Genomic DNA, 121,538 nt, shown 5'->3' with positions numbered 1-121,538 from the left:
AATGAATTCAGCTGATATCATGAATATAATGATCAGCTAATATCGAGATAAAATTCATAGTAACTATTTTCTCAGATTTCATCGTTAATACCACTGGATAGGTATATCCAAAATCAGTACACTGATGATTAACCTATTAGGTCGCAGAATACACAACTTTGGGACCTGACTGATATCAGTGGCGGATCCAGGATAGAGACAAGGGGCTAAGTGGGGGTTAAAATTCTAGGAGTAGTGGGGGTTTGGAAAATATAATATTACCATTCTATCTAGCGTAAAATGGATACCCAACGGGGGGGGTATAGCCTCCTTGCCCCCCCCCCCAATAGATCCGCAACTGACTGCTATGGCATTTGGGTAATCACTACAAAAATTTCAAATACCATGTAATTTCCGAAATATGAAATAGCCATTTCAGTTTGCATAATCCATTCCGTTGCAAGTACGCTCAGGCGACATATTTCAGTTAATATATGGTATATGCCAGGGTGGTGTATTTGGATTTGGCCAGGTTGGCAAGAGAAACAGTTAAGATACTTCATATAAACCTTCCTAAAGTTGTAAAAAAAACTTTCATAACATACGCACCTGCTTCTAAGTGAGGCCTTGCGTAACCATTTAAACAGTCAGGTTTCATACGGAAAAATATAAGCATATGTTTCATTAAATAAATTCTTATGTTTAAGAATATATTTAATTTAAATAAATTGTTATGCACTTATTCTTTATTTTATTCTTATCTTATGTACTTATTTATTCTTACGCATAGAATAATTTTCTAATAATATATTTAAATGAACATAGTTATTAGAGTGCTAGAGTTATCATTTGAGTATCCAATTAATGATTCAAGTACTTAAGTAGCTATGAAGGATGAAGTTACTTGTACTTACTAAGTACGAGTCTGTAACTTTGTAATCGTCTGAGTTCCTAGAATTTATTCAAGTAATAATGTAGTCACTTTAGTCCTCAAGTAATCATTTGAGTATCCAAATGTAGTATATAAGTGATGAATTCGGTTTTCCTTACGGAAGTTCATGCTTCCGTGTGAATAGGTACTTACTTAATCACTTGAGTTCCCTAATCAAGCATTCAAGTTACAGTGAGTAATTACTTCGGGTTTACCCCTACTACCGATTCCTAAGGGGCAAATACCTTACGAGGGGGTATAAAAAGGGACACTCTTTCTTTCCATGGACATCACAATGAACGCTGAGCCTTTGAATTGTTGAAGCGATACGGAAACAAAACTTGGGCGAAATGGCTTGAATGCCCTGAGGACTCGAGAATCGCGGGGAAACCAGAATTGCCATTTTGAATCCAAAAGGGAGGAGCTTTTGTATTAAAGTCGAAAGAAAGAAGCACGAATATTACAAAAGAGGATCCTCAAAGCGGCCTCTAAATGTGTTGTCAACCACCCCGCATTTAAATTACTTTACAAAAGTCGCCACTCGCGTCGCTGACGGACAAAATGATCCGAGTTAGACCGAGGAAAAAGGTATAATTATGGGGTGTAAACCAAAATATATACGATGATGTGATACATCAATTTCACAACTTTTCAATGCTACTCCTTGCAATTACAAACATTATAATGCAAAATATTGGGTAAAAAAGCGGATTGCATAACGCGTTCATCACCGCGGGGCGGACATTTTTGAAAACCGATTAAATTGCGACCGAAGAGGCAACATATATAAGCTCTTTGTGGGATGTAATTGGGTCTCCTCTATGTGGCCCCCTTGGATAATATACTTTACGATCAGCCTTTTGACTTGTTGAAGGGATACAGAAACAGAACTTTCGCGAAATGACTTAAACGCCCAAGGGACAGAAGAATCGCGGAGGAAACCAGGGTTGCCATTTTGAATCTGAAGTGAGGAGCTTTTGTATTGAAGTCGAAAGGAAGAGGAAACCAACTTCGAGTCGGTCCTTTTGTTTTTCAGTCGGGCTCGCACAAACACTCGGTATTTTCCCCCCTTTTCCTCCAACATCGGTCGACTTTTGTATTTTTCACTTTCCCGTTCCAGCTGCGCTCCTCTTTGATTGGAAGCGAAAATTTCCGCCGGTGCAGGCAGCCAGGAAATCAACTCAACGAGGTGACGGCAAATTGTATCCTCTGTCGTTCCAATGCCCCACTTGCCCACCGGAGCGTGCGGCGAAAGGAGAGTTTTTGAGAGTTTACAGGCGGGCGAGTCGAAGCTCCCGAGACAGATTGATAGCACCGTGGCCAGTGTTATGACCGAGGAAGCTGCATAGAGGAGGCCCAATTCCATCCCAGAGGAGGCTGATTTCCGTTGCCACTTCGGTCGCATTTTAATCGGTTTTCAAAAATGTCCGCAGCGCGGTGATGAGGGCAATGCGATCTACTTCTTTCCAAAATTTTGCAGTATAATTTCGTAATTTTGAGAAATAGCATTGAACTTTTATGCATTTAATAAATCGTATGATTAAATATACAAATTTTGGTCAATACCCATAATTATACCTTTATTTTCCCGCAAAACGCAACTGCAAAATCCCAAAAAACGAAAAGCCGTAGAAAGAAAATACTTGCAAAATTTCCTCGCAAAGTCCGGCAACGACACGAGTGGCGACTTTTGGAAACCCATTTAAATGCATGTAGAATGGCAACATTTGTAGAGGTCAACTTGAGGATCCTCTTCTGTAATATTCGCGGTTATGCATTTCCTGCTCTTTTCAGCCATTTTGTTGCACTGGATTTTCATCATAATCGCTTCTACTACTAAGCGTATGACCTCAAAAAATTCTCCCTTTTGTGCTTTTCATCTGTATATTATTAATATTAAATTAAAATAACTATACCATCTTATCAGTTCTTTAATCACTATGAAATTAGTCCAGTTATATTTATAGCTGGTCTTAAAACTATTTACATAAAACTTCACATTTTACTCAGGCTATATATGGAATGTAATTCCTGTCCTTAACATTCGATCACGTTTGACCAATGAGTAGGAGAGAGAAAAAACTTATTCAAATCTTAAATTTAAGGCGGAATTTCTAAATAGGCTATACCTTGAGACACGATAACCTAATTAAGACAATTGTAGAGAGCTAAGTAGATGGCAAGAACGGAAAAGGAAGACCTTGAAACAATATTCGGAGCTGGTGAATAAGGGTTACAAAAAATACGAAATATTTTGTTTTCAGAAGATAAAATGATAGGAAAATTGAGTGAAGAGCTGCGTCAAACAAATCTTTCTATTTTAGTTTAACAAAAAATTAGAATGTATCCACTGAATATTTACTTCCACGTCCCATTTAACTAATGTTAATAACTTCCACCGCATAATATAAGAGTGCCAAATATCATACCAGTATCTTTGGATTGTTGACCTATGATGCATATTTGTGCGAATATAATATGCAGTACATCGTCTCCATGATGTTACGCACTTACGCAATACAAACAACTGTCTCGGATCATACATTTTGGAGTTATTTTATTATATTGATATAAATAAAACACTTCTTGAGTATTTAACAACATGTAAATGAAACAGGCACCGATCGAGGTTTCAACAAGTAACCTTGAAAATTAATGTTTCCCTTCAAAACTTGGGTCAGTGCATGTTTCATCAAAGTGCTGTTAATTACTATGGAATTCTTTTTCCTCCTACTTCACGTTAAGCACTTTCGTTCTTTGACATATATTACTCGTTTATTCCTTTGGTACTATGATCCTTTATACACAGTAGGTGGCCAAAAAGTTGGCCTACCTACCCGTAGATCTGGGCTCAAATTCCTGCAGTGGTAGAGATTTTTCAGTGAATGCCTGTTTGGAGTGATTCGGGGAGGGCACTTCAAGCACAAATCCCTTTTCCGCTAGATGGTAAGTTAAGTTTTGGTTCCTTTCGTTTAGAGAAGGCTAGTGCTGACGCCGGGTTTCCACTCCAGCCTTTATTCCTTCTTATTTGTTGTAAAAGTTCTTCATCATCATCATCACTGGTCAACAATCCTAGGATTGGTTTGAAGCAGCTCTCCACTCAGTTCTCCTATCAGCTAATCTTTTCACACCTACGTATTTCTTCTCTTTCACATCTCTCTTTACTTGTTCCATATATTTTGTTCGGGGTCTTCCTTTTCCATTCTTGCCTTCCACTTGTCCTTCGACGATTGTCTTCATCAGGCCATCATGTCTCAAGATGTGGCCTATAAGGTTGTTCCGTCTTCTTATTACGGTTTTCATGAGGCTTCTCTTCTCTCCTACTCTTCTTAGGACTTCCTCGTTACTAACTCGGTCGATCCATTTGATTTTCATCATTCTTCTGTAGCACCACATTTCAAAGGCCTCTTATCTTGCTTTCTCCGCTGCGGTCATTGTCCATGCCTCACTTCCGTATAGGAGCATACTCCAGATGTAGGTTCTTATAAATTGTTTCTTTACTTCCATATTTAAGTTTCCCGCTGTAAGCAGGTCTCTCTTTTCGTGGAATACTCTCTTCGCCTGGGCTATTCTGCTGATAATTTCTTTCTTGCTTCTCCCGTCACTAGTTATCTTGCTTCCCATAAATAACAGAATTCATCCACCTCTATCAGTTTTTGCCTCCCTATTTTAATGTTGGTCTTGACTTCTTCTCTTCTGCTGCATACTAAGATCTTGGTTTTCTTCGTTCTTACGGGCAAAATACCTAAAAATACCTATAAATACAATAGGACTATATTCATAGCGATAACGGAGCTCATAATAATTTATCGCTTTTTATTTAAATCCTATATTACCATTTAATTGAAGAATCGCAGCAAAAAGGAGAGTGTTGGAGAGCTTCTTTATTAGGTAGTTGATGATAGTATGATACATTAACTATGCATATAAAAAATTAGCAGAAAATTGGGTCTTTTAGAGTAACTTATTTTCTCATCAAAATAAGAGAAATTTGGTCTTTCCAGGATATTATTCTGGAATTTCATTTCACAAACTAAACATTTCAATTAGGTGCGCAGTTTTACTTTTAGTCGCCATACGTACATTATACGTAAGTCTTTCATAAAACGCGTTTTGATGGCATTAAAGAATTATTTATATGTAAATGCCAGAAAATTCCGTCTGATGTTGTCTTACCTGTGATGTGACTTTCTATCGGCATGTATAGAAACTATAATAAAAAAGGGAAAATCCAATAAAAGTAAAAACATGATAGTCAATCAACAATTGCTTCGGTCAGTAGAAAAAAAAATCTTGAGCGGAAAATCTTGAATCTGCGAATCGTGTGCCTACAATACATGGCTTTACGACTATATGAATTAAAATTAAGATGGCAATAAAGCTATTTAGCGGTACTTATAGGTACCAATTTCGATATTGTGACGTATAAACTTACAAGAAAGAAATGCCTAGCTGAATTTAACGCTAAAACATGTATCCAGAATGTAAAGGGCTCTTCTTTGCATCGAGAAAATAAATCTAAATCATAGAATCCTTGGCCCTAATTATATTAAGCCCTCTCAAGCGTAAAGTGTAAAAACTCCTCCTCATGATGCACAACATAATTATAAATTTATTGAGAAAAAACACATTAAGACTGCATATAGTGGTGCCAATGCTTATTCTCTCAATTATGATAAACTTGACATACGCATTCACCTATTTTTACATTTCCCGGAATAGCCCATACTTTACTCTGGTTTCACAGTCTTCTTTTCTTGGGCATTCGTGTGAGAAAGGATTGTTATACACACACAGGATTAAACACTCAGGATATTTTCCTTTGCAGGAATAATAAATACCTTTGTGTTATTCAATACTCAAAGTTAGTCAGGGTAGTCGTAAAAAAAGGAATTAGGGTTAAAAACTCAGGATGTATACTTGTTCAGGAGTAATAATTACCTTTGTGTTTTTCATCACCCGAAGTTGGTCAGGAAATCCAGTTTTTGAACCTTGTTATTCGGTTTATAGGTATCCGCATTTATCCCTGTCGATGCAACTTAACACCTCTGGGCATTAATTGCGGCTCCGTCGCTTCAGCCACTCGCTAGCAATCATTTGTATCGGCATCGGTGAATCAGCAGCGCCGAATGGCTTCAACGTGAGCTCCTCTTCCGCTTCTGTGACTCTTCTTTTTTTATTTAGCGTTCGACGCCGAAAAATTTGGAACCGGCATCCGCTCCGATAAAATCGATGACGGGCTTCATTCGGGAGATGAGAAAAAACTCCTTTCTCTTCCAACAACTAATACTCCTCTCCTCGCGATAAACACGCCGAATTGAAATGCAACCGTGAGACTGATCTAGTACTTACAATCAAGGCTGTAGAGTATTTCAAATAAGAATATTGCAAAGATGTGTTTTTTTTAATCTACACCTTTGAAATACAATTTTAATTTGTATTTGGTATTTCAAAAACACGACCTTTATTTACCATGTATTTTGTGTTTCAAATACAGATTTTTGGTAAATTGCCATTCTAAAATAAAAAATATATTTTAAAAATACTTTTGAAGTAGCTCTGATAACTAATCTTTAACATTATGCTTCAGTTACTACAATCGTTTTCTTCATGTTTGCAACTATCCATAACGTGCCAAGGCAGGTTATATTTTTTTTAATATCGTAGTTTGTCCGTAAAAAAATGTATTTTTTATTTGAAAAGGGATTAAAAATACTAATATGTAGTTTTTTTTCAAATATCTAAGTCAAAGGTATGTTTTATTTTTCATTTCAAATATATTTCGATCGATATTTTGTATTTAAAACACATTTGGATCTGAATTTCGTATTTTAAATACTCCTTGGTCTGTGTTTTGCCCAGCTGTGGGAGTGAAGTAGTTTTTTTCATTTTAACCGTGAAGCATAAATTTTATGTATGGTGACGAGGGATATTTGACATGTTGTTGCACTACTACCACTAAAATGAAGGTTATGTTATCTGCGACCAGAGCAAATGTAGGTTCTTAGAATCAATTTATGCCATAGTAGGGACATTTATAAAAACGTTCCAAAATTAGAAGGTTTCTGAGTCTATAATTTACAATTTTTATAAGAATTTTTTAGGGATGTGCGAGTAGTACTTTTTGGTCTCGAGTCGAGTAGAGTATGGCAATTCCTGAACAACGCAATACATCAATGCATACTCCAAAATATTTTCATTTCTCCAATCCCCTTGTAAATTTTATATTCTGAATGCTCAGCTTGATCTAAAACGGAGAAGATAATGAGGAAATTTGGTGGTAATTGTGATACAATTAGGAGACGAATGAAAATTAATGTATCTTAAATAGTGCCACAAGCTCAATTGAAATGAATTTACCTTCAGTAATATGTCGTCAATTTAATTAATGAATGTATCCAAACTACTCAGAAGAGCCGTCAGTGTAGGAACTTGTATGAATTGAACTAACTCTAGCTTAGTAATAGCTTTGTAGACCAAAGAATGTTTTTCTTCCTTACTTACCGTTTAATAAACCATTGTGACTCTTTTTTTGTAAGTGTAAGAAAGAAACCAAACGCAATAAAAAATAAACGGAAAATTACGTAGTACTCGAATAGTCAAAAAGATGACACCACTTGCGAATTCAAACACCGGGAAAACCCAGCATTGTCCGTAAAATCCTAAAAATTTTAACGTATTCTCTCGGCGATTGAATAAGGTAGTATGGTAAGGTATAAATATATCGCATAAGAAAGTGATGCAGCGGTCCACTACAATAACACCACCAGGTCGTAAGACGGTTGGCCGCAGCGGATAACGAAAAGGTGTTCGGCGCCCTCGTGGACTACTATGTATAGTGGATGACTGCTACATGTACTTCGGCTGAAGCTCTTAGGCTACGGCGTTATAACGACTCATCGACTTTAAAAACGGTATTATTGCATGAGTTTCATGATAGCTTCCAGACAGCAGATTTCTGATCCTAATGGCCTCGACAGCAATGTAACCGAAACTACTTGACTCGACTCGAAATTCGTATTACTACTCGAAGCATACGAGTCGAGTACCAACTACTCGACTCGACTGGAAATTTCAAATACTCGCACATCACTAGAATTTTCATTTAAACTCGAAATGGTTGTTTTGACCTCTTTATCACGGTAATATTGCATTGATAAAATATCCTTGAGGACAGGTTCGCGCCAGGATATAGTGATTTTATATTTATCTGAAGGTATCCGAATAATTTCTTTACCATGATTGATAAATATATATATATCAATTAAAATGCTGCATATAAACTAATTATTTGTGCAGTAACTCCATGTTTTATTAAAATCTGGTTTTAATATCCCGCTTTCAGGACTGGTTATGGGCATAAAATATATATTGAAAGAAAATCAGTCGTAATCAATGTTCTAAATACGTTTATATAAAAGTACTTCCTACATATCGGCGTCTGACGTCACTAAGTTACTTATATGGGTAGAGACCACAAAGATTCCATTGCGTGGATCTCACCAGAATTCCAGCTAGCGTTCGCCGAATCTCGCTTCATTTTTTTCGATTGCGCGGTCGAGTCTGACTATATTCGGCTCAGCTTAGCGAAAAAAAGAGGATTGTTTAGTGTATTGGAGGAAAAGAATCAGCTTCCCCGAATTATTCCAACGACTCGCGGCCGAGAAGAGGAAAATCCAGCGATGACACAAATTCGGTGTCCTACTCACCGAAATGGAATCGACTTCCTCTCAGAAATCGTATCACCGTGTGATTAACAGCATAAATATTCTAGTGGAGTTTAGCGCGCTGTGTAACACATTGTATAAATAAAATAGAACCATGTGGTTTCAGTTATTTTTGCAAATTCAAGAAAAATCCGTCTGTAAATTTAGGCTGGATTTTTGTTCAAAATATATGTTTTATTAAATCGGGCTCCTTTTTTGGTTTCAAGAAAGACGATATAACCCTTCTGAACAATCAACTTGCCACGAGAGGAGTTTTTAAAGTAATGGCACACATTTTTTCTTGAGCATGGGGTTTTTTATTCATTATTCAAATATATCATGTTATTCCCCAACCTTATAGCTACACAGCAATCTTCTTCAACGTAATATCAATTCAATGTTATCGCTTGACGCCACCTTGAAGAGCGGGCCTGCATGTCTGCAAGGTACCTACCATCCTACTGGTCAATGCCGGAGCCAATGTCGCACAGCATCAATAACTTCTTCATCATCCCCGTAGAGGTGATGATGAAACACGTGTTGCCCCAACGACTAACAGTGCTTTCTTTGACTGCAAGATCACTATAGACATACTGCAAGCGCCTATGAAAATGCGAACTATTCTGGTTTTCCACCAAAAGAAACTCTATCACTACCATTGTTTGGAACGCACCTCTGTTATAGACGCCATTTTAACAGCTCTGTATTGCGCGGTCACAAATCGGACGTCAATGCAACTATAGTAGACGAAGCGGGAACATTTAAAAATGTTTTACAAGAAATTCCAAGTTTTTCTAATCAAAATTGGCCGTGAAAAAAATGTTTTGTATTGCTCATTGAACTCACCGCGTACATGATTCGAGTAGAATGTGGAGCGTTTCAAATTTATCGTTGTCACTAGGTAATCGATCATTCACATTGTTGTTAAGGATTCATGCACTTGGTACAATTTTTTTTCAAATTTATTTGTCATGGGTAATTAGTTTAGCTATAGTTGGAAATACAGTTCCTTTTTTTGGTCAACCTAATAGCAATTCAATTATCCGTTATGATAATTTTTCCACCGCTACAAACGGATACTATATTTAAAATATTAGAATATTTTAAAGATTTACTAACACGTTTCAAGATTGTAATGGCATGCTTTTTACTGAATATTTCACAAAGTTAAGGTCATTCATTCATTTACATTCAGACTAAGCCAAATCCTATATGTCTGCTGCATAACAGGAAGTATGGACTTCTTATTTTACAAGGACCTATTTGAAATAAAATTGAGTCTTAATTCTCTTTCATTCTATGTAGGACTTTCATCAAGTTGTGTAGAATACTTCGGCTAGTAACGACTAATGTGTAAGCAAACATTTTTGATCATCAATCTTTGTTTTGGCTGGATATTGACTCTCTCATCTTTTTTCAAAGAGCACTCTCTTCAATTACACTGATCAATAACTGTGTTCTATTAGACCTTACTTACTATTCCGTCATCCCTCGGTGTTTTCTTCACCAGATCAATCAGTCTTCTTCAAACAAAGGCCCCCGTCAAAGTGCACTTTACGCAGCGATAGGATTCGGGAAAATATCCAGAGAGTGGGGTGTTTATAAATGGTTTTATCTCAGGATTTTATCAATGGCCTCAGAGTAAATACCCAAAATAGACATATTTATGACTTACAAAACCTATTTTGCACATTCATTTCTTTTATGCATAATATACACCATGTAATTTCGTCAAATATAGTTGCACTGCTTCAATGAAGGAAAGAAAGTCGTTATTGAAGGACGCGCAAACTCAGCTCATTTTGCATATTCATTTCTTTAATACATAACATGCATAAGTTCAACAGATTCAGGCTTCAATTGGTGGAAGTTAGACATATTTAAGTAAATGAAAGGTCGTAGCACTTTTCCACAAGAATTTTTAATTCGTACAACGCGTTTCGGCTCACTGAGCCATCATCTGGTACAAGACGCTTGAACACATGTGAAGATCCCTTTTATACCCTTGAGAGAGGAGAGTATTGGAGAAGGAGAGGATTTGACATCTTTGAGGATGGGGGGGGGGGGTGGGAACGGGTGTACAGAGTATAGACAATGGGGAAAGATACAACTACGGGATGTGGAGAACCCACGTTGGAGGGAGGGTTCTGGTCATAACTGTAAAATGACGACACGTGCGGAAGACCATAGCAAAACAGGAGGAGGGGGTGTTGAGAATTTATTTACTTCTGTACCTGTACAGAAAACCTTGTTACTTACGAGAGACTTGCTGAAAGACTGCAACATCGACAACAGTGTGTCTAGTGAACTTCACCGTCTCATGGAACTATGTGCGAACCAAAATTATTTTCTGTATAATAAGAATTTTTATCAACAAACAGACGGCCTTGCCATGGGTTCTCCTCTTTCACCTGTGTTAGCTGAAATATTTATGGACAATTTAGAATGCCAGTTATTTGATTCCAGACATCCACTTTTATCCAACATCTTCTACTGGTACCGTTATGTTGATGACATCATCTGCTGCTGGACCGGAAGTGCTAGACAATTAGATACATTTCTGAATCTTTTAAATACCCAACATCCCAACATTACGTTCACAGTGGAAATAGAATCCGATAAACAAATAAACTTTCTTGATCTCTCCATATCCATAGTTGGTGACAAACATGAATTTGGTGTGTATAGAAAACCCTGCTATAGTGATACAATCATTCCAAGTGACTCATTCCACCCAACCTCCCAGAAATTATCCTCATTTCATTCCATGTTGCATAGATTGGTGAATTTACCGTTAAGTGCTGTGAATTTCAATAGTGAACTTTCTAATATCAAGTCAATTGCAGTTTCAAACGGCTATAGTGTAAACATCATTACCAAAATGCTTCAAAGAAAATTAAAAACGCGAGCTATTTCACAGCTTTGCTCCCTTCCCCTCATCACTGAGAAATCCAAAAAATGGTGCCGGCTATTGTTTGTAGGGGATCTTTCAAATAGGCTTGCTCGCAAATTCCCCAAAAATAAATTCAATGTCTCTTTTTATAACCCCCACACTATTGGTAAAGTTTTGTGCCGCAACAAAGACAAAATAGATTCAATCAATCAATCTGGCATTTACAAGGTTAATTGTGAGTCATGCAACATGTGTTACATCGGCCAAACAGGCAGAAGTTTCATTACCAGAATGAAAGAACATAGACGGTGCTGGAAAAATGGAGATGAAACGTCACTTCTCGCTAAACACCTTCTTCAGACCTTACATTATTGTAATTTTAAACCTGAAATTCTACATTTAGAAAGTAAGGGTACAAGACTGGATGTTTTTGAGCAATTTGAAATTGTACAAAGTGATTTGAATACGCTTATGAATGAGCAAGTGTTTTTCACCCACTCCCCTCTCCTAAAGATACCCTTCACCAAAACAAATGGTGAAATTCTTTCCTCACCCACGCCTTAAGTGCCCCAACATCCACGGGGTGTTTCCCGTCCGCCCATCCTCTCTACGCATTTGACCATTTTCTATTGCTGGCAATTTCCTCCCTTGAACCCCCGCTAACTTTCACTCCTTCTCAGCTAACCCAAAGGGACTCCTCACCCCGCCTTTTTTTCCTGCGTCGCTACTTACTCCTCTCACTTTCAAAAGACACGCGGCCTCTTTTTACCCTAAGCCCCCCTTTTTTCACTCTTCTCAACACCCCCTCCTCCTGTTTTGCTATGGTCTTCCGCACGTGTCGTCATTTTACAGTTATGACCAGAACCCTCCCTCCAACGTGGGTTCTCCACATCCCGTAGTTGTATCTTTCCCCATTGTCTATACTCTGTACACCCGTTCCCACCCCCCCCCCCCCATCCTCAAAGATGTCAAATCCTCTCCTTCTCCAATACTCTCCTCTCTCAAGGGTATAAAAGGGATCTTCACATGTGTTCAAGCGTCTTGTACCAGATGATGGCTCAGTGAGCCGAAACGCGTTGTACGAATTAAAAATTCTTGTGGAAAAGTGCTACGACCTTTCATTTACTTACATAACATGCACATTTGTATTCGTCAAATATAGTTTTACTGCTTCAAATGAGGAAAAAAGGCACTATTGAAGTACGTGCAAATTCAGCTTACTTTGCACATTCGTTTCTTGAATATATTATATACACCAAGAAGTTCAGCATGCGTAGTTTTGCTGCTTCAATGGAGAAAATAAAAGCCATTGATGAAAGACACGAATTTAAAATTCTCACATATGCTATCCACATTGAATTTCAACTCCTTGCGACATTAATTGGTTATATCCATAGCTGATCATACACAAACGAGTGAACTACGAGTATAAAGGGCCTGGTGTCAGTCAGAGAAAACCCAGTATATTTACCATAAGTGACCCATACCCAATTAATTCATTACAAGGAATTTGTATTTTCACTGTTATTTATTCCTTGGTACTATTAGTTTCGCTGATCTCCAGCATAATCAGAAAAAGTAGGTAACAGAAAAGCTAAGGAATAAATTGTCGTCGAAATTAAAATTCACTACCGTATTTATATTATCATTCCACGATGTAAAGCCTTAACTAATACAGTGAGTGAATACCCAGGTATATTACACTATTAAATTAATAATCTTGGGTTTTTCTATTCCTGATTAATCAATCTTATTCAATCAAGAATTTCCTTCCCTCAATAGTAGTTTTATCCACTCTTGAAATTAATTAATCTTCGTTATTATATAGTAGCTTTTTTATTACAAGGGGAAAAAAAAACAAACTGGTTAGAGCGTAAGCTCTTACTTTGATGATCTATCATCAATCTTATGGTTTCAAGAATTTAGTCCTATTGCCATATATAACAATTGTATTATATGTTTCATGATAGATAATAACTGAAAAGCAATTAGGTATACGATGCGTTTAATTTGGTAAATTTTTTGATCGTTTAACCCACCACACAATCCTACTCCAAAATCCGATAAAAATTGTTAATGATATGAATGATTCTTCAAGTGCCGCTATCCTCAAAATGACCTTAATCTAAAGTGGAGTGGCCATCTTTAAGCTGATTCGGCGTTACTTGAACCACTTCGTAAAATTCGAGTTGAGCCTTTTTTAATGGAGTCATGAGGTGAAGATTGCCTCATCAAACCCCATGGTAATTCTAAGCTTTCGAGCACTTCTGAAAACTTCGAAATTATGATCTATGGAAGCCATTTTAAAAATTACAACTTTATTCATTTAAAGCGATGGATATCGAGGCCGGGATAAAATGGTATTTTTTTTACTAGTTTCCGTAAATTGGTGCAAAACCGTAGCGGTACTCGGTACAGCCTAAATTTGACCCCCATCAATCCATTGTAACACTCAACTTTTACCAGGAATCTCTCGTTTCTGCCCCTCGCACTCAATTATTTTCGCCACTTTTCCAAGACACTGTGGAAAACATCGAAGAGCTCTTATGGTAGCGTAAAATCCGGCCATTACCTTAGTATTTTACGATTCTTTCCTGTTCCCGGGCTTCTTTGCTGCTGATGTATCGTAAAGCCCTCATTTGCATATCATGGCTACGGCATATTATGTCTACCGTCGATATTATGAGAAGAGGGAGGTATATTCCGATAGCCAAACCCATTGTTTGAGGTAAAGTGTTCTTGGGATGTACCTCATTCGTAACTTTTTATGATTAAAAGCTCAAGTACCTGCTTTAATCTTCGTTGTTAGATAGTAGTCTTGTATTACATAGCTTAAAAAAACAAACTGCTTACAGAGCATACCTTATGGTCGTAATTTGATGAACTGTCGTCAATTTAATGGTTTCATGTTTTTTAATACCATCTGGGTCATGTATTCCTATTCCATGCTTGTGAATTTGTACTTCTGAAAGGTCAGTATTTCCTTACGATGAATGCATTGATTTTCCTTTTAGGAAAAGCAAATCGAAAAGATAACTATTTTTTGGCAAAATATTTCTAATTTTAATTTGCCTAGACGAGCTATTTTTTCGTTTACTTTCCACATATTTTACTTAAGAGTGAATATGCCAATTCACCCATTGATCATTGTGGTCATATGATTAAAAACTACTAATTTTGCACCTTTTTCCATTGACTAAAATTGAGAAATGTTACCTACAATCATTTAATTATGCAAATTCAGTGCATTCATAGAATTGCGTATTTGAGTGGAGCAGAAATTCTATAAATAATATTTAGCTGAGCATGTTCTAAGACTTGGTTTTTAATCTCATTCCCCATAAACTATAATTTATGTTTCCCTCATGTAACCATTCGATTAACAAGAATGATTGGAAGATAAACCTTGGCATGAGTCTTTCAGTAAATTAGTAATTAATGATTATTCCTTTTGCATGCCAATGCCATTTAAGTCGGAATTCATCGATTTTTGAGCCCACGAAATCCTATTAATTCCATTAATGCCTTTGAGATATTCCGTTCCTGCTATGCCCTCCTCACCGAAAGATAATATAGCATTCATGTTTTATTTCCATTACCCCGAGTCATCGCTTGATCTTCTGGAATAAATTCTTCTGAGAACGAGATAAAAAAATGAAAGAAAGCTATATTGCGGGGAAGGATAGGTAACGATAATAACCTCGAAAAATGAGTCGAATTAGCTGTTTTAATTCGAAAAAATTCCCATCCGAGTTTATTTTTTTTTTTTTAATATTCATCCCTCGCGCAGGTCCGGATCCATTCCTTAATGGTTTAATTTCCATATCTCCTGTTTAACATTTCCCCTCCCTAACGCTGGTGGCGCCCCATCCCGCGAAGCATTAATCCCGAAAGAGATGCCTCGCTTCCCTCGCCAGATGGAGCCGCGGTCGCCGAGAGCGTTTCCCAAGAAATGACCGTGAGTGGAACGGGGTGAAATTTTGAAATGGAGGGGAGAAGCGAGTTACTGAGTTCAGGTAGATTTTCCCGGCTGTGGATATTTTAAAAAAGGGATACTGCCGGCCACAAATCCATTCTAAAGCTCACTAGCAGCCCTATTTCTCGAAAATAATAATAATGGACTCGTTTATCAATTTCATTTTATCCTCGACCAGCAGACCACCCGGCGTTACTCGGGAAGGATGGTGGGAGATTTACAATTCATGGTCACATGGCAGGATTTTTAGGTAAAGGTACATAGTAGGTATGGTGATGGTGTGGATATAATGTAACAGCAAATATTGAAAGAGCAATTTCATTTTACCGTGCACAGGAACAGCTTATATCCCGCTTCACAACATTGATCATTATGTCTACGTAAGTGCGTAGACCAGAAACGTGATGTTAATGAATACTCCAGCATAAAGGTTTGCAGTAAGAGGTTAAATAGTTAAGTGTAGACTCCTTTGAGTTATGTTTTCCCTTTGAGCATGCCAAGAGGTGTGCCTAACCGGCAGGATTTCCAGCCTCAGAAGTTGAATGATGTAACAAACGGTGATGAAAAAACGACGTCAAGTACGCTTTGGACACAACCAAAAGCAGTACTATGGACTTTGGGATCATGATATCCACGAACTTACCCACTCTAGTTGCAATAGGACGAATGCATAGCTGACAGACAAACAGACATCCTCTTTTATGTGTATAGAGGATTATGAGAGAATGAAATCAACTGATTTTGGCCAGGATCGGCAATAAAAACTAAACGAAAGTCAAAACCAGTAAAATTTCATTCCCAGGACCGGAATATAGAAACAAAACGAAATGGATTTAAACCCAGGAAGCTAAACTCAGGGTCAAAACGAAATCGGGGTCAAAACTACTTCGGGTCGAAACTAAACTAAAACCCTGGGACAAAACGAAATGCAGATAATGTTTGGTAAGGAAGAGACCACGTGCTTAACCTTAAAACAGTTTAGTTTTGACCCACAAACTGAGTACGAAGTATGGTTGAATGAAGTAGAGTTTCGGCCTACCGCCATCAGATGCATGGGACACTCATATTTTTACCACTAGCAGGAGAACGGTGAACACAAGCTGGCCATTAGATATTTTATCTCGATGTTTTAACCAATTTACACGTATATCAAACGCAATAATGGGTCGAAACTATTCTCCCTTATCCCCCTCCACTCAACTTCTGGGATCGAAACATAACTATGAGCAGCGGAGTTTCGATTAATTTAGTTTCGTTCCTGGGAGTAAAGATTCGTCCCGGGTCTAAATTAAACTCCTTGGTGATTTTAATTTCGTGCGGGAACAAAACTAAACCTAGGCCTTGTATTTTCCTTCCCCTTTGGGACGAAACGAACATTTTCGTTTCGTTTCACTTGCCATCCCTGATTTTGGCGTGATTCTTTGGAATGATGTGATATTTATGGTGAAGCTAAAACCCAGTACTGTTCCACAAACTTTTATTTGCTGTCGACTAGGCTATAGCTTCATTATCAAGAGAAATTTTTTGTTTATGAGAGAGTTTGAAAAATGAAGAGATCCCTACTTATCCGTTTATTTTAGCCACCGCCATTCGATATTTTACGCTCACGTCCGTCGAAGTCAGCTGTGTCAGTTTACCTTATCCCGAAGATTTGTCTCTTACTTTGCAAAGGAAATTCATTTTCAATCACTATTTTAATTTCAGGTTTTTTCTCAGACAGTTATTCTAATCAATGCATTCACTGTGACGGTATACTAACCTATCGGGGGAAAACATCTTCAAAATTAGCCGGTTAGATTCAATTCAAGGAATAAATAACTTAAATGGCAAAAAAAAAACTTGAAATCCTTAAGAATGACGATGAAAATCGTGCATAATTCGCCGTGTATAGAAATTCTTCTGCACCAGAAATAATAATGATAGTAACGTTTATTATCTCGGTCTACTCGTAGCCCCTGAGATGATCAAGTACAGTTCTTCAAATTAATACAATTTTTAAATTTAAAAAATATGTTAGTAATACAGTGATAATATGAATATACAAAATCGAATTAGTTATACAATGATAACAGGAAAAGCAAAAAAAAATAAAAAAATCGAATTAATAATACAGCCGTACATATTATTGCAGAAAGCACTACTAGGATGACACTTAAATGTATGATTAAGCATGTAAACCGTGAGGAGAAAGGTAGTTAATGAAAACAAAATAACTACAAGTATATAGTTGAAAACATTCGTGTACAATAGATTAATTCTTCAACAATATGTATAAGGCATTGAATTTAAAATCTGTTTAGTTTTACTTCGTTTCAATTTAAAGCAGACAGCATTTTAGGATTATTTATAAGGATATCATACACCTTGGTATTGAAAGAATGGATAGATTTAATATTTCTAACTTTTTATGGTAGAGAGTTCCATACTCTAGAAGCGATTACGGTGGAGGATTTAGTGACGTGAAGTGTCCTATGTCGAGGGATGTGAATGGAACCGTGGACCTTTGGCATTCTGAAAAAAATGCTATGGGAATTAAGGTTACTAGGTAGCTTAAGCTACAGTTTTCACCATGGCTAATCCAGGTATACTTAAATAAAAATCTGTCTCTTTCAGCTGTCGTGTGAGTGTGTATGTTTCCTTCGATTCTTGTGTCCTAGTCCATTTCTTCTGTTGGTGAGTTGTGTGAGTTGTGAGCTACCCCAGTGCCATCTATTGGTTACTCTTGTGCGCCAAAGCAAAGGGAGTTTTCTGTGTATGAATCCCCGCCGAAATCGTGATAAATTTAAGCGCCCTGATAGACAGTTGGTAGAGCACCCGGGCGGCAACCTGGAGGCTCTGTGTTCGAGTCCCAGGCCGCATTTCTAGGTAGCCAAGGATACCTAGCTCAGTTCCCGATTTCACATGGAAATTAGTGTGAATTATGTTGACCTATTCTTGACTATTGCGATGACACATTCCGCATCCCTCAGTTGTTAAAGTGAATGCCAAATTCTGGAACTGAAATCCTGAATATGCTGTAATAAAACAGCGTAATGTTGGCTGAATGTTAATAAGTAAAATTTCTATCGTGCGAAAATTCCAGTTTGAAAAATCATTCCCCTTGACCGGGATTCAACCCCTGAAAGACGCCATGGTAGCATAACAAGCTAAAACACTAGACCGGAAACTGGGAGATCCGGGTTCGAATCCAGGTCAAAGTGAATAATTTTTTTTCTCTGTGGAGTTTATTGCACAGTTTGTGAATTTCGGGTTTTTCACCATGGCTTGTCCAGGTATACCTAAATAAAAATCTGTCTCTTTCAGCTGTCGTGTAAGTGTGTATCTTTCCTTTGATTCTTTTGGCCTTGTCCATTTCTTCTGTCGGTGAGTGGTGAGTTGCCCCAGTGCCATCTATTGGTAACTCTTGTGCGCCAATGCAAAGGAAGTTTTCTGTGTATAAATCCCCGCCGAAATCGTGGTAAATTTGAGCGTCCTGATAGATAAAATTGGTAGAGCACCCGGGATGCTCTGGGTTCCAGTCCCAGTCAGGCCGCATTTTTACCCTCTGATTTCTGCCTTTTTCCATAGCATCTACCATAGCACCGTTGTCCTTGTCTATTTTCTATTATATGTTCCTATCCCTTTCTTTCCTTACCTCTGAATTTATTTGTATGTTTGCATTTAAGGAGTCGTGTGAATGAAATAAGTAGTAAATAAAGGTTTATATTTTAATAATTTCTCCATAGCATCAAATATTCTACTAATGAATGCAAAAAATTACAATTAAGATGCTAATCGTGACGTATAAGCATCTCAAATTGTAATATCAATCACCTTATCGCAATTATTACCTCAGGTGAAACTATTTTTGCAAAATCTGAAATATTCTGCATAAACATCGTGCATATGATTCAGGGCTCTCTTCACATGGCTCCAATCGCATTCAGACGAGAATTTAAACAAGTTAGATGTTGAGTGGGTATTGGTTGCTTCGTCTGACCTTTAACAAATTGACGCTGACATTTTTGTATATCAGCTAGAAGAAAATGGTGACATTTAACCGTTCAATATTTTTAATTCCCACTGAAGGGCAATAAAATAGTGCAGTGAACGTGGGTGTAGGGAAAATTTTGAGTGGCGAACTTTTGATGGAAGATTCGCGGAACAGTTCTCTTACGCTAATACAAAAACTGTCTCCCTCAATCTTTTTGCTCCTAGAGTTTCCATGGAGCACCTTTTAAGGTGAATTGCTTCGCAGAAACTTTAATGTTCACCGAATAATTATGTAAAGAAAATAAATCCGAGAGGACAGGATTACTATGGAAGCTGAACTTCTAAGATCCTTTTTTTATTCCTCGATTTCTTAGAAATTCCTAAGAAAAGCATCTCCGACGTACTTAACCAAAAACGTTCACTTACGCAATTAATGACAGTCCATTATCACTTATCGAACTCGATAGCACTGATGATTGAAAGGCATAATGCACTTAGGAAAGATACATCTACGTTATTACTGCGGGAAATCGACAGAAATAATTCTAAATAAAATTTTGATATCATTATCGATAATTTGGTAATTAAACGTCTTTAAAAATTCTTTTTTAATGATCAAAAGTTCCTGGAGTATGGATCAAATACCTATGCTTCAAGAACTTTGGTAATTAATTAAGAGGTCAAGACAAGAGAAAAAATAAAATCTAAATTCTTCTTCATAACTATTGTTCCGCAAAGTGACAGCAATTTTCAGGGCATCAAATGTACGTATGTCCCTTGCACAACAAACGTATCAAATCATATAGTCTCCAATTTTACATCATTACCACCAGAATTTGTTATCACATTGGCGAGTTTGATCGGACAAAAAAGCAGTAGCTAATTAGTCCTGGAAATCCATTTCTTTTTTGACCAGCTTTTTATAATAATACTATTTTCACATTTAAATTTCTTTCTCCTGTCTATCATAAATTAATACCAATGCTTGCTCAGGATGTGGTGTCTAAGATTTCCTAGACTACAAATTACATAATCGAATTCATGAGAAAGAAGCATTTGCGTCACTTAAAAATCAAAGGTCTACTGATATAGAGCTATGGTGACCTCTAGCATTCGAGAGTGCCTACATGAGAACTTTGACCTTTCCCGTTGGCTAAGCTTAATCGGTCATTTTCAATTTACCTTCGTCTAGAACATAACTGTGGCAGTTTCCTCCATGTAATCACTAGCATCAAATTCCATCTTCGATAGTTCGTCGCAAACTTTTATCTGTTTGAATACATTAACATATGCGTTTTCTAACGAACTTTATATGGAGAGGTAAAGGTTTTATAGTAGGTACAACTGTTATTAAGCTACTTTACTATGAGCTAGAACACACAAATTGGTGTTACGACTGCGAAGTAAGGTTTTCATCCTTGTCTTAAATAGATACCACAGTGACTACAATGGGCATAATAGATACTTAAAATGATTGTTGCTGAAAAAGGTTTATCTGCTTTAAACCGAAGTGATAACTACGATTAAAGGTTTTCATCCTTGACTTAAATTTATACCACAGTGATTCCACTAGTCAAAACCAATTCTTAAAACGACTTTTGATGAGAAAAGTTTATCTCCTCTTCATGGCGCTCTATGATGGTAAACAAAACAAGCTTTCACAAAGTATGGAGAATCCGTTGAATAAAATTATAAGCTAGCTCAATTGCCAGCATTAATATGGACAGTGGCGTCAATGAGATTCATCATTTTTTAATTTAAATGGAGAATTAATTGAATAATATAATTCAGATATTTGTCTGACGTGTTTATGTGATTTTTCTCTCTTGTTTTTTATCCGTAGTTTCTAATTTAACCCCAATTATTAGTTTGATTTCTCGTCAAAATATCATTTATAATTGATTAATATTTTTTTGATGCGTAAATCACCATTAGATGAAACTAAACTAAACTAAAAGAAACTTTTATTTCGTATGTATTGTTGAAATGAAAATTACTGTATGCAATATTGCTTTTTGCTCTTTTCTGAGCGCAATTTCAACATCACAAGGTGATTTTGGTCCTGAGAAGGATAGTAAAGTTAATTTTACAATGCAAAGATCTCATTGCGAAACGTCTTATCGGTGCCTTATCGGATGCACTATCTCTTCCGACCCTTTGGCCACACGTCAAAGGAAATTCTGCATCTATTAATAACTGCCAAGTGCTTACGGATTTTCAACTTGGTGCGTGCAGTCTGGACTCCATTTACGCGGGGTTTTTATGGACCGCAGTATATTGGTTCTCAATAAGAAAATAATAACAAAATGAGTATCTAACAAAAAATACCAAAAGAAAACTTTTCATGAAAAGAGGATAATACATAATGAACGAAAATCATATCATCGTCTCGAAATCTCTGAAGTTTAAATTTTTAGGTCAATAATCCTAGCAAAAATAACGGTGAAGTTGAACTATTATTTGGTATCATTTAAATTCTTCATAGTACTGCACACATGAAATTATTGTGGCAGCCCTGAAGAGGCTAGAATTCGTTAAGTGTGTTGTAGGACGGTTGTGAGATAAAATATGAAAGAGGTGTTTCACAATCATTAGGAGACACCTTGAATATACAGCGAGAATATTGACTCCAGAGCAGAAAGACTTAGCCCGTGAACTTAATTACAAAGGAAAGCTGCGTGATTCGTCAAAAACTGCCCCGATTGAACAGGAGTCGTTACAGAACTTTGGTAATAAATAGGCTGCTAGATGCTCTGAGGCTACGTGATAGGCTTATCTTTCTTGAGCTATTTGGAGTAGATATATTTCAGAGCGAAAAGTAGAACAGCATGTCAGAATCTCACAATATTTCCAAGTTCGGTAGAAACGATAAATGAAGATAAGTATTTTTCCGGATGTATAGGTATATTTTTTCTTTTTTCTCCGAGAAACACAAGGCTCCAATGCATGCTTAATTTAACTCAGAAAGCGTATTTCCTTGTCTTTTTTTGTGCGCGACTGGTATCCTATTAGCCCTCGCCACAAACATGTTGAGGCGGCTAGCAGGTTGTATATAGATGTGTTGAAACATTCTTCTGAGTTTTTTTGTTGTCGTATTAGTACTGAATCATTGATAATTTTATGGATTATTTCGGGATAGATCGGGGTAAAACATATTAAATTTTGTTTGTTGGCAAACTATATGGTGTTCCATGAATATTATTCTACTCACTTCATTGCTGTCTCATTTTTTGCTACGATAAACCACAATAACGCAATCAAGCGACCAATGACGGCATGAGTTGCCATGACTTTTATTTGATATTATCAATAACAGACACTTTGTTACTTCCACAAAATATTTATAAAATTTCTATGACCGGTTTCGGCTGTTCCACCATTATCAAAGACGGAAAATATTAGATCAGCGTTTGCACAACACTAATTATCACTAACTAGCATGCATCTGCATTCTCTTAACATTACAAACAGTTTTGGACATATGAACTTTGTCTTAAGCAGAAAATGTAACTCATAAAAAATAATACAAATCCTTAGCTTTACCAAAAGTACTTTTGCTTTGCTTTTTTTATGCATTCCTGAAACACCCGTAAATCTGTATCACCTTCCCTCAACTCACTGCAATCCCTTCTGTTCTATATTTATCTATCTACTTCAAAACCCACGGTCACGATCGTGGATATACCTCGCCCAATATTGCTATCGCTATTCATAGCGCAAACTTCCCGTGCAGTGCAACTTTAAGCATCACATTTTCCGCGACTCAATCTCCCATAAGTGAACCAAGAAGAGCCTGAAGCACCACAAGGAATTTTAAGGATTCTGATCGCCTTTACCGACACCAAGGCGACCAGGATACCACTCGATATAACTTGATTAATGTTTTCTCGAATGCCTCATTGCTCCTTTGTAGTTTTTCAGGGTTTTGAGTCAACCATCGCATGCAATGTCACTCACGTTTTATGTAATGGGCTCTGGGCGTAACGGAAACGAACAGAGCCCATTAATAATATCTCTTAATATGTCTCTTTAAACCATTTGTGAGCTGAAAGCGGGGACAAATATGACTGGGGGTCTAGTAAGTAAGAAATCTCCCAACCCGAAATGAAGGAAAATGTTACCTTTCAGATACCTATCTCCCGCCGTTTACAATTAATGTGGCACTTCCCATGTATCTGGTTGTACTATCATACTGCTTATATAGCTGTTAATTTTACAGCCCTTTCAAAATAATATGAAGTGCCCTATTTTTACATCAGGTTTATTTTCCCTTCCATGTGCTGCCCTTTTGATGTTTTTTTTTTCTATTTTTCATCTCCTGTTTTTTTCACTGGCCAACAGAGATATGGAGGAATAAGTTCGGTTAAAAATTTTTGGAAGGCGGTGAGTTAAGAAATTTAAAGACGAAAATCACGCGTAATTTAATCATCTGATTCATTCTTTAAAGACTTTTATTTTGAATAGGAATGGAAACAAAGAAAATCTGCTGGGCACATCTTAAAGATCACATTCCTAACCTCCAAGCATTCAGGGTGCGCTCCGACACACAGTCAGGTGAGGAAAATATTGTTCCCGTAACTTTTTTAATAATAATAATTTTTATTTCAGAATTAATAAACACAATTATCATATACACAATCATTTTTATGGAATATAGATGCCCCTGTGGACAGAATCTCTGTTAATGGGGTCGCTGACTAGACCATCACAGATGAAATGCATAAATAAAAATATATAATAAGTGTTTGCAACGACGATCACATTGATGCTATCAATGGTTCTGAATAAATTAGTTATTAACCGATTGGTTGAAATAAGTCATAAATCGAATCTGTAATATACGTTAGTTTAAGGACTTTTGCTTGAGCTAACAGAGAATTTGAAGCATTTTGTAACATAAACACATTTGTCTGTAATCTGCAGCGGCTATTTTTTTTACACAAGCTATATTTAAACTACAGGCAAGAAAATTATACAATCGTTTTATAAAAGCATCTTGAAACGTATTGTGCACCAGTTTCATTTTTATGTTTATTGACTACTTCTCAAAATAGAATAAATTTTAACAGGCAAAAAAATAGACTTTTTATAGGAACTCCTTATATTTGCTGCTTGTATGAGAGCTATGGCGAGGGGCACGTGGTTCCAAGTTGAGGCAGGCAGACCGCGCAGCTTAGAGGGGGACTCTGTCGGGACAGGGCCGAGTTGAAACCGACATCCGACTAACACCCCGGCAACAAAAAATAAGTAAATAGACGGGGAAGAATTAATGTCTCCGGTGGCAACCCGTTAACCACGCTGTGGAATAGAGCGGGGTTGAAGAAGGCAATGAGGGTTACTCCGCGTTACTAACAAATTGTATACTATTGCTGTAACTGAAGTCGATTTCTTTAAATTGACTTCAGTTACTGCAGTAATATTTCCCCAAGCCCACTTTCTCTCACTACTATCAAGGTGCCTCAAGTTGTAACAAGAAATAATATCGTCGATGATTGGCTGCTTTCAGGTTCTCTCTCGCGTCTGTTCATCTCAGGCGATGACATGCTTCGCAAGCGTCGCAGTTTGCTTCTTCAGGTCCGAATTGTAGGATGCAGTTGGTGATTTCCTTATATACCTTTCCTTCAGCCAAGGGCCGGTTCGTTTTGGCGCGCTTTCTTGTTTTCGCTGAAACCTCGTTTCCAGCAGTTGGGCAGTGTACATTCTCTTCTTCTTCTTCCTTCCAGGATTAGGCTACTAAGCCTGTTCCGGCTCCACATTATCATCTTTTCCTTGGTCTTCCTATACCCCTCTTGCCAAATGGTGTATTCTCTATTGAAATTATTTGGGTTTCTCTGTATTTCGATGGCTTCTCTGATGAGTCTCGGATAATAGCGTCTTTCTTTTGTGATCATTCTTGCTTCTTCCACATTTACATTGTGTTTCGGTCCGCTCCATGTGTGTTCGGCGATGGCTAGGTACGAAACTGCCTGTTTATACTTAGACTAGGCACAACTTAGAACTAATATGAGAATGGGGAATTTTCACATTTTTTAAAAACACTGTCAAAATGTAGTATACCTCTAGGAAATAATATCTACCGGGCGAAATTTCAATACAAGCGGTAGTTTTCGAGATATTAAAGGTCAAAAAGTAGGAGGTGCGAGCGAAAGTAGTGTCCAAGAGGAGTGACGTCATTTCTCCCCAAACAGAGTTGCTAGCGTCCGAGGCGTGGAGTTAGGAGATTGTTGCGGTATGCCTACGCCAGCAAGACTTTGTGTTTAACTACGTGAAGTGCTTTTATGTCGAATTATAAATATTGCGTGGTGCCTATTTGTTCAAATACATCACGAAATTCTAACAAAATATTGGTCGTTATGTCGAATAATGAAGCGAGAAGAATGTAGAGGATTAAGGCGATGAACGATCTGTCGACGAAAACGACGGGATTTTTTCGTGAAGATCACTTTAAGTAAATACAACAGCTTTATGCTGAGAAATGACTTGAGCGTGTGGTGCGGAGGACGTGCAGTTTCCCTGTTCGCGCAGTGCCCGCCTGTCACTTGCATGGTGTTTTTGCTGAGCTACCATAGGTTGAAAAAAACGGCCGCCGTAGTATCCGATGTCTTATAATTATTGTATTTTTTGAATTTATCAATGATTAATCATAATAAGAATACTTTAAGGGTACATACAGTAGGCCAAGGGCACAGCTAGGAATTGAGGCTAGGGGGGGTTTCAGGCGCAACTAATACTGGGAAGCCTGGGGGTATGGCTTACCCGCCAGGGTGGGAGCGGGAGGTGCGGGGGCCCTCCGCCAGAAAATATTTCAGATGAATGGTTTAAAATGGTGAGTTTTACGGCCTACGGTGAGGGATATTTGCTCCTTTGGCGGCAGCAGCAGCAGCTCTGACATGGAATCAGACAGGGAGATATGTAGCCAAAGGGCTAAGTATACTTCGTTTTTGATGGAAAAAAGCCAGCGTTGTATTCAAGGATAGCCAGTGAAAATTATTTTATTGTCAATTTGCTATCAGGAAAGACTGGGCTACTTGTCATGGTTATTTAAGGAAAATTAGACTCAACGAATCCTTCAATATTTTAGCCTAGAAGATCTCAATGTCTCACCCTCGACAGCGGCACGATATTTCTCTGCTTCCATTTTTCCGGTGGTTAGTTTTTTGAAAAATCTAGTTTTTTGGGTTGTCAAAAATAAGATGTTGCTAAATATATCAATTCCCTTTCATGCTCGTTATTCGCATGTAGTATCAATTATTGATTGTTTAGAAATAGAATTGAAAAGCAAAGTTTAACCTGAATAGGAGTATAAAAAAATAGATCAGTCCTCACTGCAGTGAGTGACATACAAGGGATTTTCTCTTGTAAAGATCAGTTTTTACTGCGATAAGTATATCAAACTACGCTTATTTTATTACGCTGCGAAAGGTACAATGCTAAAGTTAACCGAAAAAAGTGAATTGCGAAGGAAAATCTAATTCGGTTTTTTTAGAGCAATCAGTGCATTATACTGCTGATAGTAAAGAAAAATAGAAAGTATGTTTTTTAAAGGCAATTATTTCAAAGGAATCAGCTTTTAACACTGCTGTAAAATTAATGGAATGTTTACAGCTCAAATATTTCTATCTAAACTCAATCAAAAAAATAACATAAATCATATGATTCTTCTTTAGGAAATTTCATTTCGAGAGGTTATGCTGGCCGGGCAATAGACAGTTTCATTCTCATACACTGAATTTCTTGAGCAAATTCCAAAAGGCTGTGGGGTAATGGCAGATCGCGGCTTCAAACAAACTGTTCACTCATTCAGTGGTAAAATTTGAGAGTTAATCTAGAGTTAAAAGAAAAAGATCTCTAAAAATGAAGTTAAGCCAACTAAGCAAATAGAAACCTTTAGGATACATGTTGAGAGAGTAAAAAGAAAGGTCAGGGAATATTGTGAGAATAGCTTGTCCTTCATTCCTGCATTGATAACCATTTGGTGCAAAAAAACAGGCTTAGAGGATAGCTTTAAAAGACAAAAACTTCTACAGTAACGATATTCGGGTTCTGCCACAATGATGGGGAAAATTTATATTTAGCGTCGATACATACTTTGAACGATTCATTTAAAACAATTTTTTCAAAATAAATTTGTATTTTTCAAAACAAAAACAGGGAGAACTTAGTTGCGCACCTAATACTATTTAACATAAATGATTGAATTTTGTGACAAGTTTGCCAAATAACTTCATTATTTTATAAGCATCTTATAGAAGTTTCATTGCTAACATTAAAAGCTGCATTACCTCATGTTTGTCGATAACCAGCCATTATAAAAGCGCATAACCTGTCAAAACCTGCACGCACTTCAGACAGTATGCACACAGAACACACCTTAAAACTATACAAAATATGATGTGCATAATGTGCTCAGAAAAATTACCTTAAATTTGTGCACAGAAAGCATTTCACAACATACCTAATCAAAAAGCTGATATCATATCGAAAGCAGAAAATCATAACTCATATCATATGAACTGTATTTGCACTAACTAGATGCATCAATATTTCATGCAGAAATTTTCAACGGAGGCCGAGTTGCTACTTCTGTATTCGTAAAAGCTGGTCCCGTAATGGCATAATAAACTAGAAAAACTCACCGCGAAGCCTTCACTTCTTTAAATTCTGCAGCCAAAAAGCCCGGGTTACTTTTAAAATATAATGCCATCATTAAGGAATCCACCTTTGGGAGATTATCGCAACAGCCTTACAAGAAACCGTCTTCCATTTCGCAAATATTCGATATATTCTTTTTCTACGAATATAGAAAATGGATGAAAAATATTTTACGTGACTAAATAACGTCATAAAATGCCTCAGAGAAAACACGGATTGAAAAAATACCGAGATATTCACTTAATCAACGACTGCTTCATTGTAGCTTCTGCGGCCGTGCATGCAAAACGAAAACGCCGTAGGGAGAAATGACGTCACCAACAATGAGAGCTAACTTCGCGTTTGCAGACGGATTTCACTGTTTTAAATGCATGTTAATGATATAATCAATAGTTTAAGAGAAGTTTGATAGGTGAAAATGGATTCCTGGTGAAAATTGCTATAAGAATCAGGTATTATTTCGATGAAAAAAATTTCATGCAACTTCCCCAGTTTGACATTTCAATCGCGCCCGGATGTATATTACATTTTCAGCTCTCGACAATAATATCGTCGTCCGTGTCCCATTTCAAATCATCAAATTACATGAGCACCCTATTCATGGAGTACAATGAGTATTCAATTACTCTAAAGCCTTCTGTAACTACTTTTAAGAGGATTTTAGTAAATGCGTAACCATACATCAGCACATCTCTATTTTATGGCTTGATATCGCTTGTACTAATAAAGGCGTAAAGATGGTAAATGAATATTATGTTCCTAATTTCTTTTTAATATAGGACATAGGGCTAAAAAATAAAGTTATTATATTCTTATTATATATCACCGTTAGTTAACAAAAGATGGCACAACATTCGGCTCAAAATACAGGGACGTTTGTCAACAGGATGTTATTTACTGACCACTTTTCATCATTTTATGTTGAAGTGATGCTAACTCTTCAGCTTTGCAGGAATCTGCAACTTAACAACCTAATTGCACACAAAAATTTAGTTGAGAGATAATAAGAGTGGTGTCCCGGAGTACTTATTTTTTCTTAAAATTTGTTTTTATATTGTTTTGGCGTATGTTCGCCGATACTAGTAGTTAACAAAGACTTTTTGGGACATAATGATGGAATTGTGTTATTTCAGCAGAAAAGTTTCGGTCCTTTATAAGTTGCAATATTTGTGTAAAGTTTTTTTACAACGTTTTTGAACAGTAGCTATTTGCTAGAATAGGATACTACATCACATCAATTTTTGTTGACATTCAAGCTATTAAGCAACCCTCCATTTAAAATAAGCTAGGATAGTTGCTCTGAAACAGCTTTATGAAGAGATATAAAGAATAATATGAATCAAGGTACGTGCTTGTTTGTTGAAAATTTCAAATTGCGAATAATTTGCATTCAATTGCATTTTTTCTCACTAAGGTCATTAGTAGGGATGGACGGATCCAGGATTTTTTTCGGATCCGGATTCGGATCGGATCCTTGATTTTTGGAGCCGGATCTTTCGGATCGGATATTTTCGGATCCAAATGCATTTTCAAATTCCTGACGCTGAGATTTCCCCGATGATTGTTCAATCTCTTGGGAAGAGTCACACTATGTGCCAGTCGTATTTTGCCTTTTTTATTTTTCACGGCTGAAATTCTCCTCTCCGACGAGAGTTTTTAAACAAAACGGTTCATGAGTAGGACAAGAATCGCATGCAACGGCGCATTCGAAGATAGAATCGGAACTATTTCCACCCTTATTTGTAGTTGCATTCACTGAAGCTATTATTTAAAATTTCGGATCCAGATCCGATGTCTTCCGCGACTTTGGATCCGATGTATCCGATGAAGGGCAATATCCGCGGATATTTGGATCCGATGTATCCGATCCGACCATCCCTAGTCATTAGGTATTTAGTTTGAGTAGGATCTTATTCTATACAGAATTATTTATCAGTATATTAAACCCAGAGCAATAATATTTTGCTAAATTGAAGTGAAATTACACTTGAAAAGAAATCATAAATGCTGAACAACCTTGCAGGGTTGAAATGCTCATGTTTTTCATAGCTCCAGTTCGTGGAGTTGGTTTAGCACGGACATGTTTAGCAGGGCAACCGCGTCAAATGATCGCCAAAAAGTAATATTTCCAACCCCAACCTCTTCGACTATTTTCAAATTCGGCATATTTAGTGACCCTTTTAGGAAATGAAAACGTACCAATTTTAGACTTTAAAATAATTTAATGATAAAGTTACGAAGTACCAAAGTTGGTAAAAATTAGTGAAATTTGATCGTGTCTGTCCACCTATCTCTAAATATACAAAATGTCCCATTCATCAAGTGTAATTCGTTATCTCCCATTTTAAGCTCTTAAACATGTGCAATTCTGATTAAATTTTATATCAATTACAGAAAGAGTTGGTTTTTTTTAGGTGAACCAGGTTTTAAAAAAATCAAGATATAGATTAGTCTGAATTTCTTGGAGAAAATGACATTTTCTAGGTTTTTAAGCATAGAAAAACGATGGAGCTACTTTTTAACGTTGACCCTTGTAAGGTCAAAAGATTGATAACGAACTGGGTCGACAGTCTATGCTCGTAATATATATGAAGCATTCAAAGGTGCACCGTGGAAAGTAAATAAAAAAGCTATAAAATAACGGAATTATGGTCCTTTTGAATTAAATTTCACGCACGACCATAGAATTATTTCACCTAAAGGCACTGCACTGCCGGCAAGCCACGATTGAAATCAATTTATATTTCTCTTCTCCCTGTCCGTGACAAGGACATGTTAATCAGTATGATGACCTTGGAGCGGAAGGTGGTATATCATTATGGTCGTAAGCCAAAGAAGCCTTTTCGAGCTGAAAGCCTCATTTAGAATAACTTAACGCAGTATAACTTTGCTCAAGCTCACCCAAGTGCAAGACAGAGTGTGAAATTTCTAACCAATTACGTCCCACCACTTCCAAAGTTGATCTTGCAATCGAGTGAAGTTGACATAAAGAGCTTAGGGAGGCTGTTTATAGTGAAGGTACGTCACTAAAAGTCATTGGAAAGTTGTAGAACTTATTTAGCTCTTAACTTCCAGGTCACGACAAGTTGAAACAGTATACCGGTGGATGCGCGAGTCAGCTCAATTAACAAACTCTTTTATTTAGAATCTGTCTTTTATGTGATATTCTCGTATCATTTCATAAACCCACGCAATAGGGTGGTTTCCTATTTTTTATTGCCAAAATCGAAAGATTATTACTCCTGGAGTAAGTATTTCACACTTTTAGATTATTAAATGACGATATCTATTTTTCGCGATTAAATGAAAAGTGAAAATTTTTAAGCGCGCGAAAAAGCGACGGCTAAGTATGAATGCTGGGAAAAGCCCGTGTGGAGCCTGGCTGCTGCTGTGTGAGGCCACCTGGGTGCGAGGCTATGAACGCCGCTACGATGCAGGTTGCTTGCTGCCGAACATGGCGGTAGCGTAGAGTACCCTGATGGCAGGTAGCGCTTGGCTTAAATAAGGATTATTAATACCCTATGAAACGAAGGAAACTTTCCGACCATAGGTAGTTTTAATAGGTAATTATAAAGATATGTTTCCCTGAGCCCTGTGCCTCATGCATGCATTGGTAATCTCAGACGATGTAAAAGCCCTGACTACTCGTATAGCAACTAGGTCCCTGTGACGTCACGTGGAGTGGTGTCGTATGGGCGCCAATCTGGCCTTTTTCAAATGAGGTCAAAATTGACCATTGACATTCGTCTAAACTGGGATTTCTAAAACCTAAACTTTTTATATTATGAATACAGTAATGGTGGGTAACGAATCCCAATCAATACCTTTCGTTTTCTTTGATGAAGGAAGCTATTCTATTGAACAAGAGCCTAGAGCGAGTATCAACAATACGATTGCACAAACTCACCCATTTTGAGACGACTCATTTCAGACGATTACAAACGCACATTTTCCTTTTAACTTAACTATTTAATGTCCTTAAAAATCCAAAGTGTTAAATAAAATTCCGGATAGGCTCAATACTCTAGAAAAATGGTACCTAGCTGCATATTGTATCCAAAAATATTTGAGTTTCCATAGCTAAGTAAGTAAGAAGTTGCGACCACATGTTTATGGACAAAAAATGCATAATATTGTCTCCCCTTCCACCTCCTGAAGTATTGCAGATTCCACCAGAAACTCCCTGTATAATTGACAACTTAGAATTTCATAGCATTATTTTCTCATAAGCATTTTATAACCGTGCTTCGATCACTGCTTGGGATTGAGAAATTAAAAAACGCTACCTTTATTATTACCATTCCATGTGTTTTTTTTTTCAATTATTATTTCAAATATATGCATTTTTGTACTAAGGGAGCTAGAAAAAATATTTTTAGGGCTTTTGGAAGAGCTAGTGATTGGATTTATTCCTTTCTATCTTCTTTTCTTTACAAGCAATTAGCATATTTAATTTGTAGAGAGCACTAAAAATGAAAGAAACTTCAGTGTATATTATGATAATACACATCAAACACCTACAGGCTTTTTTCGTATCAATAAATCACATTTATTTTACGTATAGCTTTTTGTATTCTACAACCCCAACTCAATAATGAGGTAGGCTTTGATAATATCACAATTATAGAGTTTTTGAAGCATTTAAATCGAACTTTTTTTAAAAAAAGATAATTTGTACTATGTCGCTTTGAAATTTTGTACTTTTGCAGCAATAAAAGTCGTAGAAGACCGCAAGGTTCATAAAAAAGTGAGGTTATAAGAATATTTTACTATGAAACTTTTCAGTTAAAAATCAGCTCCGGCTCCTGGGAGGGAAAGACTCCGGAAATCTCACGCTTCTCCACTCCGTAGATGTACTACCTGTACTCTAGCTAACCCCCGACCCCGGAAAGAGCCCGGGGAATGCCATAAGGTCAAAGGGAAAGTGATAAGGCGAGTTAAAAAAAAGAAAATGGGGAAGAGGACACTTCTGGGCCAAGCGTATGAGAAACTGGAGGGGCAGAGTGAGAAGGTAAGGATGAGAAAAAAATTATAAGACGGGGAGAGGTGGAGGCGAAGGGAGAGAAAATAATAATAATGATGAAGAAAAAATATGGCAAGCACCTACCTACCCTTCTCTCGTGTGGTAGAGGGGTAGGTTTTGAGTTGGAGTGGATCGTGTAGCGAGCGAGGTTGGATGAAGATGTAGTGAAAGGAAGGAGTGAATATATGTAAGAAAAATATTTATATACATATTATATATGTATATATATGAACATACATATGCATATATATGCTTTTTCTTGAACGTAGTGAGTGAAACTGCTGCTTTTAAAGCTCCAAATTATATTTTTTCCGTGTGAGTTTTTCTTTTTGTGTATTTGTATCTGTTTTAGTGATAGTGACTCGCTTTCGAACCATTTATATATAAAATATTTGTATTATATATATAATATATTTGTGTCTATATACAACCTTGTAAAAACTCATGCTTGAGTAAGCTGTTCCAATAATTCCATGTACCATATTGTGGAATAATTATATATATTATTATTATATATATACACACACACACAACGTTTTGGAAAAATGAGGAAAAACCACTGACTTTTCCCGTTTTAGCGATAACGACTCGCTAATATATGTATATATAAAATATATATGTATATAAAAAAGAGGGTTTGAGGGTAAAAAAAATTTCCGAGCGGTAAAAAAGGGGTGGTGAACGTAGGGGCATTTGTGTTTTGTCGACGAGGAGTTTGGCGTGGAAAGCGGCGCCGCGGAGAAAGGCATGGAAGGGGTGGAGGGAAAAAAATTGGGGGGCGGAGGGGAAGGTGAGAATGGTGGGGGGATGGAGAGGGGTGATGGAGGGGAGGGCAGTGCGATCTGCGCGCCTCCCTGAATCGATTTGGCGAGAAACGGAGTTGATCCGGTCAGACGGGGTAAGTCATACTCCCTTTCTCGCTCTTCCATCTAACCTCCTCGCATGCTTTTTTTCCTTTCTATATTCTCACCACAAAAACGCGCATGAAAAAGTAAAACCGTGTTTCTAGGTCTACTAGATACCCCGGAACTTAAGACGCACTGTGATAATTCTGGTTAGATTTTATGTAAAATACTTGGATACGGAGTTTCGCGAAGTGCCGTGCTGAGCGGCATAGATTTATCGCGTAAACCAGCCTTTATACAATAAATTTGTAATATTTTGTTAGAATTACACTCACACAGAGAGTAGAATACTTTTCCTGGACTAAGGCAAAAGAGATTTATTATCAAAAATTGTTCAAAAGGAAACCATTTACTTGGTGAAGCAGCTTGCGTTGGTTAATGTTGGAGTTTACTCCTCTGCCCATTAGAGGCTGGCTGATTCTTGAGCAAATTTTGAGCAAAACAAAGTGCGTCCTAAAGGTAGGGAAATACGGTATATATTTTCCAAAACCAGAGTGTTACGACCTCTTTTTAATTTTTTTCAATTGATGTTTCGTTCATTTTTTCGTCGACCTTCTCTCCTCCCCAAGTTATCGGGTTGTTCTCAAGCTAATCTCCTTCCCCTCCTCCAAATTAGCCTATATCCCCCCAACCCAAAACACAAGCGACCTTCCGTACCGGTGCGTAGTGTGTTAGAGGTTATTTTCGCTTGTTTTTAAAGGAAACGCCCGTGGAGTAGACGGCTGTGTATGCAAACGAGTCGCTCCCAAGGCCACCAGAGTGAGGAATGCTTCGCGGGGGAGACATCACGCGTCTCGCCCGGGAATCGAACCGGGATTTCATGCCGTGTACTTTAGGCGATTGTTAGGGCTCCTTAATATTCACCGAGTTTTTATAGCTTCATTTCTTTTGCATTTTTCACGCTATTTTAAGTATTTATGACGTTTCTTGTTATTTTTTCCATTATGACACCTCTATCACATTAAATAACAGTAACCAATAATGAGATCGAATTTGCATTTACGAAAGTCTAGGAGCACTACTGAATAAACTTAGCTCATTGTTTAGCCTATGCTTCCATTTGGAGATCGTAAATATTTAGAGGATTGCATTATTGCGAATGATATTATTTATTCTCGTGAGCTCGCAGTGTTAATTTTGCTTGAAGAAACCAAAATTACATATATGCATACATAGCTACTGGTGCTTAGAGGAATAACGCGTGAATTAGAGAGCAGTGTATGTAGCCAAGTCTCTCCCAGTGGTGAAAAGATGAGGAATTTCGATTTGAGGAGAATTCTTAGGTCTCGATCGGAATTCTTATCAGTATTTCTGGCCTGGTTCTTGAACATGCTAAGTTATGTACCGAATTATCTTCCTTGTATGATAAGGCTTTGATTCTTGTATGTACAAGAGATAATGTGGCTGATGTTATGTTCCCTTGTCAACACGCAGTATTTTTTTTTTAAGTAACGAAAACCCACCTGATGGGTGGTATCATAGGTAGCCCTTGATGGTTTTAGAAATTACAATTGGATTACAAATCTGTGTATGTAGTTAAATCCCTTCCATTGGCAGGATAGCGAGTAATTTTGTGCTGATATATCAAATGCCTTGACCGGGATGCGAACTACGATTTTGCTCGAAGAACCTCAACTAGTTAAGCTATGAGTTGAGATGCCTCCTTTCTGTATGCATGATTAGATTGTCTAGAGGAATAGGTTATTGTGAATAGGGTGGTATCCTATTATTTTTTATTGCCTACATCGAAAGATTATTACTCCTGGAGAACGCATTTCACAATTGTAGATTTTTAAATGATGATATCTATTTTTCGCGATTAAATAAAAAGTGAAAATTTTCAAGCGCGCGAAAACGCGACGGCTAAGTATGAATGCCGGGAAAAAGCCCGTGTGACGTCATTCTGGTTCCCGCTGCCGCAAAGTGAGGTGACCTTGGGGCGAGGACATGTGCGCCGCTAGGCGCAGGCTGCTGATGCAGGCTGCTAGCAGGTATCAGAGTACCCTGCTAGTGGGTAGCGCTTGGCTTAATTTTGGATTATTAATACCTTATCAAACGAGGGAAACTTTCCGACCATAGCCAGTTTTAATAGGTGATAATTAAGACATGTTTCCCCGAGCTCTGTGCCTCATGCATGCATTGGTAATCTCAGACGATGTAAAACTCCTATCTACTCGTATAGAAACTAGGTCCCTGTGACGTCACGTGAAGTGGCATCGCATGGGTGCCAATCTGGCCTTTTTCAAATGCAGTTAAAATTGAACATTGCCATTCGTCTGAACTGTGATTTCTAAAACCAATTAATTTGTACATATTATGAATACACTAACGGTGGGTAACGAATCGCAATCAATGCCTTTCGTTTTCTTTGATGAAGGAAACTACCCTATTACATCATGGATGTTGGATATTTTTCTTTTCCATAAAGTAATTATAATTCACTAGGGAGAAAAAAATATTGTTTGCTCCACTCAGGGTGGTAGTTGGCATCTCTGTTGTCAGCCTTATCACTGCAGGAAGTCCTCGTTCATTAGACAGCCTTATATGTATATGCGTTTTGAGTGCAAGAGGCAAAACATTGAAAAACATTTTAAAGAAGAGATGCCATGCATCAGTACCGGGGTTCGAAACAATTTTTCTTGAACTAAACACGATTTTTAGCGTTTTAAATTCTGCCCTCCCATGTGGAACCCTTTTTTGTTAATAGTAATATTGCGTATGGCTTGCAGCCCGATGTAATACTACCCTTTCAATTAATAAAAATGCTAATTAGCTCAATAAAGTACTAGAAGGCTGCCTATCCTTCCTAGTCGCCCGCAAATGCACTAGAGGAAGAAATTTTGCATTAGGAGATTTCCATCCATCTTGACCGGGATTCGAACTAAGATATCGCGCCTAGTGCTTGAAATTATTGGCTTGCTAGGACATTTAATCTCCATTCAGTAGAACTTTACTCGACTTAACTTGGAGATGAAAATCTGAAATGAGCGTATGGTGGTACTAAATAATCAAAAGCAATGAATTTCTCCTTAAGAAAGTCATTCGCTTAGTAAAGCTTAAATTTATTTAAAGCAATGGCATTTTCTAGGCTAATATAATCTTTTATCAACGCTCATATAATCTACTGAAAGAATTTTTTTATGGATTTCATAAATAATGCATGTTCTCAGTTATGATTGATGGATTTTTTCACCAATTGCTATGCGTCATAACAAGCCAAGTGAGGCTACGCAAAGTTGTTGAAAACCGGGTCTAGGCTTGGTCTTTACATTGGGAGCTTTTAGAAGCCTCTGATTGCTCGGATTAATGGAATATTGTCGGTGACATTTAAAAAGTTTCGCAGCACGAAGTATTTATATCCCCTCTGGCAATAAGTAAATCTTTTAGGAGATGGAATCAATGTTAGTTTTACACAATTAGAAGAAACGCCCAGACACCCGTGGACTAAACAACCGAACATTATTCAAACTTCCAGCGGCACAGAAAAGCAAATTTTTATTCGGAAGAGATATCGTGCTTAAGGACTAAGCTTAAGACCAGTGTTATCACCTGGTTAGAAACTCTTTGAAGGGACTACGTAGAGTATTGTGCGCGATGCTTTCATTCATTACACTCAGGACTGTTTCAAATTTTTCATGCATGTATGGGCTGCTTTGAATTTTTCGAGGATCTTCTCGGTACATTAGGGCTTATTTTCATTCGTATTTTAGGGAAACCCATGGAACTGTGCTCATTAAAGAGTTCTTTAAAATAAATATTATTGTTTTTCATAATGTGAATATTACTTGATAAAACAATAAAAATGACTTATGCATGTCTTTATCATAATTCATGTGTGTGTAATTCAAAATATCCTGAAAATACCTATTTTCTTTAATTTACGGCTTAGGATCGAAAAAGACCCCGGGTGGATTTCACGTAAGTATTGAGTAGGTGTAGGCCAAGGGTTAACTAATCCGCAACGTGAATTTAGGATATACTTCGAGATGACATCTAATATCAGGTCTGTGCATAAAATGATTGAAATTCATTCCATTTCAAATGAGTTGCTTTCGTAGCTAAGAAGGTCTTATTCGCATAGTAGGGGTTATTTTCATATTTTTTAAGAAAAAAAGCGTTCGTCCATGCATAGTTTTGTATTTAACAAAGGCCTCCTCAAAGATAAATAAATGCAAGCGATTTTATGCATCTCTACCGGGACTCTAACCAATTCGTATCAAGTACTAATTATGAAATCCACAGAAATATCTCTGCTTCTTAAATAGAGTATTTGACATTTTGAGCACCCAGATTCCAATTCATATGGATCCATCAGGGTTTAATGATGACTATGGTAGCTAAACTGGTGTAATCTTTAAACCCAAAATTCTGAGACTGCTTCAAAGAGAGGTCAACTTGAATGATTTTTATGCAATTTTTTTTAATTCATATTGCTATTTCTTTAATCAAAATGTATATATATTCTCGGGTATAGAAAATTCTTGTAGCTGGTAAAAGTTATATCCCTTTCAAAATAGTAATTGACCTCCATCCGGAATTCGTTTTTCGTGACATTTATAATTAAAATTACCGCTCGTGTTGGTATGAAATATTCATTAGAATAGCAGTGTGCAAATGGCAGTCATCGTGTCTGCATCTATGTACTTCCCAGCGCATCTACCACCTAAATTGTGTTTGGTAGAAATATTCATAAACTAACATGAGATTTAGTAAATATGGCATTGTTTCGCTATGTCCGTTGCAAACAATTGTCCGTTACTGCGAATAGCTTGGGCTCCCGCCATTCCAGAATCCCTCTAGTAATAACAAAGATTCAAGGAACTGTGAAAACTTATGGATATGGTATTTACAACATAAAGAAGTTCTATGTCTCCCTTCGTTTACATCTTTCTCATCACGGTATATTACGTCTGTGTGTTTTGGCCCAGTTCTGACTTAGAAACTGACATAAGATTCACAAAAGTTGGCACTTCTTACAAAGCCTTTCGCATTCATTTTTTCATTGTTGTTGTTAGTTTAGGGTGATGTCATTCTTGCGTCACTCTCTACATAACAAAGAGTCAGGGAAAAGTGATAGGTGAGGCATGAGTCAAATAACTACACATTCTGAGACCATGCGTCCATCAGAATATACTGGTGTAGAAACTAGAAAATCTCCCTTTTTGAAATATACTACTCCCACTAGTCTCCCTGTGTATACGTCTTCCGTATTATGGTGAATTAAGTATTTGTGTTTTGGCCCAGCTCCGACTTCGAAACTGACGTGAAGCTGGCACTTTTTGCAATGCCTTTCGCAAACATGTTTTCATTGTTGTGGTTATTTTAGGTTACTGCCATTCTTGCGTCACTCTCTTCATAACAAAGACTCAAGGAATACTGACAGGTGTGGCATAACATAAATAATTACACCTTCAGAGACCGCAAGTCCATGAGAACATACAGGTGTAAAACGTCTCCATCTTTGAAATATTACACAAGTCTCCCTGTGTTTACGTCTTCCGCATTATGGTGAATTACGTTTGTGTGCTTTGGCCCGGCTATAACTTCCCAGCATCCTTCTTTCGTTTCCTGGTGCGCATAACTCTATTTTCACAGCATCACTGGAGAAGATCTAAATCTGGCCTTAACACAGTGTCGATGATGGCGGGAAAAACGAGCGAACGGCGTTTATTTTGGTCTGCGGTTGGCGCCTTCTTTTTTTCCTCAGTCTCACACGTTCTCCCTTACGCTCTCCGGGATGGTGCGCTTCATTTGAAAAAAAAGAGAAAGTAGCCTTCCGTAGTAGGGATTCTCCCAAATTTCTCATCGCTTCTACAATTTAATTAGCGCATGCGTTGTTCTACTTTCCTCCCGCCAGGGTGTCTGTTTTTTTCTCAAATTGTTCTCTAATTTTTCTAATTTACCATGAATTTATATTATGAAAAATTACTTTAAAGTTCAATTATCCTGTCGGGTGACAATATCAATTGGTTGTACCCTTTTCAACGCATGAAATACAAGTAGAAAAACACTCTTGCATAGAAATTAAAAGAAACCTCACCCAAAACAGATTAAACAGAGAATCTCACAATCCAATTATATTTAACCTTTTCAATAATACCTTCTAGTGTTGCAGTAAAAAAAAAGGCTTCTAAAATTATTTCTGGTAGACCGTTCCTATCCCCAACCCACCGATTCAGAAAAAAATACTTAACACCTGCTTCGGAGTGTTTAATTTCTGATCAAAATTGCACCCCTTCTTTGATGTTATTGCTCACGTTAAATTTTATTAAACCCTACAGTCTTCGGCCATATTTAATAATATGTGCGATCTGTAATTTCTACTCAAAAATCAGTCACAATCCAATTCCTTCGTGTTACTCTTTCTCCATGTTTTTCTTCCATCTTTCGAACTATAATTTAACTTATTTTTGCTACTTTGTAGCATATGTACAACAAATTTAGTCATCTTTGGTCTATATTTTCAAATGAGCAATAAGATGCCATGTCAAAAAAGTATCATTTACAAGATTCCTGTTTTTATTCCTTTCATTTAATATTTTTTCTATACTTGTGAGTTTATTTTGGGTTTCTAAGTTGGCCAAAAACTATTCCTACTGTTTTGAAATTGAAAGTTTTAATTTTCTTATTTCACCTTCTATGGTCAACTCTTGAACTAATACTGTATTTACTTCTCTTCAGTATCAAAGAAGCTCATTGGTTCCAAGATATATTTTCCCCAGTAAATTATAAGTATATGATAGTTTCTATTGTAATTTTTTTACGGTTCTGATAGCATAAGTTCTATTCTAATATGTAATAATCACTAGAAAAAATTCGATATCGTTGGATTTATTTTTTTATGTCATTTTCTCTTCCAATCCGATAATATATAATTGTATTTTTTCCGTTTTCATCATTTCAAATATCATTTATAAACGTCTGCTTAATTCGTATTTTTCAATGAACTTATCTAACGAGAAATCCCTAATATCTGAACAACCAGAAACTTTTTTCCTATCTTAAGGTGAGAAAAAAATGCCTTTTATATCCAACGGCTTCAACGATCATTCTTTCATTGACAATATACTTTTTCGGGGAATTTTCCAGCTATCAAAATAAAAAAGACTATAATTTTTCTTACCACTGTGAATGTGAGTCATTGTTCATCATTTTATTCGGCCATCAAATCGTTCCGGCTCTTTCATATGTCATGGTAGCTTTATTGAAAAAAATGATGCGTTTGTATGAAGCGAAGCGATTCATCCATTTAGCTCGAGACTTACAGGGGAGAGTGTCCAATCTGAAAAAGGGTTCTCTTCACGATGTGATATTGGGCCGGGTTGAAGTAGTGAAATGGCCCCACTACACAACTGGAGGGTCGGGTATTTATAAATCGGAATTTAAAAATTACTATATTTATGTCTATTATCGAAGTATTCCAACGGTTGAGGTAGGTTTTCTTGGAATTTTTTTCAAATTACTACGGCACTTCTCCCCTCCCATATTAGACTTCCTCCTTTCATTAACAACTAAGCCTAATCCCTTTCGTCATATATCTACACTTAAATAAATATGTATAAAGTAGCAGACCACACGGCGTTGGTCGGAAAGTACTGAGAGACTTGGGAAACTTGGGGCTTGGAATTCATGGTCATAAAAAATTTCTATGTCATCTCATTGAGCTGGTCAATAAGTGTGCCTGTCCGGCAGGATGCCCAATCGCAGAAGTTGTATGACGTGACGTAACAAACGGTAAAGGGAAAAAGACTCGACGCGTCGAATGCAACCGAAAGTAACACTATAGGGTTAGGGGGCATGAGATGAGCCTATGCACTAACTTTGGTTGCAATCTGCATATGAAAACGCATAATGGACAAACAAACAGACAACCTCTTTTATGTAAATAAGTACTACAATCTTCTCTCCATCCCTTCAACCCTACGTGCTTCCACCTAAAATATTTTTAACACCCCTTCCTAATCCTTTATCTATCCAAACCCTCTGTTTCGACCTTACCTCAGCCAGATTCTTTCTCTCCTCGCCCACCATGCCCACCACTTCGTCAAATCCTCTTCCTCCCAGTCCACTTGACCTTCTCCACTCTCCATCACGACCACATTTCTAACTCTTAGTGTTTGCTCTCGTCGTACTTCTTTACATTACACGTTTCCGTGCCGTAAATCGCAGTACTCCAAATCGGACTCTTTAGCTTTAAACTAGCTAACTAGCCATTTTTTTGAATTCTTGCAAAACTACCCTCTCATCAAATTCTTTCCTATTCATAAGCATCTCTTTGTTCCAACGAAATTTCGCTTCTGCTATCATTACCGCCGTGTCCGTTTTCCTCTAATTTGGCGCCAAAATAGTTTAACTGATCCAATTCTTCTATATTGTGACCGCCTACTTTGATCTTGAGTCTCACAGACTTCCTTCGCGATCCTTTGTAAAGCCTTTGCAAACCAAACTTTGGTCTTTCTGTAATTAATCGTTCTAGTAATTGATTTGATTATTCAAGTATCCAACCGATTGACGTAGGTTTCCATGGAGTACTTATGACGCATTGTGGCATCCTCCTTTTCCTAGTATTTTCCTCTTCAAATAATTGATTATCATTTGAAAAAGGAAAATTTTAAAATGTATTCAAATAACATATTAAGGATGAAAACAAATAGGGAAAGAATAAATATAAAAGGTACAGTGTCCGGCGTGATACGGTGGAAATCTTTGATATTTAGCTTATTAAAACGACTTGTCTGTTTCCACACTTTTATTTTCACCGACCATGGTTTCGGCAACTTATGCCAATATCATTATGTGCCTTGATAATGGCACAAGTTGCCGAAACCATGGTTGGTGAATATAAAAGAGTGTGGAAACAGACAAGTTGTTTTAATAAGCTGAACGAACAAATACCCGGAAGATAATGAATAATATATTTATATTCGCCTAAGTAACCACTATGTATCAGTGAAATCCCGCGTGTTTCACAGATTCGGGGAAGAAGGACGACGACCCTCTTCTAAGGGCATAAAGTGGTCGCATCGGATTTTCAAAGCTAAGGCATTTACGAGGGGGGAAATTCGATACTAGTGGGGAGGAACAAGGGGAGTTGGAGAAGTATATATTTCTCTCTCACACACACATTCCCTCTCTCTCTCTCGAGTTCAATTCTGCGAAATGCCATTTTCATACCCTGAACCCTGTCGAATCATTCCCATCACCCACTCGCGGACCCTCATCCCACCTCAAAATCCTTTCGTCTCACTCAGGGTCATCCCTGGCTCGAGGGTGGCGGGGATACCCTTTTTTCCCAACCCCACAATCCCGAAAGGGACAGCCAGAGACTACCAGTCAGGATCCCAGGAAACACCTCCCTCTTGTTGGAAGTGGTTGAAAAAATAAAAATGTACCCTCTTCACTTCATCGCGCTTGAAAAAAGGTGTTTCTTAGGAATGCCGTTTGCCATAAAGTATTTATTTAATATTACGATTATATTTATTTTTAGGATTATATTAGGAAGTGGCTGAAAATAAAAATGAACCGTCTTCACATCATCGCGCTTGAAGAAATGGTGTTTTTAAGGAAAGACGTTTTCGTTAAAGTATTTTCTTTAATATTAGGATTATTTTTATTTATTTTTATTGGCAGACACAAGAGTAAATATTCATTTTACGATTTTTTCTTCGTTTTTCTTCAACGTAAATTAGTAAGCTACACAACAAATAAAATGCTTCAAAGCGAATAAAAGACAATTCTCTAATGCATCACGAAATTGAGCCTAAAGAAAGTTACAGCACACAAGAAGTTGCTATTGATAAACAAAAATGTTAAAATGTGATTCTGGCGCAATAGAAATTTATATGTAACAGATCGTTGTGTGTTTGCATGGAATAAAATCATTCGTATGTAACAGCTAAAATATTGTTAAATCGATTTCTTTTTCTATATATAATACCTATCAGACCTATACTCCAAGACGCTATTCATCGTTAAATATTTTTAACATTCATCGTTACGCAATTCCGCATTCCTCCATAGGTTTCTTCGGTTCACCAGTTTGTAAAACAAGGCGTGGTGCGTAATGAATTATGGGCGTTTTCTGCTAATATACTGTTCCTGAGTGGAAATTAAGAAGATAGCTTTAGCGTTGTCAAAGTGGTAGATCAGAATAAAAATGTAATCGCAAACGAAAACGATTGAATGAAATTTCAACCAGATATGTGGGGTTGATAAGCTTAAGAGTACAAGTGATTTTTTTAAACAGAACTAGGCACAAAAATTGATGGCATAAATATACCAAAACTTAGTGGAAAAAGTATTCAAGTGAGTCTTTGTCCTGTGCTGAAATCGAGTGGAAATTCAAATGCACTGCTATTTATCTAATTTATTTCGCTTATTTTCGTTACCTAATTACTGTACCTAACTCTTGTTTGGAAAAAAAATCATTTGTACCGATTGGCTTCTCACCCCCTCTTATTCTTTGAATTTGAGAGCATATAAGCTGTTACTAGCGTCTATCTGCCCCTTAGTGACTCTCATCCCAGTCCTTACATTTCTAATACTACCGCGTGTTTATTCGTGGTAAGGTTTGTATCAAGTAAGCAGAAGGGCCTCCCTTGGTATTTCTCCGGGAGTTCGTGGACTTTGAAGTGGTTTCCTGGGTATTGCATGGATATGGATGAGCCTCCCACTCACTACCGACCGGCCTTATTCCCATCATCAAGCGTCCCTTTAGCGGAGACCCATCCCAGTCCAATTCTACCTCCGGCATAAACCTTCGTCCTTCCACCCACCAGTGGGGCACAATCCGTCCCTAATTTCCGACTACCAAACGAGAATGTCGATTATGTCCGGGCAAAAATGAGAATATCGAGTACCATCCGGGTTTTTTATTTTTAAACTTCACCCTCTCAGCTTTGAATCACATTTTTTTGGGGGATCGGGTTGTTGTGATGGCTAGCGTTGGCTTCCCACGCCGTGAGTCCAGGTTCAAATCCTGACGGTGACATAGTTTTTTTTTTAAAGAATGCCCGATCCCTGCTTGAGAGCTGTGCACTGTTTTATGTAATATGTATGTATTGTATGTAATGTGTATGTAATATTTCTAATCCTGCCGCGTGAATGGCGGTGAAATATACTAGAATTTCCATGAGAAAAATTCCCTGGACCGGGAATTTTTTCTCACGGCGATTCTTGTATGTTTCACAGCTGTATGTACTTCATGTACATTGATACATTTTAAAAGTGTCAACACTTCGTTAAACGTCTTGTTTGTCATCATTAAAACGTGTTATTCCTGCTTTTACAGGATTCACTTCGATTTCTCATAATGCCGAGTACCATCCGCGTTTTTTTTTGTTTCATCTTTTTTAGCCTTTTATTAATTTTTTTTAGCCTATTAAATTTTTTGGGGGAATCGGGTAGTGGCTGGTGTTGGCTTCTCACGCCGTGAGTCTGGGTTCGAATCCCGGCTGTTGCATAGATGTTTTTAGAGACTGCCCAATCTCTGCTTTAATGCATTGTGAAGGGTACTTAAAGTACAGCACTGCTTCTGTTGATACATTTTATAAGCGTAAACGTTTCGTAAAACGGCATTTTTGTCATCATTAGGACGTTTTATCCCTGCTCCATCAGGATTCACACCGATTTCTCCGAAAATCGAGTATTATCCGGGTTTTTATTTTAAAATTTCACCTTTTTAGCCCTAAATCAAAATGTTTTGGGGGATTGGTTTTTTGTGATTGCTAGTGTTGGCTTCCCACGCCGTGGATCCAGGTTCAAATTCCGGCGAGGGCGTAGATTATTTAGAGGCTTGCTTGAGTGTAATGATACAAACAGCTGGATTAATTTTCCGCACTTTTTAATTTACTCAACCGGTTTTAATGTGTACACGTCATTATCAAGAGACAGATCTGGATAATGATGTGTAATCATTGACTATTTTGCAAAAACTTTTCTCGGGTTTTCCACCGGTTGATGTCGTCCATGTCTCCCGACGTTTCGATCCGCGACTTGCTGATCATCCTCAGGGGATCTTCCGAAGATCCGGTGGAAAACCCGAGAAACTTTCCTGCAACTGATACGCGGGAAAACCTAAGATCATACTTTGACTATTTTTTTAGCAAATTACAAAGTGTGGAAAATTACTACAGCTGTTGATATCAATACTGTGGATGAATTTCCATAAAGTGAACTCGTCAGCAATCAGCCTTCTTGAGTGCATTGTGGAGAGCACTTCAAGTACAGCACTGCGCCCAATGACATTTCGCAAAAGCGTCAACGTTTCGAAAAACGACCTCTTTGTCATCATTAGGAGGTTTTATCCCTCCTCTCTTTCAGGATTCATACCGATGTTGAGAAGTGATTTTTTTTATTTCAGGGACCATCCGATAAGGTAGCTTGTCCCCCTGGCCATTTGAATACATTTTGGCCTCATTAAGCCTTCATAACGCATTTTATTACCTATCTCCAAGTGTTTCTTAGTGGAAATCCCCTGCACATGTTGAAATTATTGAAATGCAAGTGAATCCCGGTAACCTCTTTGACAGTGAGGTCCCAATAGCCTCCTAAGCGGCAGAAACTATTACATTAGCCCATTCAAGGATATTTTCTTCATTGATACTGAGTTCTGCCAAAGCTAACTTTTGTGGATGCTCCTATACAAAGTGCCCTCAGTTTACCATAAGCCTGGCTTCAATGGTTCGGCTGGTCTCCCCCACATATACTCCAACGCATTCACTCGGAATCTGATACACCCCTGGGGTCTTCAGACCGGTGCGATATTTTTTCTTAACCAAGTGATAGGCAATTAAGATGGGTTTATATGGATCTTTCTAATGCAATAATTCTTTTTGGCACTGTACTTCACACCACGTGCTTTGCAAAAGCATTACATGGGGAAAAATATTTTTAACCAAATCATGTTTTATTTTACCAATGGAATATGACTTCCAATAAAGCATTTATTAATTGAGAACTTAAAAATTAGCCCTATGACGAATCTAAATTTTATATTTTTATTTTTTTGCGGTTATTAAAATAAAACGAGCATTACATAAGTTTTTATCAAAAATGCACGTATATTACGGTATGAATCAACATTTTTTTGTATGCATTGAGATAAAATCGCCATGTAAGCAAGCACAAAAATTCGAAATTTGAAATGCAATTTTTAAAAAGCCTAATATTTGTGTTCACTATCTGTTGAATTACAGTTTGAAGAACCTATTTTGAAATTTTCATAAACAAATTATGCATTTAATTTCTTTGACCAACCTCCTAGTTTTATAAACTCTAACATTACGCACACCTTTATTTCTACAATTTATCCTCTCTTTCCTTATTAGGATTACCTAAATTACTAAAATTTTATGGTGAAGAAATTATTACCATAATTTTTTATTTTCGAATGCGATAATGTATGAAAAATGAAGAGATCTTTATTTTATAGCTTTTCGATCCATCGTTTACTTCTCGATCTATAAGCGGTAAAAGGTCTTAATCCTTTTGCAGGTAAGGTGATGACGTCACCGACTCTCTCCGAGTGGCTCACCACCACTCTGAGGTCTCGCTCATCCAGCTCATGAGGATCGTAGTTGTAGACACTCTAGTGAGCCACTCTTGCCGTAAAGTTTCGTATCCCCCAGAACGAGTTAACAAACCAAAACTCCAATGACGTCACCCACTCCTGAAAAGTGGGTGGTAACTTTCGCATCTTATCAATTTGCAGTTATGAGAAGATGGCTTATTTTGTTTTTTTTTTCAGGATACTTTTTTTCCGCCAACACGTATCTTTTCCCATTAATCAACGAGACCTTTTAATAAATTACTATTTCAAGTGGGAGTGAAGGGTTCCATTTTTCGATTCATTTTTATTCTTTGCACACTTTGAGAATGCTACACCCGTGATCGTAGTTTGTTATAAGTGACATACCACTGCCCAAAATAATTGGGTTATTTTGTAAAACATGTAGTATGTTCTTTCTAACATAACCTCGGTTCATCGGTGATAGTAAATAAATTATCGTTTGACTAATTACATGTCAGAGAGTGTTGTGCAGTACATGCTACAGAGTGGGATCCAAACATTTTTATTATCCTTTGGGACATGTTTCACTTAAAGTAAATGTGATGTGAAAGCTTGCCTATTTTAAGAGCTATACGGACGTCTGCTCGGTTTATGTAGTAAATATAACTCAGTTAATTTGACCATAATTCTTGCATTAAGCAGAGAAAAAATGAATAAAAACTTGAGATAACTGAACATAATGGTGAGCAACCTTGCAATAGCCTCGTAATAGCGCAAAATAATAAAATCCTAACGTTGTCGCAAATATAATGCCCTCTTTTTCCCTGAACGTTTACTTTCAATTACAGATAGTGGTCTCGTTATTTCTATTTCACGGAAACGTATCCTTTATTAAAAGGGTGCATTAGTTACGAGCGAATTAGTGAGCATAATTCCATGTAAAATGTAATACCAAATGAGTATAGAAATGTGGACAGTGAAGGGGGCTTTTTCCTTTCTTTTAGTTGGCTTGATAATAGGGTTATAATTTTAAGCTAAATATCAGAGTAAGAACGATGAGGGTATTGTATGGTGGCAATATATTTAAAGCGTTTTCTCTTAGAAAATATTGGTTTAGGTGTAGAAAATATGGTTTCGGTACGTAGTCTTGGTTTAGAATATTGCATGCACTTAGGATGATTACGAAAACTCAGCGAAAAGAAATTGATTCTACTTTATTGTGTTTTTTGTATTCTTTACATGATTTCAAGTTTATGTTGGTCCAGGGTACTTGTTTGGGCACTGTGCAGAGGAGATAAAAGTTCAACAGCAGTGATAAATCATCGCTACTTGCTATGGTATTTTTACTGAATATTGAAGCACCTAATTACGATAATTTCCTTTTTTCGCATCACGGCGATCCAAATTGTTTTTTGATGCTAAATTAAATTACCACGGTACTATTTGTTAGCATGAGATTACTCGTAATATCGAGTGTACATCTATTGTGCGAATTTATATTTACGTAACGGTTAATCAAGGAAATATTATGGATTTTCATAACGATTTAAGCTTATTTGATGTGAAAGTTAAACGTTTACAGATGCAAACCTTGAGTGTCTCATTGATAGAAGTGGTTTATGTGCGTAATATTGAGGATTTTTTGGGGTTTTGTCCAATTATGGGTATTGTTGTAATAAATATTGAATCACTAAATTATTGGAAATATTTCACAGAATTTTGACAAAAACATGTATTTTTATTTTCTCCTTGATCCAAAATTTGTTTCAACACTAAACAAAACTATTTCGCCAGTCAGCAACGTCAATCGCCGAGGGGTTTTTTTCACACTGGCGTAAGCGTTTGTGGTTTTTGTAAGAATAATGCTTATAAACAGTAAATCATAAAATTTATGTTGCATATTGATGATGATTTTGAGTTCATATTTAGTCGATCCAAGTGTTTTCTGACGGAAAACTCTAAGTGCCTCACCGAAGAACGTGATTTATGTGCGTCATCTTGAGAATTTTATGGGTTATACCCAATTAGTATAGTAGTAATTAGTAGGTACGGGTATTATAGCAGCTAATATTAAAATACTACATTACTGGAAATATTACGTAGGATTTTGTCAACAACATGGTTGTTTTATTTTCTCGTTGATCGAACATCTGTCTCAACGCTAAACGGAGCTATCTCGCCAGTCAGTGAGGGTTTTTATACGATATCGTAAAATTTTGTGGTTTTGTGAGAAAAATACGTACAAATAGTCGAATTTATGTTACATATTGATGATGATTTTGCGTTAATTTTTCGTCGATCCAAGCGTTTTCAGATGCAAAACTGCGAGTGTCTCACCGGTGAACGTGGTTTTATGTGCGTAATCTCGAGTACTTGCACGGGTTTTGTCCGGACGCACGAGGAGAAAAAAAATAACAAATGAAAGGCTCCTTCCGTTCCCCTCCATCGCGACCCTTAACACACCCACTCCTCCACATCACTCTTTCGTTCCTTTTCTTCTCCCTCCCCTCCCTCCCCCTTCCACTACCTCCCTCGCCTTCCCCTCATCCCCCTCCCAAACCCGCCCCTACCTCCCCTAACCTGCTCGCGCTCAAGTTTAGTCTGTAGGCCACCAGTAGCGGCGCCAGGGTCGGCAGGCTACCCCGTTATGATCATCGATGTACGCTGGCGAGAGAAGTCGGCACCTCAAGCTCTGTCAACCGGGAAACGACTCCAAAGGGAACTGAAAACCAGTCTCATCTTCTCTCTCTCCTCTCGTACGTAAAAACAAATCAAAATTTATCCCGTGCACGTTTCCCGCCAATGTTTCAATGTGTTTGTGTGTATGTATATTTTTTATTATTTAACCCGGAATATATATGTATGCGAAGCATGTAGTATTCTGTATAGTAAAGGGATAGAAGCCTTCGCGGTTTTTCTGCCGAGTGTCGTATGATACCAAACAACCAGAACGACCTTAACCGGTTGATAGTAGCGTGAGCTTGGCCTTCATTCCTATACAGCTCCTTCCTCTTGGTCCAGGCAATTTAGTTCGCTTCGTCTCCAGGGAAGCTGTAATGAATGGATTGGTCTATGTGTTCCAAATCTGGCTTCGAATGTGTGTCCTTCGTTTTGTGTGTGACTCCATCGTTTATTTTTTGTAAACTCGTGTGTTCAACTGAATTAGTGAATGGACGATGTGGGAAAAATTTTGCGTGTGTGTATTTTTTTCATTATTTTTTTCATGCAGAGCTTTGTGACTTTATTTTCGATAGAATTTTTTCACGTTGGTGGGTTTAAGTTACGAACCTGTGAATTCTTTTGGTGGCTACAGATGCAAGCGAAGTAGCAACTCTGCTTTGTGTTACAGTGATCCCACCTCAGCGTTTTCCCATAGGAACCCTCCCTGACTATTCCTCGGTCTTCTCATTTTTGGTACGGTCCAATACGTGACGGATTGGAGTCCTTATTCTCTTAGTTATGTCTAACGTTAATGAGGGGTTACTTCTGTGCATCCTGGGAGGCGTTGTTCCCAATCGTTTGATCAAATCGTAGGCACCGGGGATTGATCAAATTAACGTGCAAAGCGATTAGTTTCCGTTTTAATCTCCGACGCCTAGTTCATCTCCCGCCCAAACACATGTATAACCCACATTCTTACACTCCGAAACCACCCACACTGTGTCAAATCTTCATTCCTTTTTTATTCGCCATCCAGGCGCTGCATTTTATATACTAATGCCCTGATTCCAGATTTCCCCACTAATGTCCTCACAGCCGGAGATTCGATTTATTATTTTTTTGGGATTTTTTTCAATTTTCAAATTGAATCCAAATGGCCACTCAAGTGCAAACCTTTTTATCACAAATCTTTGTCTACTCGTTCATCTTTTGTCAAAAAAATTTTCAGTTTTTTTTTGTTCAAACTCAACTCCCACACGTACCCGATCTTCCCCCTGGATCTGTCCCGTTTCCGTAACCCTCCCACGATCTCCCGGATTCAAATGAGCACTTCCGATCCATTTAGTCACTTTCCGAATCTAACGTTTCATCTCCGCCTCCGCCAAACGCAACGGTTTTTTTTTACTTTTCTTTTTTCTCATTTGCCTCGATCACGGTATTTTATTTTGCAGCATTCCATCGATATGAAATTGATTAAATATCAGTCAGCGTTTGCGCCCCACATTTCTTTGGCATGGATACCTTTGAAAGATGCCTCAAATCAAAAAATACGTCCGGAGCTGAGGTATAAATTGCTGATGCAAGGTAATCTGTGACTTTATTTTATTTTAGTTATTTTATAAATCCACCCAGGTGTAGGTTAAAAATATTCGTGAGGACGCGTGAAAATAAAAACACGTGAGGAATATTTTTCGGTAAGATTTTTACTGTGGATGACAAAATTCCGATTATATTTATTGTAATTTCATTTCATTAATATATTTGAGCTTAAAATCTAGGATATTTTTACCATATTATTCGTTCATATCTATCTTCTTCGTCAACTGCTCTTGCTATTTGCTTGAATATGTGTTAAAAACGGATTTATTAATCATCGTTTTAAATTCAGCACATTTGAATGTCTTGAAGTTACTATCCTCCCTCCATTTAGTATTGTAGATAGGTTTCGAAAATTTGGTTTGCCATTTAACCATTTCCCGGCAAGTAAGTCTAACTCCTATGTAAGATAACAGGTTAATATGACAATAATACACCGGAATGCATTTCAGAATTTTTACAAGCGTACTTTTTTGTCTCTCTAGAAAAAAAAACATAAAAAAGTACTTAAAGAATTTGAAGAAATTACACCTATATAATTCGTTTTTATGTTTACGGATTAAAGTGTATTTTTTTATTTCATTACCTGCATATTCATCTTAGTAGCACTATGCCTGTGTATGATTGAGTTATTCTGTAAGTATCGAGTAAATATTTTTAACCACTGAAATGAGTTAACAGTTAAATCGATTTTTAATTATCTTGGATTCTGTAAGAGGAAAAAGCGTCGTGTTTGTTGGAGTAGTGTGCAAAAAATGGCGAAGTATTTCGTCACGCCCAAATGACGTTTCGCCTTTTTTTCCGCCGAGGCAAACCTACCCACCCGAATCGAAGTGATTAAAATGTTACCATTCACTGACTCTATCGGCAAGTTGAGTTTTCAATAAGCACCTCCTATCGGATCGAATTCTCTTCCCTCAGCATCCATCCCTGGTCGCGTCCACCCACGCGCGTATCATTCATTGGTCCCGCCCCGATCTGAGGTCAGCATCGCCCAGTCATAAAAACGGATCAATTTTAATTGCTACGCAGTTGTAGGTATATGCGTTGACATAGGTAACGTGTTTCCTGATTGGTGGATTATGTGGGCGGTGGTTCAAAAATTAATTGATTTGTACGACCCGCTTTCACGTAAAAGCGATATATCGCTGATTTATTCATTCAAGAATTTTTCCATATCGGGCGATTTCCATATCGTATCTGTGAAATGCTACGAAAATTATTTGACGCATGTCTTCAAAAAGTTTATATTGTATGGATAAAAAACTTAATTGATTGATACGAACTGCTTTTCCGTAAATGATATATTCATTTATAAAATCGCTAAATAATTCATTCAACACCTCTTCCATATCGGGCGATTAGCCGCACATATCATGGGTGTGAAATACTACGAAAAGTGTTTGACCTATTTCCTCAAACAGTTTGTGTTCTATGGAATTCTAAATTTCTTTTTCCATCTTCTCATTTAATCATTCGAGGAATGTATCAAATCCTCATTCCTTTCAAAATAACAAATATATTCTACCCATTAACCAATTCTTTAGAGTCTCATATTTTGGATTGATACGACCCACCATCCTTTCATTCCGTAAAGCGATCCATACGAGTGATAAAAACATTAACGTGTGGAAAATATTGTAGCCCTTGTACCAAACATCCTTTACAGCTTGTATTCAGAAAGTTACTAAAGTCCTTTCATTCGTCGAAAAATTAATAATGTTGAATTATTAATCATTGATAGAATTTTCTTTCATTTCGAGTAAATATCTTCACATAGAGTAAACTCGTCAAGCCGTGAAGTTAAGCTTATAATTTTATTCACGAATTGGTGGTGTGTAAAAAAATATTCTAGTAGTATGACCCACTTTGTTATCAATTTTGTTTGGTCGTCATTGCAGTAGAAGAACCATTTGAATTTCAAAATTTGATAGTCATTGATATAATATTCTTTCATATCGGGTGAATATTCTGACTTAAATTGAAGCTTCCAAGCCGTGAAGTTAAGATTGTAATTTTATTCACCTACGGGTGTGTGTTGTGTGAAAAACTATTTGAGAAGTGTGACCCACTTCATTATTTACTTTGCTCTTTGGCCATGGCGGTTGTCGGGATATCCTGCTGTTTCCATTCTGCAACCTCCACTAAAGAAACCCTTTCCTACGTCATTTTTGTATTTAGACAGTTGTAGATTTACTAATGAATTTACTTCTATATTAATTATTTGTAGAATATTCTTTCATTGCCTTACGTGTAGTTAAACTATGAAGCCGTGAAATTCAGCTTGCGGTTTTATGCACGGTTACGTGGTGTGTATTAAAAAGTATTTGAGCAGTATGACCCAATTTTCTATTTATTTTGTTCTGTGACCATCACGCTTGTCGAGACATCTTGCTGTTTCTACTCTACAATCTCCACTAGAGAAACCCTTTCCTACTTTATTGATTGTATTCAGAGAGTTGTCAATTTACTAATAGCCTTGCATTCATCGAGAAAATTAAATAATTTCGATATGTTTATAATTCGTAGAATATTCTTTCATACTGGGTAAATATTCTGACTAATGGTGAAGCTTTCAAGCCGTGAAGTTAAGCTTGTAATTTTATTCACCTTCGGGTGTTGCGTGAAAAACTGTTTGAGTAGCATGACCCACTTTATTATTTATTTTGTTCCGTGGTCATGACGGTTGTCGAGACATCTTGCTGTTTCCCTTCTGCAATTTCCACTAGAGAAACCCTTTCCCACCCTTTCCCCTACGATTCCCCCTTCGACCGACCCTGCGACCCTTTTCAAAGAGAATCCTCCACCCGCTCCGATTCCCTTTGTGTGAGGGCGCCTCCTCCCCACCCCACCCTTACCCCTCCCGACTAGCGCCCTTACCCCATATTCGCCCTAGTCCTCTCTCCTATCTCCCGGTCGCCTACTTTCCTAGTGCTCCCTATGAAACGGCGCTAGTGGGGCACACGGGGCCGTTTTCTAGGTCAGACGAACAAACCTGCTCCCCCGTGACCTCAATTGAACGTAAGAGCTCCATTTACCTCCGACCCAGCACCCAATACCCCACTTTCCCTCTGAAGAGCGTCTGTCTACTGACATTTTAATCTCTGGCCCTATGTTTCATTAAAAAATCATCCTGAGAAATACCTGAACGATACTATATGCGAGCAGCTGAAATTTTGTTCCTGCAGTAATTTGGCAACCGTGTCAAACCGGCGATGGATCATTGATTGATAAGGTCAAACCTTGTGTCATTCGAGTATTTGACAGCCATGTCTAAGGGAAAATTATTACTGATTAATTTGGTATTCCTCGTCTATTTTTTCATGAATTTGTGTATATTTGTCCTGAATGCTGTGCACTTATAAAAATAGGACTGGCGTTATGCATTTTTGCAATCGAAAATATGTCAACGGGGTTCAGCTATGTACTGTATTGGGGCTTTATGAAAATATTTTCAATGAAAATCAAGTGAAAATACGTTATCTCGTGTCCCATACTGACACCAAATACCACAATTTTCATTCAGTGTCAGGGTCTCTCTGTGGACGTTTTAATATTTATATTCATCTGCTTCATTAAAAATCATCCAGAGAAATACCTGAACGACACTATATTTGCAAGAAGCCTACTTTTTTCCACTTCAGTAATTTAGCAACCGTGTCAAAACGGCGATGGATCATTGATTGATAAGGTCTTGCGTCATTCCGTGCGGTCATTTGAGTCTTTGGCAGCCATGTCTAAAAGTAAATGATTGCTGATTAATTTGGTATTCCTCGCCTGGTTTTTTAATTCGTTGGTGTACATTTTTTCCCGAATCATGAGCACTCATGAAAATAGATCTGAACCGTTTCATTTTCTCTATCGTAAAATTGGCAACGGTGTACGTGATTGGGGCAGTTATGAAAATATATCCATTTCAATGAAAATAAAGTGAATATAGGTTATATAGGTCCCCCAACTTGCAGCCAATACCCCGATTTTCACTCACTCTGTGCTAAGGCTTGTTTATTAATTCTGATATATACCTCTGTTTCATTTAAAATCATCCAGAGAAATACCTGAATGCCAGTAGATGCGGACAGCATACTTCTTCTCTTGAGTTATTTGGCAATTTATATAAATGGCAATCGATTATTGATTGATAAGGTCGACTCTTATGTCATACCCAGCGGCCACGCGAGCATTTGGCAATCATGTATGTAGGTTAAGATTTACTGATTAATTTAGCATTACTTATTTCATTTTTCTTACTTATTGGTATATCTTTTTCCTAATCATAATCATTTAGAAGACTGTAACGGGCCTGATAATTTTTTTCCTATCGCCGATTTGGCAATTGTGTACTGATGTGTAGGTCATTGGTGCAGCTAGCTATTACTTTTCTCATGAAACTAAATTGAACGTTTTTGGTCTAGTTTACCAATCTGACTCACATATTCATACTTTGCAGCCTCTCTATGAGAGCATCTTTATTTATTTTAATCATACGTCTGTTTCATTATAAATCATCCAGATGAATAACCTGGATAATATTTGATTTAATCATCCCGACCTTCATTTCCATAAGTAAGTAGGCAACCGCGTCGTAATGGAGATTCATAAGGTCAACCCTTACGTCATTACGGGCGGACTGTCGGACATTTGGCAACAATGATTATTAGTAAAAAGTTTACTGATCAATGTAGCAATATCAATTATTTTATTATTATATTAGTTTATATTGGTTCCTGGCCATGCACACCGATAATTATATAGCCAGCTGGACTTTAAATATTTCCTATCGACGATTTGGCAACCGTGTACTGATGGTACAATAATTGGTGATTATATATTCTTGTTCCTATGAAAGAATGTTGACTGTGAGAGCTCTATTTTCACAGTGTACCCAATGTCCCATTTTTTGTGACAATTTGAGCGTTATTTTATCTATTATTATTTTTCCCTCATTTTAATAAAAAAAACTAATGCAGAAAGCATCTGAATGACCCGGACTAGAAATATTTTTCCCTACCGAAATTTGGCAAACTTGTCAAAACTCAATGGATCATTGATTGGTATTATCAATTCATATGCCATTCCATGTGGCCATTTGAAGATTTGGCAACCATGTCAAGAATTGAAAGTTCACCGTGGTATTTATTTTTTACTTAATGCTTTATTAGTGAAATTTTATCCCAAATTATGCACTCTTAGACATATGAATGAGGCCTAACATATTTTTTCTATCGTCTATTGGACATCCATGTGTCAGTAACTGGCGCGGTAAACTATTCTTTTTTTTAATACTAGCTTTAAGTGCAGCATTTTTCCAGCAGCCACCCAATTTTCTCTCTTTGTAAGCATTCATCTTTCGCCATTTTTATCCGAAATTCACTTTCTCTCGGCTCTATTCCAAAATATCTATGAAAATTTCGTATTGGTGCTGCAAGCATTAAGAGAAATATATTCACTGCTGATACCGCTAGCGAATCGGTAGAAAATTGATAACAGCAGTATATTTTTAATGGACAATTCCCATTTTTCTATTATTTTTGTGGTTATCCATAGCATAATGATGAAAGACAGTTGATCACAGTGGATGCTTTTTTTTCGTATTATATTTTCTATCTTTTTATTTTATCATGAGCATATTGGAAAAATGTCCGGTCTAACACTTTTTTCCCTCAGTTTCATTAAAACTAATGCAGAAAACATCTGAATGACACGGTATGGAAACATTTTTCCCAGAAATTTGGCGAACGTGTCATAACTCAATGGATTTATTTGGGCAACCACGTCCTGAGGTTTAGATAATTAGTGCAATTAACCATTACATTTTCCCATAAATATAAGTAGGTCAAATGCAATTGCTGCCATACCATTTCTCACCATAAAGGAGTTAAATTCCTCCTGATATTTCCCTTATATGTACTTGCTTTGTGAACAAATAAAAGCCATCGTGTTGCATCATCACGTAGTTTTAATGTTCAGTATTATATATTTTCCCTACAAAAATCATTTTGATTATGTAAGTGGCATATTTAACAGGTTGCATATATTGACATGACAAGTACATATAAGGGAAATATCAGGAGGAATTTAACTCCTTTATGGTGAGAAATGGTATGGCAGCAATTGCATTTGACCTACTTATATTTATGGGAAAAAGTAATGGTTAATTGCACTAATTATCTAAACCTCAGGACGTGGTTGCCCAAATAAATCCATTGAGTTATGACACGTTCGCCAAATTTCTGGGAAAAATGTTTCCATACCGTGTCATTCAGATGTTTTCTGCATTAGTTTTAATGAAACTGAGGGAAAAAAGTGTTAGACCGGACATTTTTCCAATATGCTCATGATAAAATAAAAAGATAGAAAATATAATACGAAAAAAAAGCATCCACTGTGATCAACTGTTTCTATTGCGCAATTTTTTATACTAAATAGTTTTTTGGCCGTTTTGTCATTTTTTATCAGTCTTATTGTTCGATGCACATGTAACAAAGGGAATTTTGTAGTCTAGGTTTATCCTCTCCGGCAGGTGCGCACATAAAGCTCTAGAAATGGGTGACCGTGTCTGATTAGATAAACGGCAAAAACTCGTGCACGACCCTTGTGTTTCGCGCATGCGCTTAGGCCAAGTGGCTGCTATTTATGAATGGCGCCCGCATAGGGCGTTGACAAAATGTACGCTCAGTGCATACGTCTCTTAGCTGAGGCATGCTAACTCTCCAGTCTCGGGGAGTTCATTCAAATTGTGACAATCGTCGAATTGATATGCTGATACCCTCTAGAAGTTCCTATCTCATCCCAGTTCTTTTACTTGTCTATTATTCATCCCATTATCCTTCTCTGTTTGCTCTTATATGTACTTGCCTCTTTATCACTCTCTAGGATCTTTATCTACAATTATTTCCACCTCATAATTTACATCATGATATTGTCAAGCCAAAATAATTTAAAATTAAAGTACAACAAATATGGAACCAGAGTAGAGTGAGAAAGCAATGTGTATTTGCGATTTTTTATAATGAGTGAATGTCATTAATGAGAGACTTTTTATTGAAATAAAATGAAGAAAATACTTTAGGACAACCATGGATATACATATGGTCCATTTTTATTGATATGCCATTTGCACGTCAAAAATACTACTTGGTGCCCCCATTTTACATGCTTGGTATATCTTGGTATACATACCATTTTTTATATTTACTCATAAATAGAGACTACCAAGTATACACCCCCTAGTTACTAGTTACTAATCAAATTTACATCAATGAACAGAAATAGCGCATATTTTTTCACCCATTTCTCGCGATATTTTTCTCCATCTATTATATTTATTATCTTTTAAGTTGATTTTATGTGTGTTTTATATCTCTTTTATATTATGATCTATATTCCTTATGTTGAAATCTCGTCATGTTTACATTTCCTTACATTTTTACACAGTTTCAGTAAGCCACAACTGTCCTTCTACAACTTTTCCTCAAATCCAGATCAGATCAATATCTTTTTGAAAACAGCTAACAGTCATTTCTAATTAATGTATCACCTACAAGTTCTTCAACAATTTTTAGACGCATCTTTCCGAATAACATCCTTTTGAAGACATTTACTAGTCATTTGTAATTAATGTATTTATTACTTACTCGATATTAAAAAATATAGCTGAGTAAGGGAGCTCAGAAAATTATTAGTATTTTCATTCATTTGTATTGATCCGAATCTGAAGTAAAGACTGGGTTAGATACTCAATTATGTTCAATATGTTAAGTTCTATCCACCCGCCTCACGTCTCTGGAGAACAATAGTATTTACTTTACAATGTTTATCCATGAGCAAGAAGCCTCTTTTGGTTGGAAATCGCGTACGGTACACCTCAGGCGTATTCCACCCTGTCCTTTCCGGAGGCAGTTGCTTGAGTTCGGGAAACCACTGCCGCGTCGGGTCTGGGCTGCCCTTGAGGCACTGAAACCATCTTTACTGCGTCTTCCCCTTCCTTCTTACCCCCTCCGGCTCCACCTCGACGCACCAAAAGCGTAAGGGGAAGGAAGGCGGCGCGAAGTTTATGCTCCCCTACATTTTTCGCCCCATCCTCCCAGCGCTTTTAAGGGGGGGTAGGGCAGCGACTAAGCCTTTCAAAACAATTGCTTTTCCCCCCAACTTAGTTTTTCCATCATAGACCATATCCATTGAGGTCATAGAGCAAAATTAGGATACACAGGATGTCCCCGTTCACCAAATTTCTTTTATTCTTGATTGGAATATGGTGTTTGAAAAATAAACCTTATGGACATTTATCAACAGAAATAGTGCATACTTTTTATCAACCAACTTTCATTAATTTTCTCCAGCAGCAATATCTCGTAGAAGAATCACTCCTCAAGTTTACCTTTCTCCTCATTTTTATACACTCTCGATAAGCCACAAGTGCTCTTCTACAATTCTTTCTCACAATAGCAATTTCGAGCAATATCCTTTTGAAGAGAGCCAATTACTTTACTAATAATATCACCTATTCCTTAGCAAAACTATTGTTTAGTATGGAAGCTCATAAGATCCATTTTCATTTACTTAGATCTGAAGTGAGATCGTTTGTGATACTTAGAGAATAAAGATAAATAAAGAGACCCGTATAGTTCTGTTTTTCGATCCATATTCCACTTCCTGAGCTATATGCGACGAAAAATCGACAGCCTTCATTCTTTTTTTGATGAGTTGATGACGAAATAAACTCATTCAGAGCGTGTGGCCTATTCTCCGCTACTCCTCGGCCATGTGCATGAGGGTGGACCGAAAAAAACTCATTTCTTTATTTCGAAATTTTAATAGCGCGGAAAAGTTGCGAATTGTACTGACAGAACAAAAGAAAAAAATAGCGAAATCGGTTGTAATCTTCCGGTCCCGCATAGGCACTAAAGTTTGATAACATTAGAAAAAACTTCATTTTTTGCGATTATTTTTTTTACTCTTGAATTAGATTTATTCGTAATGTGATATATTTTACTACTTCAAATAGATGCTTAATTTGGTCGATTGTGCATGGACCGCGTGTTGTTCATTTTTAGTCAACACTCTTCTGAGCAAGAAGAGCAGCCTGTTCTCAATAAAAACTTCACTCTGAGGCATAGGCAGATCTAGGAGGGGGTCACGGGGGCACGCGCCCACCACCCCACCCCAAACCCTTAAAAAATATGCAAGATTTTTAATGCGGTCCCGTTATAATTGCGTTCGTTTTGTATTACGAGGTATCATCGTGCACCCCTCGCCCCCCCCCCAGAAAAAAATCCTGGATACTGCCTTGCTTGTCCCCCCCCCCCAGAAATAAATCCTGGATCCGCCCCTGCACTGAGGGATTAATTACGGGGATATATTGTCAATTACATTCAACCTATTGACTGGTATCAACCCGACTCCTGCTATTGACCAATTTTAGTACCAGCTTTACAGTGTTTTTCCAAAACCAGACAGGCTCCTGGATGGAAATCTTGATCTTTTCACCTCAGACCATAGATACCAGCCAATACTTTGGATATAGATGAGTATCTATCCCCGAACTGACACCAATGACGTCATTAACTCTTGAAAATTGGCTGGTAACTTTCGCGATTTTTTTTCATTCAAGTTACAAGAAAACGACTAAATTAGGAAGGTTTCCTTTTAGTGATTACTTTTCTTTGGCTTCAATTAGTTGGTTTTTATTTTTTGCCGTTTATACTATCGTTTTCTAATCGGTTTATGACTATATACGCCTTCCGATTCCCAATCTCCATGCCCTCCAATCCTTCCATATATCTCCATCTAATCCTAAATTCACCTATTTCTTTCTGTATCCCATGTATCCAGCTTATCTTGATCTGCCTCCTCGTTGTCTTCCTTATTAATTCCACATTCCATTTCCGTGCTCAATTATAATTATTCTGGTTCTTTCATTTGTGGCCATACTTCACAGCTGTAAGTGACTTTGCTTTCCACTATAGTATTAAATATTCACTTGTTATTTCCTTATATTCCTTTGCCAATAATAAGCTATTCAAAAGTGATATACCACATTGCCTATGTTAAATCAATCCCTAATGGCTGCCTCCATCGTTTTGTCATATACAATTTGCCTCTCTAGGTATTCATACTCTTTAATGTATGCTATTTCTTGTCCTCCTTCTTGATTAAGATACTGCTGTATTTTTTCCATACACATGTACATAGTTTTAATGCCGATATCCAGAACCCAATTTTGATATTTTTCTATTGTTTCTTCATTCATGTAATCCATTTCTTCATAGATTGGTGATAATCTTGACTTGACTTAGACGTGACTTGGTCGTTATCATAGCTAAAGGTGTATATGGTACTTTTTATTGAAAGGTATTCCCATAGAGTAACATTTTCTTTTCTGCTGCTTTAGCACTTAGTCTAAGTACGTTTTAAAAATTGTAGGTGATTTATCGCAGCCTTTTCTAAACTCCTTAATTCTAAACTCTCCTTACCTTCCATACACTTTTACATATTTTTGTGTCAATTCTAATATTCAGGCCCCAATTGTGGTATGATTCTCTTGTTTTTTTAGTCATGTTTTCCATATCTTTTTAGACTAGTGATATAACAGCATGGTCATCTCCGTAGCTTAATGTGTATACGGCGTTTTTATTTAAAGGTATTCCTATAGAGTAACATTTCCTTTTCTGCTGCTCAAGCACTTAATCTAAGTACATTTTAAAAATTGTACACCACATCCTTTTCTAAGCTCATTACTGATTGAAAATCCCTAAGAAGATGTAATGAAGATGGTAAACTCTATGCCTCTTTGCGCAGCACGCTAAAGGTCCCACTCCTAGTCTCTTTCTATCCCTTTGAAGACGTTATGGGTGGAGAGGAGAGCAGATAGGAAAAGGAAGGGGAAGTAAAGGAAAAAAAGGACCACTCCCAGGTCGTGAATCAAGGCGAGCATTCTATATTTGTACGGATTCCAAGTCATTTGCCAAAAGCGCGCGATTTCCCCTTCTGCGTCGTGTTTCAAAACTTCGCCTTTTCATTTTATTTTATTTTATTTTCTCCCTTCCTCGCTCCCTCCGTGCAAGCTCTTCCTCTCGCGTGAACGTCTCACTCGTGATGCAAGACTCTGATGATGCACATTACGCGTCACACTGCTTTTTCCTCGAGCTTTCTGAAAGGATCGCTCTAAGGGCTATGGGCGACATATGGTGGCTAAAAATGTGATCCCATTTTCGATAACACACTTGAGAATTACGGTTTTAACATGGAGGAGTAATATTTATCTTCAAAATATAGTAAATTATTTATCTCAATCGTTAAGTTTTACAATCGTCAACTTTTAACTTCTTCAATTTGAAAAATGGTGGTTTCTTTTATCATAATTAACTTCAGTCAGTGCTATTTGCTGTTTTTTTGGCGAATATCTACCGAAAGAAACGGACACACGGCTTTGCTCGTCCACTAACAAGAGCGAATTGGAACGCCCCTCTGATCTCAAAAAAATACACATCAGTTATTCAACAAGTCCTATTGTAGAAATAATGGGGGTATGGGCAAACATAAAGATAAAGTAACTAATTTCTCAGACTATCTTACCAATAAAGAGTCCTGAGCAATGGTTACTGAAAAAGAGAATTTTAGCGTAAAATTAACAGTTTTAGCTTTGACCATAATCATTTTACTTTTTCTAAAAATAAGTTCAAGTCGACTTGATCAAACAGTTAGTCGTGAATAGTCGGTCGCAGCGGAAATCGATCGTCATTTTCAAATAGCTGAATAAAGAAGTTTATATGTACCACGGCATCTATAGCAACTATCGAATCATCAATTTTCAGCATCATCGATTATAGCCTTTATTGATCAAGTAGGCCTAAAAACCCCTCCCCGATACCTTCTTCACACATCGGGAATGACTCCTTGCGTAGTTCGGAAACGTCGAATAATCTTGCGCGAAACTCATAGGCCTAAAAACTGCCAGGGTACTATGATACAGCACATTGTAATTTAGGTAGTAAAAAGAAGTGCAGAGAAAGTATTATTTCAATAATTTTGCCTATAAACCTTGGCAGGAGCGGAAAATTGGCTAGGACTAATCTTGCAGTAGGCTGTCATGAACCACATTAGCACCTAGGATGTATTTCTTCGTATCCCTATAAACAATGTCTATTCTTGATTGCCAACTCAATCAGGGCTTAACAGGTAGTCTTCGAGTTTTTATCGGTTCCAAGCCTACTTTTTGTAAGAGCTATTTAACGCTCGATTATAAATACTTCAAAAACCTGGTGCTCTTGCCATATGCAAGACATCTTGGGTATTCAGCAGGGCCGGTTAAATAAATGTTTCTAGTGCTTACGAACAACCTTCCACCCTCCTGTCTCAAACATAACACGAGGAGTAATCTCTTTGTTTCATTAGCACTTAGCATTAAGTTTAGGTATCCCCTTGCGTAGTTCGGAAACATCCCATAATCGTGCGAGAAACTCGTAGGCCTAAAAACTGCCAGGGTATGATTATACAGGACATTGTAACGGTCCAAATCGGAAATTAGGATTAGTACGCTTACGATAGTCATGTTTGTGACATCTCTTCAGGAATCCAAGAGAGTGAAGGCACAAATTTATTTTATCGGTTTTAAATGTAAAAAAATAAATATTTTATTTGATCAATGTTAGATTTGTGCTTGTAGTTCATTCAAATACTACTTTGTATTCGCTTAAGTTGGTTATCGCCAGTTTCTTCGGAACTTCTCCTTTAGAGATAGCATAATTAACTTCCTTTTTAACCTGATTTTACCAACTAGCATTCTTACGCACATTTAATTGTGCCAGCGACTGTGCAATTAAATTGGAAATTGGAAACTGCGACGTGAATAACAGCAAAGTCAGCGAATGGTTATGCATACGGCCTAAGAAAAATAGAAATAAATAGCTATAATTCCTTTCAGATACTATTATGAATTCATATTTTATTCCTTTTTACAAGAAAATATATCCTTATGAAATGGCCGCTATGCTAAAAAAAAACTATATCCCAAAAACTATTTTGATGCTTAATCACAAGCATACTTGTATTTTAAACGAGTGCAGAGGTCTACTCTCACCCAGCAAAGCCTACCTTTGGTTTGAAATGTACAGAGTAATTGTCTCCTATGCACGTATGGTAATAACGATCGTAGTCACACTCGTTTTGTTAACGAGAACACGAATCCCCCAGTATCTCCGACACCACGCCCCTGTTCAATATTTCCGCGTATCCAATCTCCCCGGTGATATTTATCAATGGCCGGCTCCCAAGAATGTAGCGAGACCTCCTCACGAGATGTTGAAGTTGCCATGACAACGGACGGGAGGAGAAGTTGTGGGGGTGGGGGAGGGAGGAAATGGCGGTCGCCGTGAAGCAGTGTGTTCGATGCCCTATCTCCATCTAAACCTCCCATTCCCTCCTCGCTCTGCTAACGTCCGTCCGTGATGTTTGTTACCGCTCCCCTCTGCTCCCGCGCTCCGCCCAAGTGCGGCTGCACCTTTCTCGAGTGCGTAGCTCTTCTGCCATGATCATCATTACCAGTATCCAACGAGGTGATTGGTTTTTCGCGACTTCTCTCCCAATCAATTTTCCCTTCATCAACTTACCTCGAGGTAGTAGAGAGATTGAGTGGTGGTGTCAGACGTGGCAACTTCACTTTAATTAGAAAGATTCTTTGAAATGTACTCAACGTAGCCTCATCTCTTTTTAATTATTCATAACCTTTCAACGCGAATGCATAAAATTGAATGCTTGTCTTTCGATCTGTATGTTTGTTTTATGCATAGACTTATATTTTTTCTCAGATCGTGCAGATATTTTTAAACATAAATATTACGGTACGAGGAAAATCTATTCGTACAATAAATTTCGTATGAAAGGTCCGAGGGCATAAAAATACCCCTAAGTATTAGTTCCAAAAGTGTTTGTACCGAAGCATAGGGTCTTACATTTTTTGATTAGGTAGTTGGATGTTTGGAATCCTGTAACATTTTTATTTTATCAATCGATTTTTATTTGAGATTATTATTCGTTCATAACTGCTCTAAGCCAAAATTCACCCATTCTTCTCAACTTTCGCCGATTGCGTTTTTCCTTTATAACTATGGTTTATAACATTTATGATTTGGCACTAACGTCTTTGCAGTAAGTCCTGGTGTTAAAGTCAAACGATATCTTCATTCTAAATGATAGTTCCAGTGGTCCAGAGCTAACTGTGGTAAAGAAATGCATGAGTCATATCTAAGAAATAAACTTCAGCAATTTAATGGAGGGTATTGGCCAAAAAATCCGGTAAGGCCTTGTATTAAATTCAAATGATACATCCATTCTAATTGATATTTTTACGAGTGGTCCACAGCAAAAACTATGGCAAACAAATATATGAATCATATATAAGAAACATACTTCAGAAATTTAATGAGGGTAGTAGCCTAACAATCCGGCATTATTTAAAAAAACTGTCATTTTAAAATAGGTATTTGGGTAAATGCTAAACTCTTTCCTTAAAATTGAAAAACTAGCAAACTCCACCAAATATATTTCGTTTTCAACTTATATAATTTCAAAGGAGTTTTTATGGAAAAGGTTGGTGTAACCGAAGTTGTGTCTAAATTTTTTGGGTGAGTTTTCGTTTGTGTCAGTGGTAATAACTACGTAGCCTTATCTTTCTTAATACTTCTAAGTCATGCATCACACTATAGTGACTGGTATATGGAATATTCAGAGGACGATTCAAGAAAGACGACAGGACGGTTGCTGAAGTAAATATATTTCTTGTACCTCAGTGCTAGTGGACTTAATTAGCCATCATACAGTGTCGTTTTTTTTTATTTTTTCTAATCAATAACCTAGCTGAATATTGCAAGGAACCTAATTCATTGATTAACAGTCCGACTTCATTAGTCACACTTCTTAAGCAAGAGTGGCATTGAACGAGTTATATCAGACTCAACTGTTATTTTTCTTCACAGGTATGTAATTAGCTCTTGTACTTAACATCAATCGGTGCGATTGATCCAGAAAATTGGACAAAAGAGGGATGAATGAAGATATAGTACCTGGAATGTTGAAAATTTTCGAAAGAGGGGTACATAGGACGATTTTTTAGTGAATTCATTCGTCCAGCGTCATTTTTGTCTCCTTAGGAAGGTAGTACTTTCTTTATTGTATCGCATACCTTTGTGCAAGATTGAGAAGAAATTAATCCCCTCCAAATGCATTAGAGAAGGCTTGCTAATTACCATGAGGATATAAATCACGTCGCCAACGACGTGATTGCTTTCCCCAAGCTTCCCAATCAATTCTCCTCTTAAAGCTACGCTAAGGTTGTGTCGGATTCTGCTGTGAGACCAAACAGTTATAATTTAATGAGAAAAGTCTTTTATACTCTCTTCTTAGTTTATTTTATAATTCGACGGGTTTTGTGTTCATATTTCATGGTATTCGTGTATTTCATGCAAAAATCCAAATGTATTACAGGAAAATCTCCGCCTTAATAACCCCAAAATCGGATTTAAATGGTTCTACGAATTTTTACGCGAATAATATTTTTTAGGCTTACTTGAATCATTTACTACAAAAGGACTAATGTGCTATATAATGTTGCTAAATGGACGTAGACCATTTCAGCTGTAACTTAAGAAAAAATGTGTTAAGCCCCTTTCAAACGGGGTACGGAGTTGTGCCGGTTAGAACTGAATTAAATTCTCGATTTCGCGCGCAATTGCGCAAATTCATGCACAGAACAGGAGCTATTTTGCCATCTCACTTCCATGCATTCTCACCGCGGGGGCCTACCACATGCAGTGCGATGAGTCTTGGTACAATTGCAATGTGATTTTAGGTACCCGGATAGCGTAGAGATCTACACATATGCCCGGAAAGCCAAATGTCCGTGGTTCGATTCCGGGTCCAGGTGAATTTATTATCATAGCTATTCATGCAAATTTTACCGCCACTCACGCAGCAGGTTTAAAATGTTGAACACTTCATCCTTGGTGTACATACATAACTTTGCACCTGTGCGAGTTACCGCGTACAAAAGTCGCTTGTTTCATGCAGTGCCTTGAAATTCGTCGTCGCCAAATTACGATAAAGTAGGTATTATTTATACGTTTGCGATAAAGTAGATATTATTAGTATATATTTAACTATGTGTGACCATTATCACTAATTAAAATATTCAAAATAAAAAAGGTCTGCAAGCATTAATAACAAATTTTACATGCATTTCTTATGGAAATGATTGAGGACCCATTCCAGGGCCTCGTGGGACCTGCGGAAGAATGAAAAATAGTTTACATCTTATTCTCAGACATACTGATTATACACGCAAAATTTCTTAGGAATCGGTTCAGCCGGTTTGGAGGAGTTTGGCTACACAAACTGTTACACGAGAATTTTATATATTAGAGAGCAAAGATTTTGTATGTATGATATTAGGTTTTCCGGCGTATCAGGTGCAGAAAAGTTTCTCGGGTTTTCCACCGGTTAATTTTTTCCATGTCTCCCGACGTTTTGAGCAGCGACTTGCTGCTTGCAACGTCGGGAGACATGGAAAACATCAACCGGTGGAAAACGGAGAAACTTGTCTGCATAAGAGTTAGTGTATTTACGTGGGAGAATCCTTCCCTTGGACTGCAACCTCGTCGCGGTGGGAAGGCTTGCGCGTTCCTATGACCCCTAGAGCTGCACTGGCGGGATTAATTCTAAATTATTCCCAGTAGGGCCACCCATGCCAGATAGGTCGAAGGGTAGGAGCCAGACGAAAGGTTGGCACGTGATGGTGTCACGTGAAAAACACTGTTGGAATGGAAGTGGGAAACCCTACCAACTATATCTTCCCTGAAAACATGGAAAGAAAACAGACAGATTGAAATAGAGAAGGCCTTACAGTGAATTAAAGAAGGCAATGCTGGAAGAAAAGGGAGGCTCCGAGATCACTTCTTGAATACTCCATGGAAACCTACCTTAATCGGTAGAATACTATAAATACGTGGGAGAATGCCTAAGGAATTTGGTCCGAGGTATAACACCTAACTACATTGCACCTCTCATTTTCAGTTCTCACCCTGCCTGAGCCTCCCTTGCCATCCCTTAGCTTTATTCATTCCTCAAAAGGGGGAAAGATCTTCCACTACCCCCTCCACCCTGTACACCTCCCCCTCCAACCTTTCTTTTAGCTCTCCACCCCTCCCCAACCCTCTTCTCCCCTTCCCTCCTGGAGTGGATCGGTCCATGGGGTGGGGTGAAGCATGTTCTGTGGTTCCCACCCCTTCTGTACTTGAGAGGGTACTTCACGCCCGTTTTAGCGCCTACTTCCACCCAACCGTTTGTTTTCACCCCTTGCATTTCACGTACGTCTGACGAAGGGTTTTGCACTAGCCATTCCCTCACTGTGTGTAATGCGTACATTGAGGGGGCTGGCTTCATGATCTACCCGAGTCCGCTGTAAGTTTACGCATCTCAACATTTATTTACTTTCCCGCGAGCTATTCTAATCCGTGTTGTGTGGATCGTTCTGCAAGCAAATATACTTAAATATCAGGTCGTCAATACTCATTCACCCATTTTTTATAAAAATAATAATTTTAATGCTCCCAAACATGCACAATCATTAGATAAAACATAAATAGGAAATCCCTAGGTTACCCCTAAGATTGAAACCTGAGCGGGAATAAGCGAATACCGTGCAAATATTTGTAAGAATTGAATGAAATATTACAGTGATATTCATGGTGCAGATTTTTGCGGCAGTAAGCATACAGCAGACTTATTTTACGGATTTACTTTACACACTCACTTTGTACAACCACTTCAGTTAAATAAAATTTCAATAATATCATATTTAAACAATCAAAATTAGTCATTCTACCCAAATATCAGTTTGGATAGGTGAAGATGTGCAATAAAATTACTAGACCTCTTCTATTGAAGCATTAAAAAAAATTATGTAATTATCGTTTCTTGCTCAACTTTGTGGGATTTTTATACAACGTTCATTGAATCCAACCTGTTCCAACACTTACCATGTAATTTTCAATGATAATACTACTTCGTTGCAACCTTGACAATGACACAGGGAACCGGTTGTGATGAATAAATATTGTGGGAACATTATGCAATTGCTATATATCCATCATGTGACATGCTTCGGTTTCGTTGACCGCTGTTACTGAAGCTTCAAGAGAGTGTTCCTACTTTTCAATCTCTGTAAAAAATGTTAACAATCTTTCAACAGAGGATATTCTAGATAAACGAAATGTTCTAAATAATTATAAGGTACCCCTAAGCTCCGACATTAAGTTATCAAAGCCGTACTTCTCTGGAGAGCTTATGTCGCAAAACTGAGCATTATAGAGAGTGAAGATTTAGGCATAGGCGAGTGAATATCACACATGTAGGGCAGAGGGGTCAGGGTGAGCAGTTCATTTCCCTGGGCTATTTCGCACTATGAGCTATGGTGTGGGTGTGTTCATAGGCTTCAGTAGGGATTTGAACGCAAGACCATTCGATTATCAGCCAAGAAATCTACCATCAAGGTTAGCAGGCTCCCGAAATCTTCATTTATGTATATGGTTTAGGATTTACCCATATTACTCCCTAGATTTGAACTCTATCGGCCACCAGGCTCTCTAGCTATTAGACCACATCGCTCTGCCATTTCAATTAAATTATGGAACATAAAATTCGTCCTTTAATATAAAAATATTTCTATTGGAATTGGGGAGAGTGGTAGCCTAATAGCTAGTGAGCTTGGCGGCTGATCGAAGGGTCCTGGGTTCGAATCCTTGTGGGGGCATAAATACATCCAATACAATTGCCTTGGTGTGCGAGGGTGGCAAGAGTAAGGAACTGACCCCTCTGCCCTGCATGGCTGAAATTCGTACTCACGCGGCTACATCCTCTGTGACCCCTAATTTCACCGAATCCAAACGGACCTTTGCATAAAAAAATTGTGTGAGTGAATTTTAGCGATTCAAATATGCGACCGTTTACTATTTTCTCCATGTTTAAGGATGTATTAATATCGTTTTTATAAAGCCTGACTTCAATTGTGATGTTCAACCAGTCTTTGGCTCGATGTTTTACTGTGCATAGGGATCCTTTAGTAGATGCTGTCCAAATGAATAAGCCTTTCCTAACTTTTCCTTCCTGTTAACCAATTAAAGATTTTTTTCTAAATTCTTCCTTCCCCTCATAATTAGTTTGTCAATCAATAGGTCCTTCCCTATTTCTTTCTACTAACCATAGTGTTCCGTTTTTCGGGATCAGCACTTCAGAAAAGCTATCGTACAGCTCTGACAACTGAATATTGAAGCTTAAGGGGACCTAGTAATTATCAAGAACATTTCATTTATCTATAATTTCGTCAGCTGAAACATTTATAGCTATTTTAACAATGTTTGAAAATTAGAAACACTCTCTTGAAATCTTAGTATCAACGGTCAAGCCAAAGCATGTTCCATGATGGGGGTAACAGCGACTTAATAATGCTCCACACAATTTTATAAAACCCAACCGAGTCCCACAGTTACTGTGTCATTATCTAGCTGCAACGAGGGAGTTTTCTCCTTTATAATTATACAGTAAGTGTCGAAACAGGTTGATATTACTGACGTTGCATGAAAATTAAGTCGTTATTAAGAGCTCGTTCTTCCACCTTCATGAAGAAATTCCACAAAGTTGAGCCATAAACAATTGAATTATATTAACTGATTATGTAATGTTTCAAAAGAAGAAGTATATTAAGTTTTATTATATACCCCATATGTAGTTTATTTTTAACATGTTCATTATTCCTGAGGTCATAGTTCTAGCAGCGAACATAGGGCATTTATCATATAAATTTGAGTAGTGATATCACTTTAAGCAACTGAATTCCATCGTAAACAACTGCATATTACTTTTCATCACCGAAATCACGGAAATGACTGCTTCGTTAAATTCAATTGACAGTCGTCGACTATCACTTACGGTTTTTCAGGCGAGGATCAACGGAGATAGACGACGATTGCCGAAGCAGGCTACGGGCGATCGTAAACGGGAATAGTCGCCTAGAATCCAATTTCCGCCCAATGCCCCGAGTTGACGAGAGTTATAAACAAGGCTTAACCTATTTCGCCTAGATATTGAAGTGAGGGAGGGCTTCGTACATTAATTCCGCCAAGGTTAGTTCAGCAGGTTGGTGATAGTAAAATGCAATCAGAATAAAGGAGTAATTCTGGATGGCGTGTAGGATTCTGTAAATCATGGGAAGGAAATGGATTTCATTTATGTTGTCTGTCCTTGCTCGGTTTTAATACCCCTGTATTTTCTTACATTTGCAAATGCACAAATGGTGCCTTAGTGTGGTCCTTATTTTTAAAGTTTTCGAAGTTTTTTTGGGACGCCCCACAGTTTTGTTCCATTTGGTGTGAAAACATCGTGAAATTATTTTTGCAATCGGATACCAGGAAAACGTGCCGCATCGCAAGTTTTGAAATTTTGGGGTGTTTTTCGGACATAATTGAAGATGATGTCACCCTAGGATTATTATATCACTTTCCTTCTTTTTTCAACGATTTTAGCAACAAATCGCTAGAAATTTGTAGCGTTCACCTCATTTAACTTTAATTTCTGCCATATGGTTCCCGGGATATCGCTTGCTCCAAGAGTGAGCATTGGTACCTATTCTTCGAGTGGTTGTACTAAGTAGTATTTTCGCACAGCATGAAGAATTTTCGAGTCATGCATAGTAGCTTGATGATGAGTTAAACTTGATGGTGAATTAACATTGAGTAAACAGAGCTAATCAAATGATATTTGACGGTAACAATTTCATTAAAATTTCATTTCGAGTGCAACCCTATGGAATTAATGCTCTCTTATCAATTGCTTTAGTGGCACTCAGCTGGCAGAAAGCCTCTAAGTATGCTTTCATTACCCCGAGTCATAGAAACTGGTAATATTTCCAGATAACGAACACGACTCAGGGTTAAAGTTAGTTATAAGTTATACTTATCTTAAAGTGTTAAACTTGGTTTAAACCTGAAAATTATTTTCGACTCCATTTTCTACCAATATTGTATTGATATAAAATTTTAATCTACATTTTATAATTCATCTTATGACGCGAAATATATTACAATCTCCAGCAACAATCCTTTTGAGGTGGTCGTTTGGATGGCTATTTCATTTTAAGTAAAAGGTTTTCGATTTAACTCCCTTCTGTTTTTAAAGCAATTGTAGTGGCATCCGATGAATTTTAAATACATAACATCCACAAATTAAATTAAAATTTACAAGTATATAATGCTGATGCCATAAATTCTAACTAAACATTCATTAGACAATGCTTGATTTTCATTTTCGGTTGCTCAATTAGCCTTGAAAGCAGCTACGAATACTGATATTTTAGTAATTTATGTGATTAGAAACACACGTCACGTATCAGCCCGAAGGTTGTTAGGGGTCGGTGTACAGCTTATCTACGATTAAGCCACAGGTGAATTTCGCTCATAGAGGTTAATTCATTTCCTTTACGTAAGCCGCCTCGCCCTCAGGTTATTTTTGTTTGGTGTGCACGGAGGCTTAACCTGGGATTTGAACGCGGTAATATGCGCATCATTCGATATATCCAGTGGGCCATAACTCTTCCACATTAGTAGTAGCTTCACGAATTGTGGTACATAGATAGTGGGGAGAGTTTAACCCCAAAACCTTAAATTCTTGAAGTACGACGTGGCCAGGGCTGAGTGAGTGAAATTAACAAACCTGCGACTTTTTCTGAGGTGAGCTTTACCCTCATCTATCCAAAACAACCTTCGGGTTGAATATCTGACGTTGTATGGTTATTATGGTCATATGGCTGAGACCTAGCCTAAAATCCTCGGGGAGCGAGGTTTCACAGGGAAAGAAACAGGAATGTTTAAAAATTCACGATCCTGTAGCTCAAACTGGGGTCAGCTCTTTTCTCACCTACCCAAACAAAACTTCTAGTTGAACTACTGAGGCATTGAAACAGTGGTGCCGACTCCATGGGGCCTGAGGGGGCCCGAGCCCCCCCAAAAATTCGTTACAGATGTGAGGAAAAAAATGTGTCAGGCTTGTCAATTTTCCCCGGAGTGTCCAGATATCGAGATTCGAGTGATCAGGGTTCTAATGTTGATCATATGACTCTTCTAAAACGCTTAAAAAACTTAAAATTCACTACTTATAAAATCTACCGGGGCAAGGTCCCCGGTTTGGGCCCCCCCCCAATATTTTTTGTAAGTCGGCACCCCTGCATTGAAATGCAGGTATTTGGTCATATTGCCGGCCCTTTCAGTGAATTCATCAAGAAATAAAATATGGGGCAAGAAATTTTTACTCACCTTTTTTCCTTCGATCACGTTTCTTTGTTTTCTCGCCCCAACAACGCAAGTGTGGCGTGTAACCACCAAGCTCTCCTAGCGGCATTTACTTCGTTGACTTTCAGCCCGAACCACTTCTCAGGGCACTCTCCCTACTTCTTCACATCCATTCCTCTCCGACGATTCCGATCCGAGGATGCCTTTCTCCTGCCAGCGTCCAGTCCTGTGCAGAGAACCTCCACGGAAAAAATATACCAACGCTTTTTCTTCTTGGCTCCATCTTAGCTGCTCCCAGTTTACGTTCTCCGGAGCTTGACTGAGTCTTCGCCTCCCCGTTTCGCGAGGATTTGAATTCAAATTCTTTCTTTTTCTTTTTTTTTTAATAAAAAAATCTCACGAATACCTTCTTTTCTTCTTCCTCCTCTTTCTGTGCTGGTCTTGTTTATCGAGAGGATCCTCGATTTCCCGCTGGGAAACAATGGTGCGACACATCGTAGACGCTTTTCCTTTTCTTACACCTCGTCGTTCTGCGCGAATGCGAGTTTTCCCCGTGTTCTTCTCTTTTTACGTATCTGAGATGTTATTGTTCTACGGTAAGCCGCTGCGGTCTACCTATATCCGAGTTCCCTTCTGATCGATACGAACCGTTGGGCGATATTGTGTCACGCTTACATAAAAATGAACATTTCTTCATTCTCGTTCGCGCTTGTTTCTGGATCAAAATTAAACGGTTGCACTTGTTTGAAATTTACATCTGATTCACTGGTAAAATTATGAGTTGGATTAACAAAAACGTAACTAGGTGTAATTTGGCTTATGTATAACCAGAGCAAATAAACATATCCCTTCAATTTGAACACAAAATTTCCATAATTCGTGAAATCCGTCTTAGAGGTCACACGAAAGATCTTATGTCTATCGGTAGATAAGTTACCGATATACGTAAAAGCTTTCGATTGAAGGACAAATATACTTCGTAAGACCTCGAAATTACAAATTAAAGGGAATGAAATAATCTTACTCACTTTCTTACGCTGAATTTCATGAAATATTTGAGATCCTCTCAAATAATGACAATCGATAGTTGAGTGATGCCTTTTTTAGTTGCTGTGAATTCGCTGTTGCTGAGTTTTCAACACCATAGTTGCACCAATTTAAATCAAGCTGATGCAGACAAGTGTGAAGTGTGTGTTGTTGAGGGTACAGCACTCACTTGGTTTTAATTTAGGCCCTATGTTTTTTCTCATCTGCCGTAAGATGGAAGAAATAAGATTTTACTCAGCTTTGATAGCTAAACATTTCCTATCGCTAATTAATGTGTTTAGGGTTAGCAGTATAAAATTATTTGTATATGTTTAAACAGCCTTGAGTATTTTATTATAATTACAAATGTTTATTAAATTCGATTAACATGGTCTTTATTTATTTCAACATTAACTAGTTTATATCATCGCATGAACTATCGTAAATGGGTTATCTAATGAAGACATTGTCCAGTCAATCAATAAGTTAATATATTAATGTCTACTGAAAACAAAAAATTCCATAAGTTAGTAAAATATATACCTATCATAGATACGGGTGATATGGTTGGGAACTAATTTGAACGCATTAATTAAAGCTGAAAGGTGTTTTTTTTTTCTATAAAGGTTAAGATACCGGCGCAGAAAAATTATTTTAAAAAACATTTTAGGGTTTTTTTGCGTGCAGCATGATTTTTTTTCTCCCGTAATAATTTAATTCTTTTCTCTGCCTCTAAAGTGATAAATCACACTTGATTTATCTTTTTTCACGCAGAAAAATATAGCGATTTGTGAAAATCACGTTTTTCTGGGTCTAACTAATCAATGTCTGCAGTTATCTGTTCAAGTGATCAAAGTTGTTCGGAGCCTCTAAGTCTCAAAATTTTCACATTTTAACCCCTGTGAAACTTACAAAAAAGTAAACAATTTAAATTCAATAGAATTTTTAGATACACCAAAAGAAATTTTAATTTCGCGTCCCATGGCCTCAGAAGGTTGGTTTTGGATGCATTAAATGAATGCCATTTCCGCATTTGGATGCATTAAAAGACTGAATGCCATATTCCGCTGAAACAAATGTTTGTGAATTTCCTATTTTCAGGTTAAGAGAACCTCTTGCTATTCCTATATTTCTATATACCTTGTACCTTTAGATGGGGATATCCTCAATTTGCATGCCATTCAAATTGCTCGGGACGGATCTCTGTCGTGTTGGACCGGATAAGGTGTTTAAACAGTAACTCCACACTGATTCCCGCCCGAAGGTTAAGTTAGGGCTTAGAGGGTTTCTTCTACCAGTTCGGCGTCCACACGGTGTTTCTCAGTATTTAGAACCTTGCAATGCAACGTGCTGTTTAGGACTTAAAGTCAATATAAAGTGACACTTTTACATCGTTTCCTCGGAAAACTGCAGCCGAGTCATTGGGCCAATGAACACGCTAAAATACTCCGCTGAGACACATACATGTGAATTTCCTATTTTCAGTGCCAGGGCACCTCTTGCTTTTACTACATTCGTAAGAACCTTAATGTGGGGATATCCTCAACTTTCAACGTGATCTCTCAGTTTTTAATTAAATATGCTACAATTTATGCTGTTAAGCCATACTGTGGTCGAAACGGCTTTCTGTGGTGCCCGACCAAACAAGCTGTTGAAATCTTAATTTCACATTAGCTTCCACACCGAGCTAAATGGCCACTTTTCCTCTACCATTTCGGTGTCCACATAAAGACAGGTTTCTCCGTACGTATTACGGATAAGTTGCTTAAATAAAGACAATATATATATATACGGAAAATTAGCCGCCAATCCTGTGATGTCTAGGGCAAAAATCTATATGAAGGCCGTTTTACGCGGGGCACGTCATTGCGCAGGTTATCACTGAAAACATATTGAAATTGCGAGAACGCGAGCTTGGAATTAGAGATGGGGCTATTTTACCGTCTCGCATCCACACATTTCCGCATGTGTTCTAGCAATTCATCGCGTTGCAAGACGAAATTTTGATTGCACTTTCGTACATACGTCAGATTGCGCTATGACGTGCCCTGTGTAAAACGGCCTCTATGGATATAACGAAATCCCGTCTATAAAAATAAAACAGAACAATGGTCCCCTAAAATCGTTTTAAGCGAGGTTTACTGTTAAGAGGACTGCTTAGAGGAGGCCCAATTTCATCCCATAGATGACCAATTTCTGTTACGGCATCAATCGCATTTTAATCGGTTTTCAAAAATTTCCTGTGATGAGTGCAATGCGATCCACTTTTTTTCAAATATTTTGCATTATTATGCTTTGAATTGCGAGGAATAGCAATGAAAAGTTATTATTTCGAAAGATCACATCATCATGTATATAAATTTTGCTTAACACCCCTAATTATATATTATTTTTTCGTGAAACTCGGAACAATTTGTCCGGCAGCGACACGAGTGGCGACTTTTGTAAACCCATTTAAATGCGCAGAGAGTGACAACACATTTAGAGGGCGACTTGAAGATCCTCTTTCATAGTACTCGTGTTTACTGTATTTGAAACCTTTCCAATTCAATGCGTACTCTCTAGGATTTAACGTCGATATGAAGAGACACTTTTTCCTCGTATCCTCGGGAAACCGCAGCCGAGTCTTCGGGGCAATGAACTCTCTTCGTCCTCCCATTCAGTTTCTCGCTATCGCCGCAAAGCTCTCTCTCTCTCTCTCTCCTGGGACACTTCTCTTTGCCTTCCCGTCTCTTCCTCTCCGCCCGCTTTGTGACACGTACGGCCGTCCCGTTCAAACCTCTCCTTGGACGCCCTACATTCTACCCTTTCGTCGGTCCTTCACCGTTTCCTCGACTTACCCGGTTGTGTTGTCCACTGAAAAACGTGACCCTATTCCGGCCCAACCACACGCTACCATTTTGCATTATTTAAGTTCTGCTCGCAGCTAAAGATATGAAATGTACGTTAGCAAACATGTGATCTTCTTTTTTTCTAACATCCCCTGGTTCCCACTTGATTAAATTTGAATATCGGATTGCTGTCGCTAGGATCTTTCGGCAATAAATTATAAGGGAGGACTTTGGTAGTGCCTGATTCAGGTTAACTCCGCTTGAAATGTAACTAAGCTAACCGACCCCGATGATACTGTCGCGATATTTCCTTTTTTATTCACGATACAGGTGAGCCTGAAGTGAAATATTCTGCTATTTCTTACGACATGGACTAGGTAACTCATGCCTCAAATTTTATAGCCTGCAATTCATCAGATGGTGTCAGTGATAATTTTACACTGCTACCATTTGCATTTTTTGATTGTTTCTCACAGCTAAAGATACACTAGATCTTTTTCCAGGATTAATTGTCGTTGTCATACATTGCCAACCCAACAGGATATTAAAACACATCCATATATAACATGTTGTGAGGTAATTACTTGGTTTGGCTCGCTTAAACTTAGGTTATTTTGCATAAAAAATGTCTCACCTTATCACTTGCTTCAATGTAACGCACACATAACGTATGAATTTTAATATTTTTCCTTAAGGTTTAAAATAAAATCATGTATTTACTTATCATGATAATGATGTTTAAGAAACCCTATTGTTTGGATAGTGTTTGTAGAACTCTTATCTGCTTGGAAACTGTTAATGATTCCTTTTAAATGACCTTTAATATCACTGTTTTATTAACTTTGTAATTAGCTGTTCTTTCAGACAAGGCAGCTTCTGCACTTGCGGACAAATGATGAAACTCCGCTTTTAAATTTTTATTGCTCCTAAGATGCGAATATGAAGTCTTATTTATAAGCCTTACTTATAGATTTCCAAAACAAATGAGATATATCGTTACGCTTATTCGAAACGCTTACTGGAAAATTTCAAACAATGTATGTTAAAAATTAAGAATTCAAACGTTTTTGCGAGAGTAAATCAATAAAATCTTTCAAAGAGTACGTTTTTAGTGGCTGTTGATTGATGACTGGAAAAAACATTAATTAATATTTGTAATTGCGGAAAGTCTGCGTACATCAGATATTGAATTTTAAGTGATTCAAGTCGTTAGGTACTGTAAAGTTATATTAAAGCTGTGTCAATTATGATATGAAAATAATTATGATTTATACGTATTCAAGTTTCCATCTGTTCTGAAAAAAATCGTAGCATTGCTTCAGAAAAAAGACCTGGTCAAGGATTATTAATATAACAAGGTAAGCCTTGAGAATATTTAATAAAGGGGAAATCACAATTAATCCCACTTATTTAGCAAGGTACGATGAATTTTCTTGGATGGGCTATCCTTAATATATTTCCCTAATTTTTATCTTCCTTTTATTCCTTCCAATTTGTAAATATTTTTAATTTTCTCACACGTCTTCTTCAATTTCCATTTCGACGTCTTTTTGAAGTGTATTCAGAGATTTCATCTTTATTCCGCTGTTGACGCGCCAACTTTTTAAGCTAGTCGGTTGCCTTGGAGAAACATTTTCTGAAGGTGTTCATACAATTTCTCAGCATTTTTTTGATGTATGAAGCCGTAAGGATTTTTTGCGCTCCTCATTTCAAATACATCCGCTCTTTCGTCCGTAAACTTTTCACTTCAAACTCCGGCAGATTGCTTTGCCCTTAAAGAAGTAATTAAGTCAAGTTCTTTGTAGATAGATCTCCTTTTTTTATGTACCCTTGATTCATTTTTTCCAAGCTTTCAAGTATATCCTGCATTAAGCGAGATGCATCTTTTGGTACCCGCAAAGCTTCTCTTTATGATTACTTCGGTAATTTATTTTGTGTTGCTATCACGAGTAATGAAGATTCCAAAGAAGAATAAGATGTCCTTTTAGCTAATTTTTTACTAGAAACATTCGCTCCTGCTCACAAAAAGAGAAAAAAAATCATACTTTCATTCTAAAAATGTAAGCATTACCATATTAAATGGTTGGTAACCAATTGGTTTATTCACAAATTGATAAACAACAGTTCAGGCGCACAGAAATTTTTCAAAGTCTATGTAGCTGAAAATATTTTTCATGAATGCAGCCGGTGTCTCATTCACAAAAACTGAATTTTTATTTCATTCCGGAATTGATTAATTCGTGCCTTGACTCCATGAATGAAATTAATAGTTGAATATTAAAATGCTTAACAATCATACACGATGTTTTAACCACGAATTTTTCAGGGGTTTTTTTAAATTTTGGTCTTACATTGTTTCTTTTTTTATAGCCCCTCATTATTTTTAAGATCATAGTATTACTTTCTCATCACGTTATCATAAGGACCCCAATATATTGTGCCGTATTTTATTACTAGGAAAAGCTATTACTAAATGTTTATTTATTGCTAAAAGTATTTATTTCTTGATCGCGTGGTTCTGACTTAACTACCATGTAGGTCATCAATTACCATCGCATTAATTTCGGCACTTTTAAATGTAATTTTAATGTAATGGATAGCATTCTTTACAATTATTTACCAAAAACGTGAGTTTAAAATCCTTAACAATTTTCCTTTTATATTTTTAAATAACTTCGATAAAGTTTCCCTGAGTGTACATAAAAATGTATGCGATACCAAGAATATTTTAGGTACCTTCCGGTTTTTAATTGATAAAGAGTTCTTTTTAGGTTGGTCATTATCTGGACAGATAAAAGGACTAATATAAGCAATTGAAGCAGTCGAAGTTCATTTTTGCGTAGGATCCTTCAGTTTTTTTATTTTTCTCAGCGAAATAGAATATTTTGTAAATGATTGCCGTATCATTTACTCCTTACTTTTATCATTTATTAATCAATGCTTTGTATCCCTAATGTAAGTATTGCTTTTTTCATTTCATTCATGAATTCTTAAAAAAATTAACCTTTCATGAGTTATTTATTTTTTCTTTGTCTTGTTTTAATTGACATATTTTCCGAAGCTTTCCGTTGATACACTTTCCAAATAGCATACACCCATGGTTTGATTTCAGTTGGAATTTTACGAGAATTAAAAGCCTTGTATTTCAATCACTATCTCCTAACATCATGAATTCATTGTATGATGTTGGGCACGATGTGGTGACAGTTCTTAATATTATTAAAATAAGACATTGATATATTTCCATAACTTGATAATGTTGTTTGTAACGACGAAACGCGTAGTGTCTTAATAAAACTCAGTGGGAATATAGCAATGTCTTATTTTAATAAAATTCATGAATTCACATCATTCCAACGTGATTTTTAGTCTTACATTATTTAATGGTAATGAAGGGGATTATTTTGTATGAAAATGTATCCCGATAGCCGATATTTTCTGTTTGTTTTCGTATTAATTTCTAATCACCGAACCATTTTATACTTCCTAAATCACCTCACTCAGCACGATTCATCTCAAATGTGTACGCAAGGGTCACATCCACGCACCCACCTGTTTGCGCGTCTGTGTCAAAGTTCCGGCCCATTCTCCAGCGTACTAGCTTTGCATCATGTCCGATGACACTCACGTTCTTCCCGTGTGCAAAGAGTCACCTGTAGGATCGGATACCTTCTCAAATATATGGCGCTTCAATGGTGATACCGCCAGGCTAAATAAAACATACTAAAACGATGCAGTGTGTTAGGTTTTGGCAACGGACGGTATGTAACTATTCTTCCCGGGTTTTCCACCTTGTCTGACTCTCCTTAGTTGCCAATGTTTTGATAAATTAGATATGCTCAGGGGCGGATCCAGGATTCTTTTCTGGGGGGGCACAAGCAAGGCCGTATCCAGGATTTTGTTTTGGGGCGGCACAAGGATGCCTCATAATGCAAAACGAACGCAATGATAATGGGACCGTATTAAAAATCTTGAATATTTTTAAGGGTCTGGGGGGGGCACGTGCCCCCGTGCCTCCCCCCGTGGATCCGCCTATGGTTATGCTACTACGCTTACAAATGTTTCCATGGTTTCTGCCCCCCCCCCCCAATCAAAATATCTAATGCAATTTCTCTGAACCACGATTTCTAATAATGCATTTTTCTAAAGTGTTTTTTTTCCTGATACCTTTTTCTTAATTCAGTCTTTCTAATTTCTTTTTTCTAATAAATAAATTATTCCAATACCTTTGTATGCCTATAATTGCGTGCATGTGCATATAATTGGCTAAGAGTCAAACATATACATTTGTTGTATCACAACAGTATAATTTGAACATAAACTGTGATAGTGCGATTCACGTCCAGCACAGATACCTTGAACTGACCTAGCCGGTTGGTCACAAGGTGTTTTTAGTCAGTTGCCAGAGCAGAAAAACTTTAAGCAGTCTTCAGCAATTTTAGAAAATTTTCCTATTTAATAAACGTAGAAGTGTTCCATTTAGAAATTTCAGTTTAGAAAAAATTTTATCAGGTGAATATTTTTATAAAATTACATTATTAGAAAAACTACATTAGATATTATTATAGGAAACCATCGCCTAGTTTTCACTGCGGGGGATTAGCAGGTGACGGCAAAGTCGCCGGTATTCCAACCTATGATCTAGAGCCGAGATGAGGTTTTTTCATACACTTATATAGGGCATGTTGGCGGCAGGTCCTATACGCTGGTAGATGTATGGTCACTTCGTCTTGTTTCTCATATAGCCCTCTTCCACGAGATGTGGAGAGGGTAGCAATCCTCTCTGTTAACCCATTATAACCCAATGCTGCTTCTGAATAAAATTAAAAAAGTATACATTTTCAGCTCTGTTCAGGAGAGATTTAAACTATGTGTTCTTTTGTTCTGTAAAGTTCAATGGCGAAATATGTAGCTGCCAAAATAATTATGATTGAGTAGAAAATTTTCACCTTTTCAAAATGAGAAGTCTTGAAAATCTCCCGAAAGCAGCTCTGGGTTATAAAAGGTTAATGTGGTTTGGCGTCTTGATCAATTCTATCACTTCCTTGATTATCCTGGGATAATATTTCTTTTCCTTAGCAACAACTGTTGCCTAGTCAAATGAAATGTTGTATCCTGAGGTTGTATCCGGTTTAAATTCAGGTATGCTTCTTAATGGCGGACAGTTAAAGTTTTTTTCATGGCCCATTCGTGTTACTAAACTTTCATTCGTCTGAATGCCTCTACTCTGTGTTCCTGTCCACACGAATATGAGGCACCTTATTGAAGATCGTGTGGTGATGCGATTTTTATTTCCAATGGTTACTCATGTCCTGAGCGTTGAGAAACATGAACCCTACTCAGCTCGGAACACCTGCTAGAGCCCTGCTAGCAGTGAGTGCGAGCTCTTACTAAGACGCTAGATAATTATAATGCAATCTTAGATCTTAGCCTGAGGACTTTAGAAGAGTTATGCAGCAAAATTTCGCAAACTATGGAGGTTTTTACACGGTGTAAAAATAGATAAAAAATATGTACATCTAAGTGCTGTAGGTAAAGGAACTAGTTACACAGTAACATGTGATAAAAAATGAAAATAATTTATCCAATAAATAGATGTATTTTTCGCTCAATTTGTGTAGATTTAATACGCCTTTATCATGTTGCGATTTAAAGTTTGCCTTTAATCTCCAAGGTGGGTATTTGCACGTTGTTTACTAAAAGAAAGGGCTGTTCCTTAAACTCTTAAACTGCAGATTTAATTTAATATAGGATTCCAAGAACCACCTATACCTACTGGTTGAAATCACTTCTTCATCAAATATAAAATTATTATTCTCAATAGTTTTCTAAACGCATTAAAAATGTAATGTTCTTTAAAAAAGTTATCATAGTATGTACGGTATAATAACCCTTTTCTTTTTGTGTTAAAATTAAGCGAAAATATGTTTACAATTATGCCTTCATCGCGATGCCACAGGGTATAAAGGCTTTGTCGGATATTATTTCTCCCCGCTGTGTAGGGGAAAAATAATATTAATTTTTACTATTCGGAAGTGTTTCCCCTGGTTAAATTTATTTTTCACTCGCATTATGTCAGATCCACGAGTGAAAAAGAGGTGACATAGTTTCATTAGTTTTCCATAACATTCCAATCGCCTGAAAGCAATATCAATTTTAACATCGATGGCACTCGACCTTCTATCCCTTTATAATCTATTTTCACAAATTGCATACTGAAGAATATGTATTTTATCTCTATCCAGATGACACACTTACTATGAAATTCAAAAAAAAAAACTTTTATCTACACTTTACATATTCGCCTAATATTGGATTAAAATTTTGTATAGATATTTTTCATTTATGATTGAAACTAAATCTTTGCATACCTACACTAAAATAACTATGTTATTCGATTCCATTGTCTTCAAGGGGAATCCGCACTTTGATTACCTATATTCATTAGGTCAATTTTATAAGGGTATTGAGTCTGATAAAGGTCTGAAGTGTATTTTGCATTTAAAATGATAACTTATTGCAGCTCTTTATTTAAAATTGCAATTTTTTAGAAAATACCTGTATTTCATGAAAATTATTATATTTTAAGTTAAAAGATATATACCTATGTGATTAGGAAATAATAGAAGTCTTCGAGACCTAGTGCTGGAGTAGGATGATGTATGATAATGGATGGATATGATAGGAAACAAGGAGGTTTTCAGAAGAGAAAGGAGAAGTAAAACATTACTAATCACAACACGTTAAAGAATAACGTGGTGAATTGGCCACACAGTGCGGCACATCAGTTACATCAGAAGCGTAATGGATGTAAAATTTGATGTTTAAGTCCTCAAAGAAAAACCAAGGGACAAGCACTTGGGGCAGATGAAGTAAGATTCGGGGAAGAATAGTGCCAGGTAGGTGAAGAAACAGGCATGGGATAGGGAGAAATGGGGGACTACAGTATACACTGAAATCTCTCATTTACGGACACTAAAGGTCCTCGAAAATGTGTCCGTAAGATAGAGTTGGCCTAGAGAAAACCTCATAATTACGCTTAATATTACCCCGCAAGCATTTTAGTTCAGGCATTATAGCCAGCTGAACGAAATCCTTTATTTAAAAACCTCAATTTTTAGAGATCGGTCAGATAACCCATGGCGATGTTGTCCGTGAAAAGAGTAAAATTGTTTCTAAAAAGTTTCCGTGCGTATAAGTGGGAAATTACGTATATATTAGAGGATAAGTCCGCATACAAATACATATTCAACTGTCGGGGCATTAAATGTTGTCCTTAAGTCAGAGGTGTCCGCGAACAGAATTTGCAGTGTACTTATCTTATGATTACAGTACTATGAAATGAATCCCATTTACGGCGTAGTTTCCAGCTAGTTGTTTTGAACAGCAAAGAGAAAATGTCTCGTTATTCCTCTCGAAAAAATATTTTGATGTTGGGAACAATTCCCTAACAACGCAACTACTGTTTAAAATGATCGGTGGAGGAACTCCGAAAAAAAACGAAGATCTCGCGTGGTTTCCACTATGTTTAGCCCGCGATTTTCTTGCCCGCTCACGATGTTGGTCCCTAGGGAGACGTTTCGTCCGCTTGAATGGGAGGGAGAACGAGGTCAGCAGTCGTAAAAGATGGGGTCGACCTCGCTGGGAAGAGAGTGTAGCGAATCCGCGGGGGAGGTATAGAAAGAATGGGTATGGGCTTCCACGAATGAGATAACGCAAATCTGGCCTGCTTGGTCATTCTTCCATGAAAGTGTATTAAAATATCGGAAGGTCTCGATATTAGGAAGACATTGCGTGGGTTCATAAGGAGCTTAAAAGTGATGGAGAAAATTGCAATTGGCTCCGTGGGAAAGAATTACGCTTATCAGATTTGATTTGCCTCAACTTACTCAGGGGATCAAGAAATATCCATGGCCGAAGAAGGATCAACTAGATTATTCGTACTCGATTGGATAGAAAAAAAGGAGGCATAGGTCGCTTGATAAAAAATATTTGAAAAGATTGTTTCACGGTAAAGCCTTGATATATAGATATCTTGTGCATTTGACGAAATATACTAACATCGACGTATTTTCCAATCCTGCCTTCATTAGTTTGTAATGGAAGACAAAGGTTTTAACCATTGTAATTGTATGAGAAAATCGATTAAAGTAAGTAGATATTTTCATTTATTCCGCCATTTGATTTTAAAAATCCCAGCTTTCTATTTTTAGTGTAAGTAATAAAAAATAGTGAACGAATAAAATTTACAACTCCATCGAACAGAATGTAATGAACTACTCCGTGTAAACAACTACCGGTAGGGATCCCTGCAGGCCGGTTACAGCTAAAGTACTGGACTTTTACAACAAATAATATTTCATGAATATCTACTCCTTGAGAATGCACATGAATGTGCTAACTTTCATAGTTTTCGGTGAAACGGTGTCAAAGTCTAATGATTTCTATGTATAAACATCCATTTTATACAGATAGAATAGGTAGGTAATAATTTACTCTAAGCATCATTGTCCTTCGCAACTGCTATTTAGTAAATGATGGGAATGATATTGTGGAGGCTTGGTCAATAAGATTATCTCTTTTTCGTCTACCGGTCAACTTTTTCCATCAAAATTTCGCTCCTCAACTCATTTTCACACAGAAAACGTTCTCCGTTGCTCCCAAGGTATTTAGTAATTCAATGAAATATTTGTAATAGTGGATAAGAGGTAACACAACATCTTGTTTCTTCAGAATTGCACGTCACCACATTCCTTAGCTGGGTGCCATCGAGGTCAGTATCTGATGTTTTTCAATTTTTACGAGTGTCCTTGACAGAGAGAATGAGTCGTCCAGGCAAACAGTTTTTGGATAAAGGAAGTTAAAATAATTTGTATAATGTCATTCCCTGACTAATTTTATGATGCTTGCATTTAATATACAGACAGCAGGCGTTCATATTGAATTTCCGTTTCGCACTCGTTTTTAACCGTCAGTGAGCTTATTTCGACCGGCTTCAAGAATAAACTGACGAGTGGATTAAGTTATGCCACCTTAAAAAACATATCTATGTCAATTTGACAGCAAAATAGAGTGAGGTTTTCTTCAGGAGCCTCGTATGCTCGGAGTTGTGGGATGTAGCCATATGGCTAGGGTTGGTAGAAATTGGTTGAATAGAACATCCTCAGGGCTTAAATTTCTTCCGACTTTTTAAAGTGAAATCACGAATACCACAGAGCTGTCTCTGGTCAAAACTGCAGTGCTTTCAGCACGTTAATGCACATATTAAGGTCTTCAGTGAAGCATTCGAAATGTGGTGCTACTGAAGAATGATGAAGATAAAATGGATCGACCGTGTAAGTAATGAGGAAATATTAAGAAGAGTGGGAGAAAAGAAAAGTCTTTTAAAAAACTTAATTAGAAGACGAGACAACTTAGTTGGCCTCATTCTGAGACATGATGGCCTGATGAAAACAATCGAAGAAGAATAAGCGGAAGGGAAGAGGGGCACGAGACGCCCCAGAATGAGTTACATAGGACAGTTTATAAAGGATGTGAAAGAGAAGTAATTCGTCGCTACGAAAAGACTAGAAGATAGGAGAGCTTCGTCAAACCAATGTTAAGATTGTTAACTAACGATGATGATTATGTAAACATAAAGTTGAATTCTCGTTGCGTCACCACAAGCGATGGTAGAGGACTTGAAATTCTCCTCAGCACGTCCATTCAAAGGCAAAGTCTCCAGAACAAAAGAGCAAATGGAGCTTCGCGTTTCGGTATATTTTTGTCACCTTATTTTCTTTCCTTGCATCACTCCGTGGATATTAATTCAGTCTCCCGTCACTCGTTCGTTCGGAGATTCCACCGAAAGCCCTGAGGAGTGTTGTACGGTTGTGTCAAGGGTGGGAAGGAAATGTCGAGGCATGAGTTTTGAAAAACAAAATGAATAAAACGGTAGGGAATCCCTTGGGGGGACGGACACAGCCATTCGAGTGACTCCTATATCATCAGGGTCAAGGTGCTTGTGCCAATTAGTTTGACTTTATCTGCTACGTATCGCTGAGTTGTTGAATCCCTCAAGCAGTTCCTATATTCAACGCCTCCCATGTTCTAAATACCATCGCAAACGCCGGAAAATAAGGGAATAAAGCATTAAATTAGTTAGTGTTTAGCTTCCTAAAAAGTTCACCATGGCCTCGGGTGACCATACGTCCAGTCAAATTTGGTATGCGATCAGTGTCTGGACGATTTTCAACGAATTTGAAGATTCCTTGTTGGTTTCTAATATTGAGTAAATTAAAATACTTATCACCAGTATTTAAATTTTCAATCATACGATTTCACATATTTAATATATTTGTATTATATGCTTACATTTAGATATAAAGAAAACGGCCATAATTTTTATCGCCTAAAGAGGAGATTTTATAGTTTTTGCGTACTCTTGAACGTACTCAAAATGTCTGTCAATAAATTTGACTTATCACATTTATTTTAATTCAAGCAAATCTTAGAATTGTTACAAACACGGCATTTAAATATCGAGGGAATATTTCTTCATCATGCACATTTAAGAATTTGAGATAATATTCTAACCTAGCAGACTTTAGAGTGAAAAATGTTATTAGAGGAAAGCCTTGTAAGTGCATAGCTAAATCTCATATTTAAAAACTCCCAGAATATTATATGGTTAAATTTTCGTGCTTACAGTTCACGCAAATTTTTATTTGGGTTTTACTCTTTGACTCCCTGAAATTTATAGGATGATTGTTTTAAAATGGAAGGTAAAAACTTTATAATTCATGATGTTATGAAAATGAGAAATGGCTATTTTCCAAAAATTAATGTAAAAAAAGGCGACGCGTTGCGACCATCAGGTCATTCTCAAGTACAATAAGAATATTGCATTGATATAGATATATTTGGATATTAAGATATATTTTTTAACCATATCGTTTCACATCTTTAACATAATTATGTATTTGATATTATTTGCATTATATACCTTATGCATTCAGATTTATAGGAAAGGGCCGTAGTTTTGAGTCCGCAAGTGGGGATTTAGAATCAGTCGATGGGGAATGATGCATCCTCTTAAGCGTAGTAACAAGAAATTTTTATGAAATTAAATTTAATATTGTATTGATTGTGACATATTTGGATGCTGAGATGCATTTATGCTGTATGTACTTGAAAATCACCTGACGGTTGAAACGCGTCGTACTTCGTTACATAAATTTGTAGATATTTCTCTCTCTCTTTTTCGTTAAATCAGGATGTCCTTTCACTATATATCGCCTGCCTCCGCTTCTTTATAATTCCGTATAAATTTATGTCATGCAATGTCATGAAATGTAAAACTTTATAGTTACACATAAATGTGTATGGAAATATAAAATATTTTACATCGCCCGAGACAACGAATTATGATTGCTTAAGTTTTTAATTAGTAATACGTCACGAAATAAGTTCGGTCAATGGGGAGTGTTGCATCCTCTTAAGCGTAGTAATTAGAAAGTATTACGAAACTAAATTGTGAATTCATCATCGATCTGTAATGCATGCTCCTTTTACCCCGTGTCCTCCTTTTGAAAAAGGAGCAGTACTCTTATTCGTCTCTTTTCACCTGGTCATAATCTACCCCTTCCCCTGCTTCGCGGGTAAATATGGGTCTTACCTCGCGGGCTTTCGGTCGCCAAGGATCCCCAAGATGGCGGACGGCGCGCGGTTCACGGATGTCGGAGTGGTGGGAAGGAGATGTAACCCGGCTCCGTGTTACGTGTAGTTCCTCTTCCGTCGGCGAGGGGCGCGGACGGCGAGGGGGGGGGGGATGCGCCGAGGTCAAGGTCAAGTGGTAATCCGGAAAAAGAAATGAAAGGAGGGAGAGGATAACTAAGATCGCTGTAGGATCGTGCGGTCCGTAGGACATCATCCCTGATACTAATTCGTCGACGGAATAAGACCGTGGTCCCGTGGGATCCTATTTTGGAAAGAATTGACCGAAAATTGTCGTCTAGGAACCTAATTGGACTAGTGGATTTCTTCCATCTAAGACGATTGGATACTTCAGTCGTCGATAGCGATGGATGTCTATTCGTATTTTGTTTTTTCTCTCTCCGAATCGCAGACCACGTGTATCGAGTCCCAACTTACGAGGAGAATTATAGGATGGGGGATAAAGTAACATTATTCTTTCTGTCCTATAAGTCAACATGAGCTTTTGGGAGCACATCTATTTTTAGAACATTTCCTAGAACATATCCTCTTGGGGATCTCACACTTCTTACTTAGATACACTTTAGTTATTTTCTCATTTTCCGACTGAAATACAATCATCATCCGTTTCTGATAGCTCAGATGCTTAGGAATTGTATCGAGTAAAAATTATAGTTCTTTTCTAAATCAACGATACTTTTCTTTTTCGCATGTTATCTACGGCTTCCGCCTTCTTCTCCTTTGGCGTCGGAACTCTTGACTACGAAAAAAGATAAAGCAATGAAGTAGGTAAATAGGAGAACTAGGAATCACAGTTAACGGACATGAAATCAACATGATGCGCTTCGTTGGTGATATCGTAGGAGAAAGCGAGAAAGAACTACAAAACTCCCTGAACGTGTTTGAATGAGTCTTTCAGGAATATGATATGAAAGTCAAATATGACATGAAAATCAAAATACTTTTGTGCGGAAGAGAGCTAACAATGGCCAATGTCCACCTCGAAGGAGAGAGATTGAAGCAAGGGCAAACATTCACCTGCCTTGGAAACTCCATATCTGGGATGGAAGAACCACAGCAGACATTAAGTATCGCAAAACCCAATCTAAAACGGCTTTGATAACAAAAAGGCCGTTACTATGCTCCAAGAATATTGGCTTGGACACGAGGAAAGACTGTGTGAAAGCCATTTGTGGCCGAATACGGTGAGAAACGAGGAGATGTACCGCAGAATAAGAGAATAGAGGGCATTGTGGGGCAGAAAATGCTAGAACCCGTTGAATGAGTCATGCTATAACACATTGCAATTACTTGAGGAAAATTATTGTGAGAATAATTGAAGGAACACCCCCCAAGAAGACCTATATTTACGCAAATAAGGTTAACATAATGTAATTGAAGGAACTATTTCGGGAAAAGGAAAAATTGAGGGCGGCAGCGTACTAATCTTCTGAGTACGGGACTATCAATGAATGAATTGAGGATTGAAGTTAAGTAATAACCTTTCTTTATTTTATCCCCTACTAATGCGCCTTTATTATTCCTCTTTTCCCCTAGAATATTCTATTTTAAACATTCATCTCTTCTGAGATACTATTCTAGTTCTTCCTTCATCCAATATTTCGTATTTAAGAATATCCATGCAAAATAATTTTATTCTTTATTTGTCACTAAGGGCTTTGTGGTACTTTTCGTGGGATTTTTTTATTCCATCATATCCTGTTGGTGTGTTTATTATTATTTTCATTTTTATAGTTTCCTAATTTTTATTGCCGTAATATTCGTGGTTTGTCCATTTAGTTAACAGACATCTTATAGAGGGCTTTATATTATTTTTTTGTGCGGTTACCTCTCTTGCTTCTTACAATTATTTATGTGGTCAGTTTAAATGCACATACCTCGATCTGTAATCTCCTTTATTTCATAAGTAATTTTCCCACTGTGCAAGCATTTTTGCAGATTGTTTGTTCTCAGCTGATTTCCATGTTTTTTTTCATCTTTCCTCCGTCTTCCTAGATTTATTATTTGACATTTTTTCACTATCTTCTTATTTTTTTCCTCATTAAAAGGAGGTTATTGAACAGACTGAAAAATTTTTCCATATTTTAGCCATATTTTATTATTCAGAAGTAGTTTGACGTCAAAGCAAGCCTGAGAATATATATTTTGCATTTGATATTCAAGGAGGGAAGAAGAAATTGCCGTATTCTCAGGCATCATATTTCGTACCGTAAAAAAAGGCAGTTGCACTTTCCTACAATTATTTTAATGCTTGGTAATTAATAATGGAGCAGGACCAAGTCCAAATGATGGATCTGTGAGCTGAAATGAGTCTTACGCATCAAAAATAATTATGGAAAAGTGCGACTAACTTTTATTTCAATTGTTCCACCATATCGCGTCTGAATCAGTTGAATTAATTTGCAATACATTCCACCCTAATGACGCGAAAATGGATGTTATGACATTAAAATGAAGATATATACTGGTTGTATTAAAATGGATTGACCGTGTAAGTAAGGAGGAGGTGCTAAAAAGAGTGGGAGAAAAGAGAAGCCTCCTAAAAACCTTAAGCAGAAGACGGGACAACTAAGTTGGCCACATTTTGAGGCACGATGGCCTGATGAATACTATCGTAGATGTACAGGTGTAGGGGAAGAAGGGCAAGGGCCGACCCTGAATGAGTTACTTAGGACAGGTTATAAAGGATGTAAAGAGAATAAATGCGTCGCTATAAAAAGGTTAGCGGATAGGAGAGAGAAATGGAGAGCTGCGTCAAACCAATCTTAGGATTGTTGACTAACGATTAGGGATGGTCGGATCGGATACCTCGGATCCAAATATCCGCGGATATTGCCCTTCATCGGATACATCGGATCCAAAGTCGCGGAAGACATCGGATCTGGATCCGAAAATTTAAATAATAGCTTCAGTGAATGCAACACCCCATAAGGGTGGAAAGAGTTCCGATTCCCTCTTCGAATGCGCCGTCGCATGCGATTCTTGTCCTACTCATGAACTGTTTTGTTTGAAAGCTCTCGCAGATGTTACGTAGGAGAATTTCAGCCGTGGAAAATAAAAAAGGCAAAATACGACTGGCACATAGTGTGACTCTTCCCAAGACATTGAACAATCATCGTGGGAATCTCAGCGTCAGGAATTTGAAAATGCATTTGGATCCGAAAGATCCGACTCCAAAAATCAAGGATCCGATCCGAATCCGGATCCGAAAAAAAATCCTGGATCCGTCCATCCCTATTAATGATGATGACTGGTTGTACTGAAATAAAAGTTAGATGCAATTTTCCACAACTACTTTTATGCGTATTACGCATTTCGGCTCGCAGAGACATCTTCTGGCACAAAACCAAGTCTGCGCGATGGCTCTGTGAGCTGAAACGTGAATTGCGCTTCAAATCGTTCCACTACATTGCGCCTGAATCAGGTGAATTTATTTGCAATATATTCCGTCCAAATGACACAAAGACGGATATTATGTCGTTTATGTATTTATTTTTACTGTTTGTATTGAAATAAAATGTAATTCCCCTTTTAAACAATTATTTTAATGCTTGCGATGCGTTTCGGCTCACAGAGATACAGTATAGTACAAGAACAAGTCCGGACGATATTCCTGTGAGCTGAAACGTGTCTTGCGCATTTAAATAATTGTGGAAAATTTTAACTAGCTTTTATTTCAATATATCGAAATTTCACTATATCACGCCTGAAACATTTGAATTGATTTGCAATATATTCCGCTCAAATGACGCCAAAATTGATATTATGGCGTGGAAATATTAATTTGTACTGCATGTATTATAGACAAGGATTTATGTCGTTTCACAGTCTTTCTATGCCTTTATCCCTTCAAGGATTCCCTCTTTCAATTCTCCTGCCTTTCTTTTTTTCCGACTAGAGCCCGAAATTCCTCACCCTCGGACTCGTAATTTTGATCGAGCACCTCTCTTCGAGATCACGCCTCGCGTATCCTTTCCCATTTCCCGCACGTCCGAATCATTTAATTTGTTCTCGACTTTCTCCAATTCCTCCTGAATCCACTTAGTACTTTTCTTTTGTTTGCTAATCTCACGTCCGCCAGTTCTCCATCTGTCTACGAATGTAAATGCGATATATCCAGGTTGGAAACTATGGAAACCTCTCAAATATTATGCAAAACGCTTTGGAAAATAGGAGAATTACCTTTAGATGCTATTAGTCAAACTGCTGGAGGCCTTGAAATCATAAATACTTTCTAATAATTTTATATCGCATCATGATACAATGCTCTGCCTTCTCAGAATTGTAAAATAATTGCATTTTTAATCTTCAATTTCTTTAAGAGAATGATTCCCGCTCCACAGGTTTTATTTTGTGACGTTTTACTTGATAAAAAATCAAGCTATCACCGTGTAATTTCCATTACGTGTCCCGGAATCCCGCATCTTGATTGAGTAAAATATACCCGCCTTCGGTTTCATCTGGATTGGACTGCACTTACCACCTATCATTACTAGAGTACTAGATTAAAATAGAGAAGGAGTGATCTAACATATAAGTGAAGGCCTTGACAGAGGATGGTGATAAATCTGGATTTACCCTGGCAATTTTAAGAAGCAGTTTAGGCTTCAGAGGGTGGGGTTCAAACCCACCCCCAACCTCCCCCGAAATGTTAGGGAGATATGGGCTTTAGTTCAGCTCCAAAAACTTTCTTTCGGCTGCCTTTTTATTGTGTAGACTACTCTCCGAAATTGTGTAACATCGAATGAAAATTGTAGAAACCTCCTTGATTTCTGCCAGGTGCTTATGATTATATTTACACATAAATGTTGCTTGTAAACTGCCGAACATTTTCTTTCAATTTAATTAATTCAAACTGAACTACATTATTTTTGTTCTTATGTTTTTTCCTGAACAATTAATATTTTTCTATCTATCTATCACTTTAAGAAAGCACGTGAGTTCTTGTGTAGGTGACATGCATTAAAAATTGCCAGTTTAAATCTCTTTTAGCATTCATAAGTATCTGGGTCATAAGACGCAAATGGTGGCGTTTTATCTCTTTGCGGTTATTTTGCCTTTCTGTTTTTCTCTAACCTTAACCCCTCAAATTCCCTTCCTCCACGCAGATGTCGCCCCCAACGCCTTCCGTACTTTCTCATTCAGTTTTCACCCGCTTCAACAGGTGACGGGATTATCGCCACTTGGGCGACTTCAGCACTTGTTCCCCATGTCAATGTCACAGGTAGGGAAGCCACTGTTGGCGGGGACTTAGTCTCGTCCCATTTACACTATAACCTCGGACGGAACGACCCTTTCGAAAGCGTTCTGCGAGTTTATGGTTTCCACTCTCGCATCGTTCTTCATAATACCTTAACCACGCACATTGAATATGGACAATAATTCGATGGCGTTATTACAAGCTCAAAAGATGGGCAGTGTAATTTAGGCTGTTCAATCGTATGGATATCGGACATTACACACTGCAGCGTGCCCAGATTTCAAAATAAATTTGATTAAAAATTTATTTGATTTCAAAATAAATTAAATTGATCTTTTTAATTAAGGCGGTTGCGGAGAGGGATTCATGTTGCTTTTCCTCCTTTTCATGTTCTACGATCGCTGAAGGAGGAACTGCATTTGTATGGTGGCTTTCTCTTACTCCTGCATCCGTTTTTTGAATATTCTGCAGTTTATTATGTGTACTTTTAGGTGTAGATTTATGTGATGGAGTAGATGTGCCTTTTCTGGGGAGTATTTACTGTTTACTATAAGTCGAAATTACAATCAGTTTTTTAATCGTTAGATAGAAATGAAAGATAAGTTAGGAAAAAATAACCTTCCCCGTTCAGCAATCGATTTAAAATAAACAACGTGAAATTTGTCACCCCCTTTTCATACCTTGGCGACGTCGTTATACCTGCATCTCGTTTACTCTTTTGGAGGGAAACTTTTACATAAGGAAGAAATTGCTCACAAGAGTGTAAAAAACAACTAACTTCGCAATACCGATGCAGGGAAGGGAGGAATGCGAAGAAGCGGTGACCCGCTTGGCATCATATCGTAACGTTATCAACTTATCTGAAAAACTATTAAGGTTGTCACATTCCCGCAGTGAACATCTCTAGAGGTAGGTGAGGGATGGAAAAAATAAGGTTGTCTCTACCTTACAAACTCTATCACTATCGAAAATGATGGGAATTTGGTAAACCAGCCAATTGACTCATCCACATCCCGTAAGACCTGATTTTACTTTGTGACCTCGTTGAATGTCGCAAGTTATGGCGCAACTGGCATTGGTGAAAAGTATTTGTTTTAACGGCACAGCAGCCGCCCTACCCCTTGAAGATACCCTTTTTTATGCGACCTGGTGAATGGTAGAATAGAGGAAAAAAGTGTAAAGGAAATACGTAGTAGACATCTAAAATTAAGAGAATAAAAATTACAGGGTGGAGAAAAATAATGTCGTAAAATTTTAACCCTGGATAGCTGATGCCAGTAGGAACCAAAATTACTGCTTATATTTAAGTAGCAATTTTAAACAACAGAAACTTTCAGCCAAGCGCTAAGATAGGCCGCGAGTTTGCCCCGTTTCTTGATGCTCTGGGTAGTGGCAAAGGCAAATGAACGAAAAGCATTCGAGGCCATGAGTTGTCCAGAGCTTCCAGCAACAGAGCAAACTCGCGGCCAATCGGAGCGCTTGGCTCAAAGTTTCTGTAGTTTAAAAATGGTGCGTTTTCGACCTAAAAAATCATTCGAAATTTTGGTTTATGCTTGTATCAGCTATCCAGCTTTGAAATTCCGCGATAAATTGTTCCTTTACCCGATATAATTTATATTTACAAATCACAATCGACACTAAAAATAAAGTAATTGAACGAGCCCATTGTCCTAAATGAAAAAAACTTGAAAAGAATCATTGATCCATATTCTCTTCTATCTCCAACAGGTTAGTCCAACGCTTCCCTTGACCCTTGTCGGTGCAGCCACAGATGGCCACAGGCCCCCCGACCGCGTCCGAGCTCAGGACCTGCCTCTGCGGGACCGTCGTCAGCGGCCGGAAGTCCGCGGCCAACGGAAACGTCACATCCGCCAACACGGCCTCTTCTTCCTCGTCTTCCGCCTCGGCCCCGGTGGCTGGCCACGGGGCCCACAGTGAGGGCTGCGACGGGCCCTCTTCTCACTTAAGGAACGCCCCGGGCCCTCCGCAGACCCCTCAGGGCCCCAATCCGATGTCGTCCTCCGCCTCCTCATCTTCAATCTCCGTCTCCAACCCATCCTCGTCATCTTCGAGCATGTCCGGACAGAAGTGCAGGATCTGCCGGACGAAACCCAAGTTCCTGAGGGGTCAGAGGTCGCTGGATTTGACCACGGCTTCCAATTCCTCGCCGGTGGCGAGCAAGCGTCCGGAGCAGGCGGCAAGCGTGTCGAATATTGCGGCGAGCGGTGGTGGTGAGGCCTCCTCTCCCATGGAGGACTCTTCATCCGGGCAGGGAGGATCCGCGCATCACCAGAGGACGATCTCGCAGCAGCCGCAGAGGCCGGCGCCGACGCTGCGGGAGAGGAGGAGGGCTAGGAGTGCGGAGAGGTACGACGGCATAAGGATCACGAGGACGGATCGAGGTGAGTTTCTCTATCTCGCCATTAATTCATTCAATTTCGCTTCTCTGAGGCGCAATCCTAAAAATAATTTTTCTTCGACCTCCACGGATACAACTGATTTTCAGTTGCATAATCTTTCGACTCAATGCTGCGTTGACCAATGGTATACCAAGGAATTTCGTTCCGGAGGAAAATATTTTAATAACAGGGTACTAAGTCGAGGGTTTTAAATTTTTTAACGCTTTTCATAATCTAAAAAACTTCATTTTTCAAATAAATCTTTTGTTAATTCATGATATTTTTTCTTTTCTTTTATGATGAAGATAATTAATTGTTTATAATGTTTCGAGGGGGTCTGGACCCCCTCACTACGCCACTGGCGTTGATTTATTTTGGTGTGCGACAGTTTCGGGCGAATTCCAGCTCTTGTCTGCCGGTCGAAATGATCTGATGTTGATAATGATCTTCAATTTTGACCCGAAATATGTACCCCGGTAAAGAGCCGGCTACCATCGAGTTTCTAAACCAACTCTTTAGCAAGAATGAATGTGCGTTCAATCGCACAGAAGGGGCAAATGGCACGAAAAATGTATAGGGACCAAATTAACCTTTCCAGCAGTGGAGTAACTAGGATTTTGAAACCAACCGGAGATTTCGGGGCCCTTCCGGAGTGTGCAAAGCACCCCAGGGCAAAGAGTGGTCCGGGGGTCCTCCCCCGAGAAAATCTTTGGTTTTTTTGATGCTGAAAACGTGATTTTAGGACTCAAAAACAGTATATATGTTGTTGTTTTATTTTTTGAGGCCATCTTACTCAAATTTCGGCGCCTCTTTTAAAGGCTCAAGTTGTAACCCGGGACCCCGCGTGGCTACGCCCCTGATTTCCAGTAAGTGAATATAGAGTTCAAATGATCTGCAGAGCTTCGAATCTTTATATTTTCAGTTGCTGGAGTATATGGTTCTCCTTCATCTTTACAGTAATTAAAAAATACAGAACGTTCGTATGTGGATCCAGTGCCCCAATTTTTCCGACTGTTGCTCGACTCGCCTCCATACGCATACACCTGTCCCGCGTCCAGTTTATGTGAGGCCACCAAGGTTCACCGGGAACCCACTACTGTCGAAACGAATGCTTGTTAAAATTTTCGTGCTGAACTTTTATCTAAATATTAAGGAAATGAAACTCAGTTTTAAATGTCTTCAAATCATTTAATGGAGATTTTTCATTTTTGGACATTTTTTTCGGTAGGCCTTTTTCGAGCGGTCATTATGTCGGAGCATACATGTCGAATTGAGTAAAATTTTCGTAATATTATGTACCAGTGGCCTGACTACAATTGCGACCTCACCTACGGACAGGATCAAATGGGGTTTCAGCAACATGCAACCTTTTACTTTCTCTGATTTCTTGTCACTGTGATATTATTCTGTTATTGCTTCACAAACTTTTCAGCCTTTTCACAGATCTTTACTATTGTACTATAAGCATTATCTCAGTTTTGTTACAACTAATTGCTCAAAGTTGAGATACCATTGCCTGCAGAAAAACTCTTTCAGAAGGGTTAAGTAACACTTGCGCAAGGGCGTGAGATCACCACCTTAAAGCAACCTAGTACTCTTGTATAATTTTATGAAAGCTGTAATTTAAAGTGAACTGAATATATCACGCCCTACTTTGGATAATTTAAAAGCGTAAAAAGGTCTCTATGACCGTTTAACCTGAATTTAGACAATCTTTCATGATCATCTCATACTTTAGCTTATTTAAAGAATCATATCCTTGCCCAACCAATATTTCTTTTTTTAAAGGCTTAACCAGGTTCCGAATCGTGTTTTTGTTTTCAATCAAAACCCTTTTAATCTAAATTAGTTTTCCTGCTAAAAAACTTCGGTAGATCTAACTGGGGAAAATAAGCAAAATCAGCTCTTATTTTATTTCCTTCGTAATACCTCGTTATTTCTTTAACTGGCAAGTCTTGGTTTATATAGATGGGGTTAATTGGGCAACGATTTCTCAGGTTGCTGATTATTGATTTTAATATTGGTATGACTGGTGTAAGCTTCAGTTGTTCGGATTCAGTTTTTTGTGCCATGGAGTTTTATAAATCGTATAAATACCAGAACAAAAAGTCTAACTTGTTGATCTATGTGGAAATTTCTTACACTTAGAAAGGACTAGATAAGCATAGCTTTAGTATTATATGGAATAGATAAATATTCTCACTGATACAGTAAATACTGTTTAAAATCACACATTACGTCATGCTTAGTCATACACCAAGAAAAGAACCAATTTTTATAAAATGAATGCATTATTAGTGGTATGCAATTTCGTTGAATAGACCTTAATTATATTGTGTAGCATTTAAACTAGCAATATCATTTTTTACTTGCAATGAACACGTTTTTGTAATTTGTGACAAAAATGTAATTTGTGACTCAAATGGATATGTTATTAACGTAGTGGAGCAAATTTTTCATTTCAATTTCCACGAAATTAACTTTATCTGGTATTTTTCAGAGGAGCATTAACACTCATTATACTAGATTTCTCAGTATTTGAATTAGTACCAGTCCTGAGAATTATGCTGTATGAATGAAGTGATCCCAGCGTTGAAGCTCAATTTATACCATTCCATGCGTAAATGTATCTAACTAAAGGGCTTTGTAGGGTTAAATGGATTTTCGTCGGTCATCAGACCTAAAACATGCTTTTCTCGTCATTGCTTATGCTCATTTTTCAATAAATCGTGGGAATTACTGCGTGATTTTCCTAAGAGGCTAACGGGTGACAGCCTTCCGTAGATTGCGTTGATTGGAGATCTAGATCTGCATAGCAAATCCCATGGATAAGAAACTCAATCAGGATGAAACGTTATTTTTCATGTTTTACTTTGTGAAAAGGAGAAAACGATAGTAACTTTGAAATTATCAATGGCATTTAGGCGATGGAAATAATTCTATAAATTTCGACACCTTACTAATTTGTGCAATAAATTACCCTTGTGGTTCCATTGCTCAGCAAGCAGTTGAGTGCGGTGTGCTACTTTGCTCTAAGTTACGAATAAAATCGCAAAACTTGTTTCTTCTGATTCAAAACTTAATTTTAATACGCATTATTGCGAAGCATAACTAATTCTTCGTATGCACATTTTCTCTCCCTGATTACAATTACCTTCTCTGAACATGAGACTGGGTGAAAACTTTTGGAAATTTTCCTGTTATTTTTTTCTCTCAACTTCCGTTTCCAGTCTATTCTTCTACTTGTAGGTATGTACTACCAAGAAATCGATGTTAAGAAGAAAATAAATTAGAGTTCTATTTTTTTTAGAAAATTTAACCCCTTTTGATAGAGATTTTAACGAAGCTTTTGGTATACATGTACGCAAATATTTTTTCGTTTCATTGGAATTTGACCTTTTCTTAATTTTGTTTTTTTTTAAATTTATTATTTTATTATTTATTTTGTTATTTTTAATTAATTCAAGTTTTGATCATGGAAGATTGTGGAAGAAGAGTGTGTAGGCTGTGCGGCGATACATTTATGACGTGTGTGTTGCCTAGATTTTACTCTTAAATGGAAATGTCTCTCGCCCAAGACTTCGGCTCAGTATAAGATTTCATACGATCAAAATTTCTATCAATCTGAATTTAATTCCCCTAAATATGAATGGCACTACCGTATTTTTCCTTTATTTTCAAGCAGCATTGTATGTAATATCTTTTTGATATCATTATGCCAGAAGATATCACAGGTGATACCTTTTAAGTATCGAAAATAATAATATTTTTATTACCAAAGTGATACTTACCAGTTATATCATTTTGATTTAAAGTAGTTATCACTAGCTGATGCCAATTAATGAACTTTACTACCTAAATTCCAAACAGATGAAATGATTCTGTCACCAAACTCTGAAAACTGATTTGGTACGCTGCTAAGAAAAATGTTAAATGGACGAAAATTGGCCGGGTACAATTACTTCACCTGTTGATGATCCATTGGTGTAAATTTTTTATCAATAGCAGCGATACCAAATTTTCATACCACGGGTTATTTTTACATCATTTGTAGCATTATCAAATTTCAATGTCCAAAGCGATATTTAAATGGTTTCAATTTTATATCATCTAAAATACCCCACCCCTACCACACGTCTGCAACCAGCTGCTACTTACACCCAATGAGAATCTACAGAAAAGTTTTCAGAATTTCTCTATTTTTGTATGGATATGTTACCCTTTATTAAATGTGAGATTATAACGTACCTCGTACAGTTCACTTAATTCTCTAATCCCCACAAATAGTAAAACAAAGTCTTCCATAAAAGAAAAATTACCAAATATGATGGGAGAAATTAAGGTTCTTCGGATGGAAGAGATGTGATTTATTCTACCAAAGACCAAGGGTTAATGCTAATAGCTGATTGTTAAACCTTTTTATGCTTCTAGGTTCTTCGGCGATCCCACGTCAATCCTCAGTTCAGCCGATTTCCGGGACCAACCAAAACAGCGGAGGAGGCAACAGCGCCCGCCGGCCTGATCAGCCTCCGGAATATTCATCAACTGAACCCCTATCCTTACCACTGCTCAATTCTTATCACAATTTACCGCCGCCGACGCACTCGCCACCTCCATCCTACGAAGCTGCAATGAGCAAGGTTAGTACTTACAACCTTCTTTTTTTCATTGTCTCATTGTAAATTTTAAGCATTTTTATTGATTCTGTAACTCAGTGCACTACAACGTCTTTATAATAGGTATGTAATATGTAGATTTATCAGCTAGATCATAGCATGGCCATCTTCTTTCTCCTTTCACTCTGAAATCGCCCTATTTTTTATAGCTATTTAAACCCTCATTTACAAATCAACAAAAAATGATTGTGAATATTAGTGGTACTTAACCTTCACCGTAATTTTGGCATGGAAAAAAATGTTACAGATGGAAAGTACTTGTCTATTTCCACACTTATTTAATCATTCTTGAAAACCTTGAACATGGCATTATTTGCCAAATCTGGGTCGGTTGGAATAAAAAATTAAGTTTGGAAATAGAAAAGTACCTACTTTTCATTACGTCAAACAACAAAAATTTCCATCGAATTACACCTGATCGAGGCGATTTATCGAGGAAAAAAGTCGCAAGATTAAGACAGAGACAAATTAAACTAAAATAGGTATTATCTTGGCCTTATTTTCATCAGTAAATGACACTGACTACGTCGTTCCACACAGTAAAAAACCTATTCCAACTTTATTCAAACGAAGTGAGTGTTGTCATTCACATTATGAATCATTTCTATGAAGTTGCACCAGAGGGCGTCAGTCATTTTCATTTCTTAGTCAGACATGGCAATCGAACGCCTGTTTTCGATAGAGTATTGCTATTTTTTAAATATGTACAGGCTCAGCAAAAGTTCATATTGAAATGGACAAACACTTCTTGTGAGCTATACCAATAAACACTTGAGAGTAATGTTTTGGATGTTTGTGCATAATTAGTCGTAATACCTTCTTAGGAATTCTTTGCCTACAATTACAGGCATGGAAAGGGACCTACTTAATGATAGGCACTAAAGTCGAATGGGAGAGAATATTCTATTTTAGATGTCAAAATAATTTCCTCACATTAAACAAGTTCAAAGTTTAGTTTCAAATCACCACACCTCATAAAAATTTAGACTGTCTGAGTATCTCTCTTTATATTATAAAAAAAACTGTACTTTGCATGATCCAAAATTTTGCTATGCTCAAAGCTTAGTAAGCAAAACACTCATTATTATGAAAGAAGGAGAAGTAGGAGCTCTCCTCTTTCTTTCATGTTATTATTATCAAGAATTCACAAAGGGCTGCAAAGTGATCTGCCAACATGAGGATGAACTTTAACCCCGAATGCCGTGGTCCTTATTTTGTATACTTCTGAAGGCCAGCAGCAAGAACTTCTGAAACTAAGAATTAGTTCAGATATGTTTTGCCTAACATCAAGGATAAGTAGGCAATACTTGTACATTTAATTTGAAGTATAGTCATTATTGCTTCTTTCATGAAATTTGATCCTCCAAATACACTCTCTGAACATTTTATTGATAAAGCTTTCCTTTCATTGTACAATGTGGTTTTTCTATGACCCCTGTATGCCGTTAAATCTGCTCGGATAATTTTCAATTTACCTAGAATCTGGCTTCAAGGTGAATAAGAAAAACTAGCTTATGGAATTTGACCAAGTTTCTTGCATTGACATTGATATTTATCAAAATCAAACGATCAACCTTTTCTGTAATATTTTCAAGGGAGCAGCATTTTCTAAGGAGAACTTCGAAGTTATGGCTTTAGAGAATAATTGAGCTGGTTTGAAAAATGAGAAACGTGAAGACATTAGAATTACATATTATCGCAGGAAAATTTTCGTCAAAGTATCCTGACATATTACTTTAAATGAAACTTAATTCACTATGCATCTACAGAGGGTTTTGCATGGATAGGGAATGTGGAAATTCCTTTCCCTTCGCATGGCATTTGCTGAGTTTTTTTTTTTAAACATTGGCATTGAGGATGACTGCTAATTTTCGGGTTCTCCAGCCGCGTCTGTCGTTTATGGTTGACAACAGTTTCGGAAGCCATCCTGCTTCCGTCTTCAAGTCGAAGGTGAGAAGTTTTTATTTTTTGCCGTCTTATATAGCACTGGCCGATCTCCTCCTGTGCGCTGATTGGTCAGAACTCTCTTCCAAACGTTGCTGATTGGGTGATTGGGTAGCCGTTGTCCCTGTTGATATTTTGTATTTTTTGAATTTCAATTGCTTCCCTGATTTGCCTTGGGTAGTACCGACCAAAAAAAAAACACAAAATATCAACAGGGACAATGGCTACCCAATCAGCAACGTTTGGAAGAGAGTTCTGACCAATCAGTGCACAGGAGGAGATCGGCCAGTGCTATATAAGACGGCAAAAAATAAAAACTTCTCACCTTCGGCCTGAAGACGGAAGCAGGATAACTTCCGAAACTGTTGTCAACCATAAACGACAGACGCGGCTGGAGAACCCGAAAATTAGCAGTCATCGTGAACAACGCCGCGGAAACCTACGCACGAATTGGCATTGAGATTAACGCAAAAATCCACTAAAAATTGTGCTATAAATTGCAATTAGTGTTTGTAGAAACGGGATGAAGAAGTTTCCATTGTTTTTTGCTTTCCGAACTGCATTGTACCTATCTGTTCCACTGACCTGCATTCCATTTTTTTACTCTTTTGCAGGTATGCAACAAGTGGGAAAGATGAGGACTTGGCTTTTATCTACCACTGGTACAGAATGTTGAGTTCCCTGCCTACTCCTGTTGCAAAAAAAATTCAATGAATGAACCAAAATAGATCGATAAACAACCCAGATTTTTTTCCATCTACAGTCACGAGACCATGATATTAGTTTCAAACATTGCAGCCACATCCTCTGTCTTTGGTTAAAGATTCATCATTTAATATATGTGCCTGAAGGAGCAGAATTGCCAAATAATCATGTACCAGCTTGATGAAAACCAAAGATTGACAGATTACCTTAAAAATATTGCCATGGAATTCATAAAAATGATATTGCATATTCTTTTTAATGAAATACATCTGCACCTCGTATTTGATGAACTTTCCATACTTTTAACGTGTTTACACCACACTTTTGTAATTTTACCCTTTGACCATCTCTGGATGATGCAGTGAATTTTCTCCCTGGCATAGGCTCTATGTTAGAAGAACAAATATTAAAATCAATTGAAAAATGCTGCATTTGTCATCCAGAAGACCTTAAAATCATCACTTATTGCCTGATTAACCATTGCATATTGGCGAAGTTCCCCGCCAAACTTAAGATGAATCCACCTTTGCATTAGTGAGTCCATTTTAGGGCAATAGTACTCAAGCCAATTGAAATAGCATGAAGTTTTTTAGTAGGTGATGGTAAAGTGAAGCATGTTTTCTAATTCGCATTCAGATTTTCTTCCTTCCAGGAATAGATTCTCATATTCATATATCACTCATACAAATTGTAATTTTTTATTCTGCTTCTTATTTATCTTATTCCTAGAAGCACCATTTGTTTTCATTAATTCAACTTTGTGCAAGGGTTCTTCTCCCTTAAACTAAATTAATCTATACTAGTGTATTTTTTAGTTCTTCAAAAACTGTACGTGCTAGTTAGTCCTTCATAACTTTATGGAGTCATCCGTTAATGTTCATAAATATGAAAACTATCAAGGAATAACCATCCTCCTTGGGCTAGAATTCTTTTGTAGCTTGCTCTCGGCTTTACTAGGTATTTAGGTTTTTTGCTGATAGATCTATTTTATGTAGCTGTATACTGCTGGTACATTTGGTTTGAAATTCTTCAAATGCCACCAAAAATACGTGAGAAAAATATGAAAAATGGTAAGTTCAAAACTCCAAGCATTTGAGGCTAACTACAGGATCCTGTTCCAAATCTGTATGGCTACTTGAATTTCTCATGTAAGAACAGGTCTATTTGTTATTTTTGGGCCTCTGAAAATTCTGTATGGCTACTTGGGACATCCTGCAAGCCATATAAAGTGCATGGGGTGAAGCCGTTCAATTATTAAATATGGAAGGGGCATCTTTAGAATAATATGCAATCACTAATTATGATATCACTGTATTTGCCTACAAAGACGATCCCGAAATATTTGCACTGACGCAGGATGTGAGCAATGAAGAGAGAGAGGAGTCCGGCAATGGCGCTGTGCACTCAGGTTGGAAGGAAGTGATGGACGTAATGAATTTTAAGGAACGAGTTTTTTTATCTGAGAAAATGGAGTAGGGAAGTTGAAGATTCTGTGGCAGGTTGAGCAAAGAGCTAGCATAGAAATGAGGAAAGGATGATGCATACGAATTTAGAAAACAGCTAGATGGCATACTCGAAGATTGTACTGAATTTTGGCTCGGAAGAACATGTGTGCCAAAAGAATACCGATCGTGTCCAGGTTCTTTGAAGGCATCATTAATAGATTATCATCAGATAATCCATAAATAGTATATACCGCATTAGATAGGCATTAATTTTGGGGTTCGTTAAATTTCAGACCATAACGAAAGAAAGCGATGAGGCACAGAGCAGAATAGGTGCGAAAAACGATAATTTCAATGAGAAATATGCAGAAAATCACGCGGTGATGGCCACTGTATTTGATGGTAATAATAATAAAAAAATTTTATTATCACTGTAGGAAGGTTTTTATGGTGAATAAGCAAAGACTAAGAAATTTACTCATCTTGCATCATCGGAAAACTTGGGTGCCCCTGTGAAGACGCAACCTACAGATACAGCGGGAAAGCACGGGTAGCTGTTGGCAGGATATATGCTGAAATTAACCAAAAGTGATTTCTGTATGGCTGCACTTCATGCATGTCCTGTGTTTAAATGCTCAGAATTGATATTATCAGATGGGAGAACATTAGGTTTACACTTGTGGAAACCAGTAGCTTTGCCTTGAAAAAGTAGGGAAAACTTTTACGATTTGGGGGTCAGTATCAGAGCAATTGAATAAAAAACAGCTCTCATTTTATTTCCTACAAGACTGTAATCATTAAGAAAATATTGAAATAATCTAGTACATTCACAACATCAACAATCAATTACTGTACATTAGATAATGATTTTTGGGCAACATTCTAACAACATTGTCATATTATTCAATGCTCTCCCAATCACCTTGCTTAAATCAAACAAGTTCACAGCCTTTTTTTGTTTCTGTCATGATGCAGAGTTTGCTGCCACCCAGCTACGACGAGTACTTGGCGCAGAAAATGCAAGGACTCGGAGGAATTGGCTCAAGCACTAGCAGCGGTCCATCGTCCATGGCCATAAGTCATCCGAGTGCCGGAGCACCATATGCGTGGAGGTCATGCGATCACCCAGGGGGCAGCATCATGCCTCCCCCACCCCCATTCCCTGTCACAACGCCTTCCCGATATCAACAGCAAAGCATTTCAAGAGCTGTCGCATCCTCATATGAGCCAAATCAGGGTCAGCAGGGCCAGCATTGCTGTACGTGTTCGAAGTGTAAGGTAAGAAAAAGGTAATAACGGTTTCCTATGATTCTCTCCAACCATGGTTGCTGTATTTTCCTCGTCCTCATCCAGCATCTACTGATGGGAGATGGAGGTCAGAGAAAATTGAATAAGCTGTTTGGAAAAATATTGCAAATTTCAAGTTTTTCTCATCTATTCGAGTACAGGTTCTGTCTATTAAGTACGGCAATTTTGTTTTAAAAAAGATAAAATTACTAAGTCCCATTTGACGTGGATGACCCTAATTTTCAATCTGCACAGTTTTTTTCTTCGTGGTTTGAAGTATCTGCCATCACACAAATACACATTCAATGATAAATCTTCAAGAAATCATGCACGAACTCAGTATTTTCCTCGCCTGATGGTGATAAAGGACCTGTAGAACTATATTCATCAGTTACCCTTGCCCAGTAATTCCAAAATGTCTAAAACCATCTCAAGACTTGAGGATATGGGCTGAATCCCTATAAGCGTCTCCAATCGGTATGTAGGTGTCAGTATTTTTTTATTTATTCACAAATGGATATGGTATAACATTTTTCCATCAAATCCTTTATTCTACGTAGTACATAGCAGCTAAATGGCAATGGTTTCAATAGGTACTTCCAGATCTTAGAGCATATTGAAATTGCCAGCATTGGATAGCTGAAACCTCTCATTTAGTCCAACCAATCTGCATGAGATACTAACAGCAGAAAAGTTAAAAAAAAAAAACACATTAGCATTATTTACCGGACAGACACTGTATGTACTAGTGTCAGGCAATTATTTAGTCTGTAGCTTAGTGGCATAACTATGAGGGGATGAGGAAATAGATCATCCCCCCCAAAGCCTCAAAAAAATTTATAGCATACCTACTAATGTTTTCCATGATGCGATGATTTCCTGCATAATTACGAGTGAAGCTCAAATTTTAGTGCCCAAATAGAGTAAAATGTATTCCGGGCATGTCAGTTTTCAAAAATTTTCCTGTTGCCTGGGGGGGTGGAGTCCCTCAGACCCCTCCATATGACCCCCCAAAGCATATTTCTAGTTACACCACTGCTGTAGCCTATAGGTTTTTACCATGAAAAATTCATTGTGACTTCCCCTGTCTCAATGATATTGACTGTGGAGCCAATTTTAATTCTAAAGGCTCAGCATTTTTAACTGCTATTGATTTTAATTGTAGATTGTAATATTGAGATGCATACAATATACATACCATATTAGTCAGTCCTTAGGCAAAATGGCCATGTAGTTCATAACTTTGGAAAAGAAATGGCCATTTCCTCTGCTTACCATCTTTAACGTTCACTGTATTATGTACATATTTCATTAGAGAAGATAGGTAATCTGTGGCCACAAATGGTCAATAATTTCCTTTGTCATTCAGTGAAGCTGGAACAGTAGGTGCATTAATTCTCTTTCTCTCTTAGTAGCCCCTAGTTTAAAAAATGTTTAACAGGTAATTACCTGTCTACCATTTCAAATTATTGATGGTAATCATAAAGCGAATTAGGGAATACTCTGAAATTAAAAGCTCAGACATTTAGGTGGATAGGTTAATAATGGCTTTATGATAGATATTTAGCTAGAAAAAACAGTCCCTTTTGTGAGCTGCAATATTTTTCTGATCAACTATTCAGTTACCTACCTATGAATTTGCTATTGCTGTACTATGTACTTGTGAAATGGAAGCTAACGTCTTTCATTTTTTTAATCGCATGTAATTATATAGAATTAGACTATTTTAGCCATTTAGTGTCTGTGCAATCACAGTAACATAGTATGCTGCCTTTGTCATAATCTAACTGAAGTGCTCGCTGAAAAAAATTTCTCAGTTGAATGGCAGTAAATGTGACATAATATTTTCAAATACTTAAAATAATGATGATAAACTCGGCATGTTCTTTCCCCATTTCAAAGAAAAATGATATGTGGTGTCACTCTAACTTTGCTCTCTTATATGCATGAAGCTTTTGTTACGTATCTACAATCTTGGTGAAAAATAAGCATTGCTATGACTAAATTTCATTTTGTGTGAGAATATGAATTTTTTACTCAGAGATATTAACATTTGCATACTTGAAATTAAATCTTCTTGCGGTAATTTCTTACATCCCTACGCTACCCAGAGCTTTGATAGTTTTTTTTTTTATTTGAGAGGAAAATTCAGTTCTCTTGGTTGCAAACAATACAGCTATTTTCCCTTTCATAATTGAATATATGACATTATATGTTGTAACAAGATCTTGACAGCAGAGGGTTCTACATCTACATAGCATTCTGAAAGCTGCAGGCAGGGGCACGTTAAGATTGTTGTTTTCAAGGGTGTTGTGTGGGTGTTTCACTTTTTTAATTGAAACACGGTTGGATGTGTGGATGGAGGTTTTTGGTAGCATTTTATTAAAAGCAAACTCATGGAAATTTTGTTTATGTACCAGTTTAATTTAATAAAAAATACACAGCCTAAATAGCAGGCATTAGAGACCAATGTAGGATGAAGGAAAGGAATGGAAGGAGTGGCATGGACAGTACCTTAGTGATGGCGCTGTGTTCTTCTGGAAGCAGCTTTGTTCCGTCTTTCTCTGCAATGGACATAATTATTTCTTGGACATAATTATGATTATTTAGTTACAAAATTTTCTTTTTTAATGACATTGAGTATAATTAAAATTTTGACCACTAAGGTCTTTCAATGATCCAATATTGTGGCAAATTACGAATACTACATCATTAGATAAATTTGTTAAATTTCATTTCGGCAAAACCCTTCCTTGATGCATTATTGTGGCAGTATTCTCATTTACTACATCATGATTATTAATGGGTTACATAATTCTGTTTCCATAAATGAATACATACATATTATGTGTTTTCATCCATTATGGATTGGTCCTGGCATCTTCCCCTCAAGACAAAATTAATTTATTATTTCAATAAAATGCAGAATGCTCATTGTAAGTACCTACTGAATATTTTCAGTTCACATATAAATACAATTTCAAATTAAACTAGCCCACCATCTTTTATGTTGCACATCAAGGCTACTGCCTCTGTTACCTACACACCTAGACCCAAGGAGAGGGATGCAATGATCTTTAATTATTAAATATATGATAGAGGAGACATGAAAATCTTCTAAGTTTCAGATCATTGGAGGATGAAATGAATCACATTTTAATTGGACTTTAGCAATTGCTGGCATTTTTTTACTCCATTTTCAATCTTATTCATGCATCCTATGAATTCATTATTTCAGTAATATTAGTGATGGGTAAATTTTATACTTTGATTTCTCAATTTTGGCTTAGTATCTGAATCAAGTAGCTTTAAAAGGTGAAAAATTAATTGTGATTTCTATTTTATCGATTTGAAACTATGAATTATAAGTAACACTGCTCTCAGCAATCATATTTTCATGAAGCATTCTTATAAAAACATCTTTAAGTTAGCATAGCTTGAGATACATATTTCATTAACTTTCTGCAGATAACCAATTAGGCACTTGTGCAGGAGAGCCTGATCTCTTAGACTTAATATCTCCTATTATGAATTTCTTGTCCTGAATTCAATTATTTTATTGAAATTTGCCTTAAACACAATATATTAATGCTTGTAGAGGGTTGTTTCATTATCAAGTAATTCTTCATTCAGAGGTATTTGGCGAACTGAGTATGAGTTATATTATTTTTTAAATGATGGGATCAGCACTCAAGCAGCAGACGATATCCATCAGATTTCTAAATACATACGGTCGATACATCCAAAACACTTTATTACACAATGGATATTCCGACAACGTTATATAGATACCCTACTTGTAACATCCACAACGAATTGTAAAAATAATGTTGCATGGATATCCACCCTATTGTAAATATTCAATTCAGTTTAATTGAAAAGTGACAAATTTCAATTGAATACATGGGAATTCAATTGAATTTCCTCATATTCAATTGAAATTTGTCACTTTTCAATTGAACGGAATTGAATATTTCCAATAAGGCAATGTTTTGTTTGTATGCCTGGGGATTACAAAAAACCGTAATGAGCACACGCATCATCTACTCATAGGATGTTGTGAAGATATCTAAGAGACGTCGTAATATGAACCTCCATGTTCACTATTGGACATTGCTGCAACATTGTTTGGTGGGTCCCTTGGATAATCGACAGAAATCCATACAAAATTAGTGGGATTAACATAGATATTGCACGGACATCATATGTTAATGCCAGCAATGTTGTCTGGATGTTGTTTGGATATTGATTGCTGCTTGGGCATTGGAGGAATCAGCATTAAAATGAGAGAATCTGGATCGGTAAAATGCATTATCTACCCATCACTAGGTCGTAGTCATTTGTCAATCTCTAAATATCTCCCACATCCTAAGTTTGCCCATGTGTTCTGGATCCAGTTTTCCCTCCAGCCTATGGTCAAAGGTGCAAGTGTGTGTTCTGTACCAGCCATTCACGTCCTGCCAAGGCCACAGCATCCTACATCAGGATCCAAACTGCTGCGTACCGCATGCAGAAACAGTCCAGTTTTTCACATTTGGAACCTGCACCCGGGTGCTGCACCTGGGGTCCACGCCCGGATGTGGCACCTTGTCAGATTCTATAGATCTAGATAAATATCATCACACGAAAGGAGGCGATATTATCCAGCGGATAAGACTCCAGGTTAGCCTAGCCCCTTCATGATCACCTCCAATAGATTTGCATGAAGGTTTTTCTTGGTGGATACAATTATGCACCTCATTTACCTTTATATATTCACTTTGTAATGTAGTTTTTTTTTCCTATTAAACTTGGGTCCAATTTTTTTCGAGTCTAAAATAGATACAAAATTGTTTCAGACAACGGAATAAATCAGCAGATTGAAGGTCACAGCCAGTAAGGGGGCTTAGCTAAGAGTTTCTGAAATATTATAATGTATGCAGAATGAATCAGAATGGAAAAAGGAAAAAATTCCCAAAAGGAACAGCAATATCAATGAGCATGCTTTTACAAATTGTGTTCAGGGTACCACACACTTAATGTGATGCAAAGCATAAGAATTGAAGTATGTTGATGCCTATTCTTGAACTTGCTGCAGCAACTAGTCATAATACGCATTTAAACAATATGTCAGAATCTCGTCTTTGAGAAACTTCAGGGAAAATAAATGTCAGCCAAGTAATCGGTCGTGGAAAAGAGCTCACGAAGTTAGCATTTGTTGACAAAGGTTAATTCCAGTGAGAACAGATTGTGGGATACTTATTCAGGAGGTTTCAAGAGTTTTAGGAAGAATATGAGTTCGGTCATTTGTCATCAAATTCTATGTGCCGAGTCTTATTCCTTTTGTGCTGGTGCCGACAAGAGAAAAACACTTTCCGTGCTACAAGTAGCAAATGTGAGTGCTACATTAAGTATAAGAATATTCTAAACCTCTCTGTTCAGAATAGAGTGGTTTCCTATTATTTTTTTATTGCCTAAATCGAAAGATTATTACTCCTGGAGTACGTATTTCACGCTTTTAGATTTTTAAATGACAATATCTATTTTTCGCGATTAAATGAAAATTGAAAATTTTCCGGCGCACGAAAACGCGACGCGTAGGTATGAATGTTGGGAAATCTCTCCGTGTGACATATTTCTGGTTCCCGCTGCCGTCTTGTGAGGTGACCTTGAGGCGAGTTGAGCACTGATACGACGCAGGCTGCTAGCGGGTAGTTGAGTACCCTGCTGGCTGGTAGCACTTGGCTTAAATAAGGATTATTAATACCTTATCAAATGAAGAAAACTTTCCGACCTTAGCCAGTTTTAATATGTGATTATTAACCCTTTCGAGACGGCGGAGTTTTCGTCCTAGCATGACTGCTGTACTGAGCCCCAAGAGACTCTTCTTTCTCGTGGTACGGAGCATTTTTGGAGGATATTCGTTAAGAAGAGTCTCGTGGAACCTTTCTCGACCCCTCCACTCAGGGACTTCGCATTATCTCGGACTCCGCCCAGTGAGAAATGGGTGGTGGAATCCACGTGGAATCCACGTTGAGTGGTGGATATTTGGTGGTGGTGGATATTGAGTGGTTGGACCCACGTGGAATCCACGTTGATTTCAAGTGGATTTGTGGTGAATAGCATTAAATGTTAAACAGAATTTCTAATTTGTGGAACTTAACTCTCTGGTGACATTGCGTCATTTATCATCCTGAAACCACGCTAGTTATGTGAAAATGTATCGCACATTCTATTTTTATATAATTCGTGGAAAGGCAGCCATGAGAGCACATGAAAAATCGTAGACACATATATAGAAGGTTTAGATATAGAGTGGTTGAGGTTTTAATGGTTTTAGGACAGCACCTACTGCTGTTTTAATTTTTCCACCAAATTTCCACATGGGTTCCACGTTGATTCCACGACCAAAAACACGTGGTATCCACGTTAATTCTCCACGTGGGTTCCACGTGGATTCCACCAACCATTTCTCACTGGGCGAGAGTAGTTGTGCTCCCTCCTTTCCGGGTTTACGAGAATACCTGCGGCATTGGTTCGTGGTCAACTTATGTATTGCTTATATGTATTTAGCAAATGGATAATTGTTGCTTGCACGTAAATTATAGACTTTGAATTGAATTCCTCATTTTTATCTGAGCATTGTCAAATTTTAAACCAAGTTCTAAGGTCATTATTAACGCATTTAACGCAGCAACAATTTCCATGTTGATGTTTATACATAACTCGAGATATAAGTTAATATTTGTCGTAGAATTTCGTTTAAAAATTGTAAATACTGCTCAAAAGACAAATAATTCAATTCTTAGTGTATATTTCTTGATAAATGAACAAATATTTATTTCGAAAATTGACTGTATAAACAATTGAATGACCGCTGTCCCGTACCGCTGAGAGGGGTTATAAAAGACGAAGGGTCCGGGTACCTGCTCCTGGATTCAGAGGGTTAATCCTAAACCCCGAAGCGTTGGGTCCCGAGACAAAGACGTCGTAAACCCACGACCGTCCTAAAAGGGGGGGAGCTAGAAAACGTATATATACGGCTTTCGATCTCCTGGCCGGGAAAATCTCACACGTATATATACGCCCGTCGTCTCCCAGGTCAGGAAACGTCCACACGTATATATACGTGAACAGTAGGGAAAAGGTTAAGACATGTTTCCCTGAGCTCTGCGCCTCATGCATGCATTGGTAACCTCAGATGACGTATAACTCCTATCCTCTCGTATAGAAACTAGGTCCCTATGACGTCACGTGGAGTGGTATCGCATGGGCGCCAATCTGGCCCTTTTCAAATGAGGATAAAAATGGACCATTGCCATTTGTCTAAACCGGTATTTCTAAAACGAAATAATTTGTATATTATGAATACAGTAATGGTGGGTAACAAATCGCAATCAATGACTTTTGTTTTCTTTGATGAAGGAAACTACCCTATTCATTTTTTGGGTGTAGTTACCCTGGCATTCTCATCCCTCCGATTTGAGACCCAACTCAACAGTGAAATATGTATACAAAATAGAGAGAGGGAAAATATAAGTTTATTCATATGCATATAGGTTTTCCCAGCCATTATCCCAGTCACTGGACAAGACCATCCTACCCTTTCTCAGCATGAGTCAACTGTCAACCTATGGAGCTACCACTGTTTTTTTTAAACCAAATGTTGCTTTTGGTTTTCAGTACTTTAATCTTCTAGAAGAATAACTAACATTTTTAAGCATTGTGGAATTTTAAGCAGATTTCTTGCATTGATAATAACAAATTTATTGAACATGACATACTAAGATTATAAGTCTATAAGTCTGTTATTAGTAATGCTAAAATTGCATTTAAAAATTGCTTATGCATTTATTTAAAAGTATAAAAAAAATTTAGCATGCAACTAAATGTTTCATGGCAAAAACAATTGACAATATATCCACTTCACCGTGGATTTCTGCAGCAAGGAGGATCATAAAAGAGTGGGAGGGTCGGGTTAATTGCTGAGGAGTGGCCCTATGGTCTCGCTAAGCTGTGTCTCAGGCAGGGCCTGAAAGCATCTGACATTTGCTATCTCATCGGTCACTTCCCTTCATCCATGCCAGCTGACACCCAGTCATCTGCATTGAAAAATCCATGCCAGTTATACCGTATGTTAGGTCCGCTGAGCATGTAAATCGGCTCCACCCGACACCCAGCACGAAAGGGTTAAAGCATTTCCTTTGAAGAAAAATAGATAAAAATGTTTAAAATGCGACAGAATTTGATCCTAAGTAGTAAGCAGAAAATTATTAGAGAAAAATACTTTGAATAACTACATCGTTTACATAGGGAAGAAATTTCTATAGAAGTTTGTTCGAATTACCACCATATTTTTTATTGATGAAAACTGTATGATGAAAAGGATTGTTTGCAACCAAGTTTACTGTTTCTATCAAGCCATATTTAATATCTGCTTCTGTTGATTGTATTTAATCGGTTGACTCCTCTTACTTTTCAGACACGGTATGGGTACTATCATGACAACAGCGGAAATGACGTATTATTCACATTGGAAACGCAAACAGCAATGCAAGGGATCCTCACAGATGGTGTAGCTTTATGCTCCATGATGTGAATAGGTTCTGTACTTGTATTTGGACCTTCAATAAAAACTCCTCCAGACAAGAAAATGTATAAAATTTTATAAGCACAATGTGATGGTAAGTTGCTGCCTAAGTGACGGCACTAAATTATTAAAGAGATGCAAAATGAGGTGATATTACTGCCAGCATTAAAATTCATCACACAGCTTTGTGAAATGATGTGAATGGCAAGAGAAACTTTCAAAAAAATCTTCACTGAATTTATGAAGCTCCTTACATGATCCTTGCTAAGGATTTTAGTGGTTCACAGATATAAGAGGTTAAGCAAATCTTTCATAGTTGCATCATAAAATTCTCTTATTGCCAAAGGATGCATTCATTGCTAACCCAAGAATTAATGATTGCAAATTGTTTTAGTGCTGTCCTCAAACCTGGACAACTTGCTTGGGAAAAATAGGATGCAAAATTATCTTAGATATATTTCTGTGAAATGAGATTTTGATTTCATAAATAACATAATTGGATTGATGAATTGAGGCTGATAATACATATTTAGTGAATATGTATGACCTTAAATACAGATGTTGTTTTCAGCTAACCATTAGTTCATTGTAGAAGAGGAACATTTTCTTGTAATTTAGTTATATTTTGGTGTGATATATGTATTCTCTGATGGATCAAAAATCACATGCAAAGTAATTGCGTCAGTGTATTTAACTTTTGTGGAATGTGTTAACTACTTAGGGGCCAAGATTTATTACTTAGGTACCCAAAAATTCTCAGTAAAAATTATATTATATTTTAATATCATGATGTGAAATCTCTTCAGTGCATTGCTAAATGTTGTAACAGAAGTTCTAAATGTTTTTTTCTATTTATTACCATTGTTCCCAGAATTTTTATGATCATATAATTTATTGCTCCATTAGTAAAAATTTAATTGGCTTGAAGAAAGTATTGATTAGTCAATTAAAATGTAAGTAGTGGATCTCAGTATGTATGAATCTGCATGAAAAAAGAATGATGCGATTTCTATATAGTGAGAGATAAGTACAAGTGAAATAATATTTTTGTGAAAGGACTATTAATTATCATGGAAAAATTTTAATCGGTGCTGGAAGTGTATTGGAGAGCCTATCTGAATATGATACCAGATACATTCTAAAAACTATAAATTCAATGTCTTCATTCATCAAACTCAACTGCTGTGAGGCTAATGAAAGCATATTTTTAGGGGGCATATCACTCCCACAAACCCTTATTTTTTCCTTATTTATTTCTTGTTAAAACTCATTCTAGCCTTTGGGATAGCTGTTAGCATGTCAACAACATAATATCTGACCCAGAGAAAAAAAGAAGACCACTTGAATGATCTGATAAAACAAACTTCATCCTACCTTTGAGAACTTAAGTGAGTCTAATTTTTAATTGATATCATGATATACTGCATGAGATACTGCAGTAACATCTCAATTTCATCAAATCCAAAATTTGTGGCCCACTTTTCATCACACCATCATTTATTTCATCAAAGATTTGATAATTAGTGGGTCTTTAAATCTAGGGGTTTGCTAAGAATAACACACCACATATGCATACCTACCAGTTCTCAAGCATCATCGCTGGGAGGTGCAGGAGGGCATGTCCCACCCTACAATTGTGTTTCAAGCTGTTTTCATACACTGATTAACTTCAATAAACATTGATAAATATTAGCTCCTGATACCCATGTACCACTAAAACTTGTGATCATGGACCATAATTGCATTAATCAAGAGAAAATAAATCAATTATTGAGAGAAAAATCCCTGGGTCATTCTCTTAAAGAAATTCTTGAAACATTAAATCTGGTTACGAGCTCACGTTGTCCAAATAACTGCTTCTGCCATCCCTTCCCTTCCTTCCCTAACCCTACCTTAGAGGCGTTGTTGGGTTCCTTAATTGCAGCAGTGCCTCCTTCCTTTCCACTTCCCTTCATCCACCCTCTTGAGGTGCAGGGTGTATAGGTCTCAGGCTTTTGAGCCCGGCCTCAAGAGGTCATCGCCATGGGCTCTGCAAGGATCTCAATCCAATTTTCATGTTACATATTGTCCAGTAAAGATAGATCATTGGAACCCTCTTACATTGTCTCACCCAAAATCAATATATTATAGGAAACTTGACTCATTGGAGGAAGTTCTCTTGTGTTCATAATATGATTTTTCATAAGCTTTCATAGTCATTCACTTCGTTTGTAATAAGCGGAATCATGAAAGTGATGTTTCAAATGGTGGATAATCATATTTCAAAATACTCTTAAATCTTCAAATGTGACTGAACTTCCAAATATTTGCCAGCAAAGATGAGGTAGTATCTTGTACCACCTCATATTGCCGTACCAACATTGCATTTGCTTGCTTCATCCTGTTTCCCCATGAAAAGGCACCATGTCATGCATCCAGTTATTTACAGGGTAGGTGAGTCATAAAAGAGACTACTAAGTGTAGGATTTAAGGTGAACTGATGTAATAAAGATTCATTCAAGATTGCTTTTATCAGCTGTCTTTCCCAAGGGCAGTTGCCAGACTTGCCATGGATTGAATGCTATTTTTTCATCGTGAATAACCACCAACTACTAATTATGAAGTCCTACAGCTGTTGAGTATGATCATGGTGACTATTGTTTCCTGATTATAAAATTTCAACTTGAAATACCCTCAGAAAATTTATCATCCTCAATGTTTAGCACAATAAACTTGGATTCATTGCACAGTATTTGAGTGGTCATGTGAGTCCCAAGCAGATGATTGTTGTAATTAAGTGTAGCCTCAAAGTCGTGGCTTCCATAAAAACAAGTAAAATCTGCAAACATTATAGGTTCACTGCCAACACACTTTCTGATTATGTGGTAGCATCCTGAGAACCATGCAAAATTTGTTTGATGCAAACAAGGCAATGATGCTCACACTTTTGCTACAATACAGAGAATATATTATTTATGCTTATATTTCAATGAGTAAAATTTGTACATATGAAACTAATAACTATGTTATGAGTGAAGCATTAGCGTTGGATAGGTACTATTGACCAAAAAATTGTTAGAATGAAATTCCTGTGCTATCTTGAAGATGGCATGTTTTAAAAAACATTTTTTCTATGAATGTGTCAATTTGCTCTATATTCAGTGGCAAAACTTGATACCCAAGTCCCAAGTTTCATGTGACTCCTAATTACCATAATGTGGTCCCTTTATAGTCTTTCCAACAATCATATGAGTGTTGAAAGTGCATATAAATAGCTGCATCAGTATTTGTTAGTTTCAGTGCAAACTATTTCACCCTGACTGATATTTGTATTGTGACTAATATGACTGTAAAGTAGTGCCATGATGTTCAACAAAATTTTAAATGACTTTTCTGATTACATGATGTTAGTTCCCAAAGGAAATGAATACAGCTTTTGCAAGTATGAATGTCATACATATTTTTACCATTATTTAAGTGTATAATTTGAAATTACTGAATGGGTGATCAGAAAATTTTGGTTGATTAATTAAACGTAAATATCTACCATTGTCATGCGGTTTTTGCTTCAAGAGGTAAGAATGAATATTTATTGTAATATTACTATCCAAAAATTATATAAATTCACAAATATTGCAACATACATGTGTTTTTAATGTTAAACAGGGTACTTATACATGAAAGTAATGCTCATAAACCTAAAAAAAATGAGAGATTGTATTTACGGGTAATTGAAAAGAATCGATGGATTGCTAAGAAAGCATGGAGATGGAAAAAACAATATATGAGCCGAAAATTTCTTCTCTCAACTTCCAACTTTAATTTCTTTCTGTTCCTTACACTGAAATGGAACGTCAAAAACAATACAGCTTCTGCATGGCAGTGATTGTTCAATGCACAACTATCTTTCTTGTATTATCTTAAAGGCTGGTAGATGTTTTCAATATTTGTATTGTAATAATTCTTTTATGTGGCAAATGGTTTATAATAAAAATTTAAAAAATGATTCAATTCCAACCCACTTCATTTGCATTTCCTTCGCTCAAAAGCTTTTCTATAGAGTGTAAAAGATATACATATTTCATCAAAATAAGAGGCCACATCCAGCTTGTATCTTAAAATCAATCATCAAGCCTTCTGTCAAATAGGTGAAGATCATTCTACTATCACACCAGGTTATAGTTTCTCAATGCCTAATTCTCCCAGTTTGTAGACAAGTGAGCTGCCCATCATCAGCAGGGATCAAGGGATCCAAGTGTATTCCATTTGTCATTACCAGTTTTTTCCCAAGAATCGACATACCGTATATGTCTGAATATAGTCCTCCCTTTTTTTCCAAAAATGCCTGAGGTAAAAATAAAGGGGGGGGGGACTATATTCAAATGCATTTATTTAACTTTTCCCGAAACTGAAGCCTCAAAATTAGGAGGGAGGGGACTATATTCAGAGAGGGACTATATTCGGAGAAATACGGTAAAATGAAACTTTTTGTGCGAGTTTCAAGACATTGCACCATTAACTTAAGTCACATCAGATTTAGCTGTCCTTGAAAACACAATTTAACCTTTTGGCTACAGCTCACTCTTGGGGAACCTACCTCTCACATGCGGTGAAAGTGCTAAGTGCACAGCAGGGAGGAGGAAAAGGTATGTTTGCAGCAGCCTGCTGTGCGAATGTGCTACATACATAAATGGCAGCGAAAGGATTAAATATCTTTATTATCTAAAGGAGAGGACAATACAAAAAGTTTCATTTTATCTCAATTTATTATGTTGTTCCATATTTGCTGAATAATAATTTTGAATGAATTTCAGGTTGATATCATTCTTCCCTCGATCGTATGATTACTTTGGTAACTGTCTCCTCATGGCTCACTGTCGCCCTGACTTTCAGAAGAAATATCTCCCACATTCTATGTTACAGTTCAGTGGTGTGATTATAGGGGGAAGTATGAGGGGATGGATCCCCCCCCCCCCCCAAGCCTCAGAGAAATAATAAAATTATTTAAAACTATCATCTAGTTTTGAAATATAATAATTGAAATTGGTTAACCCTTAGACTGCAGGAACATTTTTTGAAGTTTTGTAAGCTGACTGCAGGAAAAACGTTTTTAAACATTTGACCACTGCTCGACTACCTAAGGCAGTTTCCCAAAATTTTTATAGCTATCTGGGTAGAACCAAAGTGCACTTTCCCTCGACACTATGGCGATCGCTAATGCGGCTCTCCCCAGCCATCCCTCACGGCAGCGGGTGCCTACCGGGCATTTCCTATCATGCTGCCCATTTCTTATTGTTTCCTTCCCACTCCATACTGCTAACATGGCAATGACAAATGCCCAAATATACGCCCATCCATTGTTAAGAAAGAAAGAAGGGTTGCCCCGGATTAAAAGGGTCCACTCCATGTGAAACAGTTGGCCAGGCTAGAGGGAAATATATTTCTTGGTTCTCTCCCGCACAGGCTGGTAGCTAACTTCATGCATGTACTCCCGCCACCAAAGGGTTAAAGGTCATCCATTAATATCATAGCAGTGAGACGAGTCACTAAATACCGACAAGTGATGAACCCCCAGACCCATTGGCTGGGGAGGGGGGTTGCCCCCTATGCCCCAACATCCCCCC

The 121,538-nt window shown here is 37.4% G+C and overlaps 1 protein-coding gene across 2 annotated transcripts; it reads left to right on the top strand.

Annotated features, from left to right (window-relative positions):
• Nucleotides 1–50,145: 50,145 nt before the first annotated feature.
• On the top strand, nt 50,146–119,920 carry LOC124164899 (flocculation protein FLO11-like). 2 transcript variants are annotated; one of them, XM_046542126.1, is made up of 5 exons: nt 50,146–50,303; nt 96,639–97,312; nt 101,741–101,949; nt 107,055–107,368; nt 115,828–119,920. In XM_046542126.1, exons 2-5 carry the CDS (start codon nt 96,682–96,684, stop codon nt 115,922–115,924), a joined length of 1,251 nt encoding a protein of 416 aa, XP_046398082.1. In that variant the 5' UTR covers nt 50,146–50,303; nt 96,639–96,681; the 3' UTR covers nt 115,925–119,920. The 2 variants fall into 2 exon arrangements, with proteins under 2 accessions (XP_046398082.1, XP_046398081.1); XM_046542125.1 differs by having other exon boundaries at nt 50,147–50,303; nt 107,055–107,357.
• The last annotated feature ends 1,618 nt before the right edge of the window (nt 119,921–121,538 follow it).

The sequence above is a fragment of the Ischnura elegans genome, chromosome 9 (genome assembly GCF_921293095.1).
Source record: "Ischnura elegans chromosome 9, ioIscEleg1.1, whole genome shotgun sequence".
NCBI classification, from domain to species: Eukaryota; Metazoa; Arthropoda; class Insecta; order Odonata; family Coenagrionidae; genus Ischnura; species Ischnura elegans.
The sequence above is the reverse complement of the archived record's forward strand: the minus strand, read 5'-3'. Positions and strand labels throughout refer to the sequence as shown.

Excerpts from the sequence above, each read along its gene's own strand:
- LOC124164899 (XM_046542125.1), top strand. The coding sequence starts at position 96,682 with ATGGCCACAGGCCCCCCGACCGCGTCCGAGCTCAGGACCTGCCTCTGC. Across the intron at positions 97,313-101,740 it reads GATCACGAGGACGGATCGAG|GTTCTTCGGCGATCCCACGT; the intron begins GTGAGTTTCTCT and ends TTATGCTTCTAG. Across the intron at positions 101,950-107,054 it reads ACGAAGCTGCAATGAGCAAG|AGTTTGCTGCCACCCAGCTA; the intron begins GTTAGTACTTAC and ends GTCATGATGCAG.